The sequence below is a fragment of the Oncorhynchus tshawytscha genome, linkage group LG19, assembly GCF_018296145.1.
Source record: "Oncorhynchus tshawytscha isolate Ot180627B linkage group LG19, Otsh_v2.0, whole genome shotgun sequence".
Classification (NCBI taxonomy): domain Eukaryota; kingdom Metazoa; phylum Chordata; class Actinopteri; order Salmoniformes; family Salmonidae; genus Oncorhynchus; species Oncorhynchus tshawytscha.
In genome coordinates, this window is record NC_056447.1 from 40,337,655 (window position 1) to 40,481,833 (window position 144,179).

Sequence of the window (144,179 nt, forward strand, 5' to 3'; positions counted from 1 at the left end):
GATCTTTTGGATCCCTGCTTTTAAATCTGGCAGCTGATTTCATAGCTGAACCACTTACATATCTGTTCAATCTAACCCTGGAATGTAATGAAATTCCAAAGATCTGAAATCAGCATTTGTCCTACCACTTTTAAAAGGGGAGATCCAACTCTTTAAATAATTATAGGCCAATCTCAAAGCTGTCACCCCTGGTGAAAATACTTGAAACCCTTGTGAGTGAACAGCTAAATTAGTTTTTATTTACTCACTCTATTTTATTAATGTACCAATTGGGCTTCAGGAAGAACCATAGCACAATTACAGCAGCCATGAAGGTTGTAAATGATATCACTGAAGCCCTTGACAAAAAACAGCACTGTGTCTCACTTTTATTGATCTCTCTAAGGCTTTTGATACAGTTGATCATGCTATACTAAGGCAGAGATTGTCGAGTGTAGGTCTTTCAGAGCATGCAGTTGCATGGTTTGCTAACTATCTGTCTGATAGAACTCAGTGCACTCAATTTGATGGGCTTATGTCTGTTAAATTGTCTGTCTTTAATGGTGTGCCCCAAAGCTCTGTACCTGGTCCTCTCTTATTCACTATTTATATAAATGATTTAGACAAAAATGTCCAAAATTGCAACTTCATTTTTATGCTGATGATACTGTTATTTACTGTTTGTGCTCTTACAAAAGCTTCCCAGAACTTGCAAACTGCTTTTTATACTGTTCAACATACCTTGTGTCAATTGATGCTTATCCTCAATACTGACAAAACTAAACAAATGGTGTTTTCTAAATGCAAGAAATAGACCTCTGAACCTTTCACCTATTACTACCTGTCAGGGCAAGGAGATTGAGGTTGTAACCTCATACAAATATCTTGGAATTTTAATTGATGATGGCCTCTCTTTTAAAATGCGAATAAATAACAAATAAATTGAAGCTGAAATTGGGATTTTATTTTAGGAATAAGGCCTGTTTTTCTGTTGAAGCCAGAAGGAGGCTAGTACCAGCTACATTTATGCCTTTACTAGACTATGGGGATATTTTATATATGAATGCTTCCGCTCAGTGTTTGAGATCAATTGACACCCTTTACCATGGCACTTTGAGATTTTTTTTAAACTGCAAATCCCTTACGCATCACTGCACTTTGTATACCAGGGTTGGCTGGCCTTCTCTAGTAATTCATAGGCACAGTCACTGGTATACTTTTATTTACAAAGCCATTTTGGATTTACTACCTTTTTATTTGGCATTTTTATTGTTCAGAAATGTGGTGGGTACTCTCTTTGTTCGCTGGACTTTATCCTGCTAACTGTTCCAAATGTCCGAACTGAATTTGGTAAAAGGGCTTTTATGTACTCTGCGCCATCATCTTGGAACGCCTTACAAAATACTTTTAAACTGGAAGAACTTGTCCCGATTGGTATTTTTGAATCACTGATGAATGATCTTGAGACTGATTCCCTGACCTGTCAATGTTTTTGATTTGCTGTTTTTGATTTTTTTGCACTCTTGTGAATTCTATGGTTTTTACTAGATTACTTGTAGTTTTTCATGTTGTTTGTCTGTCATTTTTGTCATGACTTGGTGCTGCCTATCTTGGCCAGGACACTCTTGAAAAATATATTTTAAATCTCAATGAGCCCTTCCCTAGTTCCGACAATGCAGTAATATCCAATGAGTAATCTAACCTAACAATTTCACAACAATTACCTTATACACACAAGTGTAAAGGAATGAATAAGAATATGTACATAAAGATATATGAATGAGTGATGGTATAAAACGGCATAGGCAAGATGCAGTAAATGGTATAGAGTACAGTATATACTGTACATATGAGATGAGTAATGTAGGGTATATAAACATAAAGTGGCATGGTTTAAAGTGGCTAGTGATACATGTGTTACATAAAGAGGGCAAGATGCAGTAAATGGTATAGAGTACAGTATATACTGTACATATGAGATGAGTAATGTAGGGTATGTAGACATTATATGAAGTGCCATTGTTTAAAGTGGCTAGTGATACATTTATTACATACATTTTTCCATTATTAAAGTGGCTGGAGTTGAGTCAGTATGTTTGCAGCAGCCACTCAATGTTAGTGATGGCTGTTTAACAGTCTGATGGCCTTGAGATAGAAGCTGTTTTTCAGTCCTCGGTCCCTGCTTTGATGCACCTGTACTGACCTCGCCTTCTGGATGATAGCGGGATGAACAGGCAGTGGCTCGGTTGGTTGTTGTCCTTGATGATCTTTTTGGCCTTCCTGTGACATCGGGTGGTGTGGGTGTCCTGGAGGTCAGGTAAGGAAAGGCGGTAAGGAAATTGGAGTGGGTCTAGGGTGTCAGGTAGGGTGGAGGTGATATGGTCCTTGACTAGTCTCTCAAAGCACTTCATGATGATGGAAGTCAGTGCTACGGGGCGGTAGTCATTTAACTCAGTTACCTTAGCTTTCTTGGGAACAGGAACAATGGTGTCCCTCTTGAAGCATGTGGAGACAGCAGACTGGGATAAGGATTAATTGAATATGTCGGTAAACACACCAGCCAGCTGGTCTGCACATGCTCTGGGGATGCGGCTGGGCCTGCAGCCTTGCGAGGGTTGACACGTTTAGCTCACGTCGGCTGCAGTGAAGGAGAGCCTGCAGGTTTTGGTAGTGGGCCGTGGCAGTGGCACTGTACTGTCCTCAAAGCGAGCAAAGAAGTTGTTTAGTCTGTCTGGGAGCAAGACATCCTGGTCTGTGACGGGGCTGGTTTTCTTTTTATAGTCCGTGATTGACTGTAGACCCTGCCACATACCTCTTGTGTCTATGCCGTTGAATTGCAACTCTACTTTGTCTCTATACAGATGCTTAGCTTGTTTGATTGCCTTGCGGAGGGAATAGCTACACTGTTTGTATTTGGTCATGTTTCCAGTCACCTTGAACTGAATAAAATCAGTGTTTCGCGCTTTCAGTTTTGCGCGAATGCTGCCATCAATCCACGGATTCTGGTTTGGGAATGTTTTAATAGACGCTGTGGGTACGACATCGCCGATGCACTTGCTAATAAACCCGCTCACCAAATCAGCATATTCATCAATGTTGTTGTTCGTCTTAATGCGGAACATATCCCAGTCCACGTGTTCGAAGCAATCATGAAGCGTGGAATCCGATTGGTCGGACCAGCATTGAACAGACCAGAGCGCGGGAGCTTCCTGTTTTAGTTTCTGTCTATAGGCTGGAAGCAACAAAATGGAGTCGTGGTCAGCTTTTCCGAAAGGAGGGTGGGGGAGGGCCTTATATGCATCGTGGAAGTTAGAATAACAATGATCTAGGGTTTTGCCAGCCCTGATTGCACAATCGATATGCTGATAGAATTTAGAGAGCCTTGTTTTCAGATTTGCCTTGTTAAAATCCCCAGCTACAATAAATGCAGCCTCAGGATATGGTTTCCAGTTTACATAGAGTCAAATGAAGTTCATTGAGGGACATCGACGTGTCCGCTTGGGGGGGATATATATAGGTATATATATATAACAGATATATTTATAATATTAATATTAGATATATTAGATATTTATATATATCTAAGTCAGGTGAACAGAGGGACTTGAGTTCCTGTATGTTGTTATGATCACACGTCTCGTTAATCATGAGGCATACACCCCCACCGTTCTTCTGACCAGAAAGATGCTTGTTTCTGTCTGCGCCATGTGTGAAGATACCAGCTGGCTGTACCGACTCCGATAGTGTGTCTCGAGTGAGCCATGTATCCGCGAAAAAAAGACAGTTACAGTCTATGATGTCTCTCTGGAAGGCTACCCTTGCACGGATTTCGTCTACGTTGTTGTCAAGAGACTGCATATTGGCAAGTAGTATGCTCGGGAGCGGTGCACGATGTGCCCGTCTACGGAGCCTGGCCAGAAGACCGCTCCGTCTGCCCCTTCTACGGAGTCGTTGTTTTGGGTCGCCGGCTGGGATCCGATCCATTGTCCTGGGTGGTGGGCAAAACAGAGGATCCACCTCGGGAAAGTCGTATTCCTGGTCATAATGTTGGTGAGTTGACATTGCTCTTATATCCAATAGTTCCTCCCGACTGTATGTAATAAAACCTAAGATTACCTGTGGTAACAATGTAAGAAATAACACATTTTAAAAAACTAAATACTGCATAGTTTCCTAGGAACTTGAAGCAAGGCGGCCATCTCTGTCGGCACCGGAAAGGAGGTGTTGTATAAACAATTCAACACAAGATATGTCAAATGTTTTACAGGTCATATATTTTCCAAATAGGAGAATAGAACCACAAGAATGTGCCTAAGACGTGTTTACTACTGCAGTACATGATGTTAGGGGTTAAAGTCATCGTCCGCATCCCCCCGGAAATCGTATTAGTATAATACTAAAATCCCCATCAAAATCTGTCTGTTTAAGCTAGACTGCATGGGCTGTGTCTCAATCCACCACATCCGCCGATGTCGGCCTTCCGCTTCTGTGGTGGAAGGTGACAGAGCTACAGCACTGTTTGTCAGACCAGGAGACATCCCGAAAATTGTTCTTCTTGCAAAAATGTCTGTAGCGTCTTAACGGTTTGGGTTACCAACTAATAAGGCACCGACGAGCGGTTCTAGGAAGTGAATTCTGAATGCAGTCACCCATTGTAATATAAAATATTAGCGATAGCGATATTAGTCTGCAACGCAGATGTTCTATTTCCTCCAGAGGTTGCAAGACAATTCGTATGTTGATGTAATGCCCATCAGTTATGAGTTCAGTTTCAACCTCTGCATTGAGAAGTCATGTTTTTACCGTCAGTTTCTGGTGCAAAGAGCTCCCAAAACGACACTAACCATGAGCCTTGCAGTCTGTATTGTCCAGTCCCCGAGCTGATACAAGTCACATGATACGCAAGTGTGTTCGCCTACAAATCATGTCATTTGCATCTGGCCTGTGATTGGACAACACAGACCTCAATGCTGTATTGGATGAGTACTTTGTTTGCTTCAAAACTCAGGTATGTACACAGCCTTGTACCCTTGACTTTGAGTTAGGCTAATGGTTCACCCCAGAGATTTGTTTTACCTATTCAACATTTGGAACCACGATAACCATCATGTTGTTGAAATGTGTATGCAAAAGAAATTGTGGAAGTGTCAGCTTTGTAGCCACAACCATGAAAAGAGGGGTGTGGCCCATCGGAAACCTTTATGAGACCTCTATGGAAAAATGTGACTCTCACAAGCACGATGGTGCCACAGAGTTTCTAAACCCAGATGTGCAACATTGCGAGACTTCTAGGAACACTTGCGAAGCAGACCAGGCCAGGGTTTGACTTTAGCAGACCAGGCCAGGGTTTGACTTTAGCAGACCAGGCCAGGGTTTGACTTTAGCAGACCAGGCCAGGGTTTGACTTTAGCAGACCAGGCCAGGGTTTGACTTTAGCAGACCAGGCCAGGGTTTGACTTTAGCAGACCAGGCCAGGGTTTGACTTTAGCAGACCAGGCCAGGGTTTGACTTTAGCAGACCAGGCCAGGGTTTGAAAAGTCAATCAAGTAAGTGAAACAATTTTCATTAGTTGTTCATTTTCTCTGAATCTAAAGGCCCAACCTAGAGTCAAGCCAATGTCTTAAGTAGTTTAACATGCTATTACTCCAACCTTGTGAAAGCAACAAACTGACACGTTTTAATTTTTGTCAAAAACTAAATCGAAGGAGTGCCTCTGATTTGACAGCATTTTCTCTACGACCTCCACAGGACTCGTCTGAAGTAGGTACCACCGATGTGCCAATTGTCCGTAGTGTCCCAATGGTTTGGGCTACACACTAATACTGTATGACCCCTCTATGGAAAGATGAGACTCTCAGGATTTGCTGTATGACCCCAACAAGTGTCACGGGACTCGTCTGAAGGTAACCCTATACTGGGCCAAAACATTTATGGAAGTGAAATAGTGCATTTCCACTTCCCCAAAAAAATATATTCCTGAGCTTTCTTATATCTCTCAGATATAGGACAGACGTTTCAAAACATCCTTTCTTTTGATTATTATTTTTTTACTGTCTGTTTTTCCTTGCACATCTGTTATTCAATGTGTTTCTATAGGCTAATAGCAGTAAGGCCAAATGCAACGGGTGCTAAAATTCTAAATCGCTAAATGATCCTTGGTATGACAATCTTAAAACAATTCCATGTGTTAGCTTAGTAGAAACCCAGCCCTGAGCCCTTAGACTCTGGAGGGTTAACGCCTACTAAATATACTATGTGCGTCACTGTGAGAAGTCTTCACCTATATATTGAAGTTGAAAGTGTTGGAAGTTGCTTTGAATAACAATGTTTGCTTAATGACCCCTATTCTAACCCTGGAGGAGAATATTGGCTACAGGTACACACAAACTGTTCTCAATAAATCTACAAAAAGTTGCCGAGCACAGACAGACTTCATCCTCAAGAAGTTTAGTGACATTGACCTGCCTTTGATGAAGCTACAGTAGAAAACTTGTTTAAAAAGTGTGCAAGTAAAAAGCTGTACACTGTGACACTGAGGGGCTGCTCTGTACTCACAGCTAATGCCCAACATTGTCGTCATATTACCCTCTAAGTAGCGAGCAAAGCACATCACTTTTCCTAGTGGGACCAGGAAGCCCTAAAATGTCAAAAGGAGAAGAAGTGTTATCCATCAGAAGGGTTTATTTTTAGCCATTGGAGGCCATGTGGCCTTCATGCTGCTTCAGCCACTGCAGCTGATTGTTGGTCTGTAACCTTCTGAATTGTGACTCTAATGGCCCTTGATCAGAAAGTCACTGAATCACAAAGGTTGGTAGGGTGATGGTGCTGTCTGAGAGAAACAGACAGTATTACTGGCATAGCTGTACTGTATTCTGACCATGTCTGCTTCATTCAATTCATTATCTTTTCACAAGTTAATGCCTTGAATAGGCGATCAAAGGAAAGAACGGGGAACAGAATGTTGAAGCACACATTAAGCTTGAAACTTTCAAAGGCATTTCTGTCTGAAACATTTAGATGCAATCTCTAGTGCTTTGATGAAGGTACTTATATTATTGAAAGGAATTAAGTTTGCCATCCTAGACCCATCTATATTTCAGTGTATTCACTGTAACAGTAAATTACAGGGTGAAGTTATGCAGACAAGCCAGACTTTTTTTGTACAGACTTTTACTTTCCATACCTGGAATAGGTCTTAGACAGAACCTCACAAACCCCTCATGTTTACTGCCTAGTTCACAGGACATTACCAAGTACCCTTCCTACTCAACTTGTTGTATCATTCAACTCGTCAAACTGGATAATCTTTCAGGGTTTATATACAGAGAGCATCCGAATGCAAAGTCTCTGTAAGGGCACAAGGCCAGACCCAGATGCAGACACGGGAGGCAGATGCCTTGAGTCTTCAATATTTATTATATTCCAAAAGGGGTAGGCAAGAGAATGTTAGTGGACAGGCAAAAGGTCAAAACCAGTTCAGTCCAGGAGGTACAGTGTGGCAGGCAGGCTCGAGTCCAGAAACAGGCAAGGGTCAAAACCGGGAGGACTAGCAAAAGAGAATAGGAAAAAGCAGGAGCACGGGGGAAAACCACACTGGTTGACTTGGACAAACAAGACGAACTGGCACAGAGAGACAGGAAACACAGGGATAAATACACCGTGGAAAATAAGCAACGCCTGGAGGGGATGGAGACCAGGTCAAGTGAAACAGATCAGGGCATGACAGTCTCCTGTGTATGGCTCAGACCTGGGTTCAAATACTATTTGCAACAGACAAGCTCAATTAGCAAAGATATAGTATTTGAAATAATTTAAAGTAGTATTTGAACCAAGGTCTGCTATAGACAAATTTGCTCCCTGATGCCTGTCTTCATCCTCACCCCATTCCTACTCTGAACCCCACCAGTTAGTGCTCTGCAACATGAGAATTAATCACGTCACACAGAAATACAATGACCCTGATGAGACCTTGGCAAATGGCAAAACATTGGTCTCCATTTTTCAGTCAGTCTCAAATTGTAATGTTCTGCCGACATGTGAGAATGTAACGGAAATCAATGGGCCACACAAAATGAATGAAGATTTAAGCATTCATGCAGCTATTACCTCTAAAGGTGTCTGACTAGAAATGTTCGGTTTTCTAGGATTTTCATCCCTGCATAGCAACACCTCGACCTGGAGATTTTCTTTCTAATGACAAGGTGATAATTACACACTGGTATAGGCCAAATTACAATCAAGCATGTCATTATGCCGTCAATATGAGACGCTAAACTGGTGTCAGAATAACTTTGAAATTAGTGGTCAAAGCTATGCATGGCATGAACAATACTGATGGCATTCTGACTGTCTAAATGTGTGATGGTGCATTTAACCTTGAAAAGAACATGAAGGCTTGCTTGGCCAGTTTTAAATCACTTTAAATGTTACATGACTCCAGAGTGAGTAATATTAAACATAGGCAATGTCTGAAACCCAGTCAAGCTCTGATGAACATGTGATTTGAGTTTCACTGTGTGGTTTGGTTTTTTAGGAGGGTTTATACCAATGGAAAGTGCAACCATCCTTCTTAATGGCACTACTTTAAAAAAAACAAAGCCCCCTTAACCAATGTTTCCCTAATAGTGGGCTGGGAGTCATTGGTGGCATATGGCTCTCAGCGAAATATGGGTTCTGACAGGCTAGGAATGTTTTTTTTTCACCAGGTAGTTCCAGTATGCTAATCTGGCCAGTAAAGGATAGATTGACTAAACTCAATGGCATCCTCTTTGAGTTCACCTCCCAACCGGTCTGAATTCAACCCACTATTATCAGTAGCACTGTACTTGAAGGCGCTATACAAAAGGCATTCATAGGGAACCATTCATGAGTGTTGCAAGCATTCAATCAGTATCATTACAACCACAGTACTCAACGTAGTTACCATAAGAAGACATGTTTAGGTTTCTCTTCTTAGAGAACCCACTATAGACCTAACATGACATTTGGGGTTGGTTCTCCAGAACTCTCTAGGACTTTACTTCAGATCCACCTTCTCCCACATGTCAGTCAACTTTATCTCAGAGGGAAAGTCATAAGTACATCATTACAAGGACTGTTTAACCAGTTGCTTCATGCCACATTGAAAGATTAGGAGAAAGAACATAACTTAATGCAGAGTCACACCATATTATTTCAACATACAGTAGCAACTGCACTACCCTCAACCACATGCCTCTCCAGAGGGTGGTGTGGTCAGCCCAAGGCATCATGACACGCTGCCCGCCCTCCAGGACATTTACAGCACTCTGTATCAAAGAAAGGCCAAGAAGATCACTAAGGACCTCAGTCACACATTATTTACTCGGCTAGCGTCTACAGATGTGCATCTGTTGGTCACAGATACCTTTAAAAAAGTAGGGGCGTGGATCAGAAAACCAGTCAGTGCCTGGTGTGACCGCCGTTTACCTCATGCAGCTTGACACATCTCCTTCGCAGAGAGTTGATCAGGCTGTTAATTGTGGCCTGTTGTCCTACTCCTCTTCAATGGCTGTGCAATGTTGCTGGATATTACACACGCCTCTTGGAGGGAACGCAACACCCTGCTACACGCAACTCCCCGTGGAGTGAAAGAGGTATGTGATTGTAGGTGCGGGTAAGGATGACAGAGGCAGAGAATATTACCGTTTACTGGGAATTTATTTCCTTAACATGGTAATGTGGGGAAAAGGGGCTAGACGGAACCAAAGCAAAGATAGTAAAAGTTAGTCCGCTCTCCAGTCTTACCTGCCTACCCACTACTTAGCCAACCTTAACGCCACCTGGCGCGCTAACCAAAATACAGGGGGTGGCCCACCCAGGTCTTACCTAATGTACTCTGTCTATGCACACACGGGTATATGTATGCCCGCAGGCCTCTTGCCTAAGTACACCCAAGGTACCTTCCCCCCTGGGAACAAATGAAACAGAATAATACAAAAGTGAACAATTTCAATAATCAAAAACACAGTCCTATTGGCACACACATACCTCAGAAGTAGCAGCTACAAAATACTTTCAACAAAACTATCTCTGAGCAACAAACAACACAGGACATCCTAGAAGCTTTCTCTCCTAACAAAGGAACACTGGCTTTTCAAGCTGCCGCAGGAGACGGTAATTGCCGACAGCTGTATCCCCTAACGAGTGGGCGGGATCAGAGCTCCAATCTGCAATGGGGCCGACCAATCAGCTGCTTGAGGGAATCCAGGAAGCCATTTCCTGAAATACACACATACTTAATACACAAACCCACAACACTGGGGAACTGGAATAAACTGTCGTACACGTCAATCCAGAGCATCCCAAACATGCTCAATGGGTGACATGTCTGGTGAGTATGCAGGCCATGGAAGAATTGGAACATTTTCAGCGTCCAGGAATTGTGTACAGATCCTTGTGACATGCGGCCGTGGATTATCATGCTGAAACATGAGGTGATAGCGGGTGAATGACACGACAATGAGCCTCAGGATCTCGCCACGTACCTCAATGTATTCAAATTGCCATCGATAAAATTAAATTGTGTTCGTTGTCTATAGCTTATGCCTGCCCATACCATAACCCCACTGCCATCATGGGGCACTCTATTCACAATGTTGATCAGCAAACCGCTTACCCACATCTGCCCGATACAGTTGTTGAAATCGGGATTAATTTGTGAAGAGCATTGAAGGTGAGCATTTGCACACTGAAGTCGGTTACGACACTGAACTGCATTCAGGTCGGGACCCTGGTGAGGATGATGAGCACACAGATGAGCGTCCCTGAGACGGTTTCTGGCAGTTTGTCCAGAAATTCTTCAGCTGTGCAAACTCAGTTTGCACAACCCACAAAACTGCACATTTTAGAGTGGCCTTCTATTGTCCCCAGCACAAGGTGCACCTGTGTAATGATCATACTGTTTAATCAGCTTCTTAGCATGCCACACCTGTCAAGTGGATGGATTATCTTGGCAAAGGAGAAATGCTCACTGACAGGGATGTAAATAAATTTGTGCACAACATTAAAAAATGAGATTTAAAAAAAAATCAAAAATTCAGCTCATGAAACATGGGACCAACACTTTACACGTTGCATTTATATTCTTGTTTAGTGTAGTATATGTTATGTTTTGTATGTTTACATAAGACAGAATGTTACTTAAGACAAAAAAGGAAGTAGTATGCTTGGTTGGGGTGGATGGGTGAGCATATAATGTGAGTGTCTAGCAACCCAAAGGTTGTGTGTTTAAATCCCATCATAGACAACTTTAGCATTTTGGCAACTTTGCAACTACTTACTACTTTTTAGCCAATTTGCAACTACTTAGCATGTTAACTAACCCTTCCCCTAACCTTAACCCTAACATGAACCCTTTAACCTAATTTCTCACCTTAACCCCTAACATTAGCCACAACAAATAGTAATTCTTAACATATTGTATCATATGTTTAGCAAAATTTTAACATATTGTACAAATTGCAATTCATAACATATCATACAAATAACATACTATAGAAAATGGATAATGAACATTCACATGAAACGTAACATATCACACTAATTGGAGAGTCCCAGATTTACATATACTATCTTACATCTACCCCTGAGTCCAGGTTGAAATACTGTATTCCTGACATTCTAATATTTCTACTACTGTACTTTGTTTTAGTTACACTGTTTATACACACCACATATTTATTTATATACTGGATTCATGGCATAGTTCACATTAATATATACTGTATACTGCTGTGCATATCATTCTAGGTATGTCTTGTCTAAATTCTCCCGGTGTACATATGTATAGATCACATTTTGATTACTGTTACAGTGCTATTTGGGTGGTTAATTGGATTCGTCCCAATGTTCTTGATTTCTTTTTTCTACATTATTTACAGTACTTGTTTGACATTTTACTTCACTGTTAGAAGCTAGTAATGTAAGCATTTCGCTGCACCCGCTATAACATCTGCTAAACTGTGCATGCGACCAACGAACTTTGATTTGATTTGGCTAATATTTGGTAGATACGTCGATCAATGAGATTCCAACCTATTTTCACCCATTCAGAAAGACAGACAAACGTGTGTTGAATTCCAAATGTGTTATCACTATGCTTTCAACCATCTAAAAGCACAACTAAATTCCAATGGAAAATGCATGTACTGTTTCAGTAACCTCAAAATGTATCTGACTATTACCAATGTGCTATGTAACCTTCATTTAACTAGGCAAGTCAGTTACAAAAAATTTCTTATTTACAATGACAGCCTACCCCGGCCAAACCCAGACAATGCTGGGCCAATTGTGCACAGCCCTATGGGACTCCCAATCACAGCCAAATGTGATGCAGCCTGGATTTGAACCAGGGACTGCAGTGGCACCTCTTGCACTGAGCTGCAGTGCCATAGACCACTGCACCACTTGGAGAGAAATCTCCACTTAATAGATTCACTGTTGCTATCGAAGTAATAAAGGTAAATTAAATGTATTTATTTATCAATCATATATTATCAACAGCTATTGTTTAAAAAATCTAAATTAAAGAATAGGATTATATCAAATCACACTGAATTTAAAGTGCATTTAAGGTTTGATTTGATTTAGTTTAAAAAAAAACTTTTTGGTTGAATTTGAGATGTGAAAACTGTAATTAAAGCCAGACTAAGTGGCCCAGCGAGAGATATCCAAGCAGAACATACATCTTCTTCAAAAGTTGATATTTGGCTGCGTTGACAACCAAACAATGAGTAACAGACAAATATTAAAGCTAGGCAGGGCTAAAACCCTGGATGGGAGACTAGCCTGAAGGGATAGCTGTAGATAGGGCAAATTTCTAGTAGGAGGTGATGCCCAACAATCTGATGCTGTTTCAAAGGTACAGATTCAACATATTTTATACAAGTTATGTCTGTGTTGAAGACTGGTTACCAGAATGACATAATCCTGTGATTGAAATGTTACCCTCAAAACAAGTTTGATTACTTTTTAAAATCCAATGTAGTTTTCACGTAAAGTCCATGTCACAATACATAAGCATTTTTCTAAGGCTGGCCATGCTTTCCACCTGGCTACCCCTACCCCGGTCAACAGCCCTGCACCCCCCACAGAAACTTGCCCAAACCTCCCCCATTTCTCCTTCACCCAAATCCAGATAGCTGATGTTCTGAAAGAATTGCAAAATCTGGACCCCTACAAATCAGCTGGGCTAGACAACCTGGACCCTGTCTTTGTAAAATTATCCGCCGTAATTGTTGCAACCCCTATTACTAGCCTGTTCAACCTCTCCTTCATATCATCTGAGATCCCCAAAGATTGGAAAACTGACCCCTCTTCAAAGGGGGAGACACTCCAGACCCAAACTGTTACAGACCTGTATATATTCTACCCTGCCTTTCTAAGGTCTTCGAAAGCCAAGTTAACAAACATAAACCAACCATTTAGATTCCCACCGTACCTTCTCCGCTATGCAATCTGGTTTCCGAGCTGGTCATGGGTGCACCTCAGCCACGCTCAAGGTCCTAAACAATATCATAACCGCCATCGATAAAAAACAATACTGTGCAGCCGTATTCATCAAACAGGCTAAGGCTTTCGACTCTGTCAATCACCACATTCTTATCGGCAGACTAAACTCAAACGACTGCCTCGCCTGGTTCACCAACTACTTCTCAGATAGAGTTATGTGTGTCAAATCGGAGAGCCTGTTGTCCGGACCTCTGGCTGTCTCTATGTGGGTGCTACAGGGTTCAATTCTCGTGCCAACTCTTTTCTCTGTAAACATCAATGATGTCGCTCTTGCTGCTGGTGATTCTCTGATCCACCTCTACGCAGACGACACCATTTTGTATACTTCTGGACACTGTGTTAACTAACCTCCAGACAAGCTTCAATGCCATACATCTCTCCTTCCATGGCCTCCAACTGCTCTTAAATGCAAGTAAAACTAAATGCATGCTCTTCAACTGATCGCTGCCTGCACCTGCCTACCCGTCCAGCATCCCTACTCTGGACGGTTCTGACTTAGAATAAGTGGACAATTCCAAATACCTAGGTGTCTGGTGTCTAGACTGTAAAGGTGTCTAGACTGTAAACTCTCTTTCCAGACTCATATCAAACATCTCCAATCCAAAATGAAATCTAGAATCGGCTTTCTATTTCGCAACAAATCCTCCTTCACTCACGCCGCCAAACTTACCCTAGTAAAACTGACTATCCTACCGATCCTCGAATTCGGTGATGTCATCTACAAAATAGCTTCCAATACCCTACTCAGAAAACTGGATGCAGTTTATCACAGTGACATCTGTTTTGTTACTAAAGCACCTTATACCACCCACCACTGCGACCTGTATGCTCTAGTCGGCTGGCACTCGCTACATATTCGTCGAAAGACCCACTGGCTCCAGGTCATCTACAAGTCCATGCTAGGTAAAGCTCCGCCTTATCTCAGTTCACTGGTCACGATGGCAACACCCACCCGTAGCACACGCTCCAGCAGGTGTATCTCACTGATGATCCCTAAAGCCAACACCTCATTTGGCCGCCTTTCCTTCCAGTTCTCTGGTGCCTGTGACTGGAACGAATCGCAAAAATCGTTGAAGTTGGAGACTTTTATCTCCCTCACCAACTTTAAACATCTTCTAGCAGCTAACCGATCGCAGCAGCTGTATATAGTCCATCGGTAAATAGTCCACCCAATTTACCTACCTCATCCCCATACTGTTTTTATTTATTTACTTTTCTGCTCTTTTGCACACCAGTATCTCTCTACCTGCACATGACCATCTGATCATTTATCACTCCAGTGTTAATCTGCCAAATTGTAATTTTTCACCTACCTCCTCATGCCTTGTGCACACAACGTATATAGACTCTTTTTTTCTTTTTTTTCTACTGTGTTATTGACTTGTTTATTGTTTACTGCATGTGTAACTCTGTGTTGTTGTCTGTTCACACTGCTATGCTTTATCTTGGCCAGGTCGCAGTTATAAATGAGAACTTGTTCGCAACTAGCCTACCTGGTTAAATAATGGTGATTTAACGAGCGTTGTTGGAAGGATCGGACCAAGCGTGGTAGGCGTACATCTTTCTATATTTCAATAAACACACAAAAAAATACAAACTAAACGTAAAGTCTAGTATTGCTAAACAGCACAGTACCAAAACAAGATCCCACAAACTACAGGTGGGAAAAGGCTGCCTAAGTATGATCCGCAATCAGAGACAACGATCGACAGCTGCCCCTGATTGGGAACCATACCCGGCCAACAAATAAATAGAAAACATAGATTGCCCACCCTAGTCACACCCTGACCTAACCAAATAGAGAATAAAAACGCTCTCTAAGGTTAGGGCGTGACAAGTGAAATATATATATATATTTTAAATGAGAAATTACATTGAAACAATGTTGATTTAACAAGTTTGTGCCCAGTGGTAACCACTATCATTATGCTGCTCCTGGCCTGTTGAGTAGTGTGTCAGAGGGTTGGGTGCTGTGGCAGTAAAAATAGACATTTCAACTGTACAATGGATAGATGAAGATCTATTTGGGGGGGGACTTTTATTTGTAATACTCCTCATTCATTTTGTTGACTGATAGTACAACACTCATAAATGACTGGTTTCATGAAGGTGTTATGAAATTCTTACATGAACGCCTTCAAGTAAAGTATTACCCTTTGATACTTCACTTCACTTCACGCCAAACAATTAGAAAAGCATCAAATGTGCACAGTGGCTTATCCATCTAATACACTTTAATCTCCTGTTAATGAGATGGAGTTCAGAGATGATAGAGCACAAAAAACAAACAGATGTGACTGAGGCAGCTCGGTGACAAATCAATTTCATCCCTCGCAGGCTTCCAAATGGAGATAAGCACTTCATTATAAGAAGTCATAAAATACGTGCACCGTGGTGAGATACAGCTGCACAGTTAAAGAGAGTAAGAAATTATCGTGTTTTAATTTCACTCGTATAAGGGCTGTTTTAACATCTCTACATTAGATGGGATTGTTCAGAGTGGTCAAATATGCTGAATAGAAATCATACTGCTATGAAGACAATGTTCACATTTAGAATACAAATGATAATACCCTATCTGGCCAAAACATCCCGAATGGATATTTCAATCAAAAACTAACCCTCACACTTTTCAGTGTTAGGTATTAGAGACAAATGGAACAACCCAGACTTTGACACATACAATCAAAGTGTCAGTCTCAAATGTATTCTATGATCCTTCTTAATCCCTGGTTGAAGTGATTGAGTGGTGGTGAGTGGTTAGAGTGTTGGACTAGTAACCGAAAGGTTGCAAGTTTGAATCCCCGAGCTGACAAGGTACAAATCTGTCGTTCTGCCCCTGAACAGGCAGTTAACCCACTGTTCCTAGGCCGTCATTGAAAATAAGAATTTGTTCTTAACTAACTTGCCTAGTTAAATAAAGGTTAAAAAAAAAATTACATGGATGGTACAGGCAGACAGGGAAAAGGCAGTGTCACTTTTCCAATATGTCATATTTCTCAGCCATTTGATTGAATGGTGTAAATCACAGGTGTCAAACTCATTCAATGGAGGGCAGAGTGTCTACAGATTTCCATGCCTCCCTTGTACTTTATTGATCAATTAAGGTCACTGATTAGTTAGGAACTCCTATCTTGAGATCTTAATTGGACACGAATTGAACAGAAATAACAAAAACCAGCATATACGCATACCTCCATGGAATGACTGACACCTGATTGTGTGGTGTAAATACTCTGTACGACCATCTAAACAATAGGAATGTGATCTGTGCATCTTTGGGATTGATGCAGCCTACGATAAGATAGCACTGTTGACACTATTGACATTTTCAGTGGGTGCTGCTCTGTTTTCTTAGAATGAGCGCTCTCTTATTGGTTTCCTTTAGTAGTGGTTTCTTTGCAGCAATTCGACCACGAATGCATGATTCATGCAGTCTCTGAACAGTTGATGTTGAGATGTGTCTCTTACTTGAACTCTGTGAAGCATTTATTTGGGTTGCAGTATCTGAGGCTGTTAACTCTAATGAACTTATCATCTGCAGCAGAGGTAACTCTTGGTCTTTCTTTCCCTTGGCGGTCCACATGGGAGCCTGTTTCATCATAGCACTTCATGGTTTTTGCGACTGAACGTGAGGAAACTTTCAAAGTTCTTTAACTTTTCTGGATTGACTGACCTTCATGTCTTAAAGTAATGATGGACTGTTGTTTCTAGTTGCTTATTTGAGCTGTTCATAATATGGACTTGGTCTTTTACCGAATAGGGCAATCTTCTGTCTACCCTCCTACCTTGTCACAGCACAACTGATTGGCTCAAACGCATTAAGAAGGAAATTAACTTTTAAACAAGCCACACCTGTTAATTGAAATGCATTCTTGGTGACTACCTAATGAACACTGAATGAGCAGGTGTGTCCAACATTTTGACTGGTACTGTACGTTTAAGGAAAATGCCCTGTGGGGTGCTACTCTGCATCCCGATTCAGAGGGACTAAACCTCACTGCACCCCAGAAACTATAATTGTACTGTTAGTGAGTGATTGTTGGCTTCAGCCAAAATGATGGGCCTGGCAATGGGACTCAAACTAAATAATTAAAGGGTCAAAATGAAAATGATAAGTATACCAACGCACTCTGGTAAAGTTCAGCCTTCAGCTAAGCAAGAGAATGGTTCTGAGGGGTGACTGTCGAATGGAAGTCAGTCAGACTGGAATTTTTTTAATCAAATACCACACAGGTGCTGTCTAGAAACTAAAAGGGTTCTTTGGTTGTCCCCATAGGAGAAACCTCTAAAAAAAACTTTTTGATTCCATGTTCCTCACTGAGTTCCCTGAATTCCTATCGGACCTTGTAGTCATAGCAGATACTATTCTAATCTTTGGTGACTTTAATATTCACATGGAAAAGTCCACAGACCCACTCCAAAAGGCTTTCGGAGCCATCATCGACTCAGTGGGTTTTGTCCAACATGTCTCTGGACCCACTCACTGTCACAGTCATACGCTGGACCTAGTTTTGTCCCATGGAATAAATGTTGTGGATCTTAATGTTTTTCCTCATAATCCTGGACTATCGGACCACCATTTTATTACGTTTGCAATTGCAACAAATAATCTGCTCAGACCCCAACCAAGGAACATCAAAAGTCGTGCTATAAATTCACAGACAACACAGATATTCCTTGATGCCCTTCCAGACTCCCTCTGTCTACCAAAGGACGCCAGAGGACAAAAATCAGTTAACCACCTAACTGAGGAACTCAATTTAACCTTGCGCAATACCCTAGATGCAGTTGCACCCCTAAAAACAAAAAACATTTCTCATAAGAAACTAGCTCCCTGGTACACAGAAAATACCCGAGCTCTGAAGCAAGCTTCCAGAAAATTGGAACGGAAATGGCGCCACACCAAACTGGAAGTCTTCCGTCTAGCTTGGAAAGACAGTACCGTGCAGTACCGAAGAGCCCTTACTGCTGCTCGATCATCCTATTTTTCTAACTTAATTGAGGAAAATAAGAACAATCCGAAATTCCTTTTTGATACTGTTGCAAAGCTAACTAAAAAGCAGCATTCCCCAAGAGAGGATGACTTTCACTTTAGCAGTGATATATTCATGAACTTCTTTGAGGAAAAGATTATGATTATTAGAAAGCAAATTACGGACTCCTCTTTAAATCTTTCCTCTTTAAAATTCCTTCAAAGCTCAGTTGTCCTGAGTCTGCACAACTCTCCCAGGACCTAGGATCAAGAGAGACGCTCAAGTGTTTTAGTACTATATCTCTTGACACAATGATGAAAATAATCATGGCCTCTAAACCTTCAAGCTGCATACTGGACCCTATTCCAACTAAACTACTGAAAGAGCTGCTTCCTGTGCTTGGCCCTCCTATGTTGAACATAATAAACGGCTCTCTATCCACCGGATGTGTACCAAACTCACTAAAAGTGGCAGTAATAAAGCCTCTCTTGAAAAAGCCAAACCTTGATCCAGAAAATATAAAAACTATCGGCCTATATCGAATCTTCCATTCCTCTCAAAAATTTTAGAAAAGGCTGTTGCGCAGCAACTTACTGCCTTCCTGAAGACAAACAATGTATACGAAATGCTTCAGTCTGGTTTTAGACCCCATCATAGCACTGAGACGGCACTTGTGAAGGTGGTAAATTACATTTTAATGGCATCGGACCGAGGCTCTGCATCTGTCCTCGTGCTCCTAGACCTTAGTGCTGCTTTTGATACCATCGATCACCACATTCTTTTGGAGAGATTGGAAACCCAAATTGGTCTACACGGACAAGTTCTGGCCTGGTTTAGATCCTATCTGTCGGAAAGATATCAGTTTGTCTCTGTGAATGGTTTGTCCTCTGACAAATCAACTGTAAATTTCGGTGTTCCTCAAGGTTCCATTTTAGGACCACTATTGTTTTCACTATATATTTTACCACTTGGGGATGTTATTCGAAAACATTATGTTAACTTTCACTGCTATGCGGATGACACACAGCTGTACATTTCAATGAAACATGGTGAAGCCCCAAAATTGCTAGAAGCATGTGTTTCAGACATAAGGAAGTGGATGGCTGCAAACTTTCTACTTTTAAACTCAGACAAAACAGAGATGCTTGTTCTAGGTCCCAAGAAACAAAGAGATCTTCTGTTGAATCTGACAATTAATCTTAATGGTTGTACAGTCGTCTCAAATAAAACTGTGAAGGACCTCGGCGTTACTCTGGACCCTGATCTCTCTTTTGAAGAACATATCAAGACCATTTCAAGGACAGCTTTTTTCCATCTACGTAACATTGCAAAAATCAGAAACTTTCTGTCCAAAAATGATGCAGAAAAATTAATCCATGCTTTTGTCACTTCTAGGTTAGACTACTGCAATGCTCTACTTTCCGGCTACCCGGATAAAGTACTAAATAAACTTCAGTTGGTGCTAAATACGGATGCTAGAATCCTGACTAGAACCAAAAAATGTGATCATATTACTCCAGTGCTAGCCTCTCTAGACTGGCTTCCTGTCAAAGCAAGGGCTGATTTCAAGGTTTTACTGCTAACCTACAAAGCATTACATGGGCTTGCTCCTACCTATCTCTCTGATTTGGCCCTGCCATACATACCTACACGTACGCTACACGTACGCTAAAGTTTTACATGGAACCCAAAAGAGTTCTACATGGTAGCAAAAAGGGTTCTGCCTGGAACCAAAATAACGATTATTCTATGGGGACAGCTGAAGAACCCTTTTGGAACTCATTTTTCAAAGAGTGTGGCTTGCTCCCCTCCTGTGTGTGTCCCTATGGAAATATCTGTATTATTAATACAACTCAGCTCAGCTCCTCTGTAAACTGTAGCATTAAAGGAGCCAGTGGGTTTATGCCCAGGTTTGTTCAACTACAGCATCCCATTTCCATGCATGCATCTGGGTCATGAAATATGGATAGGGAGTGAGGGAGTGCTGAAGAAATACACTGGAAGCACTGACTTTAACCTTCTCTCTCTCCCCTGTGGTACATGTATAGCCTGATCCATATAACATAATCATCTGATTGAATATAAGTAATTACACCAGTAGTGATTTTACATTACGAAGGAGGACATTATGGAGGACATTATTGTAAATAACCCACTGGGCACACACTGGCTGAATCAACGTTGTTTCTACGGAATTTGTACTGAATCAAGGTCTGTGCGCAGAGGGAACTCTCCTACAGTGATTGTTGATCATCATAGGTTCTGTCTTATCCAGTCAGAACTATGTGACACCGTTGATGGAATGTCAGTAGAGATTCCAGAACAGCATCTGTAGATTCTCTCCACCACCTCACCCTTAATAACAGCCTGCCAGAGAACATAATCCCAGAATCCTCCCTCCCAATGTCACATGCACTGCCACAACCAGACCCGATCACTGTTAGGACTCCAGCCAACACCTGCCTCTTCCCACTGCAGGGCTGTAACCTCATCCTCCATCCTTAGCTGAACTTAAACCACAACCAGCTCTGCAGTATCCAGCAAGGGGGAAACATAGTGGCTTGGTTGTGTGCAATTTCACCTAACCCTAGATTACAGTTTACCCTAATCTAAAAGCATAGAAGCCCTTATTAACCTGAGCACAGTGGGCTACCTGGACTCTCCCTGCTCACACATTATTTGGCTATCAACAAACTATCTGTTGATAAGCAACTGCTTGCCAAGGTTACAGTTAGGGTTAGGTTTAGAATAAGGGTTAGGATAAGGATTAAGTTAAGGGTTAGAGCTAGGGTAAGGGTTAAGTTTAGGGTTAGGATAAGGGGTTAAGGTTAAGGTTAGAGCTAGGGTTAGGGTTAGTAGATTGTCAGCTGAAATGTTACTGATAGTCTGTATATACAGTAATCTGTAAAGCATCTACAGGTGGACTATCCAAATAAAGTGTTAGCCTCTCCCCAACACCCCCAGCCAGCATGGAGGCAGTGTGACAGGAGCACCAGTGATGAACACGCCCGTCAATCACAGCAGGAAATCAGGTTTGGTTTAGGAAGTGTATGTGTCATTCCTGCTTCCTGTAGGATAAGCAATTAGTATGTGTGTCATTGGTGCTTTAGCTGACAGGCAACTTAACTCAGGCAGCGTAGCCCTTGTAAAAAGTGACTGCAGCTCGTGTGTGTGTGTGTGTGTGTGTGTGTGTGTGTGTGTGTGTGTGTGTGTGTGTGTGTGTGTGTGTGTGTGTGTGTGTGTGCATATCCACATGCGTTTCTGTGAATGTATGTGTGCAAGTGTTTTCATGACTATATGGCAGGGGTAGGCAACTAGATTCAGCCATGGGCTGATTTGCTCCCGGACAAGATAACCTTCTTTGCCTGCTCCAGGGAAAGCACAGGGCCACCGCCGCTCACGAGGACTGTGAGCTCTCGTTCTCCTCAGCCGGTCTGAGTGTTTATAAATATCTATATATAATTCACTTTTTATTTAACCAGGTAGGCTAGTTGAGAACAAGTTCGACCTGGCCAAGATAAAGCAAAGCAGTTCGACACATACGACAACACAGAGTTACACATGGAATAAACAAACATACAGTCAATAATACAGTAGAAAAAGTCTATATGCAGTATGTGCAAATGAGGTAGGATAATGGAGGTAAGGCAATAATAGGCCATGGTGGCGAAGTAATTACAATATAGCAATTAAACACTGGAATGGTGAATGTGCAGAAGATTAATGTGCAAGTAGAGATACTGAGGTGCAAAGGAGCAAAAAATAAATAAATACAGTATGGGGATGAGGTAGTTGGATGGGCTATTTACAGATGGGCTATGTACAGGTGCAGTGATCTGTGAGCTGCTCTGACAGCTGGTTCTTAAAGCTAGTGAGGGGGGTATGAGTGTTCCAGCTTCAGAGATTTTTTCAGTTTGTTCCAGACTGGAAGTAGAGGTGGCCAAAGGAAGAATTGGCTTTGGGGGTGACCAGTGAGATATACCTGCTGGAGCAGGTACGGGTGCTACAGGTGGGTGCTGCTATGGTGACCAGTGAGCTGAGATAAGGAGGGGCTTTACCTAGCAGAGACTTGTAGATGACCTGGAGCCAGTGGGTTTGGCGACGAGTATGACGTGAGGGCCAGCCAACGAGAGCGTACAGGTCGCAGTGGTGGGTCATCTATGGGACTTTGGTGACAAAACGGATGGCACTGTGATAGACTGCATCCAATTTGTTGAGTAGAGTGTTGGAGGCTATTTTGTAAATGACATCGCTGAAGTCGAGGATCAGTAGGATGGTCAGTTTTACGAGGGTATGTTTGGCAGCATGAGTGAAAGATGCTTTGTTGCAAAATAGGAAGCCGATTCTAGATTTAATTTTGGATTGGAGATGCTTTACAGTCATACCAGACACCTAGGTATTTGTAATTGCCCACACATTCTAAGTCAGAACCAACCAGAGTAGTGATGCTGGATGGGTGGGCAGGTGCGGGCAGCGATCGGTTGAAGAGCATGCAATTAGATTTACTTGCATTTAAGAGCAGTTGGAGGCCACGGAAGGAGAGTTGTATGGCATTGAAGCTTGTCTGGAGGTTAGTTAACACAGTGTCCAAAGAAGGGCCAGAGGTATACAGAATGGTGTCGTCTGCGTAGAGGTGGATCAGGGAATTACCAGCAGCAAGTAAGCGAGTAAGACATTTAAGCGTGATAACCCTCACAATGCTGCCGGCCCAGACGGCATCCCTTGTCGCGTCCTCAGAGCATGTGCAGACCAGTTGGCTGGAGTGTTTACGGACATATTACATTTATTCCTATCCCAGTCTGTGTCCTCACTTGCTTCAAGATGTCCACCATTGTTCTTGAACCCTGCCCTGTGCAACTGGGTCCTGGACTTCCTGACTGACCCTAGGGGGTGAAGGTAGGCAACAACATCTCTGTTACATTGATCCTGTTCACCCATTACCGTGTGGCCACTCACTTCTCCAACTCAATCATCAAGTTATCAGACAACACAGCAGTGGTCGGCCTGATTACCAACAACACTGAGACAGCCTACAGGGAGGAGGTGAGGGCCCTGGCGAAGTGGTGCCATGAAAATTACAGATGGAGCTGATCATGGACTTCAGGAGACAGCAGAGGGAGTACGCCCCCATCCACATCGACAAGGAAAGGATGAAAAGCTGCAAGTTCCTCTGCATGCACATCACTGACCAACTGAAATGGTCCATCTACACAGACAGAGTGGTGAAGAAGGCACAAAGGCACCTCTTCAACCTCAGGAGGCAGAAGAAATTCATCTTGGCCCCTAGGGCCTTCACAAACTTTTACTGGTGCACCATTGAGAGCATCCTGTCGGGCTATATCACCGCCTTCTAAGGCAACTGCACTGTCTGTAATCACAGGGCTCTCCCGAGGGTGATGTGGTCAGCTCACTTCACACCCTAAAGAGGGAGGCTCACTCGGCTGGTGCTAGCACATGATCAAATACACCGCTGGAATGCCGTTTAAGGTGTTTACATGTCCTAATCATTTGAAAGATTCCCCCGAAAACCAGGTGTTTTCATTGGCATATGCTTACTTTGATTTTGAACCATTTAAGATAAGAAGAGTAAGGTGTTTAAGTGACTATTGCTTAATCTGCCTACTGCCATAATCAGTATCGAATTTTTACTGTACATGTAAACATATTCATTGTTACTAGCCGGCTACCACCCGGTATTCAACCCTGCACCTTAGAGACTGGTGCCCTACGTACAGTACCTTCAGAAAGTATCCGTACCCCTTGACTTATTACACATTTTGTGTTACAGCCTGAACTCAAAATGGATTCTTTAATTTTCCTCTTCACCCATCTACACACAATACCCCATAATAACAAAGTGAAAATATTAAGCAAATTTATTGAAAATGAAATACAGAAATATCTCATTTACATAAGTATTCACACCCCTGAGTCAATACATGTTAGCATCACCTTTGGCAGCAATTACAGCTGTGTGTCTTTCTGTGTAAATCTCTAAGAGCTCTGTCAGTATTACTTTTGTGCCTTGTTGCAAACAGGATGCATGTTTTGGAATATTTTTATTCTGTGCAGTCTTCTTAGTTAGTATTGTGGAGTAACTGAAATGTTGTTAATCCATCTTCAATTTTCAATTTTCTCCTTTGCCAAGATAATCCATCCACCTGGCAGGCGTGGCATATCAATAAACTGATTAAACAGCATAATTATTACACAAGTGTACCTTGTACTGGGGACAATAAAGGGCCATTCTAAATGTGTAGTTCTGTCACACAACACAATTGTCACAGATCCCTCCGGTACTGTTGCTCAGATGTTCTAGACGAACAATTCTCATTGCTTTTAGCCGTACCCTTATCCTACTCCTCCTCTTTTCCTCTGGTGATGTAGAGGTGAATCCAGGCCCTGCAGTGCCTAGCTCCACTCCTATTCCCCAGGCGATCTCTTTTGAAAGACTTATGTAACTGTAATAGCCTTGGTTTCATACATGTTAACATTTATTTTATTCACTGCTTTAGCACACTCTGCCAACCCGGATGTTCTAGCTGTGTCTGAATCCTGGCTCAGGAAGACCACCAAAAATTCTGAAATGTTCATCCCAAACTACAACATTTTTAGACAAGATAGAACTGCCAAAGGGGGCTGTGTTGCATTCTACTGTAAAGATAGCCTGCAGAGTTCTGTCCTACTATCCAGGTCTGTACCCAAACAATTTGAACTTCTACTTTTAAAAATCCACCTCTCTAAAAACAAGTCTCTCACCGTTGCCACCTGCTATAGACCACCCTCTGCCCCCAGCTGTGCTCTGGACACCATATGTGAACTGATTGCCCCCCCATCTATCTTCAGAGCTCGTGCTGCTAGGCGACCTAAACTGGAACATGCTTAATACCCCAGCCATCCTACAATCTAAGCTTGATGCCCTCAATCTCACACAAATGATCAATGAACCTACCAAGTACCTCCCCAAAGCCGTAAACACGGGCACCCTCATAGATATCATCATAACCAACTTGCCCTCTAAATACACCTCTGCTGTCTTCAACCAAGATCTCAGCGATCACTGCCTGATTGCCTGCATCAGTAATGGGTCAGCGGTCAAACGACCTCCACTCATCACTGTCGAACGTTCCCTGAAACACTTCAGCGAGCAGGCCTTTCTAATCGACCTGGCCGGGGTATCCTGGAAGGATATTGATCTCATCCCGTCAGTAGAGGATGCCTGGTTATTTTTTTTAACTGCCTTCCTAACCATCTTAAATAAGCATGACCCATTCAAGAAATGTAGAACCAGGAACAGATATAGCCCTTGGTTCTCCCCAGACCTGAGTGCCCTTAACCAACACAAAAACATCCTATGGCGTTCTGCATTAGCGTCGAACAGCCCCCGTGATATGCAGCTTTTCAGGGAAGCTAGAAACCATTATACACAGGCAGTTAGAAAAGCCAAGGCTAGCTTTTTCAAGCAGAAATTTGCTTCCTGCAACACAAACTCAAAGTTTTGGGACACTGTAAAGTCCATGGAGAATAAGAACACCTCCTCCCAGCTGCCCACTGCACTGAAGATAGGAAACACTGTCACCACTGATAAATCCACTATAATTGAGAATTTCAATAAGCATTTTTCTACGGCTGGCCATGCTTTTCTACCCTGGTCAACAGCACTGCACCCCCCACAGCATCTCGCCCAAGCCTTCCCCATTTCTCCTTCTCCCAAATCTAGTCAGCTGATGTTCTGAAAGAGCTGCAAAATCTGGACCGCTACAAATCAGCCGGGCTAGACAATCTGGACCCTTTCTTTCTAAAATTATCTGCCGAAATTGTTGCCACCCCTATTACTAGCCTGTTCAACCTCTCTTTCGTGTCGTCTGAGATTCCCAAAGATTGGAAAGCAGCTGCGGTCATCCCCCTCTTCAAAGGGGGGGACACTCTTGACCCAAACTGCTACAGACCTATATCTATCCTACCCTGCCTTTCTAAGGTCTTCGAAACAGACAGATTACCGACCATTTCGAATGTCACCATACCCTCTCTGCTATGCAATCTGGTTTCAGAGCTGGTCATGGGTGCACCTCAGCCACGCTCAAGGTCCTACACGATATCTTAACCGCCATCGATAAGAAACATTACTGTGCAGCCGTATTCATTAATCTGGCCAAGGCTTTCAACTCTGTCAATCACCACATTCTCATCGGCAGACTCGACAGCCTTGGTTTCTCAAATGATTGCCTCGCCTGGTTCACCAACTACTTCACTGATAGAGTTCAGTGTGTCAAATCGGAGGGTATGCTGTCCGGACCTCTGGCAGTCTCTATGGGGGTGCCACAGGGTTCAATTCTTCGACCGACTCTCTTCTCTGTATACATCAATGATATCACTCTTGCTGCTGGTGAGTCTCTGATCCACCTCTACGCAGACGACACCATTCTGTATACTTCTGGCCCTTCTTTGGACACTGTGTTAACAACCCTCCAGGCAAGTTTCAATGCTATACAACTCTCCTTCCGTGGCCTCCAATTGCTCTTAAATTCAAGTAAAACTAAATGCATGCTCTTCAACCGATCGCTGCCTGCACCTGCCCGCCTGTCCAACATCACTACTCTGGACGGCTTTGACTTAGAATACATGGACAACTACAAATACCTGGGTGTCTGGTTGGACTGTAAACTCTCCTTCCAGACCCACATCAAAAATCTCCAATCCAAAGTTAAATCTAGAATTGGCTTCCTATTTTGCAACAAAGCATCCTTCACTCATGCTGCCAAACATACCCTTGTAAAACTAACCATCCTCCTAATCCTCGACTTCGGCGATGTCATTTACAAAATAGCCTCCAATACCCTACTCAACAAATTGGATGCAGTCTATCACAGTGCCACCCGTTTTGTCACCAAAGCCCTATATACTACCCACCATTGCAACCTGTACGCTCTCGTTGGCTGGCCCTCGATTCATACTCGTCGCCAAACCCACTGGCTCCCGGTCATCTACAAGACCCTGTTAGGTAAAGTCCCCCCTTATCTCAGCTCGCTGGTCACCATAGCATCACCCACCTGTAGCACGCGCTCCAGCAGGTATATCTCTCTGGTCACCCCCAAAACCAATTCTTTCTTTGGCCGCCTCTCCTTCCAGTTCTCTGCTGCCAATGACTGGAACGAACTACAAAAATCTCTGAAACTGGAAACACTCCCTCCCTCATCTCCCTCACTAGCTTTAAGCACCAGCTGTCAGAGCAGCTCACAGATTACTGCACCTGTACAGAGCCCACCTATAATTTAGCCCAAACAACTACCTCTTTCCCTACTGTATTTATTTATATTTATTTATTTATTTTGCTCCTTTGCATCCCATAATTTTTATTTCTACTTTTTTGTTTGAGTTTCAACCCTGTGTTTTGTATACCTGTTTGTTTACATGGCACAAAATAATTTGGGTAAATAAAAACACCTATTACGCATTCCTGTGCCTGTCTCCCAATCCCTTTATACCAACGTGACAAGAATGACAGAGATGTCTCAAGTTTTGAGGGAGTGTGCAATTGGCATACTGATGCAGGACCGTCCACCAGAGCTGTTGCCAAAGGAAATTAATATTAATTTCTCTACCATAAGTCGCCTACACCGTTGTTTTAGAGAATTTGGCAGTACGTCCAACTGGCCTCATAACCATGTCAGCCAACGACCTCCACATCCGGCTTCTTCACTTGTTGGTACCTCTGAGACCAGGGTTTGCACAACAGAAGAATTTCTGCACAAACTGTCAGAAACATCTCAAGAAACCTCATCTGCGTGCTCGTTGTTTTCACCAGGGTCTGCATTTCGGCATCGTAACCGGACAAATTTTATTTTTCGATGGCCAGCGGGAGAAGTGTGCTCTTTACGGATGAATCCCGGTTTAAACTGTACCGGGCAGATGGCAGACAGTGTGTATGGCTGTTTGCTGATGTCAACGTTGTGAACAGAGTGCCCCTTGGTGGGGTTATGGTATGGGCAGGCATAAGCTATGGACAACGAATATAATTGCATTTTTTAATACACAAAGATATTTGAATACACAGATATACTGTGACGAGATCCTGAGGGCCCATTGTCATGCCATTCATCCGCCGCCATCACCTCATGTTTCAGCATGTTAATTCCCGGCCCCATGTCGCAAGGATCTGTACATAATTCCTGGAAGCTGAAAATGTCCCAGTTCTATCACCTGCATACTCATTAGACTTGTCACCCACTGAGCATGTTTGGAAAGCTCTGGATCGACGTGTACGACTGCGTGTTCCAGTATCCATCAACTTCACAGAGCCATAGAAGAGGAGTTGAACAACATTCCACAGGCCACAATCAGCCAGATCAACTCTGAGATGGAGATGTGTCATGCTACATGAAGCAAATGGTGGTCACACCAGATACTGACTGGCTTTCTGATCCACGCCCCTACCTTTTTTTCTAAGGTATCTGTGACCAACAGATGCATATTTGTATTCCCAGCAGTGGAGGACCATCTTCCTCAGTAAATTTAATTTAAAAAATGTATAGTAAAACTATACTAAATATATTCACACGTCACCAAATAATTGATTAAAACACACTGTTTTGCAATGAAGGTCTACAGTAGCCTCAACAGCACTCAATAGTGTAGCACCATGGTGTAGCCGGAAGACAGCTATCTTCTGTCCTCCTCTGGGTACATTGACTTCAATACAAAATCTAGGAGGCTCATGGTTCTCTTCCCCTTCCATAGCCTGAAACAGTTATTATGACTTTGGGAGGACTTCCTCCAACCAATCAGAGCTCTTGCAGCATGAACTGACATGTTATCCACCCAATCAACGAATCAGAGAATGAATCTAGCACTGAAAGCATAAACTACAGCTAGCTAGCACTGCACTGCATAAAATATGGTGTCAATTTTCTTCCAAAATTAAGGAGACACAAGAGAGCTATCTATATTTCGTAGTATATATTTTTTCACTTACTTAGCTAGCATTGAATGCAGGCAGCTAGTTTAGCCTACTCAAACACCCGGCTCAAATAGAGAGGGATGCTATGTTAGCTTGGGCTATCCAACACTGGAACTCTTTTAAGTCAAGGTACGCTTTTGGTTTTATGAATTTATTGCCACGGGGCCCGCCGGTGAAACTGCTAAACTGCTTGCTGCTGACTGACTGTACACTGTACTGCATGATTGTAGCAGGTTTAATAATGCATTAGTTATTGTAGCTATATTGACTCTGACTTGACAACGATGTAGGCTGTGTGTAGCGGTTAGTGGCTATGATATGAATGAAGGTTTGGCTTAGAAAGGTTTTTCGCCTAGTCACAGGCTGATGTGTTGGGCACTGAAGTCCACAAGCGAAGGGAAAGGGTGAGAGTAGGAGAGCATGTAGATAGATGCAAGAAATAATTATATATTCAATGAGCTGTTTGTATGTGGCTGCTATGAAAGTGAATTGTGTTCGAATGTGATCAGTGTTGTATTCATTGCGCTGGTTCTGTTAAAACATTTCTTAAACGGAAGCAAACGGAACGAAATGGGGATAAACATTGTCACGTAGAGTAGGCCAGATGGCTAAACTGGATAACCTAACCTCTATAAAAATAAAAAGATGGCGGAACCGCAAAAGTTCTTCTGTGCAAAGGTGTTTATTTACAAGTGATTCCGGAACAGAAAATAACAGTACTGCCATCAACGTCTACCTTATGGGACAGCTTAACAACAATGCTGCCCCATCCACAGCTCAATCCAAAAAATCCCCCCTTAGAGACTGGAGAGAGGCTCCTTTTGTAGGGCTAGCCCCTCCCCTCAGAACAAACAAACAATGCGCTCATCCACAACATTGATAAGTATAATAATTATTGTATCTCTCAAATATGAACATTGACAAGTGTGAAATGCATGCACCAAGACAGAAGTTAAATTGTGTGTCGACCCACATTGTTAACTTATGGTATAATGGCGCAGGGAGGAGTGATGAATATGTGTGTGCGTTAAAGAACCAAATGCTGCCCGCGGCCAGTGACGGACTTCTACGTCACATTACCTTCCTCCTCTCCTGAAGCGACCATGTTCGGGAGCCTTGATAGGTAGTCCGCAGTAACGTTCTCTTGTCCTGCCTTGTGACGGACACAGAACCTGAAGGGCTGGAGCTCCAGATACCACCTGGTCACACGAGAATTCCGGTCCTTCATGGTCTGGATCCAGGTCAGTGCTCTGTGGTCCGTGTGCAGGTCAAATTCCCTCCCAAGAAGGTAGTAACGGAGGCTATCTAGGGCCCACTTTATAGCCAGGCACTCCTTTTCGATTTTTTATTTTATTATTATTTTATTTCACCTTTATTTAACCAGGTAGGCTAGTTGAGAACACATTCTCATTTACAACTGCGACCTGGCCAAGATAAAGCATAGCAGTGTGAACAGACAACACAGAGTTACACATGGAGTAAACAATTAACAAGTCAATAACACAACATAACTGAATTTGTCCCATAGAAACTCTTGTTTGCAACTGTTGGACTAGTAATTACACCCTAGATCAGCTAGATGCAGGCAAGCGAGTGCAATGCGGTATTGCAAGTATAACTGTCTGTCACCTTGATTACTAAAAATTCTCTTCACCTGTGCACCTACGTTGTAAACTTTAATTCATTACCAAGGTTGTAGCAACCTCATGATGGGCACAGGGAAAATTGGAGTATCAGGTAGTAGCCTAAACCTATCGATATGCTACATTGAGCTGGGTGAATGGAATATGAATGACAGTCATCCAATATGCTGTAATAGAAATAAGGCCATGTTCATGAAAAAAATATATATCCCTCATCTTAAACAGCACCTACCGCCACTGATTCCCAGTCATATGAAGTCCATAGATTAGCGCCTAATGAATTTATTTCTATTGACTGATTTTCTTATATGAAATATAACTCAGTAAAATCTTTGAAATTGTTGCATGTTGATTTTATATTTGTTCAGTGTATATCTATATTGTAGACTCTGACATTGCTTGTTTAAATATTTCTATATTTCTTAATTAACTCCTTTTTTTACTTTGGGGATTTGAGTGTATAGTTTTGTTTTGTTAAGTATTACTGCGCTGTTCGAGCTAGGAACATAAGCTTTTCACTACACCCGAATAATATCTGCAAAATATGTACAGTTGAAGTTGGAAGTTTACTTGATTTTCAACCACTCCACAAATTTCTTGTTAACAAACTATAGTTTTGGCAAGTCGGTTAGGACATCTACTTTGTGCATGAAACAAGTAATTTTTTCAACAATTGTTTACAGACAGATTATTTCACTTATAATTCACTGTATCACAATTCCAGTGGGTCAGAAGTTTACATACACTAAGTTGACTTTGCCTTTAAACAGCTTGGAAAATTCCAGGAAATTACGTCATGGCTTTAGAAGTTTTTGATAGGTTAATTGACATCATTTGAGTCAATTGAAGGTGTACCTGTGGATGTATTTCAAGGCCTACCTTCAAACTCAGTGCCTCTTTGCTTCACATCATGTGAAAATCAAAAGAAATCAGCCAAGACCTCAGAAAATTAATTGTGGACCTCCATAAGTCTGGTTCATCATTGAGAGCAATTTCCAAATGCATTAAGGTACCACGTTCATCTGTATAAACAATAGTACGCATGTATAAACACCATGGGACCACCTAGCTGTCATACCGCTCAGAAAGGAGATGCATTCTGTCTTCTAGAGATAAACTTACTTTGGTGCGAAAAGTGCAAATAAATCCCAGAACAACAGCAAAAAACCTTGTGAAGATGCTGGAGGAAACAGGTACAAAAGTATGTATATCCACAGTACACAAACGAGTCCTATATCGACATAACCTGAAAGGCCGCTCAGCAAGGAAGAAGCCACTGCTACAAACCGCAATAAAAAAACAGACTACAGTTTGCAATTGCACATGGGAATAAAGATCGAACCTTTGGGAGAAATGTCCTCTGGTCTGATGAAACAAAAATAGAACAGTTTGGCCATAATGACCATTGTTATGTTTGGAGGAATAAGGGAGAGGCTTGCAAGCCGAAGAACACCATCCCACCCGTGGAAATATTGAAGCAACATCTCAAGACATCAGTCAAGAAGTTTAAAGCTTGGTTGCAAATGTGTCTTCCAAATGGACAATGACCCCAAGCATACTTCCAAAGTTGTGGCAAAATGGCTTAAGGACAACAAAGTCAATGTATTGGAGTGGCCATCACAAAGCCCTGACCACAATCCTATAGACAATTTGTGGGCAGAACTGAAAAAGTGTGTGGGAGCAAATAGGCCTACAAACCTGACTCAGTTACACCAGCTCTGTCAGGAGGAATGGGCCAAAATTCACCCAACTTATTGTGGGAAGCTTGAGGAAGGCTACCCGAAATGTATGACCCAAGTTAAACAATTTAAAGACAATGCTACCAAATACTAATTGAGTGTATGTAAACTTCTGACCCACTGGGAATGTGATGAAATAAGTAAAGGCTGAAATAAATTATTCTCTCTACTGTTATTCTGACATTTCACGTTCTTAAAATAAACTGACCTAAGACAGGGCCTTTTTACTAGGATTAAATGTCAGGAATTGTGAAAAACTGAGTTTAAATGTATTTGGCTCAGGTGTATGTAAACTTCCAACTTCAACTGTATATGCGACCAATCAAATTTGATTTGATTTGATTAGATTGTGCTATGGATGGTCTGGCCATTCTTTCGGAGCGTGTTATTTATATCAGCAACGACAGCCTCACTCCACACATATGGGCCTCATTCTGTGAGCTTAGGAGGATACTATTAATTAGCCTTTTCAATTAGTGTTCCCAGAGAAACCACACTATCTTTACATCAACAGGAGATAAAAACCAGAGTATTTTCATAGTATGCAATGACATGGGTTTCTAAGGCAAGGACAACATCCGTTGCTGTGAAAGCAAACATCACGTTGACTAATTTCAATGGTAAAACACACACCCTTTATCATTAGCTCTAATTACAGATATTGGACGGACGCCAAAGCTAGTCCATGCCTGTGGGCAAGCATTGCAGCTAAAAACAGACTCGTAATTAAAAACGTCCATGTATCCACAACACACAATGAGCCTAATGACATTTCCAGACAATCACTTTGATTTGTCAATCATCTCCTCAGCTCTCTTCCAGTGGGACTGAATGACAGCTTAATCCAGTCTTAGTTTGCTACAGACTCACTGGAGAACACATCGCTCCATTCAACAACAACAAATCACCACACGGATAAAACCAGAAAGTCCCAAAACCTTGTGTGAGCATCATAAACTAAAGTTAGCTTCATCCTTTTGGTAGATAGAGGACTCATCTTATATCTCTACCATTATAGCATCTGTGACAGCATGGGCAGAACCATATGGCTACAACCCATAGGAATCCCCACCTAGTTGACTACTTTAAAATGGAGGAAACATGGTTGGAAGCCCTCAAGGGCGCTGCCCATGCTAAAACAGCCTTTTGGCCACAAGAGGCTATCATTCTCTATGTACCCGGCACAATATTGTCCTAGTTAGCAACCCTGACCCTCTGTATAATAGACAAGTTAGGCCAATAGGGAGTGTATGAGGAAAGTTATCAGGAGGTACCGCAGAGGGCTTGGAGGCTAGTGTGGCTAGTTTAGTCCCGTATGGGTCAGTTGGTAGAGCATGGCACTTGCAATGCCAGGGTTGTGGGTTCAATTCCCATTGGGGACCAGTATGAAAATGTATGCACTTGCTAAGTTACTCTGGATAAGAGCATCTGCTAAATGACAGAAATGTTAAATGTCATGCTGGCAGGTGCTCCATGAAGGGGAATCTGCAGGCTTTTTTTGTATGTAGGTCTCCTCATCTGGGGTTATGGTTATATTGTTTCATAGAAAGTCTAGGATTTTAACTGGAGATAACATAATGTCACAATAAAAGACATAACCATATCACTTTACTACAAGAATTTTCTAAGACAAAACTGAAAATATATACAGTATATATATGTTTGGGCAACAGAGTAAGCAAAGCCTAACCACAATGACATGACACCATGGTGTAGCTAATGTTGGCATATCATAGGTGGAGATATGCAATCGGAGACGGAAGAGGAAGTGAGACATCCCACTCCCTAATTTATTTTGTTTCAATGGAAGTCAATGAACTAAGTAGACCAGACCCAGCTGCTATCACATTGGTGTCTAAGTAGTCAGTAAATTAAAAAATGTTTTAATGGTAAACAGCCTGGATGAATTATCTTCAATTATCCACCATCTTTGGTGTAATTTCACACCTGAGATGGCTGACAAACACACAAAAGGCTTATTATTACTGTATGAAGGTTAAATCTTTCATTGAGATTTACACTGTACAGTATTATCAGAACACTGTTCGCTTCAGTCTGACTAAATGAGCAATGCAGCTTTTTCCCTTCCCTCTACTTAATTTTGGCATTACTAACTCAGGCCAACCCTAAGAGCGCCCACAGACATCAGTAAATGGAAATGCTATTTAACATTAAACAGTCGTACACTATCCAGATCAGATGGAACCAACATCAAAGACCTATTTTCTCTACTGCACTCCACTATAACTGCTTAATTCCATTGACAGGTCAGGATAGCTTCCCTATCCAGAACCTCAGCTTTCCCGAAAATCGTACCCTTCCTTTCCAGGCAGTTGCTGGCTATAATTCGAACCAGTTTCGATGCCCATGTGTCTCAACAAATGAATCATGAAAAGAATAAGCCCACTGTTTCTCTTTCCGGCTGATGACCACTATATTCTGTCAATTGTAAATGAATGCCTCCTGATTGATGTGTAGAATAACAAGGGGAACACACACCTATCGCAGGAGTGAGTGAGAAAGTCACAAGTGAAGTCATTGTAGGGTCCATGCCAACAGTTGCTTGGTACCAGATGGCAACGCCTACTGTATCTGTTTGTCAGCAGAGTGTGTGTGTATATATATGTGTGTGGTGAGTGAGTGAGTGAGTGAGTGAGTGAGTGAGTGAGTGAGTGAGTGAGTGAGTGAGTGAGTGAGTGAGTGAGTGAGTGAGTGAGTGAGTGAGTGGGAGAGAGAGAGAGAATAAAGCATAAGCTAATACATTGCTCATTATCCTGTTATATTACGCTAATCTGGCTACTACTGAGCTCTGTTTTGCCTGCTGACAGAGGGGCTCAACGGATGTAGGCTGGCATACTCCGGTAGCAGAAAAGGGCCGTGATTTCAGTTAACCTCTCTTGGGAGAAAAAAATACGCTTAGCTACGTGTGGCAGGAAGTTGTTGGAATTCAGATAGGAGAGAGGGTAGCTTTGTGCAGTATGCTGAATGGCGAATGGGTAGATGATGCAACTTAGAAAGAAGGGTGCTAGGTACAAACCGCACAAATCTATGTCTGTGAAATAGAAGCCGAGTACTTTCTTCTATCAGTCAACATATTGCTTAAAAAATTGGTGTTATGGATTAACATCCTCTACCTTATCATGGATGGACCGTTACCTATCCAATAGAACACAGAGGGTTTTCTTTAATGGAAGCTTCTCTAATGCAAACACAAGTGTGGTGTACCGCAGGGAAGCCGGCTTGGACAAATATTGTTTTCTATGTTTACTAATAACCTTCCACTGACCTTGAATAAAGGCTGTGTGTCCATGTACATAACTCAACAGTATACACGTTGGCTGCAACAGTAAAATAAATAACTGACACCCTTAACATAGAGCTCCAGTCAGTTTTAGAATGGGTAGCCAGCAATAGGCTGGTGCTAAATTTCTCAAAAACTAAAAGCATAATTTTTGGGACAAATCGCTCGCTAAACCCTAAACCTCATCTGGATCTATTATTGAATAATGTGGCTACTGAGCAAGTTGAGGAGACTAAACTGCTGGTTGTCGACCTAGACAGCAAGCTATCATGGTCAAAACATATAGACTCAATGGTTACTAAAATGGGAAGAGGTCTGTCAATGATAAGGCGTTTCTCTGCTTTCTTGATATCTCAGTCAACCAGACAGGTCCTACAGGCCTTAGTTTTGTCACACCTGGACTACTGTCCAGTTGTGTGATCAGGTACAGCAAAGAAGGACATAGACAAATTGCAGTTGGTCCAAAACAGAGCAGCACGTATGTACACAGAGGGCGAATGTCAATGACATGCATGTCAATCACTGCTGTCTCAAAGTTGAGGAGAGATTGACTACATCACTATTGGTCTTTGTATGAGGTGTTGATGTGTTGAAGGTACCGAACTGTCTGTTCAAGCAGTTGGCACACAGTACGGACACTCATCGTATGAGAAAAGACATGCAAACAGATGTCTCTTCACAGTCCCCAGGTCCAGAACAGAGGCTGGGAAACACACAGTATTAAATAGAGCCATTACTAAATGGAACTCTCTGCCACTCCTGGTAGCTCAAGCTAGCAACAAAACCAGATTTAAAAAACACATAGTAGAACACCTTACAGCACGACTGTCACGCCCTGACCTTAGAGATCCTGTTTATGTCTCTATTTTTGTTTGGTCAGGGTGTGAGTTGGGGTGGGTATTCTATATTCTATTATTTGTATTTCTATTTTTTGGCCGGGTATGGTTCTCAATCAGGGACAGCTGTCTATCGTTGTCTCTGATTGAGAACCATACTTAGGGAGCCCTTTTCCACCTGTCTTTGTGGGAAGTTGACTTTGTTTATGGTGCATAGCCTTTAGCTTCACGGTTTGTTTTGTAGTGTTTTTTGTTTTGTTCGGCGTCTTTTCAAAATAAAATAATATGTACGCTCATCACGCTGCACCTTGGTCCTCTTCTTTTAACGGCCGTGACAGAACCTCCCACCACAAACGGACCAAGCAGCGTGGTAAGTAGGAGAAGCGTGTTCAGGAGGACTGGACATGGCAGGACATCCTGAATGGCAAAGGATCCTGGACATGGGAGGAGATCCTGGCGGGAAAGGATCGCCTGCTGTGGGAGCAGCTGGAAGCAGAGAGGAAGTTGGAGGCAGCGAGAAAGAGGGCCCAGATTTACACAGGGTAACGGCTGGCATTAAAGACCTGGAAGCCACTCCACCCAAAAGATATTTTGGGGAGGAACATGGGGAGTGTGGCAGAGTCAGAATTCAGACCTGAGCCAACTCCCCGTGCTTACTGTGGCGAGCATGTGACTGGTCAAGCACCGTGCTATGGGGTGATGCGCACGGTGTCTCGAGTGAGCATTCACAGGACGGTGTGCTCTGTGCCAGCGTACCGCATTTGCCGGGTGGAAGTGGGCATCCAGCCAGAACGGGTTGTGCCAGCTCTGTGCTCGAGACCGCCAGTGCATCTCCACGGCCCTGTGTATCCAGTGCCTCTGCCAAGAACTAAGTCTCCTGTATGTCTCCCCAGCCTGGTGAGTCCTGTGCCTGCTCCCAGAGCCAGGCCTCCTGTGTGTCTCTCTACTCCAGTGATCCATGGCAAGAAGCCTCCAGTGATGATCCATGGCAAGAAGCCTCCAGTGATGGTCCATGGTCCGAAGCCTCCAGTGATGATCCATGGCACGAAGCCTCCATTGATGATCCATGGCAAGAAGCCTCCAGTGATGATCCATGGCAAGAAGCCTCCAGTGATGATCCATGTCAAGAAGCCTCCAGTGATGATCCATGGCAAGAAGCCTCCAGTGATGATCCATGGCACGATTCCTCCAGTGGTGATCCATGGCACAATTCCTCCAGTGGTGATCCATTGCATGAAGCCTCCTGTGAGGATTCATGGCACGAAGCCTCCAACGATGGTCTAGAGTCCGGAGCCTCCAGTCCGGAGCCTCCAGCGACGGACTCCAGTCCGGGGTCCGCAGCGAGGGTGCCCAGTCCGGGGTCCGCAGCGAGGGTGCCCAGTCCGGGGTCGGCGACGAGGGTCCCCAGTCCAGGGTTGGCGACAATGGTCCCTGCACCAGAGGTGCCACCAAAGTGGGGTGAGCCAGTGGTGGAGCGGGGTCTACGTCCCGCACCTGAGCCGCCACCGCGGATAGATGCCCACCCAGACCCTCCCCTATAGGTTTAGGTTTTGCGGCCGGAGTCCGCACCTTTGGAGGGGGGTACTGTCACGCCCTGACCTTAGAGATGCTGTTTATGTCTCTATTTTGGTTTAGTCAGGATGTGAGTATTCTATATTCTATTATTTGTATTTCTGTTTTGGCCGGGTAGGGTTCTCAATCAGGGACAGCTGTCTATCTGTCTATCGTGACTTTGTTTATGGCGCATAGCCTTTAGCTTCACGGTTTGTTTTGTAGTGTATGTTGTTTTGTTCGGCGTCTTTTCTAAATAAAATAATATGTACGCTCAACACGCTGCACCATGGTCCTCTTCTTTTAACGGCCGTGACAACGATGGAGACTATGAAGAGAGACAAAGAAATGTTTATGCATTATGTATTGTATGATGTATGTGATACGTGGATGGGGTAGAACTGTGATATGTGGTTGTCTCGCCTGGTTACTTTAAGATGAATGCACTAGCTGTGGGTCGCTCTGAATGAGAACGTCTGCTGAATGGCTAAATTGTAATGTAAATGTAGTGCAAAAAATATAAGCGCAACATGCAACAATTTCTAAGATTTTACTGGGTTACAGTTCATATACGGAAATCAGTCGATTTAAATAAATAAATTAGGCCCTAAGCTATGGATTTCACATGACTGAGCAGGGGTGCAGTCATGGTTGGGCAGGGAGGGCATGAGCCCACCCACTGGGGAGCCAGGCTCAGCCAATAAGAATGACTTTTTCCCCACAAAAGGGCTTTATTACAGACAGAAATACTCCTCAGGAATGTTAACAAATTTGCTCACAAAATTTGAGAGAAATAAGCTTTGTGTGCGTAACCCGGACAGCTGATGAAACTGTGGGTTTGCACAACCAAAGAATTCCTGCACAAACCGTCTCAGGTAAGCTCATCCACGTACTCGTCGTCCTGGGTCACCAGGGTCTTGACCTGACTGCAGTTCGGCGTCATAACCGACTTCAGTGGGCAAATGCTCACCATCGATGGCTAATGGCATGCTGGAGAAGTGTGCTATTCACAGATGAATCCCAGTTTCAACTGTACCGGGCAGAAGGCAGACAGCGTGTATGGCGTTGTGTGGGTGAGTGGTTTGCGATGTCAACATTGTGAATAGAGTGCCCCATGGTGGTGGTGGGGTTATGGTATGGGCAGGCATTAGCTATGTAAAACAAACACAATTGCATTTTATCGATGGCAATTTGAATGCCCAGAGATACCGTGACGAGATCGTGGGGCCCATTGTTGTGCCATTCATCCGCTGCCTTCTCCTCATGTTTCAGCATGATAATGCATGGCCCCATGTTGCAAGGATCTGTACACAATTCCTGGAAGCTGAAAATGTCCCAGTTCTTCCATGGCCTGCATACTCACCAGACATGTCACCCATTGAGCATGTTAGGGAGGCTTTGGATCGACGTGTATGACAGCGTGTTCCAGTTCCCGCAAATATCCAGCAACTTCGCTCAGCCATTTAAGAGGAGTGGGACAACATTCCACAGGTTACAATCAACAGCCTGATCAACTCTATGCGACGGGATGTTTCACGCTGCATGAGGTAAATAGTGATCACACCAGATACTGACTGGTTTTCTGATCCACACCCCTACCTTTTTTAAAGGTATCTGTGACCCACACATCTGTATTTCCAGTCATTTGAAACCCATAGATTAGGTCCTAATGAATTGATTTCAGTTGACTGATTTCCTTATTTGAACTGTAACTCAGTAAAATCTTTGAAATTGTTGCATGTTGCGTTTATATTTTTGTTCGGTGTCGATAGAAGAAAGTGCATTGGGTGTGGGATATCTATGCTATGGCATATTCACCTCAAATCCCTGCAGACTGAGACAACTGTAAAGCATGTGTGAAAAAGTTACAAATAGAACTATACACAAACTCTATGATCAACTCCTTGTTAAGATCAGAGCATCTTATCAAAATAACTTATCAAGCAAACTACAAATTAGATTACGTATCAGACATAAAAAATGTATAGCCTTGAAGCCAGACCAAAGAAGTACTGTGTAAGTTAGTTCACTGAGCTCAGTTCTCTCTCTGCGGGGTGCTGGAATGAACTCGCTCACAATTCCCTCTGTTCAAACAGAGTAGACAAAGCCAGCCAAACAGGGGAAGACAGGAGCAGGTAAAGAGCGACAGAGAGAGAGAAAGAGTGGGAGAGAAAAAAAGAAAAAGAGCAAGTTCTGAGAGGGGGAGGATTATATTTTCATCCTCTTTTCAATATTTGTTCACTCAAAGCCCATAGATGTCATGCTATACTGTAGGCATGCACCTACCTGTTTGCATACACAAGGTATGTAAGGAGCAATCAATGATTGTACACCAACTGGTTTTGTCTAGATCATTCTGAAAATAATAATAGTTGATTGCGAGCATTGAGCTTTGCACAAGATGTCAGTGAGCATGACATTGTGAGAAGCATTACATTTTCACCTTATCCACCACCTACTACTGCAACATGGTGATGCACTGAAGCCATTTTGTCACCGAATGAATCAGAATTCTCAACACATATCAGTTCTTGCATATAATAAGGAATTAGAATGTAATAGGATCTATATTAGTTCTCACATGGAGAGGTGAGATGCACTGCTCACATTATTCAAACCACCGACAGAAATATCATCCTGCTGTACTCTCTATACTTGTATTCCCACTCCCTCCTGTGAGAGAGCAATGTTCTGGGACTAAAATGCACATTTGGAATATTTTGGAAATATCTATAGGGCATTGTACATTTTATGTGGAGGTGCTCTAAATTCTACCAGACCAGTTAATAAGTTCACCTGTTAAATGGGAGGGAAAACTCCTCCAATCAGAACAACATGCAGAGGTAACTGAAAGATAACAGCAGTCAATAGATAGCTCTGAGCAGCATCAGTTAAAAAGAGGCTAATCGTTGTAACTCATTGTATTTTGCTATTGTCATTCCTTGTTACGTTGCTCTTTTGTTAGACAAGAGATGATAGGACATTTTCGGTAGCAGTCGTTTGCTGATGAAAAGGTATATAGATCAGCAGAAAGCTGAAGAGGAAATTGAAGCAATTTCAATGCATCACTTTTAACAGAGACTCTTATGGGGAGAACAGTGATAGCTGATAGCTGACACAATGAGACTGCCCGTCCTCTGCTAAGCACGATGTTCAGACAGAAATAAAGAGACAGATCGAGACAAGACACTGCATAACATCTGATCTGAGGAGCAATGACACTTAAAGGAATACGTCTAAGACTTGAGCCAAAGGGCTGGTCACCATTCAAACACAATCTGTCCCCTCCAATCTGTTCCATAGCCAAACATTTGTCAAGGGCCTCAAGTGTGTGTGTTTGTGTGTGTATGTGCTTGTGCATGTGTGCTTGCATGCGTGTGTGTGTGTTTTTTTGCATGCGTGTGTGCGTTGTTTACAGTATCTGGGATTCATGGTGTTTGTGCAGGCTTTGGTATGCAATTTCTCAGCTCCATGCATGATGTGCAAGGGCTGTGGAGAGTGGATGGGATGTACTGTAGCATGGGCTTCACTGGAGCTGCTGAGCAGTGTGTCTGGTGAGTGGTTGCCCTCTGCCGTGAATAATGCAATGAGTGGTGTGGGTGGCAGAGGAAGTAGGTATTGCCTGATGATAAACACAGCTTTCACTCAGTCAAATTGCACTCAGCAGCACAACAATATATAGGCTACATGCAAAGAAATAGAATAGATAAGTACCGGTACCTAAATAAAATTAGACGGCAAGCTCTATGGCATCCCTTACTTAGCCCAACAACAGTACCTTGTATTTACATTGAACAAAAATATTAACTCAACGTGTAAAGTGGTGGTCCCATGATTCATGAGCTGAAATAAAAAATCCCAGATATGTTCCAAACCCACACATTTCTCTCAAATATTGTGCACAAATTTGTCAACATCTCTGTTAGTGAGCATTTCTCCTTTGTTAAGATAATCCATACATGTGGCATATCAAGAAGCTGATTAAACAGCATGATCATTGCACAGGTGCACCTTGTGCTGGGGACATTAAAAGGACACTAAAATGTGCCGTTTTGTCAACACAACACAATGCCACATATGTCTCAAGTTTTGAGAGAGCATGCAATTGGAATGCTGACTGCAGGAATGTCCACCAGAGCTGTTGCCAGAGAATTGAATGTTCATTTTTCTACCAATATTCTTTTAGAGAAATTGGCAGTATGTCCAACTGGCCTCACAACCGCAGACCACGTGTAACCTCGCCAGTCCAGGACCTTCACAGTCGGCTTCTTCACCTGTGGGATTGTCTGAGACCAGCCACCCGGACAGCTAATGAAACTGTGGGATTGGACAACCAAAGAATTTCTGCACAAAGTGTCAGAAACCTTCTCAGGGAAGCTCATCTGCGTGCTTGTCATCATCTTCAGGGTCTTGACCTGACTGCAGTCGGCTTAGTCACCGACTTCAGTTAACAAATGCTTACCTTTGATGGCCACTGTCACGCTGGAGAAGTGTGCTCTTCATGGATAAATCCCGGTTTCAGGCATAAACTAAGGGCAACGAACACAATTGCATTTTATCGCTGGCAATTTGAAAATATTTACAAATATGTTTTCTGCTAATACAGGAATATTAAAGAACCACTGCACTACTTTTGTGATTAAAAAAAAAATGTATTAATATTTTTGCAAATATATTTAATAAAAAAATATAGATATTAAAATTTTCAGGGGGTGCTCTTCCCGCGGCTTTGGAGCAGCATAAATTCACTGACTAGACACGTATTCCTATATCATCTCACTGAATATAGGAATAGGTGGACAAGCAAGCAGAATGGACTGATGTCACACGCGCACGGTGAGGTGGTGGTGCCATGTCTTCCAAGCATCAAGACTTGCTTCCTGCCTTATCATCGCATTCAACCAGAGTAAAGTTGAACTTTATATAATAAGCTGCTTTGCAATTCGACAAAGTGGCAATTAGATCAAGCAAAGCGTGAGCTCTTCTACGTTTTGGAGCTGCCTGCGCTGAAATGGGATCCTTAGAGGACAAGTTACTGCGCTATTAATAGGCTCAGTTAAATAGGCAATGGTTGCAATAGTTTCGTGGAAAATGAGCTGACATGAACATCTATGAGGCCTGATCAAGACATCACAGCAATAGGGACGTTGGATTCTATTTTTAGAAACCAATTTTGTTCATAAATGTGATGGGAACATTTCTGCTAGTGTGCGTCGCACCTGCTCTGGAGTAGCGTACACCGCTGGAGAATATGGAATGCCGTTTAATTGATTCCTTTTGCCCAAAGGTTGCAAAGTGAAGAGTGGTTGCCTTATGCTCTTCTAGAAAGCAACATGTGAGAGAGGTAACTTTTGCACTCTGGATTACAGAACACGTTTATCTGCTAAAACGGGTTGCTATTCTTGTGGGACTTTATGTACTATTTTCATCTTTGAATTGTAAGAGCCATTTTGTAAAATGTCATGATGTGGAACATTTTTTGACTAACAGAACTCCGACTAAATCCTTAAATATATACAATTTCATCCTATTTTTATCCATATCGAGACTATCTCTGTGGCTCTTATGGGAATGAAACACTCCTCCCGCTGTATGCTCCTCAGGAGAAAAATGGCGGAGTCCGAGAGCACTGAGGTAGGTGTGCAAGTTACGATAAATGAATGTAGGCTACACTAAATATATGAGTGATGAATAGGCTAGTGCAATGAGCTGTCAGGTTTGATTATCATTTCGAGGATGCAAAACCCATCCAGAGTAGGCTGGTACCTCTGAGATGTATTTTCTAGTACTCATCGGGTCCACTCTTGTGCACCAAATGCCCAGTGGCATGCTCCACTCATGCCATATAATTTTAATCAAAGCATAAAATAGTGACTTCAAATTGTTATCTGAGCATAAATTGAGTCTTGTGACACCCTGTTTCATGGTAGCCTAGCTATCATAATGATAGCCTAGTCGTGTGTCTGCCACCAACTATTTGTTTGTCTCTTATTCTGAGAAATGTCGCACTCCGTCACAGGTAAAGATTCAGAGCGATGTGATTTAGGGCGCGAAGATTTGAGCTCGTGCGTCTTTCCTTGTCCCTTAGCTGCATTGCTGGACCATGCGCCGAAGTGTCGACTAAAAACGAGTGTTATAACCAACATATGTTTTTTGTTTGTTGTTAGATTGTTAGGGGAGTGTTTAAACAGATTTGAGCAGGAATCTGAATGGACAAAATCCCGTTCAGACGAGTGAGAGGTCCCTTAGTTTAATCAGTAATGTGTGTTTATCACCAGTACCTAGCTGAGTGTGTTTGGAAAATGCATATATTTCTATTAAATGTTGGAAAATGCATATATTTCTATTAAATGTTGGATAGGGTATTGGGAAGTCCATAACTCATATTTGTATGCATGGCATAAAATAATCTGCTCAGCATAATATGACAGCCTAGAAATCAGTTTCACTTTAGAAGTATGAGCAGGGTCTGTAAAAAAACTTTAAAGTACTACGTTTTTTGTGGTATTTGTACTTAACTATTTATATTTTTGACTACTTTTACTTCACTACATTCCTAAATAAAATGTGCTTTTTACTCCATACATTTTCCCTGACACCCAGAAGTACTCCTTACATTTTTAATGCTTAGCAGGACAGAAATGGTCAAATTCACTCACTAATCAAGAGAACATCCCTGGTCATCCCGGATTACTGCCTGTGATCTGACAGACTCACAAAATGCAAAATGCTTCTTTTGTAAATTATTTCTGAGTGTTGGAGTGTGGCCCTAGCTATCTCTGAATTAAAAAGATTAGCTTAATATAAGGAACTTTAGAGCATTTATACTTTTGATACTTAAGAATATTTTATCAATTACATTTACTTTTTTCAAACCAAATACTTTTAGACTTTTACTCGAGTAGTATTTTACTGGGTGACTTTTACTTGAGTCATTTTCTATTAAGGAATCTTTACTTTTACTCAAGTATGACAATTAGGTACTTTTCCACTACTGGGGCAGGGTTTAGGGATATTTAGGGATATCAAGAGTTAACAAAGGGTTGAACATTTTCTGGACATTTTCCATGGAAGTTAAGCCCGGGAATTTAGGGAATTTTGCTTAAATTCATCAAAAAAGTTAGCTTATAATAGTGAACCTTTTTTTGTGGGATACACATAAGACAATTCTAGGTCTTGTGGCATATTTTGGTTAAACTATCCCCAATTCAATTGAATTGCAACCCTCTGCATGCACAGTGCATTCTTCCATCACATGTGCAGTGCACTCTTCCATCACATGTACAGCTGATTCTCAAGATCTTGCACACTAATGAGATGCTATTGAGCCCACACTACTACACTGTCTGAGCCAAGGACTACATGCTTTCTGGTAAGTTTTGATTACAATACTGGATGGGGTGAATATATTTTATGTGACATGCATGATTTTTTTGGTTAACTAGTAAGTAGTAGCCTACAGCAAAGTGTGTTTAAATCATTTCTAACTTGTTAGGAAGTTCTGCTAGTTAGTTTTTTGCTACCATGTGGGTTTTAGCTTGCTTGAGCCTGCTAACTGAGGAGTGTTAATTCACCTGTTTCCATACATGTTTCATTTTAAAACATGTATTTTACAAAGGAGTTGTTTAATCTGACTGCTCAACTATTTATCTGAACATGGAATTGTATTTATTTTTTTACTATTTTTTTTCTCATCTTTATCGGAAAATGCCATGGGCACGACCTGATGTGTGGAGACATTTCACTGCAACTAATGTAGATGGAAAAGCATTGTACATTTGCAAATACTGTGCCAAATCATTTGTGAAGAATGCAACGAAGATGCAGAATAATTTGGCCAAGTGCATGAAGTTCCCTCAGCGCTCACAACAAGCAACCTCTGACAAAAGTCCCTCTACTTCTACTCGAGCTGAAAATGATAATCAGACACCTTATTGATAGCAACAGCTCATGGTCCTCCTGGAATCAGAAGTTTTTTTGACTCAATCGTGGAACGTAGTCAGAGAAATGCTGATGAATGTCTCATGCTCAAGCTGTGTATGCTTGTTCACCTCTGATGCTCACAGGCAATGTGTATTGGAAGAGATTTCTGAATGTTCTTCGCCGAGCATACACCCCTCCAACCAGACATGCTTTATCTACTAATGCTGGATGCGAAGTTCAGCAGAGTTCAAGTGAAGGTCAACAAATCATAGAGAAAGCAGACTGTATTGCAATCATCTCTGATGTGTGGTCGAATGTTCATGGCCAAGGAATAATTAACTACACATCTCCACCCCTCAACCAGTATTCTACAAGAGCACAGACACAAGGGACAACAGACACGCTGGTCTCTACATTGCAGATGAGCTGAAGGAAGTCATCAATGACCTTGGACCACAGAAGGTATTTGCACTGGTGACAGACAATGTTGCGAACATGAAGGATGCTTGGTCTACCCTCACATCACACCCATATGACTGTGCTGCTCATGCATTGAATCTGCTCCTCAAGGACATCATGGCACTGAAAACAATGGATACACTCTACGAGAGCCAAGGAATGGTTAGGTATGTGAAGGGTCATCAAGTTACAGCAGCTATCTACCTCACCAAGCAAAGAGAGAAGAATAAGAGCATCACATTGAAGCTGTCCAACACTCGTTGGGGTGGTGTTATCATGTTTGACAGTCTCCTGGAGGGGAAGGAGTCTCTCCAAGAAATGACCGTATCACAGTCTGCCGATATGGACTGCCCCATCAAGAGGATCCTCCTGGATGATGTATTTTAGGAAAGAGTGGTAAGCAGTCTGAAACTCCTGAAACCTATAGCAGTAGCCATTGCATGGATTGAGGGAGACAATGCCATCCTGTCTGATGTTCAGACTCTGCTTGCAGATGTAAGAGAAGAAATCCGTACTGCCCTGCCCACTTCACTGTTGCTCCAAGCAGAGGAAACTGCAGTTCTGAAATACATAAAAAAGCCTGAAGACTTCTGCCTGAAGCCCATTCATGCCGCAGCGTACATGTTGGACCCCAAGTATAATGGCAAGAGCATCCTGTGTGGTGCAGAGATCAACAAGGCCTGTGGTGTCATCACTACTGTGTCTCGCCACCTTGGCCTGGATGAGGGCAAGGTTCTTGGCAGTCTGGCGAAGTACACTTCCAAGCAACATATCTCATCAGCCACCTGGTGGAAGGAACTTTGTGGATCTGAGGCTCTTTCCCCTGTAGCCTCCATCCTCCAAATCCCACCAACATCAGCTGCCTCAGAGCGCAACTGGTCCTTGTTTGGGGACACACACATCAAGGCACGCAACAGGGTGACCAATACAAGGGTTGAAAAATTGGTGGCCATCCGAGCAAATTTGAGGCTTTTTGAGCCTGACAACAAGCCATCCTCAATAAGGTTGGAAAGTGACAGTGAAGAATAGGCCTCAGAGTCTGATGTTCAAGAGGTGGACATTGAGGAGGTCCAGGGAGAAGACATGGGAGCCTGAGAGGAAGACAACGAAAGTTTTAGTTTCTAGACTATGATTTTACTGATGTATGTAGAAAATGTTTTTGGGAGAGGCGATGGATCATTGGGGATCATTCAATATTCTTTCTTTTGTTCAGTGAAATCATCCCATGTGAAGACTCATTTAAATCAAATTCAATTCGTAAGTAACATTTAATTTTTTTTATTTCTCCTGGAAGGATTTAATCATTTGCAATTGTCTACTTATGATAAGGTCAAAGGTTTATGTTTCTGTCTCCATATAATATGGTAAATATATCCAATGCGAAAAACATCTACATTTAAATGGTATTAATCTTAATTTGCATATATTTTCGTTAATTCCCATATGTTCCCGTTAATTCCCATATATTCCTGTTGATATCCACTGAAAGTTTCCCCAAAATGTTCAACCGTAGGGATGTCCCAAGAATCCCAGATAGCATTGGGTGCTGCTGCTTCCAATTATTCAAAAACTACTTCTCTCTGCTGACATGTTGGCACATACACTTACAGTGCCTTGCGAAAGTATTCGGCCCCCTTGAACTTTGCGACGTTTTGCCAACATTCAGGCTTCAAACATAAAGATATAAAACTGTATTTTTTTGTGAAGAATCAACAACAAGTGGGACACAATCATGAAGTGGAACGACATTTATTGGATATTTCAAACTCTTTTAACAAATCAAAAATGCACGCCCAATTTTTCAGTTTTTGATTTGTTAAAAAAGTTTGAAATATCCAATAAATGTCGTTCCACTTCATGATTGTGTCCCACTTGTTGTTGATTCTTCACAAAAAAATACAGTTTTATATCTTTATGTTTGAAGCCTGAAATGTGGCAAAAGGTCCCAAAGTTCAAGGGGGCCGAATACTTTCGCAAGGCACTGTACATATAAGAGTCAGACTGGCACTCTGTTTTTCAAAAGGTCTTCTGTAAATGATTCATCCACAAAGTTCTTTCAGACGCGGATAATACAGGGGAAAAACATTGTCAAACCCCTCATCCTGTCGATTGTCATTACTAAGGTAGAGTGTAGTAAGCGGACTAAGACCATTATCTGAGGGCAATGGAGCCCTCCCCTGAAGTAATGGAATGAGCCTAGTTGGATGTGAAGTGTTTGAGTGCCGTGGTGGCAGGAGCCCAGATCCACAGTGGTTTTTTTGACTTCTGAAAGTGATAGACTCCCCTGACCAGGGCCAGAATACAGAACGGGCACACAGGGCACGCGACCCGGGTCCGACAACCCCACAGATAGCATGTGATAGCAAAATGTGTACAATTGCAGTAAATGGGCTTTAACACTTTAAAATGATCTATGCTTCATGGCAAAATAGGAGGAAATTATCTTTAAAACTGTAACATTTTCCCTCAGCCTCATGGCAAAATGTAAACAATAGCATGAGATAAAACAGCACATTTTTCTCCTACCCATGGCAGAAAGTGTAGAATTGCAGGAATTTAGCTTTAAAACTGCAATATTTGCTCTCAGTCTCATGGCAGAATGTGTAGAATAGCATTATAAAACTGCAAATTCTTCCCACAAAATGTGTTAGAGGCTAGTGCCCCGGGGCCCCAAATGCGGTAGACTAGCCCTGAGAGCAATGATGCCTTCATGCACGAATTGCTCTTAGGGAACCATGGTCAATATCAGTCATTAATTTATGGGGAGTTTGTCATGTATATTCTGATGAAGAGCAGCATAATCTGCCATGCACCTATTTCTGTTTCAGCTTGTTTTTCATTTGTACTGTACAGAATTCTGATTTATTTGTCTACTGTGGTTGTTCTCCAGACACCAAGGACTGAAGAGGTCACTTGAGGGTTAAGGGGCTGTGGTTTACACTAGCCAAAATAATGCTCCTCCCAAATAACAAGACCACATGTTGATGTCCAAATCTGACTGGTCAGTGAACAGAGGTTGACGGGGACACATCCTGTACAGTGTCTTAACCTTAAAAAACATCAGATTGCACGTTCCCCTTTCACACAAAGGACCCATCATTCCGCTCTTGCATTCTGAGTGTCTGTGCTTAGTGGAATTACTTTTTTCTCTGTCATTCTATACACCCTGGAACATTCTCTTCAGGCATCTGATGTTGAGCACAGCAACTTAACAGATTTAGGGAAGGATCTCAGCATTTATTTAATTAATGTCTCCAATTAACATTCATTCAGAGAGTCTGAGGTCCATTGCAGGACAATACAACTCACTGAACTTTAGCAGATAGAAAGTAGTGGAGTTTTATTCTGTTTTTGTGGATGTTCCTGAGTAAAATATTCCCTGCTGTTTTGGGATGCGCTGTCATATTTCACATGAAGTGAATTGCACTCATTGTGTGTCATTTCCCGATGGAACATCAGTAAATAGATAATACCAGTGGATCTCAGCTTGGCAATTCACTGGCAGTGGCTAAAGGCTGCTGTTTTCTTTACATGCTTGACATGGCAATTGTACTATTTTCTGCTTGAGAGTAAAAGTTGAGGAATAAAAAATTGTGGTGAAAAAAAGATTACTGCAGTACCCATATAGATGACCGCTCAGTCCCCTGCTGCTAGACCATCCCCATTACGAAAGAAAACAAGGACAAAGATAAAGCTGCACAGTCAGATTGGCTGCTGAAAGCACAAGACAGAGGAGAAGCACTTATTGTTTTTAACAAGACCAGATCAATATCACTGACATCCATGAGAGTGAAGTCTAAATCTTAAGATGTATGTGCATTGAGGAATAGAACAAATGGATTGAGTTGAATGCTCACATTAGATTTTTTTCCCCCTCTGTCCTCTGATAATATGTCCAGAAGGGATCATTTTGGATCATTTTTCTCCTGCTGAGCTATGGGCTGATCAGACAGGCTTTTCTCTGCTCTCCCAGCATTCATTGCAGGTGACTATCAGAGTTTTACAGGCACACCTGTGTAGAATTATTTATCTTCTGCTTTCCTCAGACAGACAGATATACAGACAGAAATGTAACATTTACATTTTAGTCATTTAGCAGACGCTCTCACCCAGATGACTTACAGTAAGTAGTGAGAGCATACATTTCCATACTTTTTCGTACAGACCTCTGGCCAATACTGTTATCGTTGTCTAGGAGAATAGGCTCTGTGAACTCACCTCTGGGGCACCATGGGAAATCTAATGGCAGCTGAGAGATGAAAATATCAAAGAATATAAATGTCTGCATGATTTAAGCTTCCCGCAGATTGTGAGGTGAATGCAAACAGTGTTATGTTCTCCAGAGTCAATGCATTGGGTTTTTGAGTTTTATCATCATTCAGTATGCCCTTCACCCACGGTTTCTCTATGGAAGACTTGACTTATCTGCCCCCGCCCCATGAAGACTTTATTGTGTATTACCATTCTTTACAACCCTTAGCAGCAGCCACAGCCAATCCGCATCATCCAGTCTCAGCGCGTGCAGCCAACCTCGCTGCCCAAGCCTGTGCCCTCCATCCACCATGTCCCACAGCCGCCCCATACGCCCCACGCTGCCTCCCTGCCCAGCTGCCCTGGCCGGGGGAAGATGGCCAAGTTCCTCAACCCTGAGGAGATGACATCCAGGGACTACTACTTTGACTCCTATGCCCACTTTGGCATCCATGAGGTAGGGCTGCCCTGTGGCTGTATGTAATGTATCAAGCATCTCAAAGTGGTAGTGCTGATCTATGATCAGCAAAAGATTAGACGGGGGGGGGGGTTGCTTGAGTTTAGATGAGCCTTCCTACTCTATATTATGATGATTATTATTCCTACTTTGCGATACCATGTAAATACAGGCCCACTTCTTACCTACTGTGTCTTTACATGACTATGTAAAGTTTGTGTCACAATAGACTGGCCCACTTTAGAACATATCACAGTAGTGCATCTCATCCCCAGAGATGTGTTTCAGGGAGTGAGGGAGGAAGATGTCAGAAGGGTGCAGAGCCTCTTTCAAGTTAGACCTGTGAGATGAGGTTTATTCTGTGACATTTTTAGAATGTAAGTCAGATGGGTTTGAATCATTTCTTCTCTGTAAATGTTTCTGTCAGAGAGAATGGCTGAAATTACTTAAGAAGTATATGCAGTAACACATTGTTTTTCACTGTGTACCAGTGTGTCTGAAATGGAAGGGTAGGATTACTGCAGATTAATATCTACATAGCCTGTGCAATTATGATTTTTATCCATACTACACGAATCTAGATTTGGACATCTCCCACACTGACATCAATCATTTTTCACTGAGCAGGAGATGCTGAAGGACGAAGTGAGGACGCTGACCTACAGAAACTCCATGTACCACAACAAGCACGCTTTTAAAGACAAGATCGTCCTTGATGTGGGCAGTGGGACTGGTATCTTGTCCATGTTTGCAGCCAAGGCGGGAGCCAAGCACGTGTATGGGGTAAGAAAAGCTTTCTCCCTCCATGCGCCCTGTCCGGTCTCAAACTAGAATGTTATCAGTCAAAACCATTGCGACCAACAGCATCAGGAAATGCTGTGAAACCTAGCCTGACAATCTGCTCGCTCTCCCCAGACTGTCTTTGTGTGTGTGTGTGTGTGTGTGTGTGTGTGTGTGTGTGTGTGAATTTGGACAAATGTTCTGCCAATACCGAGGCTGTGCAACACTAACTTCTCACTGCCTGCAAGTTGCAACTATATCGTTCCATCCGTCATTCTATTTTCCTGTTCTATTGGTTTTGATTTCCCATCTATATTCTTCTGCAACCTATATGCAGTTTCCCGTCTTTGGTTTTATTATGCTCTCACTGTGAGCTCTGGGGCCATGCCGTTATCAGATCCATCACTTAGACTCCACCAGAGAGACAAACCCCAGAGAACAGATCTGGGCTCGAGGCCAACTCTGAACTCTTCCATACAGAACATCACCCTGTCAGAGAGATGGTCTTTCACAGAGAAAAGGAACATCTAATGTTATTATAAAAAACAGATCAAAGACCTTTCATACAGAACATCAAACCTGACATCCCAGTATCAAAATGGAGGATCATATCTAAGCAGTGGTAGACTCTAAATCACACAATTGGAGTAAAATCCTGTATCACCATTGCTGAACTGATAAGCCACAGTCTAGGAGTTTAATTAACAGGAAAAGCACACCCAACTATAGCAGTGATGACAGCTCTGCTACTGTAAGTCCTTCACACTAAATAGTTTAACAGTCCTTATGCAGATGTTTGCCTGCCTTAAAGGCTACCTAGTAGAAGTTATTCCTAAGAGGTAGCTGTGTGACTATCTCCAGGTAGGAGGAGCTGTGTGACTATCTCCAGGTAGGAGGAGCTGTGTGACTATCTCCAGGTAGGAGGAGCTGTGTGACTATCTCCAGGTAGGAGGAGCTGTGTGACTATCTCCAGGTAGGCGGAGCTGTGTGACTATCTCCAGGTAGGAGGAGCTGTGTGACTATCTCCAGGTAGGAGGAGCTGTGTGACTATCTCCAGGTAGGAGGAGCTGTGTGACTATCTCCAGGTAGGAGGAGCTGTGTGACTATCTCCAGGTAGGATGAGCTGTGTGACTAACTCCAGGTAGAAGGAGCTGTGTGACTATCTCCAGGTAGGAGGAGCTGTGTGACTGCCTGTGGGTGATAGGTAGTGATGCCTCCTGGCCCCAGTGAGAGCTGAGAGATGTGAGGGGCATATAGATCTCTGTGGGAGAGAGTGCCCACTCAGGAATGGCACTGAAAGTAGATATATGTCCCCGTCTTGGGCAAGTGGAGAAATCAGTGCACACACACACAGGCTACACAAATCAATGGCATACTCTCCTCCACATGCCGTTATACAGCAGGTCAGGCCTTGGGGAACAGATGTGGTGGCAGGCTGGCAGATGACCATGGGCACTGGGGTGTAGAGGGCCAGGCATTCCCCAGGTGACAGACCCAGGACAGCGAGGCACGGAGCGGGCAGGCCTCAGCTGGGTCCCTCTACCCTGGCTTTACAAAGGGCCCAAGCATTAGCCAGCTCCACCCTGTTGCCCTGTCCTCTCTGTTTTCCAGAGTTCATTACAGATTGAGATCACATGGGTGGTGTAGAGCATGATTCCCCTTGTACACCTCAGACATACACTTCCATAGTAGGCTATGGAGCGTACATGGAGGAAAAATCGATACCTTCAGAATCCTGACACTTTTAAAGTTCAATATTGATCAGTATGACTGTGTCCCGGGGCCTGCTTTATTAATGTGAAGGCTTTCAATGGAAGTCTCCACAGTTGATGGATGAGTGCTTTCATTGTAGAAAAACGTGTATAGGGAGCTGTTGGGCTCTCCTGGTGGGGTTCCAGACTATGGGCCTCAGCCCCCTACAGTGTGGCCATGGTGAAAGCCAGACAGGGAGGCAGAGTACCACCGACAGGGGGAGAGATGCTTTTTTATACAGGCAGAGAGCAAAGTGTGAAAATATGACATTTTATTGAGATGCCTAACTCGCTGTGCTCTGTGTGTGTGAAAGGGAGAGAGAGAGACAATAGCGAGATAGAGAAGGCGAGAGGTTCTTCAGGTCCTGCTGAACTTGGGTTCCCGAGTGGCGCAGCAGTCAAAGGCACTGCATCTCAGTGCTAGATGTGTCACTACAGACACACTGGTTCGAATTCAGGCTGTATCACAACCGGCTGTGATTGGGAGTCCTATAGGGCAGTGCACAATTGGCCCAGTGTCGTCCAGGTTTGGCCGGTGTAGGCCATCATTGTAAATAAGAATTTGTTCTTAATAACTGACTTGCCTGGTTAAAAAAATTGTACATTACCTGAAGAACACAGCTCTGACAGCTGAGCACCGGAAAGGACAGACTGTTATATTATTTGTTTCTACAACTCTACTGAAGAAGACTTCAAATCAAATTTGATTTGTCATGCTTTGTAAACAACAGGTGTAGACTACCAGTGAAATGCTTGCTTATGGATCCTTTTCCAACAATGCAGAGTTAAAGGTAAAGATACAAAATTAAATTGTAATAGTGACACAAGGAATAATGAATACAGTGAATAACGAATAATAATGAGTAAAAATAACATGGCTATATACAGGAAGTATTTGTAATGTCGATGTGCAATGGTACTAGGTAATTGAGGTAATGATGTATACTCAACAAAACTAAATGCAACATGCAACAATTTCAAAGATTTTACTGAGTTACAGTTCATTTGTAAGGAAATGAATTAGGCCCTAATCTATGGATTTCACATGACTGGGAATACAGATATGCATCTGTTGGTCACATACAGTGCGTTCTTGTCCTAGTCCTCTTCAATGGCTGTGCGAAGTTGCTGGATATTGGCTGTAACTGGAACACGTTGCCAAACACATTGATCCAGAGCATCCCAAACATGATCAATGGGTGACATGTCTGGAAATTATGCACCGGGACATTTTCAGCTTCCAGGAATTGTGTACCAATCCTTGTGACATGGGGCCGTCCATTATCATGCTGAAACATGAGGTGATGGCGGCAGATGAATGGCACGACAAGCCTCCAGGATCTTGTCACGGTATCTCTGTGCGTTCAAATTGCCATTGAGTTCGTTGTCCGTAGCTTATGCTTGTCCATTCCATAACCCCACCGCCACCATGTGGCACTCTGCTTACAATGTTGACATCAGCAAACCACTCAACAACATGCCAACAGGCAGGTTATGGTAGAGAAATGAACATTACATTTTCTGACACTAGCTCTGGTAGTTATTTCTGCAGTCAGCATGCCAATTGCACGCTCCCTCAACTTGAAACATCTGTTGCATTGTGTTGTGTGACAAAACTGCATATTTTAGAGTGGACTTTTGTCCTCAGCACAAGGTGCACCTGTGTAATGATCATGCTGTTTAATCAGCTTCTTGACATACCACACCTGTCAGGTGGATGGATTATCTTGGCAAAGGAGAATTGCTCACTAACAGGGATGTAAACAAATTTGTGCACAAAATGTGAGAGAAATAAGCTTTTTGTGCTGATGGAACATTTCTGGGATCTTTTATTTCAGCTCATGAAACATGGGACCAACACTTTACATGTTGTTCAGTGTACATATAGGTATGCGTAAAGTGTCTAGGCAACAGGATAGATAATAGACAGTAGCAGCAACGTGTCAAAGGGTTAGTGTGTGTAACTGAGTCAGGTTTGTAGGCCTCCTTGCTTGCACACGCTTTTTCAGTTCTGCCCACAACATTTCTATAGGATTGAGGTCAGGGCTTTGTGATGGCCACTCCAATACCTTGACTTTGTTGTCCTTAAGCCATTTTGCCACAACATTGGAAGTATGCTTGGGGTCATTGACCATTTGGAAGACCCATTTGTGACCAAGCTTTAACTTCCTGACTGATGTTTTGAGATGTTGCTTCAATATATCCACATAATTTTCCATCCTCATGATGCCATCTATTTTATGAAGTGCACCAGTCCCTTCTGCAGCAAAACACTCCACAACATGATTTTTCCACCCTGTGCTTCTCGGTTGAAATGGTGTTCTTTGGCTTGCAAGCCTCCCCCTTTTTCCTCCAAACATAACGATGGTCATTATAGCCAAACAGTTCTACTTTTGTTTCATCAGACCAGAGGACGTTTCTCCGAATAGTACGATCTTTGTCCCCATGTGCAGTTGCAAACCGTAGTCTGGCTTTTTTATGGCAGTTTTGGAGCAGTGGCTTCTCCCTTGCTGAGCGGCCTTTCAGGTTATGTCGATATAGGACTCGTTTTGCTGTGGATATAGATCCTTTTGTACCTGTTTCCTCTAGTATCATCACAAGGTCTTTTGCTGCTGTTCTGGGATTGATTGGCACTTTTCGCACCAGTATGTTCATCTCTAGGAGACAGAATGTGTCTCCTTCCTTAGTGGTATGACGGCTGCGTGGTCCCATGGTGTTTATACTTGCGTACTATTGTTTGTACAGATGAAAGTAGTACCTTCAGGCGTTTGGAAATCGCTCCCAAGGATGAGCCAGACTTGTGGAGGTCTACCATTTTTTTCTGAGGTGTTGGCTGATTTCTTTTCATTTTCCCATGATGTCAAGCAAAGAGGCACTGAGTTTGAAGGTAGGCCTTGTGATACAGTGAATTATAAGTGAAATAATCTGTCAGTAAACAATTGTTGGAAAAATGACTTGTGTCATGCACAAAGTAGATGTCCTAACCAACTTGCCAAAACTATAGTTTGTTAACAAGAAATTTGTGGAGTGGTTGAAAAACAAGTTTTAATGACTCCAACCTATGTGTTCTTCCGACTTCAATTGTACATCTCGCTGTTTTTGCTATCTATCATCAAGACCGGACTGCAGACTGGTAAGACGAAGAGAGGAGGGGTGTGTCTATTTAACAACAGCTGGTGTGCGATCAATAATATGAAGGAAGTCTCAAGTTTTTGCTGACCTTTGTTAGAATACCCCGTTATAAGCTGAAGACCATACTTTTTACCAAGGGACTTTTCATCCATAGTTTTCGTAGCTGTCTATTTACCATCACAAACAAGTTTCTTCAAGTCCTGGACTTCCAGTGCCAACTACTTTCTCAGAACTCATCTGTTGGACGGAATAGAGAGCACCATATTCCACCATTGTTGATTTGATTTGTCATCCACACATCTGATGCACAATAGTGCCATTCTTAAGTATTTTTCAGTTCATTAGTTTTCCTTGGTGATCAGTGATATCGGTGTCAGAATGTTTGAAGTGATGTTTTGTTTTGTTTTTTTTTCCCCCAGATTGAATGTTCCAGTATATCGGAATACTCTGAGAAAATCATCAAGTCTAACCACCTGGACAGTGGTAAGAGCTGAAGGTCTTTCTTATTCACTGTGCCTATTTACTTTTCTCCTCAGAGATGCAGTACAACAAAGATGTGACTGTGACTGTCATTGTCTAAAAGGGGAGGATTCACCAAGATCGTGGGAAGTTGTCCATCTGTGTGTGAGAGGAAATATGGCTAATTTAAAACATAATGCGAAAGTAACTATATTCTCACTTCTCTGTAGAAAACAAGTGAGTTTACTTCTTGGGGATCAATTTCACAATTTGTACAGTGATATTTAATAGGGGATTAACCACATATTCATGCAAAATGTTTACTCAGCTAACAGCCAAGTTGAGATTTAAGCTCTAACAAAATAATAGCATAGACAAAAAGTAGCATCAGCAAAATCAATCTTTCCAAAGCCCTGCCTGTTAAATATGGATGGAGTAATTGTGTGGACCAGCTCATTTGCAACTTCCAGTGTGTTTAGGGAAGCTTTTGGAAAGCCAATGACAGAGTGGTAACTGGTACCAAGCCTGGGAGCGTTCATTTTCATGCTGACAAAGACTTCTGTTCTCTGAGAAACTGTATTCAATAACTCCAGGTAGGAGAAGAAACGTGATTGTCGCCAACTCATCTCAGCCGGAGTGAGATTCCACTTATTTTCTTTAGCCTCCAGGTGAGCTGATTTATATGAGAACATTATGGACTGGCTGTGTGGCTCTGTATAGGGATAGCCACCACTTAGAAAACATACAGTGCATTCGGAAAGTATTCAGACCCCTTGCATTTTCCACATTTTATTATGTTACAGCCTTATTCTAAAATGGATTAAATTAAAGATTGTCCTCGTCAGTCTACACACAACAACCCATAATGACAAAGCTAAAAGTTATTTTTTATAAAAATAACAGAAACCTTATTTACAAAAGTATTCAGACCTTTTGCAATGAGACTCGAAATTGAGCTCCGTTGCATCCTGTTTCCATTGATCATCCTTGAGATGTTTCTACAACTTGATTGGAGTCCACCTGTGGTAAATTCAATTGATTGAACATGATTTGGAAAGGTACACACCCGTCTGTCTATATAAGGTCCCACAGTTGATGGTGCATGTCAGAGCAAAAACCAAGCCTTGAGGTCGAAGGAATTGTCCGTAGAGCTCTGAGACAGGATTTTGTTGAGGCACATATCTGGGGAAGGGAACAAAAAATGTATGCAACAAGAACACAGTGGCCTCCATCATTCTTAAATGGAAGAAGTTTGGAACCACCAAGCCTCTTCCTAAAGCTGGCCGCCTGGCCAAACTGAGCAATTGGGGGAGAAGGGCCTTGGTCAGGGAGGTGAACACTCTTACAGAGCTCCAGAGTTCCTCTGTGGAGATAGGAGAACTTTCCTGAAGGACAACCATCTCTGCAGCTCTCGACCACTCAGGCCTTTATTGTTGAGTGGCCAGATGTAAGCCACTCCTCAGTAAAGGCACAGCACACTTGGGATTTGCCAAAAGGCACCTAAAGGACTCTCAGACCATGAGAAACAAGATTCTCTGGTCTGATGAAACCAAGATTGAACTCTTTGGCCTGAATGCCAAGTGAGATGTCTGGAGGAAACCTGGCATCATCCCTACAGTGAAGCATGGTGGTGGCAGTTTTTCAGCGGCAGGGACTAGTCAGGATTGAGGGAACCGTGACGTGAACGGAGCAATGAAAACCTGTCAGGACCTCAGACTGGGGCAAAGAATCACCTTCCAACAGGACAACAACTCTAAGCAAACAGCCACAAGAACGGGGTGGCAGGGTAGCCTAGTGGTTGAAGCGTTGGACTAGTAACCGGAAGGTTGCAAGTTCAAATCCACGAGCTGACAAGGTAAAAAATCTGTTGTTCTGACCCTGAACAGGCAGTTAACCCACTGTTCCTAGGCCGTCATTGAAAATAAGAATTTGTTCTTAACTGCCTTGCCTAGTTAAATAAAGGTAAAATAAAAGAACGTAGGAGTGGCTTTGGGACGGTCTCTGAATGTCCTTGAATGGCCCAGCAAGAGCCTGGACTTGAACCTGATCAAACATCTCTGGAGAGACCTGAAAATAGCTGTGCAGCGACGCTCCCCATCCAACCTGACAGAGCTTGAGAGGATCTGCAAAGAAGAATGGGAGAAACTCCCCAAATACAGGTCTGCCAAGCTTGTAGCGTCATACCCAAGAAGACTCAAAGCTGTAATCGCTGCCAAAGATGCTTCAACAAGGTACGGAGTTAAGGGTCTGATTACTTATGTAAATGCCATATTTCAGTTTTTTATATTCATATATTAAAAACCTATTTTATAATTATAAAAAACCTGTTTCTGCTTTGCCATTATGGGCTATAGTTTGAAACCTCCCCCGATTTAATCCATATTAGAATAAGGCTGTAACGTAACAAAATGTGAGGGTTCTGAATACTTTCCGAATGCACTCTATGTGTAGACAAAGCGCATACTGACTGGAAAAGGACTTTAAATTTGTTCAACTTTAATCTCAAGAAGAGATGTTTTTGTGGCTACAACAGTACTTTGAGCCCACTATTCAGTCATCATTAAAGTGTAAATCTGATTTGATCTGAATGTCAGAAACAACATGTTGTGTAAAGTGAATAGAAATGCCGGCTGTGTGCTTTAGCCAAGGTCACCTAATTTTCCATGATGCACTCTATTCCTTGAAAAAGAAAGGAGAGCCACACACTCTTGGAGCTCAGATGCAATAATTTAATATTATTGCAAGCTGTCTTCAATCATCTGTCGAATGTTGGTTATTAAATTATTGCATCTGAGCTCCTAGAGTGTGCGGTTCTCCTTTACATTTTTAAGAGTTCTACACTGCTAGCCAGCACCTCGCCTAAATAGGTGTGCTTTTCTTTCGCCTCCAAATTACACTGTACTCCTTGTCATTATTGCGTTACCCAAAAGCACTTCAGCCTAGCTTGAACAGAAGGGGAATCAGTCGCTCAAGTGAGGAACTTGATTATCCAAAAACGTTTTCCTTAGCCTAGGACACTTCAACAGGTGACTCTCCCAGAAAAAACTAAAGGATCTTTGTTTTTATTCATGGGACCAAACAGACAGGCTTGCGTTTCAGCATAAGACGCCTTCAGCAGAGCCTGAAACTCATTGGTTTGATCAGAGCTAACATATTTGTCTTTGTGTCATTTGTAAGCGCACTTACTCTACAGATGATCTCAGGTAAACGTGAAGATATGGAGATTTTGTTGTTTGTCAACTGGTGTGATACATTTGGAGCAACACGGGTTTGTCTCTGTGTAAGGGGGAGTCACACAAGGCACAGGGCCTTTTGCAGGGGGTGGATTTAGTGATTTGTCAAACAAATCAGTTCAAAAAGTAGGTTACCTTTGAACATTTATCCAAAATAACAGTGCACTGTGCACCTCCGCCAACTTTCCTTCAATTCACAAGTGGCTTAAACATCTCACTGGAGAAAGCATCCGAGCGAGCGAAACGGCCCCCTCTGTCTTAGCCTGTGTATCTGTTGTCTGGCCCAAAAAATAGTATGACATGCAATAATATTTTGGTCCAGACAGCATCAGATACATGGGCTACAGAAACATGTCCTCTGCCTTGAAGACGATGGCAGTATTTTACTAAAGAAATGTGTAAGCTCGAGTCACTGTGCAGCTCGCTGCTGGTTCTCTCTTTGTAGTCCGTAATAGCCGGTGTAGTAGGATTCATCCTAGTCCTGTATTGACACTTTGCCTGTTTGATGGTTCGTCTGAGGGCATAGCGGGATTTCTTATAAGCGTCCGGATTAGTGTCCTGCTCCTTGATAGCGGCAGCTCTAGCCTTTAGCTCGGTGCGGATGTTGCCCGTAATCAATGGCTTCTGTTTGGGATATGTAAGTACAGTCACTGTGGGGACAACGTCGTCGATGCACTTATTGATGAAGCCGGTGACTGAGGTGGTGTATTCCTCAATGCCATTGGATGAATCCCAGAACGCATTCCAGTCTGTGCTAGCAAAACAGTCCTGTAGCTTAGCATTTGATTCATCGGACCACTTCCGTATTGAGCAAGTCACTGGTACTTCCTGCTTTAGTTTTTGTTTATAAGCAGGAATCAGGAGGATATAATTATGATCAGATATACCAAATGGAGGGCGAGGAAGAGCTTTGTCTCTGTGTGTGGAGTAAAGGTGGTCTAGAGTTTTATTTATTTATTATTATTTTTTTCTCTGGTTGCACATGAGGTAAAATGGATTTAGGTTTGCCTGCATTAAAGTCCCCAGCCACTAGGAGCACAGCTTCTAGATTAACATTTTCTTGTTTGCTTATGGCCTTATCTAGCTCGTTGAGTGCGGTTTTAGTGCCAGAATAGTTTTTTTGTGGTAAATAGATGGCTATGAATAGATAGAATCCCTCATGATACGCTGTAGATCACACTATCTCAGGCGAGCAATACCTCGAGACTTCTTTAATATTAGACATCGCGCACCAGCAGTTATTGACAAATAGACACACACCCCGTCCCTCATCTTACCAGATGTAGCTACCCTGTCCCTCATCTTACCAGACGTAGCTACCCTGTCCTGTCGATGAACAGCTTTGCACACTCTTGGCATTCTCTCAACCAGCTTCACCTGGAATGCTTTTCCAACAGTCTTGATGGAGTTCCCAAATATGCTGAGCACATGTTGGCTGCTTTTCCTTCACTCGCGGTCCGACTCATCCCAAACCATCTCAATTTGATTGAGGTCAGGTGATTGTGGAGGCCAGGTCATCTGATGCAGTACTCCATCACTCACCTTGGTAAAATAGCCCTTACACATCCTGGAGGTGTGTTGGGTCATTGTCCTGTTGAAAAACAAATGATAGTTTCATTAAGCCCAAACCAGATGGGATGGCGAATCACTGCAAAATGCTGTGGTAGCCATGTTGGTTAAGTGTGCCTTGAATTCTAAATAAATCACAGACAGTGTCACCAGCAAAGCACCCCCACACCATAACTTCCTACTTCATGCTTTACGGTGGGAAATACACATGCAGAGATCATCCGTTCACCCACACAGCATCTCACAAAGACGGTGGTTGGAACCAAAAATCTACATTTGGTCTCATCAGACCAAAGGACAAATTTCCACTGGTCTAATGTTCATTGCTCATGTTTCCTGGCCCAAGCAAGTCACTTATTATTATTGGTGTCCTTTAGTAGTGGTTTCTTTGCAGCAATTTAACCATGAAGGCCTGATTTCACGCAGTCTCCTCTGAGCAGTTGATGTGCCTGTTACTTCAACTCTGTGAAGCATTTATTTGGGATGCAATTTCTGAGGCTGGTAACTCTAATGAACTTGTCCTCTCCAGCAGAGGTAACTCTCTGTCTTCCATTCCTATTGTGGTCCTCATGCAAGCCAGTTTCATCATAGCGCTTGATGGTTTTTATGACTGCACTGCAAGAAACTTTCAAAGTTCTTGAAATGTTCCGTATTGACTGACCTTCATGTCTTAAAGTAATGATGGACTGTTGTTTCTCTTTGCTTATTTGAGCTGTTCTTGCCATTAATATGGACTTGGTCTTTTACCAAATAGGTCTATCTTCTGTATACCCCCCCTACCTTGTCACAACACAACTGATTAGCTCAAACGCATTAAGAAGGAAAGAAATTACACAAATGTACTTTTAACAAGGCACACCTGTTAATTGAAATGCATTCCAGGTGACTACCTCATGAAGCTGGTTGAGAGAATGCTAAGAGTGTGCAAAGCTGTCATTAATGCCACTGTGTTCTTGGGGACCTTCAATGCTGCAGCCATTTTTTGCTACCCTTCCCTAGATCTGTGCCTCGACACAATTCTTTGTCGGAGCTCTACAGACAATTCCTTCAACCCCATGGCTTGGTTTTTGCTCTGATATGCACTGTCAACTGTGGGACCTTGTATAGATAGAGGTGTGCCTTTCCAAATCATGTCCAATCAATTGAATTTTCCACAGATGGACTCCAAGTTGTTGAAACATCTCAAGGATGATCAATGGAAATAGGATGCACCTGAGCTCAATTTCGAGTCTCATAGCAAAGGGTCTGAATACTTATGTAAATACCTTTAAAAACATTTTTTTTACATTTATTGTTTTAATACATTTGCAAAAATGTCTAACAAAAACGTTTTTGCTTTGTCATAATGGGGTATTGTGTGTAGATTGCTGAGTTTTTATATTTTTATTGAAGCCATTTTAGAATTAGGCTGTAACTGAAAAAGTTAAGTGTTCTCAATACTTTCTGAATGCACTTCATGTACGACAGAATTACACTATTACAGAAAAACACTTCAGCTAATTGAATTCTTGTCATGGTTCAAGGCTAGCATCATTTGCAGATTGTGTTATTAGAAGCAGAGTTTAAGTGATAATATTAAGTGGTAAGCAAATGTCATAGTTGAGTAAAAGAAAAGATACCTTAATAGAAAATGAAAGTCACCCAGTAAAATACTACTTGAGTAAAAGTCTAAAAGTATCAAAAGTAAATGTAATTGTTAAATATACTTATTTCAATTTCCTTATATTAAGCAAACCAGACGGCACCATTTTCTTGTTTACGGATAGCCAGGGGCACAGTCAAACACTCAGACATCATTTACAAATGAAGCATTTGCATTTAGTGAGTCCGCCAGCTCAGAGGCAGTAGAGATGACCAGGGATTTTCTCTTGATAAGTGTGTGAATTGGACCATTTTCCTGTCCTGCTAAGCATTCAAAATGTATCGAGTACTTTTGGGTGTCAGGGAAAATGTATGGAGTAAAAAGTACATTATTTTTATTAGGAATATAGTGAAGTAAAAGTAAAGTCTACTTAAGTAGTAGTACTTTAAAGTATTTTTTCTTAAGTTCTTTACTCCACTGCTCCCATGTTATCTTCACAGATACAGTGGGGCAAAAAAGTATTTAGTCAGCCACCAATTGTGCAAGTTCTCCCACTTAAAAAGATGAGAGGCCTGTAATTTTCATCATAGGTACACTTCATCTATGACAGACAAAATGAAGGGGAAAAATCCAGAAAATCACATTGTAGGATTTTTTATGAATTTATTTGCAAATTCTGGTGGAAAATAAGTATTTTCACAATTTGTGGCTGACTAAATACTTTTTTGCCCCACTGTACCTAATGTGATTTGCTCCATGTTAATGGTGTGTAATGATATGTTTTGCAGTTATCACCATCTTCAGGGGCAAGGTGGAGGAAGTGGAGCTGCCAGTAGAGAAGGTTGACATCATCATCTCAGAGTGGATGGGCTACTGTCTCTTCTACGAGTCTATGCTCAATACCGTCATCTTTGCAAGGGACAAGTGGCTGGTAGGTGTGTGTTTGAGGTGTGTGTGTGCACATGCACTGACCAGACTTGCTAGCAGCATGACGAATGCTCTAACCTCACTGACTTACCCAGGGATAAAAAACATAACCTGGCCTGGTGTTTGCTTCTTCTCACATGCAGCACAGCTGAGAAATGAGATGTCCTTCTATGCAGGATTGATTGCAGGTACTTTTTTTCTCCCCAAATTTTAAACAGAAACCCGGCGGTCTGATGTTTCCAGACCGTGCTGCACTGTATGTGGTGGCCATCGAGGACAGGCAGTACAAGGACTTCAAAATCCACTGTGAGTGTGTATGTTTACTTGGCCCTGTGCCCTCACATAAGTCCCTCTGCCCCTGACTCGCTCTCTATTCCCGTGGTGGGTCTTACCTGGCTTATATTTCTGCTTTGCTAATCAACCCGTGAATGTAGAACAACCACAGCAGCACACGCACGAAAGAGACACACTTAAACATACACAATATACTGTACGCAGACATACACACACATACGGCAGGCACACACACACACGGCAGGCACACACATTAGTGTTGGTCATACATTTGAACTTTTCAAAGGCATAAGTGATGATCGATATTCAAGTCAACAAGCCTCTCCATCTCTGTGCTAGCCCACACAAAGCTCTCCTGGTGGATTTGGTGGAATTGTTCATCTCAGCACAGAGACCAGAGCCATGACAGTCAAACAGAGGACATGAAGCAGAACAATGCCTCATACCACCACACACACCCATTCCACATACCTACACACACATACGTACACCACCAATAGGGAATTCCACACCAACACAATACTCTGAGACAGCGAGTTCCTTAGGCTTACAGAAACCCAGACCACATGACTGAGCGAGCACTGAGGAGAAGTCCAGCCAGTGCTGTTTCGCTTTCTCAGCCTTGTGCAGTAAAAGGTTTAGTGATAGCAGAGATAGGAGGTAGAGGACGAGTGGGGGACAGTGTCCATATTTGGCCCAGTCTGGTACCAACAGACAGATGTCTTTTGGGAAAGGATGACATACCTGATCAGTTAGTGTGCTAAAATAATGTTCTGCCATCATGAGAACAGGGTGGTATTCATTATGGCATATTATAGCAAAACATTTTGAAACGGAAAAACGAAATTAGCATTTCTTATTGGATAAAGTCAGATAGTCACTCCCTGTTTCAATCTGTGTTCTTGCATGTTCTAGAATAATACCCAGGAGTACTTCAGTTTTAGGGCCTGATAATGCACAGCTGAGGTGCGACCTGCTCATTATTCCCTCCTCCTCCTGTCACGCTTAAGTGTTTCCACTTCAAAGGGACACATAAAGATGTTTACACACTATCTTTAAAAAAATATATTATAATTCTTTTTTTTATTAACCCATCCACCACGCCCCCTCTTCGGATTACACAAATATCTTATTTTGTTTTTACATCTTTTATGCTACATATACATACATTTTACATATCACACTTTATATATATAGTTTATTTACACATTTGACATACATGGTACTTTTATATACAGCAATCACATACAATAATACATGACCAAACATAAGCTCTTAATCTCACCCCTCAGCAACTCTTAGCCCATCCCACCTATCACCCTAAACCACCCTCAAAATATACAGAGCTGAGGTTGTTGCATGCCCCATATATATATATATATATATAGCATTCTGTTGGTATAATAAACCACATGGAAAAATTTGAAGTGTTGAATCAAGTATTGTTTTTTTTGTATCAGTTCAAATGCCATGGAATCGGTACATCGAACATCTCTGCCCATTTATTTTGCAACCTGTAGGGCGCAGCTGTAAAAAAAAAAAATTTTTTTTTTTTTTTAAATCCTCAAATGAAACTGGTATGTTTGTCTATTTATGCCAATCCTTTTCAGCCAATTCGTATCTTTAATATATGGCAGACAAACAAGTTCTCATTTTTGCCGTAATGATGCAATCAGTTGGTTGTAAATTTGGATTGAGCAGACATTCCCATTTATTTTTGATAGCTGCACCATTTCTATTCATAGTATCATTAATAAATATAATAGAATTTAAATACTTTTTTTCCCATAGTTTTTTTAATCAATCACTATATTTGAGTTTAACTATAATTGTTGTAATATTTGTTCTTTCTTTTCTGGAGGATGAAATTGAAATTGTAACCAGCTTTGTAACGCTTGTTTAAGAAAGGGTGATACTTTTAACAAAGTTTAATTTTCAATTTGTCGGAAATGAGAAGTGGTAATACGTATAAAAGCTCATTCTTTGTTCCAACTTTTGCCTTAATAATTTACTGGAGAACCAGTTCAGGTTTTAGTATAACTTATGTATGAGTGAAGCTTTTAGTGATAGATTTAATGCTTTAATATTTAACCATTTTAGCCTCCCAAACTCATATTCATTATATAAATAGGCACGTTTAATTTTGTCTGGCTTAGCATTCCAAATCAAGTGAAAATTTTTGGCTAAAAACGAGTCGTCTGGAGTAGGCAACACCATCAGTAAGTAAACTGTGATAGGACCAAAGAGTTCATCAATGTGATTGTTTTTCATAAATAGACATGTACAGTGCATTTGGAAAGTATTCTGACCTGGTGACTTTTCCCACGTTTTGTTACGTTACAGCCTTATTCTAAAATGGATTAAATAGTTATTTTCCCTCATTAATCTACACACAATACCCCATAATGACAAAGCAAAACAGGTTTATGTATTAAATATAAAATATGAAATATCACATTTACATAAGTATTCAGACCCTTTGCTATGAGACTCGATATTGAGCTCAGGTTCATCCTGTTTCCATTGACCATCCTTGATGTTTCTACAACTTGATTGGAGTCCACCTGTGGTAAATTCAATTGATTGGACATGATTTGGAAAGGCACACACGCATCTATATAAGGTCCAACAGTTGACAGAGCATGTCAGAGCAAATACCAAGCCATGAGGTTAAATTAATTGTCCATAGAGCTCTGAGACAGGATTATCTCGAGGCACCGATCTGGGGAAGGGTACCAAAACATTTCTGCAGCATTGAAGGTCCCCAAGAACACAGTGGCCTCCATCATTCTTAAATGGAAGATGTTTGGAACCGCCAAGACTCTTGCTAGGGCTGGCTGCCCAGCCAAACTGAGCAAACGGGGGGAGAATGGCTTTGGTCAGGAAGGTGACCAAGTACCCGATGGTCACTCTGACAGAGCTCTAGAGTTCCTCTGTGGAGATGGGAGAACCTTCCAGAAGGACAACCATCTCTGCAGCACTCCACCATTCAGGCCTTTATGGTAGAGTGGCCAGACGGAAGCCACTCCTCAGTAAAAGGCTGACTGCCCACTTAGAATTTGCCAAAAGGCACATAAGGACTCAGACCATGAGGAACAAGATTCTCTGGTCTGATGAAACCAAGATTGAACTCTTTGGCCTGAATGCCAAGCGTCACATCTGGAGGAAACCTGGCGCCATCCCTACGGTGAAGTATGGTGGTGGCAGCATCACGCTGTGGGAATGTTTTTCAGTGGCAGAGACTAGTCAGGATCGAGGGAAAGGTGAAAGGAGCAAAGTACAGAGAGATCCTTGATGAAAACCTGCTCCAGAGCGCTCAGGACCTGACTGGGGCAAAGGTTCGCCTTCCAACAGGACAAAGCCCCTAAGCACACAGCTAAGACACAGCTGGTGTGGCTTCGGGACAAGTCTCTGAATGTTCTTGAGTGGCCCAGCCAGAGCCCGGACTTGAACCCGATTGAACACCCCTTGAGAGACCTGAAATAGCTGTGCAGCGACGCTCCCCATCCAACCTGACAGAGCTCGAGAGGATCTGCAGAGAATAATGGGAGAAACTCCCCAAATACAGGTCAAATCAAATCAAACCAAATACAGGTGTGCCAAGCTTGTAGCGTCATACCCAAGAACACTCGGAGCTGTCATCACTGCCAAAGGTACTTCGACTATGCACTGAGTAAAGGGTCTGAATACTTACGGAAATGTGATATTTCAGTTTTTTATATTTAATACATTTGCAAAAAAACTGTGCTTTGTCATGATGGGGTATTGTGTGTAGATTGAGGGGAAAACTGTATTTAATAAATTTTAGAAGTCCAAAAAGGGGTCTGAATACATGCCTCGCCATGGTTGCAGCATCTTATCTGAGATATGAATACCAAGTATGTCTACTTCACCATCCACCAATTTTATTTGTAAACTGTAATACGTAATATGGTACACTTTTCATAATTCGGTTTTAATCCAGAGAGGCTAGAAAAGTGATCAAGATCTTCATTGAGACTGTGTAGGGATCCAGATTGCGGACTCAATAAAATACTTTATTCATTGCAATACATTGACATTTTTGTTTTTATCCCCTGGACTTCTAACCCCTTGATGTTCTTGTTGGATCTAATTTTAATAGCTAACATTTCAATGGCCATAAATAGATATGGAGACAACAGACAGCCTTGTTTTGCTCCTCTTAACAGCTCAATACTTTCTGAGAAGTAACAATTATTTACTATTTTACACCTGGCATTGCTGTACATATCATTTACTTATTGTATAAGATATTCACTGAAATTAAAGTAGTCCAGGCATTCATATATAAATTCTAGTTGTACTTTATCAAACAAAATCTGCTATGAAGACCAGGCCTGGTATCTTTGACGTTTCATAGTGTACAATTGTTTCAAGTAATTGTCATTTATTATCTCCAATATATCGTCCTTGTAAAAAACCTGTCTGATCAGGATGAACAATATCTGGTAAAACCTTTTTTATTCTATGTGCTATGCATTTCGCCAGGATTTTCGCATCACAACATTGAAGTGTAAGAGGCCTCCAGTTTTTTTTTTTAAATGGACTGGATCTTAAACACTATCTTAAGTACTGTAGCCATGCTTAATACATGATGAGTTAGCCTGAGGAGAGATTAGGCAATCTCTCTGTTTACTGCTGTGCACTGCACTACAGTGATGGTTAGCCGACACTGCGTCTGAAGTGGCCCCCAATTCACTATTTAGTCCACTACATTTAACCAGGTATCTTGTGCCTTGGTCATCTACATAGGGAGTATGATGCCATTTTGGACACACACTATGTATTCCTCCCTCTCTAAGACTGATTTATTTAATTGCCCTTCTTCCACAAAGGTGTTCCATAATGCGCTGTGCATCCACAGGGTGGGAGAACGTGTATGGCTTTGACATGACCTGCATCCGTAACGTGGCCATGAAGGAGCCCCTGGTGGACATAGTTGACCCCAAACAGATGGTCACCAACTCCTTCCTGATCAAGGTCCGCTTTGTCTTCATTTCACGTGTGTGTGGATGTGTGTAGAACTATTGCATGTCTGTGTGACTGTATGTGTGGGTAGTTAATTGTTTTTTTGTATTTGTGGAGAACCAGCAGTTCGAAAGCCCACTGTTGAATCACAAAGCATTGCATCAGCGTTGTGTCTGCCCATAAAAACGACACCCTTTTAAACTGTTTGTCTTCTGTGCCCGTTTCATTGTACCCTACGATGTAACTGCAATGATGAGATAGATGTTCTTCTTTGTTTTTCTGTTTTATTATCTCGCTGCCATACTGTGTTCATCCGTGTCTCAAGAGGACCACAATCCCTTTACTGTGTTATCCTCCATGATTTTACTCAGTGCACCTATGGCTTTTTCAAGTTGTGTGTGCTTGTTTTTTTTTAAATAGTTGAAATAATAAAGTAAACAAAAAACTCTAGGCTAATGTAGTGTAGGATTTACATAACCCGGTGTTACTGTTATTAGTATAACGGGCCACCAGACAATATCTTGATCTGTTCATTCGAATGGTGAACATAGCTGCTAAGCTTCAGGTTTTGGACTGCTGAGGTGTGTACTTCTCATCCACGTGCCTCAACGTAACATTGTAGCATTGTTGAAAACACACTGTAGGAATCAAGACTTTTTAACCTGTTTAACCTAATTCAGAATCAGGAAAGAGACCATATGTTACAGTAAAGAGACTGTAAATCATCCACATACATATCACAATCTAGTGGCGTATGTCTTCAGCTGTAAATGGACAATATTTCACCCTAATGTGATCCTCCAATTCCAGCCGTCTGGCCATGCTTTCTGTGTCCTTCACTACTGGCTACAGATTGTGCCATGCATGTTAATTCCCATGTCTAGACTGCTGATTGTCTGATTGTCTTGTTTACCTAGATTATTGATTGGATTGTTCACCTAGATTATTGATTGGATTGTTCACCTAGATTATTGATTGGATTGTTCACCTAGATTATTGTTTGGATTGTTCACCTAGATTATTGATTGGATTGTTCACCTAGATTATTGATTGGATTGTTCACCTAGATTATTGATTGGATTGTTCACCTAGATTATTGATTGGATTGCCATTTCTAAGTGCATATGTTTATGTTGTTTCTTTCTAAAGCCTTTTGTCTGTAAAAATAACAAGCAGGGAAATAATCTTTGAGAAGTCAGTGCTTTATCTTCCAGATTTGTATACTGGCACCTTGTTTGCGCGCACGCCTGGCAAGATTAAACCTGACAACCCAGAAAATGGCACGCCACTGACAAGGTGTTGCATGTCTTTGAATGGATTATAGGATGAGTCCTTTAATTAATATTGTACACAGACAGTGTGCAAAGGAGCTTAGCATGTTAAAGGGATCATACAAGTTCCTCGTGTTCAAAATGTTTCCTTTACTGTGAGTGAGAGGGCGCCAAAGAGGAATTGTCGTCCTGCACTATGAAATATGGCTTTATGGAGTTTGTGGCGCATAACCAAAGTAAACAGTTGTTACTCTTACGAAAGCTGGGAGTTGTTTGAGAAAGATAGCTGGGGACGTTGACTTGAATTATGCTGTTTTAACTGCTGATCGCCCGATACATAAAAACTGTATTTTTCCACTGCAAATGGGTCACTTTGGAAACAGAGCCAGTTGCCCCCCGCGGTGAATACATTATAGGGGACTGCATAACAACACATTATCTGAGCTCTAAACCATCTGTCTGCTTACCTTTCTCTGTAATCAAACGCTAACGTGATTTGGGAACTGCTGGTGTGCTGACATTTGAGTGAAAGATGAAATGTGGGCCTCACCGGAGCAGAAAGCTGTGTTTCACAACCATATGCTCTCCTCTCCCACTGCAGAATCACGAGGCAGTAGATACCCTTTTAAAATATGGGATATGAATCATACTGTAGGAGGTCTATAAAGGAGCAGCATGTGAGCACAATACAAGCCTAACAATAGTTATTGCCTTGGTTCTCCAGCCAAATGACCCCATCTTCTCCTCATTCATCTACCTTTAGTGGGGGTTTCTGGGCTGGTCCCTCTGGGGTGAGGTGGGGTCAGTGGGGTTTGGTTTCAGCTCTGTGGCCCTTGAACCCAAAGGGAGATGTTGTAGCAGAGAGCAGAGGCTTCAGCTCTGACAGACAGAACAAGAGGGTCAGGGATAATACAGGACACAATGCCCAGGGGCACCGCCACATAGATCATATGACTCACATATAAGACATGCACGTGGACCTGCTCCGTACAAGACTTGTAAGGCAACAGAGGAAGAGTTAGGCCTACATGTACATACACAATGGAGAAACCATTGTGCCGGCAGTGAATGGTGTGAATAGAACCCCAATCACTATGGAGTATGTATGTGATTAGCATTAACACTGCTAGCTGTAGATGTAACAGGGAGGTGTGGTTGTTGTCCCTCTTCAACAGGAGGTGGACATCTATACAGTGAAGACTGAGGACTTGTCCTTCACCTCAGCCTTCTGCCTTCAGATCCAGAGGAACGACTACATCCACGCCCTTGTCACCTACTTTAACATCGAGTTCACCAAGTGTCACAAGAAGACTGGCTTCTCCACCGGTACATTTTCAACTCTCTCTCTTCCTGTTCTCTGCCTCTCTTTCTCTGTTATTGATATTCACACAGGCTTACACAGGTGTAGCCTAATTGTAGATGTAAGATTGACATGTGATTAATAAGAGGAATGTGTAGGTCGGGTTGGCAACAGGCAATTGTTGGGGGACGACGACAATAAACTCGGATGATAAGAAAGTATGAGCAATAAAGGAAGGCTCGGTGTGGAAGGCTCATTAGCAGTCTTTGTACCGTAGTACTAGCAGCTCTTCAGTTCACAGTGTCGTTATCAGAACAACTTCTGCAGACCTAGGATTTGATCCTTTTAATTGGCGGCAGCAGCAGATTACAGGCTAGGAGAGTCCTGCTGCTCCCTGACTGGTTAGCTAGAGTTCCTGCCCACCACCCATCCTCCCTATGGGTTCCATCCCAAGACAAAGAACCCCCTCTAATGAGCTCTTTGATAAGCCAGAAAGGCCTAGACTACAACAGCAAACGCTGATACACTATATATATATATAAAAGTAAGTGGACACCCCTTAAAATTAGTGGATTCGGCTATTTCAGCCACACCTGTTGCTGACAGAGGTATACAATTGAGCACACAGCGATGCAATCTCCATAAACAAACATTGGCAGTAGAATGGCCTTACTGAAGATCTGTCTTTTTCAATGTGGTACCGTCATTGGATGCCGCCTTTCCAACAAGTTGGTTCATTAAATTTTGGCCCTGCTAAAGCTGCCATAGTCAATTATTGCGAAGTGGAAGCATCTAGGAGCAACAATGGCTTAGCTGTGAAGTGGTGGCCACACAAGCTCACAGAACAGGACTGCCAAGTGTTAAAGTGCACAGCGCTCCAAAGCAACGTCAGCACTGGATGCAACGTCAGCACAAGCACTGTTTGTTCGAAGCTTCATGAAATGGGTTTCCATGGCCAAGCAGCCACACACAAGCCTAAGATCACCATGGGCAATGCCAAGCGTCGGCTAGAGGGATGTAAAGCTCGCCGCTATTTGACTGTGGAGCAGCGGAAACTTGTTCTCTGGAGTGATGAGTCACGCTTCACCATCTGGCAGTCCGATTAACTAATCTGGGTTTGCCGGATGCCAGGAGAACGCTACCTGCCCCAATGCATAGTGCCAACTGTAAAGTTTGGTAGAGGAGGAATAATGGTCTGGTAATATCGATGCATCGCCTGTGTAAAAGAGTGCTTGCGTGTGTTTGTTTGTATTACTCTTGTATAGCCAGCCAGCGCAGGGAGTTTTACAACCCTTCAAGCGTAAAAATGTGTTGTAACTCTCTATCTAGACCTTTATGGTGGTTCGGGCTAGGCCCCTTAGTTCCAGTGAAGGGGAATCTTAATGCTACAGCATACAATGACATTCTAGATGATTCTGAACTTCCAACTTTTTGGCAACAGTTTGGGGAAGGCCCTTTCCTGCTTCAGCATGACAATGCCCCCGTGCACAAAGCGAGGTCCATACAGAAATAGTTTGTCGAGATAAATGTGGAAGAACTTGACTGGCCTGCACAGAACCCTGACCTCAACCCCATCGAACACCTTTGGGATGAATTGGAATGCTGACTGCGAGCCAGGCCTAATCGCCCAACATCAGTGCCCGACCTCACTAATGCGCTTGTGGCTGAATGAAATCACAATGTTCCAACATCTGGTGGAAAGCCTTCCCAGAAGAGTGGAGGCTGTTATAGCAGTAAAGAGGGGACCAACTCCATATTAATGTCCGTGATTTTGGAATGAGATGTTTGACGAGCAGGTGTCCACATACTTTTGGTCATGTATCTAAAATTAGAAGACCTTTGAGGCCCCAGTTGATTTGCATGTCCACAGAACGTAGAGCGATGAGCTGAGTTCATTTGGATCAGTCAGTGAGCGACCTCTAGTGGTGGTGTGATGTTATACATTTTGTGATGTGATACCGCATAATATTTTCATTCGTTTGCCTTCATTTGAATTTGTGACGCACATAGGAGACTTTGCACTGTGACTTTCTGTGGCGTACATTTTGCAGAGGCAGTGGCAGGATGACCATGTGTTGTCACTCTGCAAAGTGGACCATGTCTTAATTTTGACCTCTAATCATACAGCTCTTCCACCTCTTTGTATTGATTTGAGCCAGTCCATCAGACTAAATCACCTTAGCCAACGCTAAATCTTGCTACCCTCGCTGCACCCCTGATACGCATCTAAATGCACACAGAGGCCTAAGTCCTTTACGGCCATTGATTTCCTATGTTCTCCTGGAGGACAGGTATATAGTGTATGGAGCACACAGAGACACTCAGACATGCTGAGTTGAGGTAGAAAAAGTTCAAGTTATCTGCTGCTGGAAAATAACAACTCACCCATTAAATTAGCAAAACAAATCGAATCAAATTTTATGTCACATGCGCCGAATACAACCTTACCGTTAAATGCTTACTCACAAGCCCTTAACCAACAATGCAGTTCAAGAAATAGAGTTAAGAAAATATTTACTAAATAAACTAAAGTTTAAAAAAAATATGTATGCATGTGTTACAAGATATTTAAGATTACAATAACAAGGCTATATACAGGGGGTACCGGTACCAAGTTAATGTGCGGGGGTACAGGTTAGTCGAGGTCATTTGTAAAGTGACTATGCATAGATAAACAGTGAGTAGCAGCAGTGTAAAAACAAAGGGTGGAGGGGGTCAAAGTAAATAGTCTGGGTGCCCATTTGATTAGTTGTTCAGTAGTCTTTTGGTTTGGGGGTAGAAGCTGTTAAGGAGCCTATTGGTCCTAGACTTTGTGCTCTGGTACCACTTGCTATGCAACAGCAGAGAGAACGGTCTATGACTTGGGTGGCTGTAGTCTTTGACAATTTTTTGGGCCTTCCTCTGACACCGCCTAGAGTATAGGTCCTGGATGTCAGGAAGCTTTTCCCCAGTGATGTACTGGGCCGTACGCACTAGAATCTGGGGACCTTTCGAGGATCTGGGGAGGAAGAGTCTCCTGAGGAGGAAAAGCTGTTGTCATAACCTCTTCACAACTATAGATTTACCTATTCTGTTTGTTCCCACACAGCTTTCATACTCTGTGTGTGTGTTTATGCAGCAACCATGCTGATCAGAAACTCTGTTTTTTTCGTGAGCCCTCAAATGGCATACATTTTTAAAGGTGCAAATATACCCAGGGACAGCCGGCTGAAATTTGATTAAAGGTGTATTGACCTTTGGCTTGGTCCAGCAATCGTTTAACAGCGCATTCACAAGGGAGCGCACACTTTTGTTTAGGGCAGTGATGTCGGCTATCATCAGTGTTCAGCGAGCCTAGCTGTCCTGGAAATTCAGCAATACAAGTTGAAATGCATTTAAACAAATCCTGCAGTCCATTTTTGACACTAAGTGCATTCATTCTATTAACTGGGAAATGTACAAATAATGAATTTCAATTCCAAAGATTTTACTGAGTTACAGTTCATATAGGGGTCAAAACTTTGGCTCATGATAGTTTTGGTTTTAAGGGTAAATGGTCTGGGGGTGATGTCCACTCCAAGGGCCGAATTCTAAAATGAACTCTTCAGTTGACAATTATGCATAATTTACATGAAAATAAGAGTATAAGGGGCAGTGCAGTCAAAAACATGATTTTCCTTTGTTTTATATACTGTATATATCCACACTATGAGGTTGGAATAATACTGTGAAATTGTGAAAATCATGAAATTCCCTTTTAGTCTAAGAGCTGTTTGAAAATAGCACCTGGAATTTCAGCTCGTTTAGCATGGGTGGAGTTTTGCCCTGCCTGGCTACATCACCAGGTATAAGTTAATAGACCAATAACAAAGATAACTTTAAACCTCTCTGCCAATAACAGCTTGTTTTCGGGGTACATATCCCTCCCATTAGGTCCTTGTCTCAGACCACTCCCAGACAGTCCTAGCAAAATTATTGCTTGAAAAATGGCTTTTTGCTAATAAGCTATTTATTTATTTTTGACCATTGTAATTGAAAACAATTATGCAGAAATTATTTGATATTAAGATAAAAACGGTTGCATTGGACCTTTTAAGCACACTGACCTGAAGTTAGGATTTGGCCTTAACTGCCTGTCTGTCTTCCTACAGCCCCTGATGCTCCGTACACACACTGGAAACAGACAGTGTTCTACCTGGAGGACTACCTGACTGTGAGGAGAGGGGAAGAGATCATTGGCAGCATCAACATGAAGCCCAACGACAGGAACATAGTGAGTATCTGGAATCTATGGCCAGTAAAAAGTTATCAATTTAGAAGTTAAGCTTATAAGGGTAATTTCTGGGACACAGTCTAGAATCTCCATTAAAAGTGCTTTGTAGTCCAGGACTAAGCTAAATCTGTGTCCGGGAACCCCCCCCATCTAGGTACCAGGTTTGTTCTGGTCCCCAAAAATGTTTTTAAAGGCCCTAGCCCCTACCTACTGCATGATCGCTAGAGAGCCAGGCCCCACAGGGATAGGTACAGGTCATATATATAATATATGTACTTGTCTACCCCACAGGGATAGGTACAGGTCATATATATATATAATATCTGTACTTGTCTACCCCACAGGGATAGGTACAGGTCATATATATAATATCTGTACTTGTCTACCCCACAGGGATAGGTACAGGTCATATATATAATATATGTACTTGTCTACCCCACAGGGATAGGTACAGGTCATATATATAATATATGTACTTGTCTACCCCACAGGGATAGGTACAGGTCATATATATAATATATGTACTTGTCTACCCCACAGGGATAGGTACAGGTCATATATATAATATATGTACTTGTCTACCCCACAGGGATAGGTACAGGTCATAAAAATAATATCTGTACTTGTCTACCCCACAGGGATAGGTACAGGTCATATATATATAATATCTGTACTTGTCTACCCCACAGGGATAGGTACAGGTCATATATATAATATATGTACGTGTCTACCCCACAGGGATAGGTACAGGTCATATATATAATATATGTACTTGTCTACCCCACAGGGATAGGTACAGGTCATACATATAATATCTGTACTTGTCTACCCCACAGGGATAGGTACAGGTCATATATATAATATCTGTACTTGTCTACCCCACAGGGATAGGTACAGGTGATATATATAATATCTGTACTTGTCTACCCCACAGGGATAGGTACAGGTCATATATATAATATCTATACTTGTCTACCCCACAGGGATAGGTACAGGTAATATATATAATATATGTACTTGTCTACCCCACAGGGATAGGTACAGGTCATAAAAATAATATCTGTACTTGTCTACCCCACAGGGATAGGTACAGGTCATATATATATAATATCTGTACTTGTCTACCCCACAGGGATAGGTACAGGTCATATATATAATATCTGTACTTGTCTACCCCACAGGGATAGGTACAGGTCATATATATAATATATGTACTTGTCTACCCCACAGGGATAGGTACAGGTCATACATATAATATCTGTACTTGTCTACCCCACAGGGATAGGTACAGGTCATATATATAATATCTATACTTGTCTACCCCACAGGGATAGGTACAGGTCATATATATAATATCTATACTTGTCTACCCCACAGGGATGGGTACAGGTCATATATATAATATCTATACTTGTCTACCCCACAGGGATAGGTACAGGTCATATATATAATATCTATACTTGTCTACCCCACAGGGATAGGTACAGGTCATATATATAATATATGTACTTGTCTACCCCACAGGGATAGGTACAGGTCATATATATAATATCTATACTTGTCTACCCCACAGGGATGGGTACAGGTCATATATATATAATATATGTACTTGTCTATCAAAATAAAGTCACAAAGTCTAATAAAGTCATTTCAGGCAGATAAAGCATTTATTCTAACATTATAAAGCTAGAAAGAAACTCCATTCCACTGCTACTTCTCCACAATAGACAGCTTGTTTTAATCATGTTTGCAATGAAGGTCAAAGAAGAGAAAACACTGATCATTCCCAGACCAAACAGGAGATGATACAGAGTCCTGGAATCCACCCTCTTTCCTCATCTGTAGAAATTGCCTGTGTGAGAACTCTGTCAAGCCCATGTTCAGGTGACAGGCCTGAAATAAGAATCCTTTGATTTAACACTCACTCTGATTTCTCTCTTCCCCCCCTGGTGAATTCTCTCTTGGTCTCTTTCTTTCTCTCTCTCTCTTTCTCTCTCTTTCTCTTTCTTTCTCTCTCTCTGTCTTGCAGCGGGACTTGGATTTTACCTTTGAGTTGGATTTCAAAGGACAGTTATGTGAGGCAGCCATCTCCCACGACTACAAGATGCGTTAGCTAGGTGTCCAACAGGGAGAGCCACACAGAGGGAGGCAGCCCCACAGAGGGAGGCAGAGGCACCCCCCTTAACAACAGACACTGAGGAGAGAGAATGGGGTGGAGGGAGATGAGAGAGTGGGATGGAAGAATGCGAGAGGTTGGGATGGAGGGAGGAGATGGTGGGAGGCAGGAATCAAAGAGGAGATAGAAGGATGAGAGAGAATAGATGAAGGAAGGATGAGAGAGGATAGATGGAGAGAAATGGTGGGATGGGCCAGATCAGAGGAATCAGGTGACGATGAGAGAAGAGTACAGGGGTGGCACTCCAAGCAATATCAACATGCACATCAACACCTCTCACCGGCACTTTTTTCATTGAACCTTTTTATTTAGCTAGGCAAGTCTTAACTGTTAGGCCAACTGTTCAGAGGACAACTTTGAATGTAACACCTTGTGAATTCAAGAATGTTCTAGTCATAATGAATGTTATTTATTATTTATCTATATTGTATGTTCTTGATTTTGTTAATTGTTCTTCCAAAATAATCAGGCCACAGGATTAGTTAGCGCTTTTTAAAATGTCTTAATTTTTCCCCCTTTTTGGGGAAAATATTTTCTGTGAGCTTCAGTGTTTGGAGCCCATTATGATCAATTACTGCAGTTACTGTACTTTGCATATATATTGCATATAATGATACTTTTTAATATTCTACATCCTAGGCCAGTATCTTCTATCTTCAAATATACTTTTAAATTACCCAATTCTGCATGTTTGCAAATAATCTTCACCATATCTGGTAGTGCAGTAATTAAATGTATCGGCCAAGAAAAATTCAGTGCTGCATAATGTATGTGTAACGATGTGAATGAGACTGTGTTTGCAATCAGGTCATGTAATGTAGCTTTTTGGGAGTGTGCAATATAACAGTATGAGTGCTCATACATTTGCGCAGCTTGCACTCCAAAGTGTGGTCTGTGGTTTCTGTTAGAGCTGTGATGTCGGCGTTGTAATCAGCATTGTCTGCGGCTCTTGTCTAGATGCCTGCAAAAGCTCCTGATTACAAGGCCTACCCCACTGGGCAGACACTGATCTTCAATAATAACCATTGTCTCTTAAATTCTGTGTACACACTGAAGCCATACCAAGAAGTGGCGAATGTGCCGAAGCATTCAGTGGGTGGGGCCTCACTTCAGTAGCTGCTGCTCACTGAACTTCTCTCAACTTGAGGGCATTGTAGTTACCATGCTTTCCCTGGTTCTGCTGATCTCGGGTCAGTGACTGGCCTGTCCTCGGAGCCTGGCCTAGCAACTGTCAGCAGTTAGTCCTGTCCTTAGATCAGTAGCAGACAGTTCATTCCAGCCTCTGCTCAGCGCTGGAGTTGGACCCTCAGGCGGCAGCTCCTTCCCTTCACCTGTGCTCTTACTAACTCTAAGGTCATCGCCAAGGCAACAACTGGAGGTGTCCTCCAGTCCAACTGTGTGACCTCCCTTCACAGTTGTGTAGTACTGTTACACCATCCTTCCTCACCAAAGACGTTCTATCTGCAGCCAAGATACAGACTCACTTCCAGTCCCCTCGCTCTTCCATGCCTCTCAATGAAGCTCTCAACACTTATGACTGTTCAGAAGACGTAGTGTGACATGCCATGTATGAATAGACTAGTGGCTAGTAATGAGTGAGTGACATTTGGCTCATGCACTCTTTACAGTAGTTTCATGTTGACAGAGCTGTCTCTTGTGAGCAGATAGTATGTCTTTCTTACCCTTTTTGCTTTTGATCCAGTATCAATGTGTGTATGTATAGCACAGCGTGTGAAATATAATAAAAAAGCAGAATACTATGAAGAAAATCTAACTGAAATAGTATCCACTAAGTAGATTGTGTGCAATAGCAAGTCAGTGATTTAAGCTAACTAACTTTAAAGTTTACCCTTCAGCAGATATAACACTTGATAAGTGTTATTCCTGTTTACCACTCATGGCATTCATTTAATTATTTACACCTGGTAACCTGCCTAAAATGTGGTTACCACTATTTCATTCAAGTCAGCTACTGAAATTGTGCTATGTTCATTTTGTATGGCAATTCCATTTTCTATAGAGTTTAAAAATAGTGCTAGTCAAGCATTGTATTGTTCATTTGACCAACTGTCGTGTAAGAGTTAAATAAAGGTTAAGCTAAAGACTAACATTGTCCACTAGGTGGCATCTGTAATTCAAGTTCACACAAGATCCCTGAAATATACCATATCCATGTATTATTCAGAGAAGCCATAACATTGTTCATATTTACATTTTCACATTATTGTGCAAGAACACAGGCACAGTAACGTGGCACAAATGCAACCGGGTTGGTTAGTTTAGAGTGGCCATAGCACACTGTCAAATACACGAGATACTCTACACCGGAGGACCCCAAAGGACGGTTTGTCAGTGTTCCTCAACATCCCAGAATATACACGTACTAATGACACCTCCATTGTCTCATAGGTATCGATTGGAAGCTAAATGACTGTACTGTACGAGTGCAGTGATGGTGTACATTACAATATGTTATATTTACAACACATTCCCAGCTGGAGCACAAGAATTTGTTCAAGAATACTTGGTGCTATATCAACTTTTATAGAATTATGAGAAATGTTTTGGCAAGTCCACAAAAAGACAAAGAGATCTGGTTATGGACAAGGCATATCACTTGGCAAGATTGAGCAAACAACTGCAGTTCAATAGACAACTCTTTCATATAAATAACACTTTAAATTACATAAAAATGACATAAAAAAGCCAAATAGTGGTGACAGTTTGCATGCAAGCGCTTTGATAGAGGTACAGTTTGGCAGAGCTCTACTACCGTCCACTGTCATTGCAAAGGCATTTCTATACACATAGTTGACTTCTGGACAATCATCCCCACATACAACAGTAAACCTTATTACGTTTGAGAGAGGCTAATCTATTAACCAAATTGATCTGAGATAAATAGAGTCAATCTGACAAAATAATATTAACTCTTCTTTACTGTTGGAAATGTTCAATTGGTTCTGAACAAAATCCCCATTTCACAAATTGTCTAAAACCTAACCCAGCCATAAACAAAGGTTTACATTAACTATTTCATTTTTATACAGGATATAACTGTTGGTTTTGGCTTAGCTGGTTGAAAATACATTGTAATTATTAGGAACATACATCTATATGATATTTTAATAGTAAAATACTGTCTTTTTTTATTTCATTCTATTCACCAATGGTAGTGTCAGCCCATAGTCTGGCTCTTTCGTGGTGTGAAGTGCTAAGATAACATCTGAAAGAGAGCTGTTTTAAAAGCCACAGACTCATGAAAAAAGGTGTACACACTACATGTGGAGAGGGAGAGTTAGAGAGAGAGACAGATCGAAAGAGGTACAGTTGAAGTCGGAAGTTTACATACACTTAGGTTGGAGTCATTAAAACTAGTTTTTCAACCACTCCACACATTTCTTGTTAACAAACTATCGTTTTGGCAAGTCGGTTAGGACATCTACTTTGTGCATGACAAGTAATTTTTAAAACAATTGTTTACAGATTATTTCACTTATAATTCACTGTATCACAATTCCAGTGGGCCAAAAGTTTAAATACACTACGTTGACTGTGCCTTTAAACAACTTGGATAATTCCAGAAAATGATGTCATGGCTTTAGAAGCTTCTGATAGGCTAAATGACACCATTGGAGTCAATTGAAGGTGTACCTGTGGATGTATTTCAAGGCCTACCTTCAAACTCAGTGCCTCTGCTTGACATCATGTGAAAATCAAAAGAAATCAGCCAAATCCTCAAAAGAAATTGTAGACCTCCACAATTTCCAAATGCCTGAAGGTACCAACGTTCATCTGTACAAACAATAGTACGCCAGTATAAACACCATGGGACCACGCAGCCATCATACCCATCAGGAAGGAGACACGTTCTGTCTCCTAGAGATGAATGTACTTTGGTGCGAAAAGTGCAAATCAATCCCAGAACAACAGCAAAGGACCTTGTGAAGATGCTGGAGCAAACAGGTATAAAAGTATCTATATCCACAGTAAAACGAGTTGTATATCGACATAACCTGAAAGGCCGCTCTGCAAGGAAGAAGCCACTGCTCCAAAACCGCCATAAAAAAGCCAGACTATGGTTTGTAACTGCACATGGGGACAAAGATCATACTTTTTGGAGAAATGTCCTCTGGTCTGATGAAACAAAAATAGAATTGTTTGGCCATCGTTATGTTTGGAGGAAAAAGGGGGAGGCTTGCAAGCCAAAGAACACCATCTCAACCATGGAGCACGGGGGTGGCAGCATCATGTTGTGGGGGTGCTTTGCTGCAAGAGGGACTGGTGCACTTCACAAAATAGATGGCATCATGTGTCAGGAATATTATGTGGAAATATTGAGGCAACATCTCAAGACATCAATCAGGAAGTTAAAGCTTGGTCACAAATGGGTCTTCCAAATGGACAATGACCCCAAGCATACTTCCAAAGTTGTGGCAAAATGGCTTAAGGACAACAAAGTCAAGGTATTGGAATGGCCATCACAAAGCCCTGACCTCAATCCCATAGAACATTTGTGGGCAGAACTGAAAAAGCGTGTGCGAGCAAGGAGGCCTACAAACCTGACTCAGTTACACCAGCTCTGTCAGGAGGAATGGGCCAAAATGTACCCAACTTATTGTGGGAAGCTTGTGGAAGGCTACCCGAAACGTTTGACCCAAGTTAAAAAATTTAAAGGCAATGCTACCAAATACTAATTGAGTGCATGTAAACTTCTGACCCACTGGGAATGTGATGAAAGAAATAGAAGCTGAAATAAATCATTCAATCTACTATTATTCTGACATTTCACATTCTTAAAATAAAGTGGTGATCCTAACTGACCTAAGACAGGGAATTTTTACTTGGATTAAATGTCAGGGATTGTGAAAAACTGAGTTTAAATGTATTTGGCTACGGTGTATGTAAACTTCCGACTTCAACTCCATTGTGCTATAGATCCTTGAGTTCCTAAGGACCGGAGGTTAAAATGTACAGAACATCTGAACAGGTACACGTGAGTACACTATGGTGTTGTGAAGACAGTAACTAATAGCCATTAAGTTGCTAGCAGCAGGACCTCTTATTCTGTGAAGGGCTGTTTACCAGATGGATCGTCTTCTCTTTCTCTCTGTCCTCCTGCTCTTTCAGAATTCTAGGAGACACAGCAGAAGAGAGTTCACTCAGAAATGTGCCAGTCACACATGTACTTTAGGTTAATTGTTTATTATTGAGAGTGAGAACTCAACCTCTATTACAGTGACTTGACTAGAGAAGAAATTGCACACAATATAAGATTCTGATCCTATTATTGAAGTTCTAGGATAAATTCATGTACTACGTGTCTATAGTGTGTATTTAGGAATGATAAGATTGTTTTCTTAATCTTGCCGTGACACATTTGGCTTAATGTGAGTCACTGCAGACCGCATAAAGCCCAGTTTGGACTATGTCCAAGCAGACAGTTATTACATTTTTGGCCTGACAGTATTAATTTTGTTTTCCCGTCATATTTAGCCTTGTTAATTACTGGCCTAAAATAAAATGACAAATAGTGTTAAGACAATAGTAATGTGGAATAAGTAGGAATTATGTCCTGTTAAAAATCCCTCACAGCACTTTACGCAACTCACCTTGCCAAATTTACCATTGAGTCTACCACGTTTTGTCCAGAGCAAGCACTGCACTCATAGAAAATCAACTGGCAGTCCTGCAAAGGAGATTTGATAAGTCTTTACCAGACAAACATGAAGTCAATGGGATGTACAGAACAGCGCTGTGATTGGAAGCGGCTGTAGTAGGTCTATCAGTCTCCTCTCCCACACAGCCATCTCCTACCCCACACAGCCATCTCCTAGCCAGGCCTCTTTAGTAGCATTAAGGTGAACATCGTCTGGACTAATGGCCATAGGAGCAAAATGAAAAAGAAGAGCAGCTCTTGACTGATCTGAGGCACTTAGCAATTATCTATCACCATAGAAACTACATACCCAAAGAAAGGAAAAAGAAAACATAGATGAAAGAAGAATGTAGGAAGTAGAAAATAAATCCTGGGCCATATTAATAAGACCACATACGTCTTGTTAAAAAGCCTACATTTTTTGCTTTTACTTATTCAGTGAGAAGATCTGTGGGCACTGTGAAGCCTGTGGGTTGAAGACTGGACCATTAACAACGCCCAGAGAATGGCTGATAGACAGACCTTGGCTAATTTTTCACCCATTCTCGTCTGAACCTTCCGCTCACTCCCCTTGTCCATTTTGTTCCCCAGCAGCATGATGGGAATGTCCTCGCCAGCCCCCTCCTGTGAAGAGAGACAGAGATGATGGACACAGAGGCATTACATTAGGGCTAGATCTCTCTCTCTTTCAGGTAGTACATGACAAAGCTGGCTTTATCAGTATAGTGGACATGATGTACTCTGAACTGTGTCACCGAATGCGTAACGATATTGAATGGTAACATGTATCGTGCCTCTACAGATATCCAGTATGAACTTCAATAAGTGCCGCATTTGATCTGGTATTGTATATCAATGTTATGTAGGCATACAGTGAATGTGCTATTCAGCAGGAGGAGGCCCTCAGTGCGATCTACATTTCTATGAGCTACAGTGGCAAGAAAAAGTATGTGAACCCTTTGGAAATACCTGGATTTCTGCATAAATTGGTCATATAATGTGATCTGATCTTCATCTAGGTCATTCTGCGCTGTGTTCTTGCAGTCATCTTTGCAGGACGGCCACTCCTAGGGAGAGTAGCAACGGTGCTGAACTTTCTCCATTGATAGACAATTTGTCTTACCATGGTCTAATGAACATCAAGGCTTTTAGAGATACTTTTGTAACCCTTTCCAGCTTTATGCAAGTCAACAATTGTTCATCTGAGGTCTTGTGAGATATTTTGTTCGAAGCATGGTTCACTTCAGGCAATGCTTCTTGTGAATAGCTAACTCAAATGTTGTGAGTTTTTTATAGGGCAAGGCAGCTCTAACCAACATCTCCAATCTGGTCTCATTGATTGGACTCCAGGTTAGCTGACTCCTGACTCCAATTATCATTAGCCTAGGGGTTCACATACTTTTTCCAACTTTCTGTCAGGCGTGTGCGTACTTGTGGTGAAGTCAGATGCAGGAGAGCAGAGAATTGTGAATAGAAGTACACTTTATTACGGCAGTAGAGATATACAGATGGACGCAGCTGCCTCCAGCCAACAAGGCAAAGTGTATAGCGCACACCAATGTCGCACAACATAAATGTATAGCAATACAAAATAAGCTTCGCGAAAACACACGGAAAAGAACAAACGCTTAGCCTAGTGCGTACAACATGTAACACACAAAATAATTACACACAAAGACATGAGGGGGAACAGAGGAATAAATACATGTAGTGTGATTGGGGAATGCAAACCAGGTGTGAATGGAACAAGACAAAACCAATAGATAATTGAAGAATGGAGCGGCGATGGCTAGACAGCCGGTGACGTCGACAGCTGGACGCTGCTGGAACAAGGAGAGGAGCTGACTTCGGTGGAAGTCGTGACACCTACACTGTTTAAATGCTGTATTCAATATAGACAAGAAAAATACAACTTGTGTGTTATTTGTTTAAGCACACTATGTTTGTCTATTGTTGTGACTTAGATGAAGATCTGATCAAATTTGATGACCAATTTATGCAGAAATCCAGGTAATTCCAAAGGGTTCACATACTTTTTCTTGCCACTGTATGTCAGAGGTGAGCAGTGTTTGGGCACTTCCTACCTGTACACTGGTCAGCCACTGCCTCACCGCGGAAAAACTCTGCTCAGCAGTAATGTCATATATGACTACCACACCGTCAGCCTTGCGGAAGAACTGCTTGGTGATGCTGCGATACCTGAAATCAAATCAAATAGTATTCGTCATATGCTTCTTAAACAACAGGTGTAGACTAAGAGTGAAATTCTTACTAACGGGCCCTTCCCAACAATGCAGACAGAAGGAAAATAGAGAAATAAAAGCAAATACACAAAGAGTAACGATAACTTAGCTATATACACGAGGTACAAGGGTATTGTAGTCATTTAGCAGACACTCTTATCCAGAGTGACTTACAGGAGCAATAAGGGCACAGACCGATTTTTCACCTAGTCGGCTAAGGGATTCGAACAAGCGACCTTTCGGTTACTGGCCCAACGTTCTTAACCGCTAGGCTATCTGACGCCCCAGTACCAATATTGAGTCGATGTGCAGTGGTACGAGGTAATTTAGGTAGATATGTAAACTACCGTTCAAAAGTTTGGGGTCACTTAGAAATGTACTTGTTTTTGAAAGAAAAGCACATTTTTTGACCATTAAAATAACATTGAATTGATCAGAAATCCAGTGTAGACATTGTTAATGTTGTAAATGACTATTGTAGCCGAAAACGGCTGATTTTTTTCATGGAATATCTCCATAGGGGTACAGAGGCCCATTATCAGCAACCATCACTCCTGTGTTCCAATGGCACGTTGTGTTAGCTAATCCAAGTTGATCATTTTAAAAGGCTAATTGATCATTAGGCAGGGAGCTCAGCCCAGTGATGTACTGGTCAGTATGCACTACCCTCTGTAATGCCTTGTGGTCAGATGTCAAGCAGTTGCCATTCCAAGCAGTGATGCAGCCAATCAAGATGCTCTCAATGGTGCAGCTGAGGGCCCATGACAAATCTTTTCAGCCTCCCAAGGGGGAAGAGGCATTGTTGTGCCCTCTTCACAACTGTGTTGCTGTGTGTGGACCATAAGAGATCCTTAGTGGACACCAAGGAACTTGAAGATTTTAACCCACTCCACTACAGCCCCATCGATTTGAATGTGGGTGTGCTTGGCCCTCTGTTTCGTGTAGTCCACGATTAGCTCCTTTGTCTTGCTGAAGTTGAGGGACAGGTTGTTGTCATGGCACCATACTGCCAGGTCTCTGACCTCCTCCCTATAGGCTGTCTCTTCGTCATCGGTGATCAGGCCTACCACCGTTGTGTCGTCTGCAAACTTAATGATGGTGTTGGAGTTGTGCGCGGCCACACAGTTGTGGGAGTACAGGAGGGGACTAAGCACGTGTTGAGGGTCTGCATGGCGGATGTGTTGTTGCCTAACCTCACCACCTAGGGTTGGTCTGTCAGGAAGTCCAGAACCCAGTGCACAGGGCAGAGTTCAGAACCAGGGCCCTGAGCTTCGTGATGATGAGCTTGGAGGGTACTACGGTGTTGAAGGCTGAGCTGTATTCAATGGAATGCATTCTTACATAGGTATTCCACTTGTCCAGATGGGATAGGGCAGTGTGGAGTGTAATTGAGACTTCGTCATCAGAGGATTTGTTAGGGCGGTATGCGAATTGGAGTGGGTCCAGGGTGTCAAGATGATGGTGTTGATGTGAGCCATGACCAGCCTTTCACATCATTTCATGGCTACAAATGTGAGTGCCACGGTGCATAAGTCATTGAGACAGGTTACTTTGGCGTTCTGGGGCACAGGGACTATGGTGGTCTGCTTGAAACATGTAGGTATTACAGACTGGGTCAGGGAGAGGTTGAAAATGTCAGTGAACACACTTGCCAGCTGCTCTGAGTAATTAATCTGGTCCTGCGGCCTAGTGAATGTTAACCTGTTTAATAAAGGTCTTACTCACATCGGCTACGGAGAACGCGATCACACAGTCATCTGGAATGGCTGGTGCTCTCATGCATGGATCAGTGTTGCTTGCCTCGAAGTGAGCATAGAAGGCAATCAGCTCATCTGGTAGGCTTGCGTCACTGGGCAGCTCGTAGCTGGGTTTCCCTTTGTAATCCATGATAGTTTGCCAGCCCTGCCACATCCGACGAGCGTCAGAGCTGATGTAGCAAGATTTGATCTTAGTCCTGTATTGACGTTTTGCCTGTTTGATGGTTCGTCAATGTCGTTAATGCACATATTAATGAAGCCGGTGTCTGATGTGGTACAATCCTCAATGCCGTTGGATGAATGGCGGAACATATTCCACTCTGTGTTAGCGAAACAGTCCTGTGTCTTAGCATCTGCTTCATTGGACCACTTCTGTATTAAGCACGTCACTGGTACTTTATTTGAGTTTTTGCTTGTAAGCATGAATCAGGAGGATATAGTTATGGTGAGGGAGAGATTTATATGCGTTTCTGTGTGTGGAGTAAAGATGATCTATAGTTTTTTTTCACCTCTCGTTGCACAGGTGACATGCTGGTAGAAATTAGGTTGGACGGATTTCAGTTTACCTGCATTAAAATCACAGGCCCCTAGGAGCGCCGCTTCTGGATGAGCATTTTTCTGTTTGCTTATGGCCCCTATACAGCTCATTGAGTGCAGTCTTAGTGCCAGCATCGGTTTGTGATTCTAAAAAGACAGCTATGAAAAATATAGATTAAAACTATCTTGGCAAATAGTATGGTCTATATATAGCTTATCATTAGGTATTCTAACTCAGGTGAGCAGAACCTTGAGATGGCACACCAGCTGTTGTTAACAAAGAGACACCTCCCCTCTTGAGATTACCTGATGCTGCTGTTCTGTCCTGCCGATGCATGGAAAAACCAGCTAGATGTACACTGGGTGTACAAAACATTAGGAACACCTTCTCTTTCCATGACTGACCAGGTGAAAGCTACGATCCCTTATTGATGTCACCGTTTAAATCCACTTCAATTAGTGTAGATGAAGGGTAGGATTTTTAAGCTTTGCAACATGGATTGTGTAGGTGTGCCATTCAGAGGATGAACAGGCAAGACAAAAGATTTAAGTGCCTTTGAACTGGGTATGGTAGTAGGTGCCAGGCACACCGGTTTGAGTGTGTCAAGAATTGCAACGCTACTGGGTTTTTCACCCTTTACAGTTTCCTGTGCGTAACAAGAATGGTCCCCCACCCAAAGGACATCCAGCCAACTGTGGGAAGCATTGGAGTCAACATGGGCAGCATCCATGTGGAACGCTTTCGACACCTTGTAGAGTCCATGCCAACGAATTGAGGCTGTTCTGAGGGCAAAAGGGGGTGTTCCTAATGTTTCGTACACTCAATGTATATTATCCATGACCTTGTTCAGCCACAACTCTGAGAAACATAAGATATTACAGTTATTCAGGTCCCGTTGATAGGATAGTCTTGAACAGAGCTCGTCCAGTTTGTTCTCTATTGAGTGTAGAGGCGGTTTATGTACTCGCCAATGTAGTTTTGTCAGGGTGCCGGCATGCCAGCCTCTCTTTTCTCTGGGATTATGGTCTGGTCCGGGATGAGCAGTATGTCCAGTGCCTACGACTTGTTGAAGTAGAAATCTTCATGCAAATCAAGGTTATTGATCGCTGTTCTGGTGTCCAGAAGCCCTTTTCGATCATAGGAAACGATGGCAGAAACATTATGTACAAAAAAAGTTACGATCAGCGCAAAAAAAACACTAAATAGTAGAATTGTTCAGGAGCCTGTAAAATGACTGCTATCTATTGCAGGACCATTCTGATAGTCCTCTCCTGAAGTGGTGGAGAAGGGAGTAATTGTAAGACTGAGAATTCCGCCATTTGTATTTTATCCTCATGCACAACATTAGATGTCATTTGATCTTTTAAAACTTTTGTCTCATTATTAAAATACTGACATTTAACCATAGTAGCAGTAGTGCGCCATACAGCCTAATTGCTTGTAGCAAAATAAAAGCTGCTGAGGCAAAAGGTTGAACATGTGTAAATCCACCCAGTAGAGTTCCCACCTCTCCTGTCCTGCTGTATCCCACATCTGCAGCACCACCTGGCTGTTGTCCACCCGTATCGTCTTCACACTGTAGTCTATGCCTGTTGATGATGCAGGACGGACAAGATAGCATTCATCTGATTTAAGTCACTTAGTCATTTACTATCTTTTGCCTTATAATCATATGTTGTCCCTGTAATTTTGTATCCATATTCATTTTCAAAAGCAAACAAGAAATGATTGGCATGTAATAAGATACAAAAATGATGAAAGGAACCAACAATTGATTTCCGGGCTAAATCTGGATAAAACAAGGAACTTCAAAGGATAACATGTGGAACTTTATATGGAAATGTTCTTCTGAGTTTCTGAAATGTTACTTATCCATTGATTATTCCAAATTGACTACATTTGTCCCCAGTGCTCAAATAGAAACGGAGGAACAACATGTTTTTTGTCAATGCTTTGCGTCACAATTGCGTCAACGGGAGTTGATCGGATATTGTATATTGTTCTAAAGGGACCACACAATTCAAAATCCATCTGACTTTCTCAACAACAACAAAAATACATTCTCCGAATCGTATGACTATTTTGAGAATCAAATGCTTCCAAACAGGGCCTAAATAGAGAGGATATTAAGAAATCTGGAGCTGTTTGTACCAGGCTGCAGAATGACAGGAGAGGAACACGTGTCTTCACAAGCTGTTTCATGTGGCACTGTTTGGTCTGCCCAGCTCTACTGGTTTAAAACTACAAGATCCCCAATACACTTACAGTGCACTTGATTCATGTATACAGAATGGTGCACTGACTTACGATGGGATTACACAGCACTATATGAGTGAAAAACAAAATTGAATTAAACCAATATAAAATGGTATGGTGAGTCATGACATAATTGAGTATGCTCTCAGTCACACACAGAACAAACTCGTTTTGGGTGTGCAACATTAACCTACAGTACAACAGAAAGGTCAATCGGAAGAATCCAAGTCATGGTCAGTGTGAGTCAAGTCAGTCAATATACAGCACCACAATATGGTTTCTCTGCTTATTAGGCTGTGGCCTATAAGTGCAAGATCAACACAACATAATCAGCTTTCCACAGTGTTAAACAATCAGCATCTTAAAGTGCTTAGTGAGTAAAGCCAGTGTGAGAGGGAGGGTGAGGTCAACCAGCCACAGGACTGGGCTCGGCTCTGAGTCGTGTTCATTAGGGCACACCGTAGCGAAACATTTTTCAACATGTAATAAAATGATTCTTCTACAACAATTCCAGGTAGTTCTGTTTCAGTTGGGTTTTGTTCCGTTGGTGCCTAATGAACACAACCCTGCTCTGCTGTAGAAAAGGAAGCCTGGAAAGGCCACTCACCGACGGTGGCAGAGGTGCCTGGGTAAAAGCAGTCATCACAGAACCGCCTGAGGAGAGAGGTCTTCCCCACACTGGAGTTGCCCACCAGGACGATCTTAAACAGGCGGTCTGGGGCCAACGCTGCACCCTCCTCCTGGAAACACAACACAGAGTGAAAGAGGGAGGTGTGTGTTAAGACTTCATATTATAAGTTTCATCCAACTCACTAACTCACTATGTACTCAAGTCTACTCTTCCTCAAGTAATTACCAGGATAATTCAGATGGCAAGTATCCAATTCGATATATACTGGGAGAGAGTACACTACAAACAACGACATGGCAACAAATATTCGAGCATTGAGCAGCATATTTGAACATATTATGAACACTGCATAATTAGCCCCCTAATTCCAAGAAACTCCACAACTATTATCCTATTATATTATTCTGTTATAATAAAACAAAGTTGCACAAAGTTCTTGAAATACATAGTAATTTTCTAAAATCGACAGTAAATCATGGAAACACTTTCAACAAACACTAATACAAGTAGCTAATCCTGTTTGTGAGGTTCACTGCGGGGTCAACTCACTCAAAGTGAGAAACCCAACACCTGTGACTGTTTTGTTCCTATCTCAGGTCTGGTCTGTTGGAAAAACAGAGCTTTGAGAACACACTGTGCTGTACATCCACCTACACTCCTCCCCCACACCTCTCTTTACGGGTTCAGGAGAACAAACAAAAACCTGGTGACCTACAAACAACCCTGGAGGGAAAATAATGTGAAAATGCTGAACAATCTCTTTCACTTCAAATGGAGGATAATTATGCCAAGCCAACTGAATCCTTCTAGTCTATTCAGTAGACGGACCACAATGTCTCTCCACATAATTTCATACCAACACTGATGTTGTGTCTCTATCTGAGCCCTGGTCCTACATGCTTACATTCCCCATAGTCTCCTTTCCGACAGGCTGGCCCCTGGGGGATGTAGGCATCTCTGTCTCTCTGGTGTCAACTGGCTGCTGCTGCCCCATCATTGGAGGAGAACTGGGAGGATTTATAGAGGTCATCTGTAGCTCTATGTGCTCTTCGTCCTCGGCCTCCTCATGCCACTCCCAGAGCTGAGTCTGGTAGTTATCCTGTAGGAGCTGGGGTAGGTGGTCCTCCTCTATGGAGATGATCCTCTGGAGGGGTCTGTGGAGGGGTCTGGAATCCACCACGTCCTCCAGGCTGTAGCCATTCACTCCACCTGGACTCTTCCTCTTAGATTGGGGGAGCACTACCTCCTCATCCTCACTGGAGAGACAGGGATGAGATGGAAATTGATAGGGAAATTGGCTCAAATGCTTTTTTTGGAGTACAATGGTATGGATGTAGAATGTGAATGGACTTACAGGCATTTGCATATATTAAGAACAATGTAAATACTGTACAGACACGTTCTACACAGAACTTAAACTGCAGCCCCATTGAGCAGCTTTCTGTCCAACATGTGAAATCTGTTTCATGTGCTTTATTTGGCTTTTTGCAATGCCACCTACTTAGAAAATATGAATCATTCACTATTAATAACTACAGTCATATTCATACTGAACAAGAGTGTATTGTAGGTGAATTGAACGTTTGTATCAATTAAGGCTTCCATAACAGCACCAGGCACTATCCATTCAATTTGTATTAACCTCTTGAGCTTATGGCGTTGGAGGAACATAGTAAACTGAAAATATTTTTTTCCAAAATTGCTAATATATGCATATAATAATAATTATTGAATAGAAAACACTCTAAAGTTTCTAAAACCGTTTAAATTATGTCTGTATGTAAGCAGAACTCTCAGGGCAGCCTTTCTCCCAAACTCTCTCTTGTCAAGAGAAAAAGGTCAACTTTGACGTCATCGCCCCCACCCTTCCCAGGCAGCTACCGATCTGGGAACAGTATGTATTTGTTCAGCGGATGTCTGCTTTCAATTGGCACGTTCATTGTTTGAATTTCGCGCTCCCTCATCCTTTGGCGGGCGAAAATGCCCGGTTCACTCTCACATACATGCACTCTATTGCGCGCGGCCGATTTGGGGAACGTTCTTTTCCAATAGACACCAGTTGAAGCCGGTTCGTTTGTTCGCGATGATCATTGTTTTACATGATAAAAACATCATTTTGCTCGATTCTGCACTTAGTTTGACCAGTTTAGTCAACATATAATATGTAATTTTGAAGTTTGATTGCGCAAGAGTGCGGGACCAGAAGGAGCAGAAGTTATTTTGGGTGCATTTCAGCTGAAGCTGTTAGCATATGCTAATACAAAGACGCACAAAACCAAACGATGTATTGGGTAAGTATGACTCCTTCTACGTCTTCTGATCGAAGAACATCAAAGGTAAGGGAATATTTATGTGGTTATTTTGGGTTTCTGTGGACTCCAAACGTAGAGGAGACACTGCTAATATCTGAGCGCCGACTCATAGCATAGACTAGTGAACGAATTCTGTAACGTTAAAAATAAATGTAACACAGCGGTTGTATTAAGAAGAAGTGTATCTTTGTAACTATATGTAGAACATGTATATTTAGTCATGTTTATTGCTTGTTATCTGACGTTATCTGTCCGAGCTATCATAATTTCTCCGGACATTTTGAGTAGCATTTTTGAAATGTCGTCATTGTAAACAGAGATTTATGGATATTAATGGCATATTATTGAAAAAAAAAAAATGTACTGTGTAACATGTAATATTACTGTCATCTGATGAAGATTTTCAAAAGGTTAGTGAATTATTTATTTTTTAATCCTACTTTTAAATTTTATATTTTCTGGGACAAAATGGCCGCCGCTTGCATTTTGTTTCGGTGGTGGTCTAATATAAATGTGTGCTATGTTTTCGCCGTAAAACATTTTAGAAATCTGACTTGCTGGGTAGATGAACAAGGTGTTTATCTTTCATTTGAGCTATTGGACTTGTGTAGGTGTGGAGGTTAAATATGTCTAAGAATATTTTTTCACATTTTGCGTTATGCTAATGAGCTTGAGCCGTAGTCACGATCCCGGATCCGGGATGGGTAGCATCAAGAGGTTAAAAGCCTTTCTAAGCAAATAGTATACCTAAAGGCCTTTCTGTCAAAGGGATTCAGAGTATTTGATCCAGGTCTCAGGTTGCAAGCAGGATTTTTAACAGTATTCCTCAGTTTCTGCAAAACAACAAAATAAAAACAAATTCATATGCAATTTGATTGAAAATGTTTTCTAGATTCCATGCTTTTCAAGGAATCATGTTTTTAGGTTAGTATCTATCAAACTTGATAGAGACAGACAGATACTGTAGATATATAGAAGGGGATTTCACAAAAAGAGAATGATTAATAAATACATTGCACATGTGTATACTTACTTGATAAGAGCACATGTCTCGCTCATCTCGTAAGTGCTTGTTCATTTCCCTGAAGATAATATAACAAGGAAGGGGTTCATTGCAACAGAAATACATACTTTCTAAGCACTTGTAAACTGGATGGTTGGAGCACTGAATGCTGATTGGCTAAAAGCCATGGTATACGAGACTGTATACCACAGGTATGGCAAAACATTTAGTTTTACTGTTCTAATTACATTTGTATGACTAATTTCCCACAGCTAAGGGCTGTTTCCAGGCACTCCGCTTTGCGTCGTGGTTAAGAACAGCCCTTAGCTGTGGTATATTGGCCATGTACCACACCCCTCGTGCCTCATGATTTAGTATAAAACAGCTTGAGGAGTTTGCCTGAGGTCAATGCGGTCTGTTGGATTGATGGCCTTGGTTTGTAGTGAATATAACATAACCTTCAGTATTGTACAGTATGATCATTGCTCCTTGATTTGGAGAGTAGTGGCTCTGAACTGATATACAGTAACCCACTGCCTCTCTCCTAGTGTGTGTGTGTGTGTGTGTGTGTGTGTGTGTGTGTGTGTGTGTGTGTTTGTCTGTTCCATCTCCACTTTTACCTCAGCAGGTCAAGTTGTTTCAGCAGGCTCGCTCGCTCCCTCTGCAATCCCTCTGTGACCCGGTACATCTCCCTGTGTTGGACAACAAATAGACATATTCATGTTATAATATCAGTATTTCATTAGGATCCCCATTAGCTAGCAGCTGTGACTCTTCCTGGGGTCCAAACAGAACATAAAACATGATATAATACAGAATATTAACAGACAAGTACATCACACAGACAGAACTACATCAACATAAATTTAGGTATAGAGGCTTTTATACATTTATGCCTTCATAATCATGTGATTTATAGATGCTACTGAACGCAAGTAGCGCCTATGACAGATGTTCCCAACTCCGGTCCTTGAGTACCCCAAACAGTACACATTTTTATTGTAGCCCTGGACAAGCAGACCTGATTCAACAAATTAGCAGGCCCTCAATGAGTTGAATCAGGTATGGTTGTACGGGGCTTTTGGGGTACTCAAGGAGGGGAGTTGGGAACCACTGGTCTAAGATGTGGACTCACAAGGAGAAACAAGCACCCAAACAGGATCAAAGACACAGCCAGCCATCCAGATACTTACATCTCCCTCTCCTGGTTCAGGTGTGAGGACTGCTCCTGCAGGAGGACCAGCTGCTCCTGGGCCAGGCTCAGCTCCTGACTGGTGTGCTCCAGCTCCTGGGCCAGCTCCTCATTGGTCTGCTTCAGTGCCACGTTCTCTACCTTGGTCACGTGTTGCTCGCTGTGCAGCTCCCGGCACTGATGCTCCCACTGGGTAGGGGACACGGTCACACAGAGGAGACAAGCAGAGGTGACAACACACAAAACAACACTACAGCCTAAAGCAGACGCACTACAATAACCTGCACTTCATTTCATTTATATCTGTGTTGAAGAATGGCAAGGCCAGTTGATCTGGGGTCACCATATCCCAGATGCTACTATGCAGTAACAATCATGGTCTGGGGTCTATGATTGGTAGAGTATGATCAATGTATTGATGAATCAAAGGATGAAACAAATTATATCTTCTAAACACATACTGGTCTGGTCTGACATGCATCCATTGAAGCCAGGGGTTGTGTGAGGACACGCAGATAAGGCTATTGTCTGAATGCAGCCTCAAACACTACTATCACTGTTCTAAATATATGTGTCACAACGGATCCAACACAACAACATAAGAGATGTTTTATCTAGCGACACTGATTAGGCTACCCAGCAAAGCGCCTGTATGCCTGCTCTACAGAGACGTGTTGGCACCATAGAAATAGAATATCTACAACGGACATTCCCAATCCAGTCAATGTTCTGCCATTCTATTTCTGGTTGGCAGAGAGGAATGTGGATGGTGCCAGGGAGATCTGAGTGAAGGCTTAGGTGACCTGGGCACAGTACAAATTAAGGCCTTGTTTCCTTTTATAAAGCAAATTAAGATGCACTGGTAAGACTCCTTTAGATTTGATTAATTCGTTTTAAAAGCTTCCGTGGAGTTCTGTTTTTGATAGTGTTATTGTTGCGTATTATCATCATTGCGTATTGTCATCATTTAATTTCCATTTGAGAGTAAGCTACAGACTCAGGGACAGCTCTTAGAGCTTCAAGTCTACTAATTTGGCTGGTCACAATTCATTCCAGATCAATCAGAGTTGATATTTCACATTGTTCAAAACACTTTCAGGAAAATGTGATTTAATAAATAATAATAATATGTTCTGTACAGTAGAATTCTATCCTTTACTTTGATGCCAGTGATGATCAATTTCTCATCATTGGTGTCCCGACTCACCCTCCTTTGTTTCTGGAAGATCTGATCCAGCTCCCTTTCCTTACTGGACAGCTGATGCTCCAGATCCTGACTCCTAGACAAGAAGTGCTCAGAGTCCTGCAGTGGAGAGTGAGAGTCAGTGTGAAACAGAGTCAGAGTCAGTGTGAGAGAAAGAGTGTGTGTGAGAGAGAAAGAGAGAGAGAAAGAAAGAGAGAGAGAAAGAGAGAGAGTGAGAGAGTGAGAGAGTGTGAGACAGAGCTTGAGAGAAAGAGTGTGTGAGAGAGATCTCAGTGTGTGTTGTATTCAATGGGAGATCTCTTTACCTGCAGTAAGATCCTGTCCTTCTCCTTTTCGATTTGCTGTTCCATTTCTTCATATAAGCGATGGATCTCATCGTCATGTGTTGCTGATTTTCTGTTCGGATTTAGAAATATTTTCATCTTGTTAATGCTAATACAGCATATTCTGTTAGTTTGGTCAATCACATGCATAGGCATAGAATCACATGCATAGGCATAGAATCACATGCATAGGCATAGAATCACATGCATAGGCATAGAATCACATGCATAGGCATAGAATCACATGCATAGGCATAGAATCACATGCATAGGCATAGAATCACATGCATAGGCAGCACATAAATTCCGTACTTGAGATCTTACATGAGCCATTTCAATCATACAGTAGGTATTTGTAACCTATTGTGATGCATTCCAAACAGGCACAGCAACAAATAGATTTTCAAGGGAGTACCATGAAAAAAGAACACTTATTATCAGTCTAGCATTACATGCCGTTCACATCTGAAGATAATAGGGATAACTGTAATTACTGAAACATTCCAGGCCTGACTACTCTGGTCAGCTTTAATTAAACCTCCCTGCGTGTCTACAGCTCAGAATACAGCAAGAAAGACATTGACAATACATTTTGAAACAGCTGCAAAGTGTGAGCCACACTTTCTCTCTCTTATGCAACATTTGCATTCATTTCTGTCAGAAACAGCCCACCGAACTGGATGCTTTTCAACTATGTGAAACTGTGTGATAATGCACCACTGTGGTACAAAAGCTTTGCTCAGTTGAAAAGTGACATAATAAACAAGTACTGTAGGTAGAGATTGTGGAGTAGTATTCCTTGTGTAAAATTGCCATACATATTGCCCGAATTGAAGAAAGTTGGTGTTTAGGGAGAACATTCACAAACACTTAACATGGCTTTGGAACTGGAAGGTTGAGTAAATGTGTCTCTTGAAGTAAATGTTTGTTGCACCCACACTGTAAAACTTTAACACTTCTATCCTCCCAAGGCAGGACTAACACTCAATGTGTGGAATTTAGCTGGCTTCACTAAGGACTACAAATCTGAAATAAAAAGTTATGCTTTTAGTAATAGAATGAAAAAAACAGGGAAAAGCAGATACATACCTGGGGATGACCATTCTGTAGATGCCCTCATGCCAAAAAAGTCTAACTGGCACACATAGCAAGTACATGCAGTAGGCTACTTCACCCTTCATTACTCAGGCAATGAGGTTTTCTGTAAAGGAACATTTAGAGCTAGCCTGGTCCCAGGTCTGTTGGTGCTGCCTTGCCAATGACCATAGGAGTTGGCAAGACAGCCCAAACAGATCTGGGACCAGGCAACAGTGGGCTGCTAATTGCCTAAATCCTACACGTGCACCAATATCTGATGAATGAAGTAGTAGGCTTCTAACCTTTTAAGGGCGCTCTCCATCTCCATCCTCTCCTGGTTGGCCCCTGTGATCTGTAAAATTACTCTGGCCAGGAACTCCTCAAAGTTGGACAGGAGGTGCGGCTCGTCCTTCCTCAGCTGGGCCCAAAGACTACGCACCTCACCAGGGCTGATGGGAAGCGGGTCAGAACAAAGATTAGCCTGAATGACAAGACCTGGAATACAGTCTGTATACTGCAGTTAGATTTCTGTAGAAGAACTGTACTGAGGTTCTTCATGGAGGAAAGAAATGGAATTATACTTGAAGTAGAATTGTATGGAGACACGGACATAGAAATAGAGCCATGAATAGATTTTCTTTTAAGACAAGGTCAATGTGAACAATTAGGACAATGTAGGCAGGCAGGCTGTGGACAGGCAGTGGGTGGCTGTGGACAGGCAGGCAGTGGGTGGCTGTGGGCTGCCTGCAACCATGCTTACATATTTGTTTAAAATGTACATTTGGGCAAGATGATCTTGGCCTTGAAAATCCCCTTTCCGGTTAGAAGAAAACAACTATTTTGACGGTTTGAAGCCATCTTTGTCTGTGCCCAGGTATTCACGTCAGTGTTCAGATAACGACTGCTATTGAACATTGTATTGTAAAAGGCAGGTGAATGTGTGGAAAGACAAAACAATCATCCTCCGCCATGGAAGACTCCTTACAGTAGACTCCTACAACATGTCAACTTCAGGAAGACACACCCAGAGGTTAGTGCACAAACCGATCTGATGTAAATTGTCAGCATTCCTCTCTGGTTCTAACCCAGGTTTACACAGTCAATAGGAAGTCCTTATCAAATGTACATCCTCCACTACTACTGTTTAACTTTATTGAGCTGTACTTGTTTGCTAAAGGTGAGTCTAGTCATGCGTTATACGAGGCCTGGCTTTATCTTTTCCCTCCCAATGCCTGTAGTTCAAAAAGCCGAAATCATTGGTACCAGCACCCAGTCACCAATGTCTGGAATAGACATGAATGTCGTCGACTGTAATGATTTGTCGAAGGTTAAGCAAGCCAAATCAATTTTGATGAACTTTTCCTATGTCTGATGTTTTTGAGGAAGAAGACAGTACACTTCAGGATTTAATCTATGTTCTATGCATGGTTGTTAAACTCAGAATTTCTAGAGAAATATCGAAGCAAGTAGATTGAAACAGCAAGTAGTGGCTCGCACTACTAAGGAGTGGCAACTTACAGTGCTTTTTGTTTTGCACAGCTGACCAATCTAATGGAATAGACAAATAGGTCATTTGAGGGCATTGTTGAGGGGTGGATTGCATAAGACAAAAACACTCACTCCTCAAAGACGTTGCTGGCTCCCAAGCTCTCCATTAGCATGCAGAAGTGCTTTTCCTCCTCGTCCTCACTGCCCACCAACCGTTCCTCCCACTGGGTCTGGTACAGGGAGTCTGGAGGGCCCTGAGTGGGTTCCTTGGCAATGGGGCTGGCCATCCCCTCTGTTGCAGAGATCCTCCGGCCAAACAGGAACTCACCTAGAGAAACAAGAGTCCAGGAGATGATTCATAATATCCTTTACTCTCACTCTCCACTCTTTCCCTCTACCTGCACCTACGCTGAGCTACCATACTCCGCCTGCACGGTGCACTAGCACTGTTGATGTTATTATGTGGAAATAGAAGACACTAAGATTGACATCAAAACTGAACAATCACAGCACAAAAACATACAGTGGAGAGTAGAAAGTGAGAAGGGAACACAGTCAACCTACTAAAGCCCAAGGAGAATTCCTCCAGGGTGAGGTATCCATTGCCGTCAGAGTCCAGGGTGTCAAAGACGTTCTCCAGCTCCTCGGCACTGAGGGGCAGCTCTCCATGGAGCCTCTGTGGAGTAGGACACACTGTCAGGTGACATTGACACAACTGGGGACCTGAAGGATTCTGGAGTATTTACATTAACAATACAGTACATGGTACAACAGCTGCCAGCCAGGCATAAGCCCCTGGGAAAACACTCAACACTATGATTAGCATCAGAAGAGATTTGTATCCAAGTACAGGACGAGTCTTTGTAAGGACTTCATGTAAATAAGGAGTAGGATAGTGTATTATTTGCGCTCACACAACTGATCTAATGGATGTAAACGAGTTCATGATGAAGGAATCGTGAATAACTACTCTATTTGTTTTGTAAAATGTTTATATTAATGAACCTGTGACATCTTTATTCGGATTGAACCCAAACATTTTAGAAATTAACATATGCACAGTCAACAAACACAGCAAAAAAAAGTCAACAACATAAACCTTAATCTGTGTTAATACATAGCCCAAACCACCATTTACACACCAAGGCCAAGCAGAGTGTAAAAACTGTTTGGAATATAGACAAGCAAACAAGAGACTTAAAACCTACTGAAACCCTGAAAATAAACAGTAAAGACCAGAATGATCTTGAAAAACCAAATGCTGCCACACCTCTGTGAGCTGTGCATGTCAATGTTTACACTGAAACAAACCACTTGTGAAATTCATAGTAGGAACTCTGCTGTCCACTGTTTGTACATTCTGTTATCTGGACTGAACACATCCCTTATGTCAGCAAACAGAGTTCACAGCCTGAGACACACCACTGCCAACCTTTAGGTCATGGTGTGAAAAACATTGTACAGGCTGTACAGTATGTGCATCAGCACAAAATGCTACATGTGCACATCTATGGCAATGCTGTCAATTGCTAGAATACGTTATTAAAGTAAATAAAACATATAAAAAGGGTTCTTGTGCCACTTAACCAGATTCTTAACCCTTGTGGATAAACAAGGGTTGCCTTATCAAGCATAGTAAATACCTGACTAAATCAAAACGACTTCCCTGTACCACCTGTTCTGGTTGTATGTAGTGGATTAGGAAAGTATTCAGACCCCTTGACTTTTCCCACATTTTGTTACGTTATATCCTTATTCTAAAATGGATTACGTAGTTTTTGTCTCTACAAGCTTGGCACACCGGTTTTAGAAGTTTCTCCCATTCTTCTTTGCAGATCATCTCAAGCTCTGCCAGATTGGATGGGGAGCGTCGCTGCACAGCTATTTTCAGGTCTTTCCAGAGATGTTTGATCGGGTTCAAGTCCAGACTCTGGCTGGACCACTCAAGGACATTCAGAGACTTATCCCGAAGCCACTCCTACGTTGTCTTGGCTGTGTGCTTAGGGTCAGTCCTGAGCACTCTGGAACAGGTTTTCATCAAGGATCTCTCTGTACTTTGCTCCATTCATCATTCCCACAACCTGAATAGTCAAATCAAACCACAGGTGCTGAATACAACAGGTGTAGACCTTAAAATGAAATGCTTACTTACGAGCCCTAACCAACAATGCAGTTTTGAAAAAAAGGATAAGAACAAAAAATAAAAGTAACAAGTAATTAAAGAGCAGCAGTAAAATAACAGCAAGATTATATACAGGGGGGTACCGCTACCGACTCAATGTGCGGGGGCAACCGGTTAGCTGAAGTAATATGTACATGTAAGTAGAGTTATTAAAGTGACTATGCATAGATGATAACAGAGAGTAGCAGCGGTGTAAAAAAAAGGGGGGTTGGCAATGCAAATAGTCTGAGTAGCCATTTGATTAGGTGTTCAGAAGTCTTATGGCTTGGGGGTAGAAGCTGTTTAGAAGCCTCTTGGACCTAGACTTGGCGCTTCGGTACCGCTTGCCGTGCGGTAGCAGAGAGAACAGTCTATGACTGTTGTGGCTGGAGTCTTTGACAAGTGCCTTCCTCTGATGGTGTCAGAGGGCCTTCCTCAGACACCACCTGGTATAAAGGTCCTGGATGGCAGGAAGCTTGGCCCCAGTGATGTACTGGGCCGTACGCACTACCTTCTGTAGTGCCTTGCGGTCGGAGGCCGAGCAGTTGCCATACCAGGCAGTTATGCAACCAGTTAGGATGCTCTCGATGGCGCAGCTTTAGAACCTTTTGAGGATCTGAGGACCCATACCAAATCTTTTCAGTATCCTGAGGGGGAATAGGTTTGTCGTGCCCTCTTCACAACTGTCTTGGTGTGCATGGACCAAGTTAGTTTTTTGGTGATGTGGACACCAAGGAACTTGAAGCTCTCAACCTGCTCCAATGCAGCCCTGTCGATGAGAATGGGGGCATGCTCGGCCCTCTTTTTCCTGTAGTCCACAATCATCTCTTTTGTCTTGATCACCTTGAGGGAGAGGTTGTAGTCCTGGCACCATATGGCCAGGTTTCTGACCTCCTCCATATAGGCTGTCTCCTCGTTGATGGTGATCAGGCCTACCACTGTTGTGTCATCGGCAAACTTAACTTCTTGGTGACAGGGGGGCAGTATTGAGTAGCATGGATGAATAAGGTGCCCAGAGTAAACTGCCTGCTACTCTGTCCCAGATGCTAATATATACATATTATTAGTAGTATTGGATAGAAAACACTCTGAAGTTTCTAAAACTGTTTGAATGATGTCTGTGAGTATAACAGAACTCATATGGCAGGCAAAAACCTGAGAAAAATCCAACCAGGAAGTGGGAAATCTGAGGTTTGTAGTTTTTCAACTCTTTGCCATTCCAATATACAGTGTAAATGGGGTCATATTGCACTTCCTAAAGCTTCCACTAGATGTCAACAGTCTTTAGAACATTGTTTCAGGCTTTTACTGTGAAGCGGGGCCGAATGAGAGGGGATTGAGCCAGGTGTCTGGCAGAGTGCCACAAGCTCTGACGCACAGTCACGAGAGAGTTAGCTCTCATTCCATTGCTTTTCTACAGACATAGGAATTCTCCGGTTGGAACATTATTGAACATTTATGATAAAAAACATCCTAAAGAATGATTCTATACTTAGTTTGACAAGTTTCTACGGGCTGTAACGGAACTTTTTGAACTTTTCGTCCGACGTTCGGCAGGACCTGAATGAGTGTTTGGATTTGTTTACCAAACGCCTGAACAAAAGAGGCTATTTGGACATAAATTAACTTTATCAAACAAATCAAACATTTATTGTGGAACTGGGATTTTTGGGAGTGGATTCTGATGAAGATCAAAGGTAAGTGAATATTTATAATGCTATTTCTGACTAATGTTGACTACACAATATGGCGGATATCTTTTTGGCTGCTTTGTTGTCTGAACGCTGTACTCAGATTATTGCATGGTTTGCTTTTTCTGTAAAGTTTTTTTGAAATCTGACACAGCGGTTGCATTAAGGAGAAGTATATCTCTAATTCCATGTACAACACTTGTATTTTCATCAACATTTATGATGAGTATTTCTGTAAATTGATGTCGCTCTCTGCAAAATCACTGCATGTTTTAGAACTACTGAACGTAACGCGCCAATGTAAAATTAGATTTTTTAATATAAATATGCACTTTATCGAAGAAAACATACATGTATTGTGTAACATGAAGTCCTATGAGTGTCACCTGATGAAGATCAAAGATTAATGATTAATTTTCTCTATTTGTGCTTTTTGTGACTCCTCTCTTTGGCTGGAAAAATGGCTGTGTTTTTCTGTGAGTTGGTGGTGATCTAACATAATTGTTTGTGGTGCTTTCGCTGTAAAGCCTTTTTGAAATCAGACACTGTGGCTGGATTAATGAGAATCTTATCTTTAAAATGGTGTAAAATACTTGTATGCTTGAGGAATTTTAATTATGAGATTTTTGTTGTTTTGAATTTGGCGCACTGCACTTTCACTGGCTGTTGGCGATGTGGACGCTACCGTCCCACATATCTCAGAGAGGTTAATGGTGTTGGAGTCGTGCCTGGCCGTGCAGTCATGAGTAAACAGGGAGTACAGGATGGTGTTGAGCACGCACCCCTGAGGAGCCCCTGTGTTGAGGATCAGCGTGGTGGATGTGTTGTTACCTACCCTTACCACCTGGGGGTGGCCCGTCAGGAAGTTCAGGATCCAGTTGCAGAGGGAGGTGTTTAGTCCCAGGGTCCTTAGCTTATTGATGAGCTTTGAGGACACTATGGTGTTGAACGCTGAACTGTAGTCAATGAATAGCATTCTCACATAGGTATTCCTTTTGTCCAGGTGGGAAAGGGCAGTGTGGAGTGCAATAGATTGCATAATATGTGGATCTGTTGGGGTGGTATGCAAATTGGAGTGGGTCTAGGGTTCCTGGTATAATGGTGTTGATGTGAAACATGACCAGCCTTTCAAAGGACTTCATGGCTACAGACATGAGTGTTATGGGTCGGTAGTCATTTAGGCAGGTTACCTTAGTCCTCTTGGGCACAGGGACTATGTTGGTCTGCTTAATAAATTATGGTATTACAGACTCAGGGAGAGGTTGAAAATGTCAGCTTAGACACTTGCCAGTTAGCGCATGCTTGCAGTACACGTCCTGGTAATCCGTCTGGCCCTGCGGCCTTCTGAATCTTGACCTGTTTAAAAGGTCTTACTCACATCGGCTGCTGAGAGCGTGATCACACAGTCTTCCGGAAGAGCTGGTGCTGTTAACTTCTTGGATATAGGGGGCGCTCTTTTAATTTATGGATTAAAAAAACGTGCCCGTTTTAAGCGCAATATTTTGTCACGAAAAGATGCTCGACTATGCATATAATTGGCAGCTTCGGAAAGAAAACACTAACGTTTCCAAAACTGCAAAGATATTATCTGTGAGTGCCACAGAACTCATGCTACAGGCGAAACCAAGATGAAACTTCAACCAGGAAATGGGCAGAATTTTTGAGGCTCTGTTTTCCATTGTCTCCTTATATGGCTGTGAATGCGCCGGGAATGAGCCTGCCCTTTCTATCGTTTCTCCACGGTGTCTGCAGCATTGTGACGTATTTCTAGGCATATCATTGGAAGATTGGCCATAGGAGACTACATTTACCAGGGGTCCGCCCGGTGTCCTTTGTCTAAATTGGTGCGTAATCTACAAGCTGCACGCAGTCATCCAGTGATTGAGAGGAGAGAGGAGGCTTTCAACGAACGATATATCATGAAGAGATATGTGAAAAACACCTTGAGGATTTATTCTAAACAACGTTTACCATGTTCCAGTCGATATTATGGAGTTAATTTGGAAAAAAGTTCTGCGTTTTGATGACTGATTTTTCGTTTTTTTTTGGTAGCCAAACGTGACGCACCAAACGGAGCGATTTCTCCTAAACAAATAATCTTTCAGGAAAAACTGAGCATTTGCTATCTAACTGAGAGTCTCCTCATTGAAAACATCTGAAGTTCTTCAAAGGTAAATGATTTTATTTGAATGATTTTCTGGTTTTTGTGAAAATGTTGCCTGCTGATGCTAATGCTAAATGCTACGCTAGCTGCGCTAGCTGTTACACAAATGCTTGTTTTGCTATGGTTGAGAAACATATTTTGAAAATCTAAGATGACAGTGTTGTTAACAAAAGGCTAAGCTTGAGAGCTAGCATATTAATTTCATTTCATTTGCGATTTTCATGAATAGTTAACGTTGCGTTATGGTAATGAGCTTGAGGCTGTATTCACGATCCCAGATCCGGGATGGCTAGAATAAAGAGGCATGTTTCAGTGCCATCTGCCTCGAAGCAAGCATAGAAGTAGTTTAGCTCATCTGGTAGGCTCGTGTCACTGGGCAGCTCTCGGCTGTGCTTCCCTTTGTAGTCTAATGGTTTGCAAGCCCTGCCACATACAACGAGAGTCAGAGCCGGTGTTGTGCGATTCAATCTTAGTCCTGTATTGACGCTTTGCCTGTTTGATGGTTTGTCAGAGGGCATAGCGGGACTTCTTATAAGCTTCTGGGTTAGAGTCCCGCTCCTTCAAAGCAGCAGCTCTACCCTTTAGCTCAGTGCGGATGTTGCCTGTAATCCATGGCTTCTGGTTGGGGTATGTACGTACGGTCACTGTGGGGACAACGTCATCGATGCACGAAGCCAATGACTGATGTGGTGTACTCCTCAATGCCATCAGAGGAATCCCAGAACATATTCCAGTCTGTGCTAGCAAAACAGTCTTGTAGCTTAGCATCTGCTTCATCTGACCACTTTTTTTTATTGATCTAGCCACTGGTGCTTTCCGCTTTAATTTTAGCTTGTAAGCAGAAATCAGGAGGATAGAATTAGGGTCAGATTTGCCAAATGGAGGGCGATGGAGCACGTTGTATGCGTCTCTGTGTGTGGAGTAAAGGTGGTCCAGGTTGCACATTTAACATGCTGATAGAAACTTGGTAAAACGGATTTAAGTTTCCCTGCATTAAAGTCCCCGGCTACTAAGAGCGCAGCCTCTGAGTGAGCGTTTTCTTGTTTGCTTATGGGTGGAATACAGCTCATTCAGCGCTGTCTTAGTGCCAGCCTCTGACTGTTGTGGTATGTAAACAGCTATGACAAATACAGATGAAAACTCAAAGTAGATAGTGTGGTCTACAGCTTATCATGATACATTCTACCTCAGATGAGCAATAGCTCGAGACTTCCTTTGATATCATGCACCAGCTGTTATTTACAAAAATACATAGCCCGCCGCCCCTTGTCTTACCAGACACCGCTGTTCTATCCTGCCGGTACAGCGTATAACCAGCCAGCTGTATGTTGATAGTGTCGTCATTCAGCCACGACTCCGTGAAGCATAAGATATTAGTTTTGAATGTCCTGTTGGTAGTTTAATCTCGCGCGTAGGTCATCTATTTTCTTCTCCAAAGATTGCACATGTGCTAGCAGAATGGAAGTAAGTGGGGTTTTATTAGATCGCCTACGAATTCTCAGAAGGCAGCCCGCCCTTTGGCCCCTTTATCTCCACCTCCTCTTCACGCAAATCACAGTGTTTTGGTACCCTCCCCAGATCTGTGCCTTGACACAATCCTGTCTTGGAGCTCTACAGACAATTCCTTTGACCTCATGGCTTGGGTTTTGGCTTGACATGCACTGTCAACCGTGGGACCTTATATAGACAGGTGTTTGCCTTTCCAAATCATGTCCAATCAATTGAATTTCAAGTTGTAGAAACATGATCAATGGAAACAGGATGCACTTGAGCTCAATTTCGAGTCTCACAGCAAAGGGCCGGAAAACCTATGTAAATAAGGTATTTCAGTTTTTTATTTTGAATACATTTGCAAAAATGTTTTCGCTTTGTCATCTTGGGGTTTTGTGTGTATAGATTGATGCGATTTTTATTTATTTAATACATTTTAGAATAATGCTGTAACGTAACAAAATGTGGAAAAAGTCAAGGCGTCTGAATGCACTGTAGCTATAGACCAGCAGATCTGCATTTCAGTTGCTAACACTGACTATCTACTTATGTTAATTAGACTAATTTACACAGTGGGAGAATCAATGTACTGTGCACCCCTGCATATGTTGAGTTATGCATTTCCATTACTAAAAAAAATGTAATTCTTCCACTCCTAATGAACATGAGGAGTGGGTATAAGGTCATTTTCAATATATTTCCGTAAGCAATGATCAAAGAGACCCATCCATTCTATTGAGAGACCCTTGTCACGGCGTGGGCTCACAAGTGCTCCATTAAAATAATACTGCCATGGATGAATGTGAAAGGCTTCTGGATCTGCACAATAATGCAGCTGAAGGAGATGTATGACAAAGCGTGGATCCGCTTGGCTCTTTGCTGCCAGTAGGTGTTGTGGGTTCCTGGCACTCTTTTCACATACACTCCTGAATTAGAATGAATGTCCTCAGAAACATCTCTAATGAGCATACAACAGAGATATAGAAGTGTTCTAGCTAATTCTAAGGAGCACACACAGTCTCTGTCTTCCATGTGCAGCCTAATGAAATTACCAGATATTTGTCTCCAAATCTAACATAAACGTCTATGGAGGATTTGTTGCAGTTGTTAGATTGCTATAATTTCCTCATTGTTTAGTGTATTCTACTGTTAACAGCAGTCATTCAGAAGCCCTTACAAAAACCTGAATGATAACAATAGTGAGATACGGGACCAGGTGTGTTGGCTAGAATACATCTAGAGAAATCCATCACAACTCCAACCGACTACCACTCAGAATTATTTTGAACCTTCAGAGCGGCAAAACAATATTCAGCATGAATCACAGTTCAAAACAAAACGGTCATAACTTATTGCATCGTAAAAATCAGTATCAAAAGTTTAAGCTTTAAAATATTTGGTACTTTTAATGACATAAAAGTAACATTGACACATGACTAGGGAAGTAGGGATTGGAATATACATAATGCACTGGTGTAGCCTAAACCTAGCCAGACCTAATGGTCTGGTGTAGCCTAAACATTTCAATAACTTCCCATGAGATGATTGTCAGACTTGGTGATCCCATATAGGTGATCTTACCTGCATGTCCCGGCGGGTGATGAAGCCCTTGTCCTCAATGTCACAGGTCTGGAAGAAGTCATGGGTCTTCTCCAGCATGGTGCGGTGTCCTCTAGACCTCTCGCTGCCTCCAGTGTCACAGTCCTTCCAGTCACACTCCGCTGGGCTCTCCACCCTGAACCCGTGGTGAGGAGCACTCCCGGAATTCACTTTCGGGGTACTGGTGAAAGCTGCCATGGCGTGTGGTATGTGGTGTGACTCCGCTTTCTCTCTCTCTCCCCCTACTCCTTCACATGGGTCAGGTGCACTCAGGTCTAGATGGGGGTTAAGAGAAGAGACCCAGAGTAGAGATGCAGGTTCAGGCTGCAGCACATCAGAGGTTCTCAGCAGCGATGTCACTGCTTGTTATCTCTTAGCAACCGCCTCTTTAATTAGTAGATGAAGCATAGTCTGAGAGAGATAGACAGGAAAGAAGCAAAGGTAAAATAGATCCCTTTAAATAACTCTCTGAATGAAGGAGCATGTCAGACTATTGTCTTTCTATACATAGCATTTTAATGTTGTTCATTTTCTCTAGATAACATAACCTAGATCTTATTAGAATATAATGCCTAATAATTAGTGATGAGGGCAACAAACAAAAAATTCGATACAGTTACATATCGGGATATTATTTTTGATGATATATCGTATCGTATAATTTCGACAAAATCACAATATATTTTTATTCTCTAGTTGGCTGTACCGGCACCAAAACTCAAGTATTTTTCCTTCATAGATTGTTCATCTTCTTTTTAAAAAGGGAGTCAATTGATTTCAACACTTATATCCATGACTGATGAAAACAAATTCTCATGGCTCTGTCCCTCTGCTGCAGACATATGTTGAGTAATATGTTTGGAACATCGAATCGGAATAAAATCACAGTATCGAATCACAATACATAAAGAATTGTGCTAATCGCAATTAGGGTTGCATATTTTGGGGAATATTCAGAGGTGGAAACTTTCCGTGGGAATATATGGGAATTAACGGAAATATGCAAATTAATATTAATACCATTAAATGTAGATGTTTTTTGCATTGGATATATTTACCATATCATATGATCCAAGATGGCGTAGCAGTCAGACGTCTTTGTCTTGTACCATGTGTATATATTTTTTTCTTTGTGTTATTGACTGTTTTGTTTATTCCATGTGTAATTCTGTGTTGTTGTATGTGTCGAATTGCTATGCTTTATCTTGGCCAGGTCGCAGTTGCAAATGAGAACTTGTTCTCAACTAGCCTACCTGGTTAAATAATGGTAAAATAAATAAATATGAAGACAAATATGAAGACAGAAACATAAATCTTTTACCTTATCATAAGTAGACATAATTGCAAATGATTAAATTAAACTTTAATTAAATGAGTTGACTCTTCACATGGGATGATTTCACTGAACAACAAAAGAAAGGGAATATTGAATGATCCCCAATGATCAATCGCATCTCCCAAAAACCTTTTCAACATACATCTGTAAAAAGTCTAGAAACTGAAGCTTTGGTTGTCTTCCTCTCAGGCATCCATGTCTTCTCCCTGGACCTCCTCAATGGCCACCTCTTGAACATCAGACTCTGAGGCCTATTCTTCACTGTCACTTTCTAACCTTGTTGAGGATGGCTTGTTGTCAAGCTCAAAAAGCCTCAAATTTGCCCGGATGGCCACCAATTTTTCAACCCTTGCATTAGTCAGCCTGTTGCGTGCCTTGGTGTGTGTGTTCCCAAAAAAAGGACCAGTTGCGCTCTGAGGCGGCTGATGTTGGTGCGATTTGGAGGATGGAGGCAACAGGGGAAAGAGCCTCAGATCCACAAAGTCCCTTCCACCAGGTAGCTGATGAGATATGTTGGCACGACTGCCATATTGCATCTCCATCCCAAAGCCCTTGCTTGGAAGTGTACTTCGCCAGACTGCCAAGAACCTTGCCCTCATCCAGGCCAAGGTGGCGAGACCTGGTAGTGATAACACCATAGGCCTTGTTGATCTCTGCACCAGACAGGATGCTCTTGCGAGTATATTTGGGGTCCACCATGTACGCTGCGGTGTGTATGGGCTTCAGGCAGAAGTCTTCAGGCTTTTTATGTATTTGTCCTCTGCTTGGAGCAACAGTGAAGTGGGCAGGGCAGAACAGATTTCTTCTCTTACATCTGCAAGCAGAGTCTGAACATCAGACATGATGGCATTGTCTTCCTCAATCCATGCAATGGCTACTGCCATTGTTTCAGGAGTTTCAGGCTGCTTACCACTCTCTCCCAAAATACATAATTCAGGAGGATCCTCTTGATGGGGCAGTCCATATCGGCAGACTGTGATGTGGCCATTTCTTGGAGAGACACCTCCCCTCCAGGAGACTGTCAAACATGATGACAACACCACCCCAACGGGTGTTGCTGGGCAGATTCAATGTGGTGCTCTTATTATTCTCACTTTGCTTGGTGAGGTAGATTGCTGCTATAACTTGATGACCCTTCACATACCTAACCATTTACTTGGCTCTCTTGTAGAGTGTATCCATTGTTTTCAGTGCCATGATGTCCTTGAGCAGATTCAATGCATGAGCAGCACAGCCAATGGGTGTGATGTGAGGGTAGGACTCCTCCACTTTAGACCAAGCCATCTTCATGTTCGCAGCATTGTCTGTCACCAGTGCAAATACCTTCTGTGGTCCAAGGTCATTGATGACTTCCTTCAGCTCATCAGCAATGTAGAGACCGGTGTGTCTGTTATCCCCTGTGTCTGTTCTTGCAGAATACTGGTTGAGGGGTGGAGATGATGTAGTTAATTATTCCTTGGCCACGAACATTCATCAGAGATGATTGCAATACAGTCTGCTTTCTCTCTGATTTGCTTGACCTTCACTTGAACTCTACTGAACTCTGCATTCAGCAAATGAGTAGATAAAGCATGTCTGGTTGGAGGGGTGTATGCTAGACGAAGAACATTCAGAAATCTCTTTCAAAGTCAAAATCAAAAATAAGTACTGCAGTGCACCTCCAGACTGCACCAGATTTTCCAGTTCTTGCTGTGAGATGCCACCCCACTCTTCCACCAAGGCACCTGCAAGTTCCGGGACACTTCTGGGGGAAATGGCCCCAGCTCTAACCCTCCGATCCAACAGGTCCCAGACGTGCTCAATGGGATTGAGATCCGGCCTCTTCGCTGGTCATGGCAGAACACTGACATTCCTGTCTTGCAGGAAATCATGCTGGAGGGTCATGTCAGGATGAGCCTGCAGGAAGGGTACCAGATGAGGGAGGAGGATGTCTTCTCTGTAACGCACAGCGTTGAGATTGCTTGCAATGACAACAAGCTCAGTCCGATGGTGCTGTGACACACCGCCCAGACCATGACGGACCCTCCACCTCCAAATCGATCTCGCTCCAGAGTACAGGCCTCGGTGTAACGCTCATTCCTTCGACAATAAATGCAAATCCGACCATCACCTCTGGTGAGAGCTAACCGCGACTCGTCAGAAAAGAGCACTTTTTGCCAGTCCTGTCTGGTCCAGCGATGGTGGGTTTGTGCCCATAAGCGATGTTGTTGCCGGTGATGTCTGGTGAGGACCTGCCTTACTATAGGCCTACAAGCCCTCAGTCCAGCCACTCTCAGCCTATTGCAGACAGTCTGAGCACTGATGGAGGGATTGTGTGTTCCTGGTGTAACTCGGGCAGTTGTTGTTGCCATCCTGTACCTGTCCCGCAGGTGTGATGTTCGGATCTACCGATCCTGTGCAGGGGTTGTTACACGTGATCTGCCACTGCGAGGACGATCAGCTTTCCGTCCTGTCTCCCTGTAGTGCTGTCTTAGGCCTCTCACAGTATGGACATTGCAATTTTAAAAAGCATGTAGTCCTTGGCTCAGACAGTGTAGTAGTGTGGGCTCAAGAGCATCCCATTACTGTGCAAGATCTTGAGATTCAGCTGTACATGTGATGGAAGAATGCTCTGTGCATGCAGAGGGTTGCAATTCCATTGATTTGGGGATAGTTTAACCAAAATATGCCACAAGACCTAGAATTGCCTTATGTGTATCCCACAAAAAAAGGTATACTGTTATAAGCTAAGTTTTTTGATGAATTTAACTTCTTAGAGATCCCTTCCCGCGGGATTGACTTGACAACATCCAGTGAAATTGCAGCACGCCAAATTCAAAAACAGAAATACTCATAAAAATTCATAAAACATACAAGTGTTATAAATCAAAATAAATATTAACTTCTTGTTAATCCAGCCGCCGTGTCAGATTTCAAAAAGGCTTTACGGCGACAGCGCCCTGCATACAAATGCATGACAAACCTATTTCAACCAGTGAGGTGCGACACAAAGGTCAGAAATATTGATATAAAAAATGACTTACCTTTGATGATCTTCTTCTGTTTGCACTCCAAAAGGTCCCAGTTACATCACAAATGGTCATTTTGTTCGATAATGTCCTTCTTTATATCCATAAAAACTTAGTTTAGCTAGCGCGCTTCAGTCAATAATCCATCCAGTTTCCCTTCCTCAAAATTAATCCCAAACGTTACTAATAAACTTTTCCAAACAAGTCAAACAATGTTTATTATCAAACCTTAGGTATCCTAAAACACAAATAAACTATCAAATTTAAGACGGAGAATAGTATGTTCATTACCGGAGATAAGAAAGAATGCGCTTTCCTCCACGCGCTTGGAAACACTACAGCCAAAATGGGAGCCACCTAGAAAAACTACAATTTCTGGGTCATTTTTCCAAAAACCAGCCTGAAACTCTTTCTAAAGACTGTTGACATCTAGTGGAAGCCATAGGAACTGCAATCTGGGAGGACTTGGCCTTATGATTAAAGTTCTAGCCATTGAAAATAGTGGTAAGCTGAATTTTTTTTTTTGGGGGGTTTCCCTTGGGGTTTCGCCTGCCATATCAGTTATGTTATACTCAGACATCATTTTAACAGTTTTAGAATCTTTAGAGTGTTTTCTATCTAAATCTACCAATTATATGCATATCCTAGCTTCTGGGCCTGAGTAGCAGGCAGTTTACTTTGGGCGCTCTTTTCATCCAGACGTGAAAATACTGCCCCCTATCCCTAAGAAGTTTTTAGCAACAATGGAAAAAACTCCCATGGAAAATTCTGGAAATTTACCGGAAGGACTACGGGACTGCAGTGGAGAAGGTGGAAAGCTTCAATTTCCTTGGCGCACACATCACTGACAATCTGAAAAGTTCCACCCACACAGACGCCTCTTCAACAGCGCCTCTTCAGGAGGCTGAAGAAACTTGGCTTGGACCCTCACAAACTTTTACAGATCCACAATTGAAAACATTCTGTCGGGCTGTATTACCGCCTGATTCGACAACTGCACCGCCTGCAACCGCAGGGCTCTCCAGAGGGTGGTGTGGTCTGTCCAACGCATCACCGGGGGAACATTGCCTGCCCGCCAGGACACTTAAAGCACCTGATTTCACAGGAAGGCCAAAAAGATCATCAAGGACATCAACCACCCGAGCAGAAGGCGAAGTCAGTAAAGGTGCATCAAAGCTGGGACTGAGAGACTGAACAACAGCTTCTATCTCAAGGCCATCAGACTGTTAACCTGTTTAGCCATCACTAGCCAGCTACCACCCGGTTACTCAACCATGCACCTTAGAGGCTGCTGGAACACTAGTCACTTTAATAATGATTACATACTGCTTTACTCATCTCATATGTATATACTGTATTCTATTCAACTGTATTTTAGCCAATGCCACACTGACATTGCTCTTCTAATATTTATATATTTCTTAATTCCATTATTTTACTTTTAGATTTGTGTATTGTTGAGAATTGTTAGATCCTAATTTCAACAGTGCAGTAGTAACGCAAGCATTTCACTACACCCGCAATAACATCTGCTAAATATGTGTATATGACCAATAAAATTAGATTAGATTTTTGATATGATAGTAAACATAGTACAGAAACGTGAAGGGGTTAATACATTATAAGTGATCTTGTCCATATACTTATGACACCTTCAAATGGAGGGACTAGATACATAAAGTGCTTTCATTTCTAAATGGCAAAAAATACCTTCAAATAAAAGGTGACATTCTGTACTGTATCTCAAATCCAAAATGCTGGAGTATCGAGCCAAATTAAAAGTTTTAGCTTCAATGTCCAAATCAATATGTATGGGAGTGTAAGTAACTAGGTCAATGTGTGTGGTAACTAAACAGCATCCTGTCTTGATATGTGACAAATACATCAGTCTGTGGTTCCAGCACATCTTACCGGGTCAGAGGTTTTTCAAGTACACCAAGTCAGACAACTGGCAATTGAAACTCACTTCCGAGTTGAGGCCACTTCCCAATGCTGCTCTCAATTTAACATTGTGGATAGTGGAAAAATTATACAATGCTAAAGTACTGTAGTGAAATTGTGTAACAGGTCTGCACAGCAATATTGTAATGCAATGGCAAAGCAGTGTTGCAGACTATATTATAAAACTAATGACTGGATGAAAAATGAGGTTCTGATCTGCATTTTCTAAAGATGTAGACATACTTTTTTAGTGGACTTAAGTACGACCAATTGATCATTCGTGTAGAAAATCAATCAGCACAATGCCTAACACACCCTATGAGACAGACAAATACCTTCATCTTCAATTATTTACACGACAGAATTTTAACAGATCATCAAGCCAAGGCATGTGAAACATTCAGTTCACAACACCTGAAACAAAATGTAACCGACACTTCCTGATCACGTCATATTTTTGGCGACGTAAGTGACTTTCGTTACTAAAATAGAAAATGTTCCTCCTCCCTAAGAAAAACATCTTTATATGTGTAAGGTAAAACCGCTGGCACCGCCGCAATGAAAGAGTTGCCGACATAAAGTTATTATCAAGCCAGGGTGATGATCCGTCAAATATTTCTCAAGTTAACGTTAACTTACCCGCCACTGTAGACAGTTGTACAGTCCAACTAGCTAAAGTAGCCTAAAAAAAGTAAGATAAAGTAAAGTAATACGTTACCATGTGAAGGCAGTAAAGACAGTCGTAGACAACACCAAAAGTGTATCTTTGTCACAATTTGATAAAGCTGTATTTCTTCTGTTTACAATGTAACAGTGGAGGAATTTCACTGAACTGCCTGTGGGGGAGGAACTTTCAAAAAAGCTGACAAGACTCGCGGATCGTCTGTAGACATAGTAACCTTTCCACGCAGAAGCTACGTGGGACAACCTGGGGGAACAGGTCGGAAAATCCCCATGCCACAGCTGGACCTTCTCAAGACATAATGCAGTGTGCCAAGTGTGGTTGGGGCAAATAATTGATTCACTCCAGTATCCAGAGAAGAAAATATAAATTGATATTTGTTATTAGCCTAGCTAGATATTTTGACATCATAATTAGGCCCGGCGTTTACACTGTATCTGCAAATTAGACCATGACCATCGTTATGCATGACATTTGCAGCTGAATCCCATTCACAGCATAATTTCACAGAGAGCTCTGACAAACCTGACAGTTTTCCACTTCAAAGCCATAGATACCTTGCTTATTGACATGGGCAATAATTCCTGCTGGTTTTACTCTTCTCTGCATTTGAGACAGTGCATTATAAATGAATTAGTGTCTATGTTGATTATTAAAATACCTAAGTATGACGTAAAAAATCTCAAAATGTAGAGAAATGTCATTAACCAGAACATTTTTGGAAAAAGGTTCTTGGCTTTTGTCCGTTTGTCAACTTTCCTCTTGGCATGCAGAGATGCTTCAATGGGGATGCAGATTCTTAGGTGAAGGTGCCACCAAGTGGTGTCAAATGAAACAACACATACATTTGATGGAACTTGAACAATGCAAAGCCATTAGTATAGTAGTGAGACCATGACAGAATAGTCTACTCATAATAAAGGTTGGTTTTAATGTCACTCTCAATGTTATTTTTTTACCAAATGGTATTTGTATGGTGACTATACAGATCAGAGGTATGAGATTTGTAGTGTCAACAATATTCAGATAAGGGCATTAGAGGAGCATGTACCATAGCCTGTAAAAAAATGTATCTACACTGGTGCTTTCAAGATTGAAGTACAAAACAGTATGGTAAAGGTCTGGTGGCCCTAAGGGGCAAACCAGCTTTCAAAATAGATGTGTAAAATATTATTTCAAAGGCTGTCAAAATATTTCTAAGTCCTTTGAAATATTTTGCAGGCCTGTGAAATATTCAGCAGGCCTTTGAAATATCTGGCAGGTCTTTGAAATATTTTGCATGTCTTTGAAATATTTTTATGACTTTGAAATATTTAGCAGGTCTTTGAACATTTCTGCAGGTCTTTGACATATTTATAAGGTCTTTGAAATATCTTCTTGGCTTTGAAATATTTCACAGGGTTTTGAAATATTTTGCAGGCCTGTGAAATATTCCGCAGGTCTTTGAAATATCTTCATGGCTTTGAAATATTTTGCAGGCCTTTGAAGTATTTTGATGGACTTTGAAATATTTAGATGACCTTTGAAATATTTTGCTGGCGTTTTACATATTTCTCAGGTTTTTTATATATTTGATAACCTTTGAAATGTTTGGTAGGTCTGTCACGCCCTGGTCAAAGTATTTTGTGTTTATCTTTATGTATTTGGTCAGGCCAGGGTGTGGCATGGGGTTTTTGTAATTGTGGTGTGTTTGTCTTGGGGTTTTGGTGGTGGTATTGGGATTGTAGCTTAGTGGGTTATCTAGCAAAGTCTATGGCTGTCTGGAATGGTTCTCAATCAGAGGCAGGTGCTTATCGTTGTCTCTGATTGGGAACCATATTTAGGCAGCCATATTCTTTGAGTTTGTCGTGGGTGATTGTCCTTAGTGTCCTATGTGTACTCTCGGTTAGTTTGCACTAGATAGGCTGTTTCGGTTTCGATTACGTTTATTGTTTTGTGTAGTGTTCGTGTTTCTTTATTTGATTAAACATGAATCTCAATCGACACGCTGCAGTTTGGTCCGACTCTCCTTCATCACCACTAGAAAACCGTTACAAGGTCTTTCAAATATTTTTATGGCCTTTGAAATATTTTTCAGGCCTATGGAATATTTTGCATCGTTTTTAAATATTCTGCAGGCCTGTGAAATATTCTGCAGGCCTGTGAAATATTTAGCATCCCTTTGAAATATTCTGCAGGCCTTTGAAATATTGTGATGGCATTTGAAATATTTTGATGGCAATAGTTTGATGGCCTTTGAAATATTTTGATAGCCTTTGAAATATTTTGATGGCCTTTAAAATATTTTGATGGCCTTTGAAATAGTTTGATGGCCTTTGAAATATTTTGATGGCCTTTGAAATATTTTGATGGCCTTTGAAATATTTTGATGGCCTTTGAAATATTTTGATGGCCTTTGAAATACTTTGATGGCCTTTGAAATACTTTGATGGCCTTTGAAATACTTTGATGGCCTTTGAAATATCTAGCAGGTCTTTGAAATATTTCACTTGTTTGAAATATTTTGCTGGCCTTTGAAATATTTAGCAGTTCTTAGGAATATTTTGCAATTCTTTGAAATATATTGATGACTTTGAAATATTTCACAGGGTTTTGGAATATTTTGCAGGTCTTTATCTACGAATTTGGTGAGTGTGTATGTACACGTGTGGGACTTCACAGGACATGACCATGACCCTTCACACACTCTTCTGTGGACAGCTAGTGCTGCTAACCACATTGCTAATATAGCTACCTATCATTGTAAGCTAGCGTAAGTAACAATGAAGCTGACTACCGTAGTTAGCGCTGCTGACGTCGTAGCTAACTTGTTATCACATCTACGGACTTAGATAACATTGCTAACTTCGAAGGCAAAAATATTTCTCAGCGCTTTAATGAACTTTACAGCCTGAAATATTTAGATGGCCTTTGAAATATTTTGATGGTCTTTGAAATATTTAGCAGGCCTTAAAAATACTTAGCTGTTTTTTTAAATGTTTGGCAGGTCTTTGAAAATGTTTGGAGGACGTAGAATTTTTTTCCAGGTCTTTTCATGGCCTTTAAAATATTTTGCAGCTTTTTACCAAACTTTGCAGTCCAAATTATATCACTGGCCAAAATATTTCACAGGCTGAAATATTATGCTCTCCCAAAATTTTTGCAGAGCTAAATATTTTGCAGACCTTTGAAATATTTTGCAGCCTATTACCAAACTTCGCAGCCTAATATTTTGAAAGCTGGTTTGCATCTTAGGGCCAACGTATGAAGGCCTTTGTGACTAAGAAACTGAGATGTTATGCATCTTTTCTTCAAGGCATTGTTTTCGGAAAACTGAGGTTTGTGTCGAGCATTTGGAAACTGCATTAGTCTTTGATGTGGAAGAACACATTATCATAAACAGAATTACCCTCTAAAGTTAACTGGACCAAGTCTTTCATAGCCTTTATTGAGAATTTATTTGTCTTTGGGAGAATCATCCATTTCAGTATCATACTATACTTAGTCTTTGGACACATGGGGGTACTGTTTTTTGCACATTTCATGAAGCAAGTTATGTGAATACATGTTCAAATGATCAGGTCTACTCATTGAAGGGTTTTCTTTATCTGTAATATTTTCTACATTGTAGAATAATAGTGAAGACATAACAACTATGAAATAACACATATGGAATCATGTAGTAACCAAAAAAGTGATAAACAAATCAAAATATATTTTGTATTTGAGATTCTTCAAACTATCCACCCTTTTTCCTGATGACAGCTTTGCACACTCTTGGCATTCTCTCAACTAGCTTCACCTGGAATGCTTTTACAATAGTCTTGAAGGAGTTCCCACATATGCTGAGCACTTCCTTCACTCTGCGGTCCAATTCATCCCAAACCATCTCAATTGGGTTGAGGTCAGGTGATTGTGGAGGCCAGGGGCCTCATTTATAAAACTGTGCGGCGGATTCAGGTCAAAAGATGGCTTACGGACGAAACACAGAAAGTGCTTACACACAAAAATATTCTGATTTGTAACACAGTGCGCACGCACGTCCCACGCCGGGGGAAAGGGGACACCGGAGCTCAACACATCCCGCATTTGAAAAGAGTAAACCAAATGCATTCATGTTGTGTTTAAACTTTTGTTTACACAAACAATAGTGACATTTTCTATTGTTTTTAGTCGCTGCGTGTTCCAGTGGGGTTGGTTGTGCTGCAGCTGAGCAGGAGCTGAGTGTGCCAAGCCCCTGTGTCTCCACTGCAACTCGTGCATCACAACCCTCCAGCGGCCGTGTCCTCACAGATGTAGTCCTGCAAACGCAAAGAGACACCATCAATGCTATTAACGAGGTTGCCAAGGAGTTGACATGGGACAGGCACGGCTTGGTTTCTGCAGGTGCTTCACTGTAAAGCTGGGCCCACTACAGCACAGAGGTCCAAGAGAACAGCTCTTGGTAATCAGAACCAGCTCATAAGCCACTCATCATTGGCCAGTAAATCTTGCTGGTCTCTGAAAATTCACTTTCTTCGAATTCTTCCATTCGCCAAATCTTCCAGCAGTGCCAAAGCAGCCATTGTGTGTCATTACGCATTGTAATTGCATGCCTTTTATACCCACCCATGTGATTGTCTAAGCTACCCAATTGCATAACACCTTCAGGTGTGGAAATGACCCTGATTGTAACTGACAATGACAGGGCCATTATCACATTGACAGTTCTGCGCAACGAACATGTGCTAAAAATATATGAAACTGTGCACTCGTATCTGCCTGACTGAGGCATTTAAAACAGCTCAGTTTAAATGTAATTTATCTTACTGTTCACCTTATTATTTATGAGCATAACATGCAAGTATTATTTAGTAATTACAGATCCAATTAAACATGATTCCCGATTAAACTGTACTACATATTTGAGGGGTTCTTTTGCAAAAACAGATATCTCCATTTGTATTTATTATCCTAAATCATGTTTTTTATGTGCACTTCATTTATAATACGTGAGAGGTAATATTTCAATTAATTCAATTGTTTCTCGAAGTTATATCCATTCTCATTTCTCCAGATTATGTGTGTACGTATGGGTCCAAGTGTCTGTGGAGGACAGGCACATTCTCCTGTCAAGTTTGTTTCTTATAAATCCAAAAGTTTTTTGCCTATGCAATGTTAAGAAATCAAATCAGATTTATTTATAAAGCCCTTCTTACTTCAGCTGATATATCAAAGTGCTGTACAGAACCCAGCCTAAAACCCCAAACAGCAAGCAATGCAGGTGTAGAAGCACGGTGTCTAGGAAAAACTCCCTAGAAAGGCCAAAACCTAGGAAGAAACCTAGAGAGGAACCAGGCTATGAGGGGTGGCCAGTCCTCTTCTAGCTGTGCCGGGTGGAGATTATAACAGAACATGGCCAAGATGTTCAAATGTTCATAAATGACCAGCATGGTCAAATAATAATAATCACAGTAGTTGTCGAGTGTGCAACTAGTCAGCACCTCAGGAGTAAATGTCAGTTGGCTTTTCATAGCCGATCATTGAGAGTATCTCTACCGCTCCTGCTGTCTCTAGAGAGTTGAAAACAGCAGATCTGGGACAGGTAGCACGTCCGGTGAACAGGTCATAGCTGCAGGCAGAACAGTTGAAACTGGAGCAGCAGCACGGCCAGGTGGGCTGGGGACAGCAAGGAGTCATCATGCCAGGTAGTCCTGAGTCCTAGGGCTCAGGTCCTCCGAGAGAGAGAGAGAAAGAGAGAAACAGAGAATTAGAGAGAGCATACTTAAATTCACAGGTCACCGGAAAAGACAGGAGAAATACTCCAGATATAACAGACTGACCCTAGCCCCCCGACGCATAAACTACTGTGGCATAAATACTGGAGGCTGAGACAGGAAGGGTCAGGAGACACTGTGGCCCCATCCGATGATACCCCCGGACGGGGCCAAACAGGCAGGATATAACCCCACCCACTTTGCTAAAGCACAGCCCCCACACCACTAGAGGGATATCGTCAACCACCAACTGAGATATCGGATATCGCAACCATCCTGAGACAAGGCCGAGTATAGCCCACAAAGATCTCCACCACGGCACAACCCAAGTGGGGGCTCCAACCCAGATAAATGAGGCCCCTGGTCATCTGATGCAGCACTCCATCACTCTTCTTCTTGGTCAAATAGCCCTTACACAGCCTGGAAGTGTGTTTTGTGTCATTGTCCTGTTGAAAACAAATGATAGTCCCACTAAGCCCAAACCAGATGAGATGGTGTATCGCTGCAGAATGCTGTGGTAGCCATGCTGGTTAAGTGTGCCTTGAATTCTAAATAAATCACAAACAGTGTCACCAGCAAAGCACCGCCACACCATCACACGTCCTCCTCCATGATTCACGGTGGGAACCACACATGCAGAGATCATCCATTCACCTACTCTGCGTCTCACAAAGACACGGCGGTTGGAAGCAAAAATCTTAAAGTTGGACTGATCAGATCAAAGGACAGATTTCCACCAGTCTAATGTCCAGTGCTTGTGTTTCTTGGCCCAAGCAAGTATCTTCTTCTTATTGGTGTCCTTTAGTAGTGGTTTCTGTGCAGCAATTTGACCATGAAGGCTTGATTCACCCAATCTCCTCTGAACAGTTGATGTTGAGATGTGTCTGTTACTTGAACTCTGTTAAGCATTTATTTGGGCTGCAATCTGAGGTGCAGTTAACTCTAATGAACTTATCCTCTGCAGCAGAGGTGACTCTGGGTCTTCCTTTCCTGTGGTGGTCCTCATTATTCTACTGCACTTGAAGAAACTTTCAAAGTTCTTGAAATTTTCCACCGGACTGTCTTAACAATTTTTTGGTTACTACATGATTTCATAGTTTCGATGTCTTCACTATTATTCTACAATGTACAAAATAGTACAAATAAAGTAAAACCCTTGAATATGTAGGTGTGTCCAAACCTTTGGTACTGTATATATATAAAAACATTGGGGGCCGCCAGCTGGGTAACCCTGAGCTAAAATGTTGTGTTGTGAGTCTGGTGCAGCTGACAGATACAGGTGGGATTCCAAATGAGATTCTAAAGCCAGGTGCATGTACAGAGTTTAGATTTTTTTTTTTTTATGGATTAACAATGTTACTCCAATGTAAAGATCACAGGGAATATTTATTTAATGTTCATTAGGTAAATGATGCACAGCACTGATGAAGAGTGTGATGGTGATTGCACTAGAAGCAAGGCTATATGCCTCCTCCTTATTGTGCTTACACAATCGATGGACTCTGGCTGTGGAGAGCACTGGTTTCCCCTGTCTTCCAAGGGCTCAAGGTTTACAGCTTTGACTCATCCAGCACTAACTCCCCTGGAGGAGCCCGGGAGAGGAACAGGAAGCTCAAGAAGTCATCTGAAACATACCAAAGACTACTAGACCCTTAGGAGCCATCTGATTTAGCGGAGAGGAAAAGCAGACCACATGAAGAGAGTAACAACGCCGCCAGGCCAGTGTCACACGGCACAGGTTTAAAGGGCGTGGAAGGACTGACATCACTCTTGGAGTGTCCCTCTCCCTCTCTGAGAATGACCGTGGCCTGAGGACCCACCGTGGTATTCCTGTTTCAGGCTCCAGGAGAAAAGCCCACTGCTCTTTTAGTGTTACAACAGGATACATGCACTGAGAGATGGAGGAGTATGTTAAATTACATGGCTTACGGTTACGTCAGTCTTGCTTGTTAATTCACATCTGACCTTTTCTGTCAAAAAGGAAGACAAGAGTCATCAAAACGTTATAATGAGCAACCCATGCCTTTTTTCCGTGTACCACTTCTGTCTCTGCACTGCAAATAAATAAATGTAAGGCTTTCAAGTAGGTCAGAGACACTTTGAAGGATTGCTTAATTTCTGGCTTGAGGCCTCCAAATTTAGCCCCAGTGTGACAGCTATGATACAGTGTGTCCTCAGCCATGTACTTGGAGGGCCTTACTAACACATCCGGGTTCTGTTTCACCGCTCTACTGTTTTGTTTTGTGTGATTGCCATCTGTTTTTTAGAAACTTTTGATAGTGTTTTTGGGTTTGATATATTTACTTTGATTAGCACTAAAACAAAACATAAGTAGGCTGGTTTTAGGTAGTGTAATGTAAATCGTTGAGTTGCAGTCCCCCCAGGAAAAGACAATAAAGCAAATAGATATTGAGGCATTTGAATCAGACAAACTATTGTTGAGCAGTGGCTGAATATTAATCAATCATTGTGATGTTTTTAGGGCATGAAATGTGTAATTGAAGAGTGTTCCTGTGCATGTGAAACATTGGAAATATGAGAGCAGAAATATATTGGTATCATTTGCTTGTTGCCACCCCTAGGTGGCAATCTTTAGCAGTGATAATGATGTTGGGAGCAGAATATTTGGTTGAGCACCTGTTTTGTTGCAAACACTGCCAAAAGCTTCCATGCACTTGAACTCTGACTCTTCCTTGCAAGAATGTGTCACTTTATGTTTTCTTCAAATCATATTTGAGCAACATTTTATGACTTGAAGACAAACAAATATATTAAATGAATCAATCTAATACTAGTATTAAACTGTTTTAACTTGTGGAGGTACTGTACTCAGCAAATTGGCCAGTGTTACATACTGTAGTGTTGATTTTTCTATGTAACATTTATAGTGTTGATTAAGGGATTCAATTAACTCTGTAAAATTTAAATTAACACACAGTGGTGGAAAATAACCCCAGGGTTGGTGTTAATAACCAGTGTTGAGTGGGAGAATGTGAATATGTCAGTTTTATTCTGTGGAGAGTAAAACATTCCCATCAAACCATGCCCATCATTATCAGATTTCCCCCCATGCTCTACTGCAGGTAGACATTTTTAGGATTGTTTTCACTATCTTTGTTTTTGCATGAAGGCCTATATTGACTGATTGATTGATATTATGCTACACAAAGATAAATAACGTAAATGTGTATAAACTAATCGAATAATTTTGTTAGATTTATTGCAGCCGTTGCAGCCGTCCCAGTTTAAATGGTTAACCTAGTCTCCTCACAATCTTTCTAATCCTGACAGTCATTCTGAATGCAGGTTGCAGGTGAATAAAAATTCCCACTGTTGGATATCCTAACTCCTGCTGGATTGCAATAGGAATTACACAGCACTTTGTAAGCCAGCCAAATGTTACTTGCAGGCCTGATGTTGCCTGTGAACCAGGGAGGTTCCTAACACCACTGTGTTAAGGAAGAACTTGGCCTTGACTTGACTTGACAACCAAGGCCTTATTATATATTTAATGTATTGTCCTAAAGAGTTTGATTTGAATGATAACATCCGCCTCCAGTAGGAACTTACTTAGTGAAATCCACAGGACTGAAAATGACCGTATTCAACAACCATCTCTCTCTCACTAACAAAACAGTCATGGGTGGTAATGCTACAATTCACTCGAAAAGCCAAGGCAAGGCGTAATAATGTAGGCGTGGCTTAGTGGGGGCGTGGCTTTCAATTAATTGTTTTTGGCCAGCCATGAGTGGAAGTTTTGTACTAGTTTAAGTGGTCTATGTTTATGTTAATTCAAGTTTGAGATTGTCTGCTGCTAGTCCTGAAGTCTTTGGAAATCAGCACATAAGAGCTTATGAAAATAAAGACTTGCAAATATTATTGTTATGTCCTTAATGCAACATGAGTTGGATCTCTTTGTGTAATTGTTAAAAATATTATATGAGGTGTTATTGCATAACATCATTGGTGTAAACTTTATACAATTCCTAGTGTTAAATGCTAAAATGTTAATTCCCTAGCACTGACCAAGTGTAACAGTGTCAGCACTAAGTACAGTGTTAACTTAACACTGAAAATTGTGGACTCGTATAGACACTGGCCCAGTGTTAACTTTGCTTGCTGTGTAAGGGGCAGATAGTTATATATACGTTGAATCAATGTGGAAAACTGATTGGATTTGCAAAAAGTCATCAACATACAGTAAGGGCATTTTGTATTTTTTTCACCCAAACTTAACCTAAATCCAATGACAATGGTGAAATGTATTTTTTGATTTCACATTGAAGAATGCAGTCATGGTTGGCCTGCAGTCATGCAATAACCTGGCTCCTAACTCTAGCCAAGTTAACGCTTAGGACTGCATGCAGAGTAGGCTGCTTTCCTTGCTGCTATCGCCTCTTATCACACACAGTCTTATTGTGCAAGACAAGCTATTACACACCCCATTTTCAGCCTGGCTGCAGATACGATGTGGAAGGTCAGAGTTGACAGATTACTTTGTGATATGGAACAAAGCTGCCCATTATGGAGCATTATCAATCCAGCCCGTTAGACTGGATTCAATCTAGATTAGGATACTGCAATTACAGCTAATTGATTGGAAAGGCACCTGTATTTGTGCTCACCCTTACAGTATATAAATTAGCATTAGGGTTTTCCATCGCCTCTTGTAATTGGCTTACGGCCGTTAGACATGATTGTATGTAAGCACCACTCCCCATAGGCCTCTCCTTTGAGAACATATGGTTCCCATTGCTTAGTGTGTTCCACCATTCAGTACAGTATTTTGGCCTCTCAGGCTTTCCAGTGTCTCATATGCCTCCACAGTTCTCCCTCTTTCTCTGTATTTATATCATAGACTAATTCCAGCCCCTGAGGTTAGTAGCACATTGCATGCTTAGTGTACTGAGTATTTAATCTAGTGTGAATCAACCACATTATCACTGCATTACTTGTATGTTGTGCAGTGGCAATTGGTGAGCTGTAAATGACTGATTTTTGTTAGTTTATATTTTTTTTAAACAATATAAATGCCAGGTCCCAACATATCGTAGCGAACGAGAAACAAACTCAGGTATCTGCCGTGAAAGGCAAATATGCTACGCATCACACCAATAGGGTTAACCCACTTGGTAGGAATTGAGGCGTGGCTCATATATAGGGAGGATCACTAAACTATTGAATTATAATTGAGAGTTGAGGTGATCTGAAGGGTCAAATAGTAATTGAGGGAATACTGCAAAGTGTTCCCCATGTCAGAAGAGAACATTTAAGCCCCGCACCACTGTTTTTCCAGTTAGTTGCTAAGTGTGCTACACTGCAATTTCAAACATCTGTCTGAGTTTCTGCAATCCCTTTAATTTCAGCCCCAACCATAACCTGGGCAAGTGAAAACATTATATTTGGATCTTTTCTTTGGCTCAACCTCTCAAAAGTCCCTTTAAACAACCCACAGGAGTCAAAACCTCATACTCGAAGACAACTTTTTTGGCCCGCACAGCTTCAAGATAAATGTTGCATGTAGAAATTAATTACAGGTGTTATTTCAATCATGTCACAGCCCTGTTTTAAGATAAATAGTTTAAAGTCCTACATCAGTCTCCTTTTTAGCTAATTTATCACCTGTTTTACTTAACTAACGGCTCATCTCAGTTAGTGTCCCTGGTGTCCTCTGACATAGCTCTTGTTCCTCAAGCAATGGGAGACCGCTGACATCACGAGGCACCATTAGACCAACTCCTTGAATGGCCTCCTTCATGAAGTTTGCGCTTGTGTCTACAAAAAACACTATTTTGCAACAAAAAAACATGTTTTTTACCCTTAAGTGTGTGTACATTACTGTACTTAAACATGCCGTGGGATTTTTCAACAGGAATAGTTCAGAAATAGCTGGAGTGTGTCTTTAAGGCTTGTTAAACCAAACTAAACTTAGCTTATGATTTTTGGCTGTGCAAGCTAACCAGAGGTGAACCTGAACTGTAGCACCCCTCCCTTATACAGAAACAGGTCTTTGTAGTTCATGCGCTGTCCTCCTGTACCCACATTAAAATACAACCAGAAAAGCCTCAAGATGAACTAGAGTCATTGGAATTTCACATTTAAAATTCCCATTCATTTTGTTGTTAGTTCTAAATTTTTCACACCTCGGATTTGTATATGTTGAAAACTCTACATTCGTCAAGGTGTGTGTGTAACGGATGTGAAACGGCTAGCTAGTTAGCGGTGGTGCGCGCTAAATACCGTTTCAATCAGTGATGTCACTTGCTCTGAGACCTTGAAGTAGTGGTTCCCCTTGCTCTGCAAGTGATGGGTAACGATGCTTCGTGGATGACTGTTGTTGATGTGTGCAGAGGGTCCCTGGTTCGCGCCCGGGTATAGGCGAGGGGACGGTCAAAAGTTATACTGTTACATGTGCCAAGTATTTGTTGTCCCTTAAACACTACACTACAGCATCGTAGCATGGTAAGATGTAACATGGCACTTTTTTTGTTTGAAGAATGACAATTCCCACTGGATATTATGGGAAAGTGGGGGAGTGGTGTGAATGTGTTTACTTGACTGTACTAAAATGTTTCCCGACTGAAGTGTAAGGTCATAGTTAATGAGGTCATGCCTGGTGTGCCACTCATTTCGCACCGTGACACCGTCAGTCCTCCCACATGACATCATGCTCTCAACCTCCAATGAGTCATGTCATTTTGCTGGGGTTTTGACGTACACCATATTTCCACAGGTTGTCTGTTTTTTGTTCTACAACTGGTCCCTTGCCCAGTTTTGTGTGAAAAGGTGAGGGTGTTTGATGAGGTGGAGGATGGAATGGAGGGATGAGATCACTAGTTTTCCCTATATAAAAATACATATCATAGATCCCCCCAGTAGAGGGCACTATAAATTGTAGTGACTCCAAATTAAGCAGACACTCTTCCCACTGGGCAAAACTGGTTGAATCAACATTATTTCCTTCCCATGTGATGACATTGAATAACGTGAAAAACTGATTGGATTTGCAAAAAGAAATCAACTTAATGGAATTTAGTCTTCTTTTTTTGACATGGTGAATGATTTTGTTGATTTCACAGTGAATTCACGTCAGTTGACAACTCAACCAAATGTTGAAATGCCGTCTGTGCCCAGTGGGTTGGTTTTGCAAAACTGTCAAATGTATTGGCAGCAAAGCCAGCATGAAATGTGTAATTGTTGTTGTTTTTCCACAATAAATGTGTTTTACAGTCATGGTCAAATCAAATCAAACCAAATTTTATTTGTCACATACACGCGATTAGCAGATGTTATTGTGGGTGTAGCGAAATGCTTGTATCTAACAATACAAACAATCTAAAGTAAAGGAATGGAATTAAGAATATATAAATATTTGGACGAGCAATGTCAGAGCGGCATAGACTTAGATACAGTAGAATAAGATAGAATACAGTATATACATATGAGAAGAATATTGCAAAATATGTAAACATTATTAAAGTGACTAGTGTTACATTATTAAAGTGGCCAGAGATTTCAAGTCTATGTATATAGGGCAGCAGCTTCTAATATGCTAGTGATGGCTATTTAACAGTCTGATGGCCTTGAGATAGAATATATTTTCCAGTCTCTCTGTGAACAGGCAGTGGCTTGGGTGGATATTGCACTTGATGATCTTTTTGGCCTATCTGTGACATTGGGGGCTGTAGGTGTCCTGGAGGGCAGGTAGTTTGCCCCCGGTGATGCGTTGGGCAGACCACACCACCCTCTGGAGAGCCCTGCGGTTGCGGGCAGTGCAGTTGCCGTACCAAGGGGTGATACAGCCCGACAGGATGCTCTCAATTGTGCATCTGTAAAACTTTGTGAGTGTTTTAGGTGCCAAGCCAACTTTCTTCAGCCTCCTGAGGTTGAAGAGGCGCTGTTATGCCTTCTTCAACACACTGTCTGTGTGGGTGGACCATTTCAGTTTGTCAGTGATGTGTACGCCGAGGAACTTGAAGCTTTCCACCTTCTCCACTGCGGTCCCATAGATGTGGATAGGGGATGCTCCCTCGGCTGTTTCCTGAAGTCCATGATTAGCACCTTTGTTTTGTTGATGTTGGGTGAGAGGTTATTTTCCTGGCACCACACTCCCAGGGCTCCTCCCTGTAGGCTGTCTCGTCATTGTTGGTAATCAGGCCTACTACTGTTGTGTAGTTTGCAAACTTAATGATTGAGTTGGAGGTGTGCATGGCAACGCAGTCATGGGTGAACAGGGAGTACAGGAGGGAGCTGAGCACGCATCCTTGTGGGGCCCCAGTGTTGAGGATCAGTGAAGTGGAGGTGTTGTTTTCTACCTTCACCACCTGGGAGCGGCCTGTCAGGAAGTCCAGGACCCAGTTGCACAGGGCGCGGTTCAGACCCAGGGCCTCGAGCTTAATGATGAGCTTGGAGGGTACTATGGTGTTGAATGCTGAGCTGTAGTCAATGAACAGCATTCTTACATTGGTATTCCTCTTGTCCAGATGGGACAGGGTAGTGTGCAGTGCGATTGCGTTTGCGTTTGCATCGTCAGTGGACCTATTGAGGCGGTAAGCAAATAATCCTTGACTACTCTCTCAAAGCACTTCATAATGACTGAAGTGAGTGTTGTGGGGCGATAGTCATTTAGTTCAGTTACCTTTGCTTTCTTGGGTACAGGAACAATGGTGGACATCTTGAAATATGTGGGGACAACAGACTGGGATAGAGAGACGTTTAATATGTCCGGAAACACTACAGCCAGCTGGCCTGCGCATGCTCTGAGGACGCGGCTAGGGATTCCGTCTGGGCCGGCAGCCTTGCGAAGGTTAAAACGCTTAAACGTCTTACTCACATCAACCACGGAGAAGGAGAGCCCACAGTCCTTGGTAGCGGGCCACGTTGGTGGCACTGTGTTATCCTCGAAACGGGCGAAGAAGGTGTTTAGCTTGTCCGGAAGCAAGACGTTGGTGTCTGCGACGTGTATGGTTTTCCCTTTGTAGTACGTGATTGTCTGTAGACCCTGCCACATACATCTCGTGTCTGAGCCATTGAATTGTGACTCCACTTTGTGTCTATACTGACGTTTTGCCTGTTTTATTGTCTTACGGAGAGAATAACTACACTGTTTCTATTCTGCCATATTCCCAGTCACCTTTCCATAGTTAAATGCGATGGTTTGCACTTTCAGGTATCACATCTAAGAGGACGATAAGGATGAGTATTATTTGGATGCATGTGAGGAAAAGCGTTGTATAACACTGAGGGATTTGAATGTAAAGCACTTTCCTGGAAACCAATATACAGTAATTCCACTAAAAATATATTCCTGTCTGGTTGTTGGCCGTTGGACCCTACATCTGATGATGTCACTTACTGTTGACAGGGGGCAACTGGGTACTCTTTATTATTTCCTCAACTGTTCAAGACAACTTCCTTTAAGTCCCTTCTACATTTCAAAATGTGCTCCTATGTAAAAAATGAAATTCTTCACTATATTCTTTATAGGCCCAGCCATAAATAATTGATTGATTTATAACGCTGATAACGAGCCAGATGAAATAGTCCCTGTTCCTTCTCGCAGATCGTACAGACTTTATATGTTATTTTAATTATATTCTGCCTCAGCTCGTTACCCCATCCCGATGGGTCATATTTCCCATTTGACTGGTTAGAAGGACTTCCTGGGTCAGTGGATTCAGGTCGTTGTTAAATGCATTTTCAACTTCAAAAGGTATCTCAAAGTCAGATACCACTCTTTCTGCGATGTAGTGTAGTCAGCATTTTTACTCAGCACATAAAAGTGTTTTTTCCCCCTCTTAGAATCTTTTCATTTGCACAAGAGGGCACTTGTTCATATTTTATCAGACTTGGTTGAATTACTTTACATAGTCAGGTTAAATTCACAGCCTAAACTCACAACTTTTTTAGTCTCTTGATCCATATCATGCATACCTCTGTCATGCTCAATGTGTCAGTACATTTTTGCCATAAATTTCAATTTCAGACTAAAAAGAATGGAGCATCGTTATACCTCTGTTTATACACTTGTTATAGGCTACCATGATATTTATTTTATGATCAAATAAGTGTATTTTCTGTGTAAACACTGCTGAAAGCAGGACAAAAGCTCTACCTGACAGTATAAAGATTTAGAGAGGGAACAACTATATTTCACTTTTCTATATTTAATGTACTGGACTGTAGGCATTGTCACGGCAGGTTATCTGTTGAAGTAAAAGGCTCTTGTTATCTCAGACAATCCATGTGATATCTTTACTTTATTATAACTTGCAACATATCTAATTTAATTGTAACATATTAAATTAGATGTGAACACTTCATCTGGTAGTCACCCCACCATGCTGCTGTATGAATGACTAGAACCAGATGTCTCAATGCTTGCATATCAACCTACTGTTCTGTCTCATCATTTTGAAGATATCTCACACCAATGTACTGTTATTCTCCCCGTTTCCATGATCTAACATTCCAGCCATGGCTTTGATTTATGTTGAGATAAACTTTGCAGGTGCACCAGAAACGATAGCCAACGTCATTTTGTAGATTGTGTGACCTGTCTGAATGCAGAGGCCATGATTAACATGGTGACTTGTGAATGAAGTACCGTTGTGAACTTTTGACATGGAAATATTTTTATTGCCAAATATAATGTTTGATCTCTCACCCTCAATGTTGAGATACTGCTGTACCCTGGCACTGTCTGCTTGTTGACCTGACTTGGATTTGGAATATGCCCTGTTTAATAGGACAGTATCTCAACTCCCACAAAGTGCCCCTCAATGACATGCAGTTTGCCAGGATATACAGTATGCCAAGATGGAAGACCTAAGAAGTCAGATGATCCATTGATGGCGTGTTTAGTGTGTATACAATGGAAATAGCTGAAATCAAGTACAGATTAATGAGAAATAACTGTAGCTATGTATCCCTCCTCCTGGACTATACAACTTGAAATGATTGTGTTTTTCCCTTGGAGTCAGCAGTATGTCAGTGTCTCTGTGCAGTTGACTTGGTTAACCAACCAAGATCTGAAAACCTCCCTCCTTAATAGGGTGTGGGTAAACACAGCTTTAAAAGCTTGTCATCTTTTGGTATTCAACGGTAAGAAATGAAAGGATGATTTATTCTACAGCCTTTCGCCCAAATAAATAGTTTATTACTTCCCCCAGATCTCAGTCTAAAATGTCCTGGGAACAGAATGGAGTGAACAGCGAAGCTTCGCTTCAGTGTTCCTGTGTGAGTGTAAAACATTTCCAGCATCAAAAGTACTGATTAAATAGTTTCGCTGGAAATACTGCACATGTAGAATTCTGTATGTGGATTTATCCTGTGTCAAGGTCTCGGGTCTGCTTAGGTATGCTTGAGAGGCCACGGATCTATCCACTCAGAACAACATCTACTGATTTGAAATTGAGCTTGATTCAATTCACTCAAATGAAGACTGGAAAAAGCTACACAACAATTTCAAAATAGCTGTCCCATATGCTAACTGGTTCTTATTTGTTATAGCCACATAATCCTCAGATTCAAAGGATAAGTATATTGGAGATCAAACTACTTTCTGGCACTATAAATACTTCCTCCTGGAGCTATGGACCACCGTAACTCTCAAACACAGAGTTTTGTAACCAATTCCAAGTGCTTCAGTGTTCTTAACGACCTGGACTCTTTCTTTGCCTCACCATTCTTTTCATAATGGAGCAGAGGAATGAATAGTAACTGCTGATGAAGGAATCAATGCAGGGTAAGAGCACAAATGGTTATGAAAGCACCATTAGAAACTCTGGAAACTCTGGACTCAGCCTTTAAGCCCTGTGGCTCCTTGTGGTGGAGGGGCCACAGACGACACTTATCCTCCACACAGGGTTTCAGGCTGCTTACTCCACCGGTTCCTGTCTCCTAGGCTCTCTCCACACCAGGTGTTTACTTACTCCACCGGTTCCTGTCTCCTAGGCTCTCTCCACACCAGGTGTTTACTTACTCCACCGGTTCCTGTCTCCTAGGCTCTCTCCACACCAGGTGTTTACTTACTCCACCGGTTCCTGTCTCCTAGGCTCTCTCCACACCAGGTGTTTACTTACTCCACCGGTTCCTGTCTCCTAGGCTCTCTCCACACCAGATGTTTACTTACTCCACTGGTTCCTGTCTCCTAGGCTCTCTCCACACCAGATGTTTACTTACTCCACCGGTTCCTGTCTCCTAGGCTCTCTCCACACCAGGTGTTTACTTACTCCACCGGTTCCTGTCTCCTAGGCTCTCTCCACACCAGGTGTTTACTTACTCCACCGGTTCCTGTCTCCTAGGCTCTCTCCACACCAGGTGTTTACTTTCTCATTGGCAGTGGTTTCTCAGTTTCAACCTCACACTTACTGTAGGCTATCGACAATGACAGATTTGTTTATATAATGTAAATGATAAAGCTAACTCCTATACCATATGATGTTGGGAGAGGCCATATCTTATAGCGATAACAACTTAATTCATCAGTCATATGGGGGTGGGGAGGGTGAAACACTAAAGAAGTGATACAAGGTCATGGATACTGTTTTGGGGATCTCCTGAATGTCTCATGTCTCTATAATGCATGAGTAAGTACAGGGTCAGGGAAGATGGCTTGTGCTGTTGAATTGTATACAATTACATAGATGATATGGTATCATGCTAAATAGGTATTTAGGCCTATGTTTTCTGATTTTAGAGAAGGCAGTCTATGTTGCCCTCAGCCTTGTTCTCTGGCTAGGCTGTATCATCAAAGCGGTTGCTTGCTTTGTTGGTATGTTAACATTAGCTTCATTAAAAGGGTTATGATGCTTTAGTACATTATTCACCTGGTATACACTTCAACATGGCATTGTATGTCCATTTCAAAGTTTAATTCACCTGTGCAGCTGCACAGGCCTGTCAAATGATAGGCAACAGACTATAAATAACAGAAGGGTCTGTGGAAAATATTGTACATACCTTGAGTTGCACAATGAGATTTCTCTTTTAGTTTCCATGGTCCAAGTTCTAATGTAATCTGCCTCCTGTTGACCAGCAATAGCAGAGATATCAGGGTATCAGACGTTTAAAGGGTACTTTGGGTCAACGGTTTACTGTTTGGCTTGATAAGGGTTTTAGTTTCCATGGCAGTAGGGTTCAATGCAGTTCTGTATGCTACAGGCTGAGCAATTTTTTCAAAGTTATAACAGACAGAGACACCCTCTATAAAAAGATGGATGTAGGATATTCATTTACTGTATGGTTTTTGTTACAATCCACTCACAATAGTTGTGCATGTCCCCAGTTCATAGGCATTTTTTTGTGTTGTCATTGACCTTCACGATCGTGAAGACAATTGATGAATTTCTTCCTTTTCTTCCTCATGGCAACCTATTGATGCCATTTTCCTTCACTGGTAAATCCCACTTTTGTTCTCCTCATGGAGATATAAAATGTTAGCTGGATTCCTTTTAGTCACAATAGGTTTAGTGTCAGGCTGAAAGCTAACAGAATCAGAGTATGGTGAGAACCATATCTCCCTCTGGGGAGCACAGGGCTTCGGTTCAGAACTACAGCTTCTTTTCTACAGCCAGCTTCAACTGATTATTTCCATTCCAGCCCACAGTCGCCACCTCTGCCAAAACACCAGCTTTTTCACATAGCGTATACTTACTGCACAGTGAATACTGCTCACATAGCACCCTCAGGGACCTTCAGTCTGTTGGAGGACAAAACATCAATGTATTTAATGTTGGGGGTTGTTAGTTACTGGTAGATGGCTTATAGAGTGTAACGGTAAAGCATAGAGTGCTTTTTGAAAGTCATTTTACAGAGTGATAGGCAATGTATCTCTCAACACATTTACTGTGGGCATGACGGGCAGCCCCAAACTGCTCTCTCAACCACAATGGTGCCCTGCTTGGGTAGAGAGACCACCCACTGGTACGCTGAGTGGGCATTGCTGTCTCTATGGGTGGCATCCCTTGTAAGAATTGTTGACCTCACAGACAGACAGACCCACGTAACCCGGCCAATACTGTGTTTTGGTTGGTTAAGGCTCATGAAGGCCAAGACATCAGTCAGACAGGAGCTTGAGAACACTCCCTGTGATACAGTTCCAAACGAAATGGGAGGAGACCTAACCCAAGGCCAAATTGCTTAAAGGTTGATGTACAGGACTGCATAATGAGGGAAGACAGGGCATTTTCAACACCCTGTGTTCTGTTGAAAGATGTGAGGGTGCATAATTTTCTTGTTGGGTCTGTCAGCATGGATTAATGGGAGAATGGATCTTTGTCATGCTGTTTATAAAACAGCAGGGTCGTTCCACCAATTCGGTGCCTTTTTAGATGTGTAACTTAGGGTTAGGGTGAACACATTTTAACATTCTGTCATAAAGAGCAAATGTTCAACAATAATAAAAAACACATATCAAGAGGTTAAAAAAAATTACTATAGTAAGTTTCTGGGGGAATAGGTGTAATGGGGAAATGCTAGATAGCTTTACCAACCCGTGTTAGTATATTTTACTAATTAATATGGCTTTTGCTTTGAGTCTGAAATGGGAAATTGAATTTCAATGGTTTGAATATGAATCTTAGTGATCTGTGTCCCCGCCACGGGACGGTTGGGCTAACATAGGCTAATGTGATTACCATGAGGTTGTAAGTAACAAGAACATTTCCCAGGACATAGACACATCTGATATGGGCAGAAAGTTGTTCTTGTTAATGTAACTGCACTGTCCAATTTACAGTAGCTATTACAGTGAAATAATACCATGCTATTGTTTGAGGAGAGTGCACAGTTATTATCTTGAACATGTATTAATAAACCAATTAGGCACATTTGGGCAGTCTTGATACAATATTTTGAACAGAAATACAATGGTTCATTGAATCAGTCTAAAACTTTGCACATACACTGTTGCCATCTAGTGGCCAAAATCTAAATTGCGCCTAATTATAGCCTTTCTCTTGCATTTCAAAGATTATATATTTTACCATATCTAATGTGTTGTATTCTCCTACATTAATTTCACATTTCCACAAACTTCAGAGTGTTTCCTTTCAAATTGTATCAGGAATATGCATATCCTTGCTTCAGGTCCTGAGCTACAGGCAGTTAGATTTGGGTATGTCATTTTAGGCGAAAATGGAAGAAAAAAATGTCCGATTCCTAAAGAAAAGTCAAACTGAAAAAATGTATCTTGTCTCCTTTTTCTCCTGGTTAGCCTATTGTCTGCAAAGGTTGTCAGGTTGTAACTACAAAGTAATTTAAATGTCACTTGATTTCACATTAAGTTGCTTGCTCCTGGGTAAGTACATTGTAAATACATGTATATCCCTTGTAACAACATTGTAATTACAGAGTTGGTTGATAAAGATTGTTACATTCTAAGAACAATGTAACTAAAAGGTTTATACCTAATGTTGTCCTGTCTCATCATTTCTCCTCGTTAGCCTATTGTCTGCAAAGGTTGTTACATTGTAACTGCATAGTAATTACAAAGATTATACTCTACTGGGATTCACTTTATATCAAGTTGCTTGCTTCTGGGTAGGTACATGATAACTTCAAGTATCTCCTATGTAACTATATTGTTCTTACATTACATTTGATTTGGTATAGCCTTTGAGCCAGGTCATAGCATAGTAATAAATTAACTGAACATGGCTGGTAGTTAATGACAGGGTGTTCCTTGTTATAATTGTTGTTAACAGGTCTAAGCCTATTTATAAACTCTGGTATTACATGTGGATTCAATGGTAGTGGCACCTTGTAGTAACATGTAACAAGGTCAGAGTTTGGTTCAAGTTCAAGTTAATAACTGTAACCTGTAACCTGTGAATAACTGTAGTATTCACAGGTGACTTTATAATGAATAATTACAAAACATTATTTACATAGTGGAACAAGAAATATGTAGTAATATTAAGCAAGTGGATATGTAATTACACATTCCTTGTTACAATTGTGTAAAAACTGAAACAGCTACAACCGTATTACTATGTAATTCCACTACTATGTCATTACTACAGTTATTACTGTGTAAATAAATATTAATAGGGGCAACTTAATGTAAAGCGTTACCTAAAAAAATTCAAGCATATCTAGCCTGTATATTTTTGGGTAACTGGGTTGTTATGCTCGACCCGTTCAGATTTCCACCCCCAAACACCAGAAAAAGGCCAAAACAGCTCAACTGCTTTTATGCTATGACTTGGCAATTAGATGTTCTTTGAAAAAATACATTTGAAAGTGAATGGTTTCACCATATTAAAATGAGAGTTCAGTTCATGTAACCGGGTTGACCTTAAAATGAAGGACAGATTGTTGTTTTTACCTTAAAATAATCACTAATAACATGAGCATTACAATAATGGTGAAAACCTGGATATATTTTGTTGGGTTGAAATCTTCCTGGAAGTCACAGAGGATGCACGGAGGGACATAACAAAATTAAGAATTTGGGCACTTTAGAAAGTCTTTATTAACATGAAAAATCTACATGTGGTCTGCAGTGCATTTGGAACGTTCAGACCCCTTGACCTTTTCCAAATTTTGTTACGTTATTGCCTTATTCTAAAATTGATTAAATTGTTTTTTTCCTCATCAATCTACACACAATACCCCATAATGACAAAGCAAAAACTGTTTTTAATAGATTTGAGCAAATGTATTAAAAATAAAGAACTGAAATATTGCATTTACATAAATAAGTATTTAGACCCTTTACTCCGTAATTCGTTGAAGCACCTTTGGAAGCAATTACTGCCTCGAGACTTCTTGGGTATGACGCTACAAGCTTGGCACACCTGTATTTGGGGAGTTCTCCCATTTTTCTCTGCAGATCATCTCAAGCTTTGCCAGGTTGGATGGGGAGCATCCCTGCACATCTATTATCAGGTCTTTCCAAAGATGTTCGATTGTGTTCAGGTCTGGGCTCTGGCGGGCATCTCAAGGATTCAGAGACTTGTACCGAAGCCACTCCTGTGCTGTCTTGGCTGTGTGCTTAAGGTTGTTGTCCTGTTGGAAGGTGAACTTTTGTCCCAGTCTGAGGTCCTAAGTGCTCTGGAGCAGGTTTTCTTCAAGGATCTCTCTGTACTTTGCTGCTTTCATCTTTTCCCTCGATCCTGACTTGTCAAAAAAGTCTATGCAGCTGAAAAAGTTCCCCGCAGCATGATGCTGCCACCACCCTGCTTCACCGTAGGGATAGTGCCAGGTTGCCTCCAGACGTGACTAGGCATTCAGGCCAAAGAATTCAATCTTGGTTTCATTAGACCAGATAATCTTGTTTCTCATAGTCTGAGAGTCCTTTAGGTGCCTTTCGGCAAACTCGAAGTGGGCTTTCATGTGCCATTTACTGAGGAGTGGCTTCCATCTGGCCACTCTACCATAAATCCCTGATTGGTGGGGTGCTGCAGAGATGGTTGTTCTTCTGGAAGGTTCTCCCATCTCCACAGAGGAACTCTGGAGCTCTGTCAGAGTGACAATTGGGTTCTTGTTCACCTCCCTGACCAAGGCCCTTCTCCCCCGATTGCTCAGTTTGGCCAGGCGGCCAGCTCTAGGATGATTATTGGTGGTTCCGAACTTCTTCCATTTAAGAATGATGGAGGCCACTGTATTCTTGGGGACCTTCAATGCAGCAAAAATGTTTTGGTACCCTTCCTTAGATCTGTGCCTCGACACAATCCTGTCTCGGAGCTCTACGGACAATCTCTTCAACCTCATGGCTTGGTTTTTGCTCTGACATGCACTGTCAACTGTGAGACCTTGTATAGACAGATGTGTGCCATTCCAAATCATGTTCAATCAATTAAATTTACCACAATCAAGTTGTAGAAACATCTCAAGGATGATCAAGGGAGACAGGATGTACCTGAGCTCAATATCAAGTCTCATAGCAAAGAGTCTGAGTACTTATGTACAGTTGAAATCGGAAATGTACATACACTTAGGTTGGAGTCATTAAAACTCGTTTCTCAACCACTCCACAAATTTCTTGTCAACAAACTGTAGTTTTGGCAAGTCGGTTAGGACATCTACTTTGCGCATGACACAAGTAATTTTTCCAACAATTTTTTACAGACAACTTATAATTCACTGTATCACAATTCCAGTGGGTCAGAAGTTTATATACACTAAGTTGACTGTGCCTTTAAACAGCTTGGAAAATTCCAGAAAACTATTTTATGGCTTTAGAAGCTTCTGATAGGCTAATTGACATAATTTGAGTCAATAGGAGGTGTACTTGTAGATGCATTTCAAGGCCTACCTTCAAACTCAGTGCCTCTTTGCTTGACATCATGGGAAAATCAAAAGAAATCAGCCAAAACCTCAGAAAAGAATTGTAGATCTCCACAAGTCTGGTTAATCCTTGGGAGCAATTTCCAAATGCCTGAAAGTACCACGTTTATCTGTACAAACAATAGTACGCAAGTATAAACACCATGGTACCACGCAGCCGTCATACCACTCAGGAAGGAGACACGCTCTGTCTTCTAGAGATGAACGTACTTTGGTGCGAAAAGTGCAAATCAATCCCAGAACAACAGCAAAGGACCTTGTGAAGATACTGGAGGAAACAGGTACAAAGGTATCTATATCCACAGTAGAGTCCTATATCGACATAACCTGAAAAGCCGCTCAGCAAGGAAGAAGCCACTGCTCCAAAACCGCCATATAAAAAACAGACTACAGTTTGCAACTGCACATGAGGACAAAGATAGTACATTTTGGAGAAATGTCTTCTGGTCTGATGAAACAAAAATAGAACTGTTTGGCCATAATGACCATCATTATGTTTGGAGGAAAAAGGGGGAGGCTTGCAAGCCAAAGAACACCATCCCAACCTTGAAGCACGGGGGTGGCTGCATTATGTTGTGGGGGTGCTTTGCTGCAAGATGGACTGGTGCACTTCATAAAATAGATGGCATCATGAGGGAGGAAAATTATGTGGATATATTGAAGCATCTCAAAACGTCAGTCAGGAAGTTAAAGCTTGGTCACAAATCTGTCTTCCAAATGGACAATGACCCCAAGCATACTTCCAAAGTTGTGGCAAAATGCCTTAAGGACAACAAAGTCAAGGTATTGGAGTGGCCATCACAAAGCCCTGACCTCAATTCCATAGAAAATGTGTGGGCAGAACTGAAAAAGCGTGTGCGAGCAAGGAGGCCTACAAACCTGACTCAGTTACACCAGCTCTGTCAGGAAGAATGTGCCAAAATTCACCCAACTTATTGTGGGAAGCTTGTGGAAGACTACCCGAAAGGTTTGACCCAAGTTATACAATTTAAAGGCAATGCTACCAAATACTAATTGAGTGCATGTGAACGTCTGACCCACTGGGAATGTGATGAAAGAAATCAAATCTGAAATAAATCATTCTCTTGTCACGTTCTGACCTTAGTTCTTTTGTTATGTCTTTGTTTTAGTATGGTCAGGGCGTGAGTTGGGTGGGTTGTCTATGTTCCTTTTTCTATGTTGTGTTTTTGTGTTTGGCCTGGTATGGTTCTGAATCAGAGGCAGGTGTCGTTCGTTGTCTCTGATTGAGAATCATACTTAGGTAGCCTTTTCCCACCTGTGTTTTGTGGGTGATTGTTTTATGTTGAGTGTTTGTATCTGCACCAGACAGAACGGTTTCGGTTTCGTTTGTTCACTTTGTTGTTTTTCTTCAGTGTTCTATTACTTTATTAAAAATATGGACACTTACCACGCTGCACATTGGTCCTCACCTTCTTCCACCGCCAACGGCCATTACATCTCTCTACTATTATTCTGACATTTCACATTCTTAAAATAATGTGTTTATCCTAACTGACCTAAGACAGGAAGTTTTAACTAGGATTAAAAGTCAGGAATTGTGAAAAAAGAAGTTTAAATGTATTTGGCTAAGGTGTATGTAAACTTCCGACTTCAACTGTAAATAAGGTATTTCTGTAAAATAAATTGTAATTTTGCTTTGTCATTATGGGATATTGTGTGTGGATTAATGAGGTTGTAACGTAACATAATTTGAAAAAGGGAAGGAGCTGAATACTTTCCGAATGCACTGTATATTAAAGGGCACTTCATTGAATATAACATGCTTTTAAATTCAATGCTGGTGCAAAATTTCTACTTAAAATATCAAATGGACGCAAAAGGCACTCATTTGGTGGAACGACCTAGCAGCTCAACCAGCAGATAAAGCCATTGTAATAATTCAATGCATTGAAAGAGTTTAGATTTAAGCATGCATTCACGTATGTAACTGTGCTTCATATTTCAGAAGTAGATTTGATATCACTAGGATGCATATACAGTATCTATCAACCTCAGCAGTCCATGATGTCCCTCTTTGTGGAAATGTTCTTCACCATGATCTTTCTGTTATTCACGTTAGTCATGATTTTTTTACTGCCTCTTTGTCCTACTGAGAACTTTTAAGATAATTTAAATCGATTGGATCTATTAACTTTTGGCGATACATTTTAATAATGTTGACCAATATGGTATAACTCACTAGATTTTCTGGATGAGCTTTGTGAAATCGGTATGTCATTTTATAGAGGAGAGAATTGTACTGAATCCTACTCAGTTCTTACCCTCACCTTGGAGACACTTCTAATGCTATCACTGGCCATGAGATACTGGCTCTTCTCCTAGCTACCTTTGTGAGGTTACGGTAGTGGTTTGAGTTGGAAGTAGTAATGTGGTGATACTGTAGGAATGCCAGAGGGTGGCATACTTTTACTCCTCACAATCAACTGCTTCTCTGTCCTAGAAATAAGTGATATCAGAGTGGTGTCTTACCACTGGAAGAATTACAGTATATTTTAATATCAACTTTATTTGGCTTATTTGGTCATTTTAGTATTCAAGGCAGGTAGCCTAATGTGGTAGCTGTAACCTATAAATACCTAGTTGGTTGGTTGGACAACACGCTTTGGTGGTGTTTATATCCTTGATGATAAAAGAAGATAAATATACTGTCACTAACTCTGTTAAATGGCTTTAACTGGAGTTGCTGTTGGCTGCAGGGCAGGATTACTGAACGTTCACGCAAGGCACGTGCCCCAGGGTCCCTAACCTCCATGGAGGTCGGGGAGGCCCCAGATAGTATATGATAGGAAAATGTGTAGAATTGCAGGGATTTCGCTTTAAAACTGTTACATTTTCTCTCATGTTCATGGCAAAATGTGTAGAATAGCGGTAAATGACCTTTAAATCTGCTACATTTTCTCTCAGCCTCATGGTCAAATGTGAACAAAAGCATCAGATGAGCTATAAACCAGCAACAACAAAAAATATCTGCCCCATGGCAAAAAGTGTAAATTGCAGGAAATTAGCTTTAAATCTGCAACATTTTTCTCTTAGCCTCGTGAAAAAATCTTGAGAAT

At 41.9% G+C, this 144,179-nt stretch overlaps 2 protein-coding genes across 7 annotated transcripts; one reads left to right on the plus strand and one right to left on the minus strand.

Annotated features, from left to right (window-relative positions):
* The first annotated feature begins 43,315 nt into the window (after nt 1-43,315).
* On the plus strand, nt 43,316-81,419 carry LOC112218756 (protein arginine N-methyltransferase 8-B). Of its 3 annotated transcripts, none has more exons than XM_024379868.2 (10): nt 43,316-44,146; nt 51,375-51,602; nt 52,230-52,385; nt 57,685-57,748; nt 64,897-65,039; nt 65,254-65,341; nt 70,215-70,330; nt 72,765-72,915; nt 77,020-77,141; nt 79,171-81,419. In XM_024379868.2, the coding sequence occupies exons 1-10, from the start codon at nt 44,078-44,080 to the stop codon at nt 79,252-79,254; spliced, it is 1,221 nt and encodes a 406-aa protein (XP_024235636.1). In that variant the 5' UTR covers nt 43,316-44,077; the 3' UTR covers nt 79,255-81,419. The 3 variants fall into 3 exon arrangements, with proteins under 3 accessions (XP_024235636.1, XP_024235637.1, XP_024235638.1); XM_024379869.2 differs by having other exon boundaries at nt 51,378-51,602; XM_024379870.2 differs by having other exon boundaries at nt 43,316-43,856.
* Nucleotides 81,420-84,118: 2,699 nt separating this feature from the next.
* Nucleotides 84,119-117,361, minus strand: LOC112218757 (EF-hand calcium-binding domain-containing protein 4B). Of its 4 annotated transcripts, none has more exons than XM_024379872.2 (18): nt 117,110-117,350; nt 110,089-110,517; nt 101,565-101,676; nt 101,133-101,328; nt 99,815-99,961; nt 98,418-98,508; nt 98,116-98,211; nt 96,910-97,097; nt 96,337-96,408; nt 95,747-95,795; nt 95,461-95,546; nt 93,306-93,657; nt 92,378-92,510; nt 91,022-91,103; nt 87,061-87,175; nt 85,499-85,600; nt 84,930-85,006; nt 84,119-84,451 (listed from the first exon to the last, which is right to left on the minus strand). In XM_024379872.2, exons 2-18 carry the CDS (start codon nt 110,302-110,304, stop codon nt 84,364-84,366), a joined length of 2,202 nt encoding a protein of 733 aa, XP_024235640.1. In that variant the 5' UTR covers nt 110,305-110,517; nt 117,110-117,350; the 3' UTR covers nt 84,119-84,363. The 4 variants fall into 4 exon arrangements, 3 of the variants coding, with proteins under 3 accessions (XP_024235640.1, XP_024235639.1, XP_024235641.1); XM_024379871.2 differs by having other exon boundaries at nt 110,089-110,381; nt 117,110-117,349; XR_002948660.2 differs by lacking the exon at nt 91,022-91,103 and having other exon boundaries at nt 84,280-84,451; nt 110,089-110,381; nt 117,110-117,361.
* Between the last annotated feature and the right edge of the window lie 26,818 nt (nt 117,362-144,179).

Excerpts from the sequence above, each read along its gene's own strand:
- LOC112218756 (XM_024379868.2), top strand. The coding sequence starts at position 44,078 with ATGGGAATGAAACACTCCTCCCGCTGTATGCTCCTCAGGAGAAAAATG. Across the intron at positions 44,147-51,374 it reads CGGAGTCCGAGAGCACTGAG|CAGCAGCCACAGCCAATCCG; the intron begins GTAGGTGTGCAA and ends TACAACCCTTAG. Across the intron at positions 51,603-52,229 it reads CCCACTTTGGCATCCATGAG|GAGATGCTGAAGGACGAAGT; the intron begins GTAGGGCTGCCC and ends TTCACTGAGCAG.
- LOC112218757 (XM_024379872.2), bottom strand. The coding sequence starts at position 110,304 with ATGGCAGCTTTCACCAGTACCCCGAAAGTGAATTCCGGGAGTGCTCCT. Across the intron at positions 99,962-101,132 it reads GCCAGCAACGTCTTTGAGGA|CCCTGGTGAGGTGCGTAGTC; the intron begins GTGAGTGTTTTT and ends GCTTCCCATCAG. Across the intron at positions 98,212-98,417 it reads AGGACAGGATCTTACTGCAG|GACTCTGAGCACTTCTTGTC; the intron begins GTAAAGAGATCT and ends TCTCCACTGCAG.